The sequence below is a fragment of the Dipodomys merriami genome, unplaced genomic scaffold (assembly GCF_024711535.1).
Source record: "Dipodomys merriami isolate MVZ:Mamm:240054 unplaced genomic scaffold, mDipMer1.0.p SCAF_10, whole genome shotgun sequence".
NCBI classification, from domain to species: Eukaryota; Metazoa; Chordata; class Mammalia; order Rodentia; family Heteromyidae; genus Dipodomys; species Dipodomys merriami.
Genome location: NW_027202271.1, coordinates 19279757 through 19423935, shown reverse-complemented (window position 1 = coordinate 19423935; position 144179 = coordinate 19279757). Strand labels below are relative to the sequence as shown.

General features: G+C 37.4%; 8 protein-coding genes and 3 pseudogenes across 8 annotated transcripts; 3 read left to right on the top strand and 8 right to left on the bottom strand.

The window, feature by feature from the left end:
• Positions 1 to 2579: 2579 nt before the first annotated feature.
• LOC138837344 (olfactory receptor 6C74) lies at positions 2580 to 3521 on the bottom strand. The gene has a single exon (XM_070036025.1). It carries the CDS (start codon positions 3516 to 3518, stop codon positions 2580 to 2582), a length of 939 nt encoding a protein of 312 aa, XP_069892126.1. The 5' UTR covers positions 3519 to 3521.
• Positions 3522 to 15277: 11756 nt separating this feature from the next.
• Positions 15278 to 16439, top strand: LOC138837337 (olfactory receptor 10C1-like). Its single transcript, XM_070036011.1, has one exon. The coding sequence runs from the start codon at positions 15289 to 15291 to the stop codon at positions 16249 to 16251; it is 963 nt and encodes a 320-aa protein (XP_069892112.1). The 5' UTR covers positions 15278 to 15288; the 3' UTR covers positions 16252 to 16439.
• A 17765-nt stretch (positions 16440 to 34204) lies between these two features.
• Positions 34205 to 35383, bottom strand: LOC138837326 (olfactory receptor 9S13-like; annotated as a pseudogene).
• Positions 35384 to 42089: 6706 nt separating this feature from the next.
• On the bottom strand, positions 42090 to 43037 carry LOC138838235 (olfactory receptor 9S13-like). The gene has a single exon (XM_070037522.1). It carries the CDS (start codon positions 43035 to 43037, stop codon positions 42090 to 42092), a length of 948 nt encoding a protein of 315 aa, XP_069893623.1.
• Positions 43038 to 47859: 4822 nt separating this feature from the next.
• LOC138837316 (mediator of RNA polymerase II transcription subunit 6-like) lies at positions 47860 to 49200 on the top strand (annotated as a pseudogene).
• A 4041-nt stretch (positions 49201 to 53241) lies between these two features.
• On the bottom strand, positions 53242 to 54189 carry LOC138838228 (olfactory receptor 9S13-like). Its single transcript, XM_070037509.1, has one exon. It carries the CDS (start codon positions 54187 to 54189, stop codon positions 53242 to 53244), a length of 948 nt encoding a protein of 315 aa, XP_069893610.1.
• An 8909-nt stretch (positions 54190 to 63098) lies between these two features.
• Positions 63099 to 64046, bottom strand: LOC138838221 (olfactory receptor 9S13-like). Its single transcript, XM_070037496.1, has one exon. It carries the CDS (start codon positions 64044 to 64046, stop codon positions 63099 to 63101), a length of 948 nt encoding a protein of 315 aa, XP_069893597.1.
• An 11535-nt stretch (positions 64047 to 75581) lies between these two features.
• On the bottom strand, positions 75582 to 76529 carry LOC138838217 (olfactory receptor 9S13-like). Its single transcript, XM_070037482.1, has one exon. The coding sequence runs from the start codon at positions 76527 to 76529 to the stop codon at positions 75582 to 75584; it is 948 nt and encodes a 315-aa protein (XP_069893583.1).
• A 9336-nt stretch (positions 76530 to 85865) lies between these two features.
• Positions 85866 to 86813, bottom strand: LOC138838211 (olfactory receptor 9S13-like). Its single transcript, XM_070037469.1, has one exon. The coding sequence runs from the start codon at positions 86811 to 86813 to the stop codon at positions 85866 to 85868; it is 948 nt and encodes a 315-aa protein (XP_069893570.1).
• A 7003-nt stretch (positions 86814 to 93816) lies between these two features.
• On the bottom strand, positions 93817 to 94809 carry LOC138837303 (olfactory receptor 9K2). The gene has a single exon (XM_070035995.1). The coding sequence runs from the start codon at positions 94798 to 94800 to the stop codon at positions 93817 to 93819; it is 984 nt and encodes a 327-aa protein (XP_069892096.1). The 5' UTR covers positions 94801 to 94809.
• A 4555-nt stretch (positions 94810 to 99364) lies between these two features.
• On the top strand, positions 99365 to 100627 carry LOC138838210 (olfactory receptor 9S13-like; annotated as a pseudogene).
• The last annotated feature ends 43552 nt before the right edge of the window (positions 100628 to 144179 follow it).

Below are 144179 nucleotides of genomic sequence, written 5' to 3'. Positions count from 1 at the left end.
CCATGACTCATTCCTTAAGCCTGTACTTGGATTGTTCTCTTTCTTCCTTTCTTTTTCTTTCTTTCTTTCTTTCTTTCTCTTTCTTTTTTCTTTCTTCCTTCCTTTCTTTTTTTAATTTCCCTTTACTTACTTAAAAATATCTAGAAATTGAAAAAATCTTATGCACTCTAAGTAGTTAAATATAATAACTATTTCTTGAATTTTACCAATTCATTAATAATTCCTTTGGGTTCTAGAAGGAAAAAGGACAAGGTACTTTTTTCTTTATATTATTTATTATTATCTCTGTATTTTCTCTCTCTATATTAAATGATTGCTGGATTTACTCACATACTAGGCTTTAAAAGTGCTAAATAGTCATTGAGTTTATAATTAGCTTAATAAATAAGGAATATGATATTTAACTATATAAAATATACCCTAAATATAATTGTATTTGGCAACAATTTAACACACAGCCAAGAATATTCATAAGAAAATCTGAGATTTGTTTTTTTTCTGGCATCAGAGTTTTTGTCAAACGTCAAGCATTTTGAAACACACTTTTGAATATAGTGTTTAATTTTACCCATCCATTAGAAAAAATGATACTATATCATATGCAAAGAACAGATAGATCTGGAAAAAATCAGGGTACATGAATTAAGTCAGGCTCAGAGAGTCAAAGGACGCATGTTCTCTCTCATATGTGGAAGCTAGAACTAATTTATAAGTGTACAAGTAAATGCATACAGGGGTATTTGCAAGAAGTATACACAAATGTACTAACCCAAGTATGGTAATTATGGGGGAACATTCAAATGGTGTAATTCCCTAGAAAAACTACCTTACAGTGCCAAAAAAAATGAATACTAGAAAACTGGTATTTGAAAGGTGGAGGGAGAGCTTAAGGGAAGGGCTATACAAATGAAGAGAAGAGGGGGAGAGAATGTAGTCATGATATTTAATGTATATCCTGTGGAACTGAGAAAAGCAAAGGCTTGGGAAGAAGCAGGGAGAATGACAAAGGGGAAGAATGGTGGAAAGGGTGACATTTCTCAAGATGCATTGGACTTATAAACGGATTTGTGGAATGGTAACTCCTTTGTTCACCTACTTAAAGAAAACAAAAATGTAACTTTTTTTCACAAGTATGAAAAAATTAAGCTCCTGGTGCAAAGAAAGTTGAATAATCCAAACTGAAGTGGTGAAAATCTATTTCCAACATGTTCTCAAAGCATTGTAGTTTAATGGAAACCTATCCATCCTTGGTCTCTATCTGAATGATGAGTTCACTATGTTTAATGACTTAGTATTTTCCTAGATACGTAGATTTACAGCTTTTCACTTTTGCTGATAAAACCCATAATCAATTATTTGTCAGCAGGTCTGTCAAGTTGTATTTACTTGGGACAAATGTTATGTCTCAATTTAGTAAGTACAAAAAAATGCTGCTAGTCAGAAATTTTCAGAAAGTTCCTCCTCAACCTTATGTGAAATGAAGCCATGGAGCAATTCTAGTAAATTTTAGGCAAAGTTCTTTCTTTTGATCACACTTAAATATGACTCATTCAAAAGCATATGGTCAAAACACGCTGCATTTCACAGGAACAGTCATTGTATCTTGTTTTAATGTTCAAATTGTTTAATTTGAAAACTAATGCCTCTATACTAAACCTGTAAAGCATAGATCTCATGGAAGAACACTCTTTGATCTTATGGAACATTCTAATCTTACTCTTATTTGTCACCCTAAGTAACATGGGGCTAAAGACAGATTTCAACTTACATGTGTTAATAATGTATCAGAGGCTAATGGACCTTTGTTTTTCCATCACTTAGTTTATAGTTTGTGCATAATGTACGTTCACCTTTACCATTACCATATCATCTAAGTCTCCATATGCCTTAGTATTTTATGAGCATGGTAGTGACTATTGTATTGCATTTTTCAAGACAAAACTAGTATATTTTGCAAAACCTGGCAGATTCCAAAAATCAGTGTTACCTGTAATTTATACTGGATAATTGCTATGGCCATCATGTTTTAACCTCTTTGAAGTTTCTTTCATCTTTTTCTGGAAATATGAACTCTCAGCCCATTTCAGATCTGAAGTGACACAACTGTGAAACTAAAGAAATGGTATTAAGTTGATTTGCTCCAACTTTCTACTAAATACTAAGTAAGAAAACAAAATTCCCATTGTGCATCCAACGGTAATAAACCTAATGGGTCATTAAACATAAGTAGTGCATTAAACTCCAGTAGAATGCACGATAAATTGAGCCTTGGCTTTAAGAGCAATGGAAAGAAGCATGGAAAATGTCTCCCTCCAAGAGAATTTCAAGAGGAAAACCACTGGAGCACAAAAACACAAATGATTATGATCAGAAGACAAAATACCTTTTCTGTGTACTCTCAACAGGAGAAGAAAACTTAAATGTAAAACATGGTTAGGTTTTGTATACTAGGCATGCCACATAAGCCAAGAAAGAGCTCCTGTGTCTTGGAACAGACCCAGAAGTGCTCTATGACTCACTCCACTCTTCTTTAATTTTACAACACACACACACACAATTTAAGAATGTCCTTGAAATATTCACTTCACAGAGAAAACTTCAATCCTTTTGGCCATGCGCTTCAAAGCGTCTTTCACTTGTTTGTTTCTCAGTGTGTAGATGAAAGGATTCAGCATGGGTGCCACTGAAGTGCTGAGGAGCGCGATGCCTTTGTTTAAAGAGACTCGTTCCTTGGCAGAGGGTTTCACATACATGAAAATGCAGCTGCCATAAGAAATGGACACGACCACCATATGGGAAGAACAAGTAGAAAAGGCTTTCTTCCGCTGTTGAGCAGAAGGGATTCTTAGAATTGTTCTGAGGATGTTTGCGTAAGAGAGAATCACTAAGACCAGCGTAACCAGAAGTGTCAAAATGGCTGAAATGAGCATCATTAATTCTATTACATCCGTATCTGTGCAGGAGAGTTGAAGGATGGGAGACACATCACAGAAGAAGTGATCTACAGTGTTGGCTGCACAGAAGTCAAGCTGGAGGCCCATCAGGAGTGGTGGAAAGATGATGAGGAAACCAGACAACCAGGAAGCAAAGACCAGCACATTGCAGACTCTGCGACTCATGATGCTCATGTAATGCAGGGGTTTGCAGATAGCCACATAGCGGTCATAGGACATGGCGGCCAGAAGGAAAAATTCAGTTGCCCCTAAGAGAATAGTGAAAAACAGTTGGGCTGCACAATCATTATAAGAAATAGTCTTATTGCCCGTGGCCATGCTGACAAGAAATTTGGGAATACAGACAGTAGTGAATGTAATTTCTAAAAATGAGAAATTTCGGAGGAAGAAATACATGGGTGTCTTGAGATGAGAATCCAGTAGGGTGAGGGCGATGATGGTCAGATTGCCCGTAACACTCAACATATAGGTGAAAAAAAGGAGGAAAAAAATAACCACCTGTAATTGTGGATCACTTGTTAGTCCAAGAAGAATAAAGGTTGTCACTCCCGTATGGTTTTTCATAGCTGATTTCTATTCAGACCAAAAGAGAGAGAGAGAGAGAGAGAGAGAGAGAGAGAGAGAGAGAGAGAGAGAGGAAGAAGGAAAGATCAGAAATGAAGAAACTCAATCTGCATGAATAACACTTTTGACTTGATATTGTCCACCTCAACCCCCTTCAGTACTTTGCTACTCAGTTGTAGCAAGTAAAATTTTCCTCATATGAATTTTGTTTAAAAATTCAGAATGTAACTGCTAGTTTTTATTTTCTCCAACTCCAATAAATCCATGCATTCCAAGCAATGATGACATCATGTAAATATAAAATCCACAGATGCACAAAATATATCATTATTTTTACCTTTTACCTTCTGGATTATGATATTTGTATTTTCCAAAAATAATGACTTCAGTATTAATTAATTTTTACCTCGGCTTGTTTGCTAAACGTATCTACTCTGGGTTCACTACATTTTTCCAACGAGTTTGCTATTTTCTTTTTAATATTAGATTGAATCTAAGGTCTCCGTTTTAAATCAACACTCAGAGTAATAAAACATTGCTAGATCAGATACATTGTGCATTTACTATCCTCATCAAACCTCTAAAAACTCTGACATTTGTCTGTGTGACTACTTTTGGTTGTTTTTCTCTTTATCCTGAAGACATGAATTTGGTTTTAGTTTTCTTTGTGTTTTGTCCTTTGTTTTTACCTTATTAATTATATATTTTGCATATTTATTATTAATGATGGTTTTATTTTTGGGGGGTCTGGTCGTGGGGCCTGAACTCTGGGCCTGGGTGCTGTCCCTCAGCTCTTCAGCTCAAGGTTAGCGCGCTACCACTTGAGACACAGCACCACTTCCGGCCTTTTTCTTTTTGCTTATGCGATGCTGAGGAATAGAACCCAGGGCCTCAGGTATGCAAGGCAAGCGCTCTACCACTGAGCCATCTTCCCAGTCCCTTAATGATGGTTTTAATGGACACATTGTAACTGTATACATCCTACTTATTCTGGTTGTTTTCTTTTCTGTGATGTACATCCAAGCATATGTAAAGCATATTTTTATGCATTATGTGTGTATTTGCAGTGTATGAATGTTTGCAGTGATAGAGAAAGGTCCTATGAAATAAAACACAATAAACTGTTAGCTGGATATCCCTGGTTATTTACATGAATGGTAGTACTCTTCTTGCTTCTCCCTGCTACCTTTGTACCTTCTCTTCTTCTGTGTCCTGTTCACATGTCCTCTCAACTTCCTTCCGGCTTAGCATATAACCATTGAATATTATATTACCTTTCTATTTTTTTTCTTGTTTTATTTTTTCCTTCTTCCAGATCATGATTAGTTACTCATATTTATCATCTCAAAAATTGGTCTTAATTTTTCTAAAGAATCACAATACTTCTCCAACAAATGACATCAGGCTATGGTGTTTTAAAACATTGTCACTGTATATAAAAAAGTCCTGCTGTTAAATATGTACAAACATTTCTAATAATTAAAAAATATTTGTGTGATAAGTAAGATTTTGTACTCACCTTTCTTCTTTTATTAACATTTTTTTCTTATCTCAATATCTCCAACTAGTCATTTCTGTAAAAGTGCTTACATTTCTCTATTCTGGTCATTTAAATATAATATACCTTGCATTCGTTAGTGATTTTTTAATTCAAATTCAGTTATAAATTAAGAATCAGAAGGTACAGAAAAATTTCAACCAACAAAAGATGAGTTAGATAGGATGCCAAAATATGAAATCAGAAGTAGATTCCTATATGGCTCCTTTAAAAATTAACTTACAGAATCACAACTAATTATTATAAATTATTTGACAGCATTAGTCTGACTCTTAATCCCATAATAAAATGCTTGGTAGGTGAGAGTAAAATAGTCATGTGTTTCTAACCATCATTATAGTGTCTAGGGACTCTATGCTTGATTAGGTAATTTATTAGGTAGTTAAGAACTCCCTTTAGGATGTAAAAAAGGATTTTTTCATGATAATTTAAAATTGTGTTAAATATAACTTCTTGATAAATGTAAGTGATAGTCTCTGGCATTCAGGATAAATTATTTAACTGTCAAATTTTATAATACAGCTATAATGTGTAATAAAGACATAAAATTATGGCTACTAGGAAAAAGATAAAGACATAAGTTCTTTTACAAACTACGAAGAGTGTCTAAAACTTGATTCTTATTCAACATAAGTTCCAAAATGCTCAGTTTATGTGATATATTAAAAAACTTCAATTCTAGTTTCTTGCCATACTATTTCAATGATTTTATTTTAAAAATTGGTTTTCAATGTATGGCTTTGTGCAATAGAGTTAATTAATTAGATTAAGGATATAAATTTTCCAAACCTGAATTTCTTTAGTAGCATTTTCATACTCAGTTCTCTCCTTTTGATGTAAATCTAAGCACAAACAGTTTCTGGAGGTTTCATATTCAATATATTTATATAGTGCATTAACCTCACATTTCTACCTCGACTTTTCGTCCCAAACTACCCTGAATCCAAAAACATACACTGAAGATGTGGAACTTCAGAGATTTTGTCATGACAAGAATCTCATCAAATTTTACCTCTTCTCATGGTTTAAAGAAGAGGAAAATGTTCTCCAGTGTATGTTATACTACATAGAGCAATATTTTCCTTGGCCATACATGAAAAAAGTCTTTTCTTAAGTTTCAAGGTTGTTTACCCTAGATGCTTCATGATTGCCTTCATGAAAGTATAATGCATTTTGTAGTATTTAAGAGGTTAAGAAGAATTATCCTTTTGTATACTGTGCACTTTTCTCAAGAGGATTTACAGTTCTTAAATTAAAAAACAGAAGAAAACAATTCCCTGGAAACCTGTATTAGGATGGAAAAGTTTATTAAGGTTGTCTTAGCAAGTGGATAAAACGCTCCATAAATTCAAGATTTTAAGCAGGATAAAAATGGCTTTCTGCATGGGTTTGTGTTATGAAACGTAAGGAGGTTTTAAGAAACTGTAACTCAACCTGAGCAGCCCAAGAAGGTACATTTTAATGAAGAATTGAGGACACTAATCTTATTTTAGTAATACTTAAGGACATTACAAAAATTTTGAATTCAGATAAATTCAACAAAGGGCTTGCTCCCCAAGTGAATTGTCTGAAGGTTGATTTCATCTCTCTTTTTATCTGTCTCTTCCCTGTCTCTCTGTCCTGTCTGTCTCTGTGTCTGTCTCTGTCTCTCTCTCCTCTCTACCTTAAGCTAAGAAGCTCAGGGACAACACCCAGGCCTTCAGTTCAAGCCCCAGGTAGGGAACACACTCAAAACAATCTTCTTATTTATTTATTTATTGTGAAAATACCACACAGAAGGGTTACAATTACATGGGCAAGGTGATGAGTACATTTCTTATCAAGCATTGTTGCCTCCCCCTTAGGAAATGAAAAGACTTGGAAAAAATTATAGTAAGTGAAGTAAGCCAGGCCCAAAGAAACATAGGTCCCATGGTTTCCCTTATTTGCAATTACTAGTATATGTCAAAACAATCTTCTATAGTTGTTCCCAGCTCTCAAACAGAATAAATGATACTAAGGAAATAGGCTTGTCTATCATGGTAGATCACTTATATCACTTATCACTTATGTTTGGTTCAATCTTCAGCATCTAAAAAAGTACACACTAAAAGTGGCGAGTCAAATTTAGGCAATTTTGCAAACACTTAAAGATTTAAAGTGTTTTCAGAGTGCTTTTAAAGTGTTTTCAAAATAAGAACAATATAACAAATTTCATGTCAAAGTGCAGTAATGACTTCATACTTAAGTGAAATTATCTTTAATTCCTTTCAGTATATTTTCCTTTTTTATATGTTATATCAGAATATCAATATTATATGAATATATGCTAGCTAGAAAACTGCAAATACAATTACATGGGCTAGGTAATGAGTACATTTCTTATCAAGCATTGTAGCCTTGTCCTTTGTTTTCCCTTCCCATCCCTTCCTCCCCCTACCCCCCGACTCAATCCCCCCCCTCTGCACCAAAGTTGTAAAGTTCGTTTTCGACATAACGACTTGTACATCTCATTGTTGCAATGGGTCCACCCATATCCCTATTTAAGTGATTTGTTTTTTCCCTTCCCCTCCACAAATTATACCGACATCAAATACAGTGAAAGCAGGGATTATACTGTGTGTGTGGGGGACATACCAAGCAACAAAGAAATAATCTTATAAATGTGTTAGAAACAATCGCACGCAAGAAATAAACATTTGAATACATATCTTAGGGTTCATTTCTCTAACATCAACTTATCTGACCTTTTCTGCTTGTCTCAGACATATACTAGTTATTGCAAATAAGAGAAACCATGGGACCTATGTTTCTTTGGGCCTGGCTTACTTCACTTAATATAATTTTTTCCAAGTCTTTCCATTTCCTAACAAATGGGGCAATGTCATTCTGACGGAGACATAGAATTCCATTGTGTATATATACCACATTTTCTTGATTCATTCTTCTACTGAGGGACATCTGAGTTGGTTCCATATCTTAGCTATAGTAAATAATGCTGCAATAAACATAGTTGTGTTTGGAGAGTAGGATCCACACTGGGAACCATGACAATAAGGAGGTTCCCCAACAAAGTCACTGTATAGATGGTCAGGAGCAATATGAATAGGGCTATTCGTAGTTCAGGGTTGCTTGACAAACCAAGAAGAATAAATTCAGTGACTCTGGTGTGGTTTTCACAGTCATATTTTAGACAAGTCTCCTTCTCAGAATCAAAGAATATGCATCTCTTTTATTATAATGTCAAGGATAACAATGAGATCCACAAAGGGTATGTCTTTTCTAAGTTGTGGTACCCTTCTGTTTTATAAAGCAGAGGGAATCTTCATTTTAAGACAGAGTTAAAGAGAAAGAAATAGTTTACATTTATCATACCTTTGCTTATCATCTAAGTGTAATTTTTTCTCATCAATAGTTATTTCAGACACCTCTTTTTCAGAGGCATGCTATTTGAGGAATTAAATATAACAGTAGAGACAAATTATAATGAAATAGAGTTTACTGATTTTAAAATGATATCTGGGTACAATGAAGAGTTGATGTTAGGGAAATGAACCCTAAGATATGTATTCAAATGTTTTTTTCTTGCATGTGATTGTTTCTAACACATTTATAAGATTATTTCTTTGTTGCTTGGTATGTCCGTCCCCCACAGTATAACCCCTGCTTTCACTGTATTTGATGTTGGTATAATTTGTGGAGGGGAAGGGGAAAAACAATCTCTTAAATAGGGATACAGGTGGACCCCTTGCAACAATGAGATGTACAAGTTGTTATGTCGAAAATGAACTTTACAACTTTGGTGTGGAGGGGGGCGGGGATTGAGCCAGGGGGTGGGGGGAGGATGGGATGGGAAGGGAAAACAAAGGACAAGGCTACAATGCTTGATAAGAAATGTACTCATTATCTTGCCCATGTAATTGTAACCCTTCTGTACAGTATTTTCACAATCAAAAAAAAAAAAAGAAAAAAACCAACTGAAACTTTAAGAAAGAAATTAGGAACGTCTATAAATCTTAAATGTGTACATCAATTCTAAATACCATTTTCAAATGAAATACAATAACAACTCACAAAATTTAAGCATATGTTCAAAAATAGCAAATGAAAATATAATAAAAATAATATCAAAAGTTAAATTTCACTACATTAGCTGAAGGCTAGAAACTAAATTATAAACAAATGTATCAGCAAACCTAAAATAGACAATCAGAGAAATCATTACATGTGCAAAACAAAAACAAATGTTTTAAAGTGAGCAAAGCCTCTGATGTCAATGGGACTGTATCGACTCTTTCTACCCATTAAACTATTATCAGTGAGAGTCTACGTCCTATTACATAAGCCTTTTGATTTTCACCCTTGATTTTTAATTGGTGACTACTTTCAGCCTTCATCTATCTTTCTTCAGCTTAGTTGCTCTTCTGTTTTGGGTTCTTATTACTATATCTTTTCAACCTCTCAAACAATATGTCTCTACAAGTTCTTCTAACTACAACACACTCCAATTTATTACCTGGCAAAGTTTTAATAATGTCCACATCTACATACCAGAATTGTCTTTCTTGCATGTAAGAGCTGTTTGTGGATCATCCTTCATGAAAATCCAACTTGAGGATCTACTTTTGTCAGGCAACTCTTGTTACTCAATATTATCTTTCCCTTTTAGATTGAATACTATTTTTGTTACAGATTTGAGTGGTCCAGTGTTGAGTATTTGTATATTTTTAATTGTTGTTTTTTCTTGTTGGGTGAATCATTTTATTCATGTATGACATTTACCATAGCTAAGATACGGAACCAACCCAGATGCCCCTCAGTAGATGAATGGATCAAGAAAATGTGGTATATATACACAATGGAATTCTATGCCTCCATCAGAAAGAATGACATTGCCCCATTTGTTAGGAAATGGAAAGACTTGGAAAAAATTATACTAAGTGAAGTAAGCCAGGCCCAAAGAAACATAGGTCCCATGGTTTCCCTTATTTGCAATAACTAGTATATGCCTGAGTCAAGGAGAAATGGTCAGACGTTGATGTTAGGTGAAATGAACCCCAAGATAAGGATTCAAATTGTTTTTCTTTCTTGCGATTGTTTCCAACATATTTAGAAGATGATTTCTTTATTGCTTTGTATGTCCCTCCCCCATGGTAAAACCCCTATTTTTACTGTATTGCTGTTGGTATAATTTGTGGAGGTGAAGGGAAAAAAAAAACAATTGTTTAAATAGGGATACATGTGGATCCATTGCAACAATGAGATGTTCACGATGTTATGTCAAAAAACAAACTTTACAACTTTGCAGGGGATGGAGATGGGAGGGCAGGGATGGTAAGGGGAAACAAAGGAGGAGGCAACAATGCTTGATTAGAAATGTACTCATTACCTTGCTGATGTAATTATAACCCCTCTGTACAGTATTTTCACAATAAAAAAAAAGAAAAAAAGGAGGAAGAAAAAAATATTTGATTGAAGTCTGTTACACACTCTGCTGGTAGTATATATAGTCTTGTTCACTCTAAGTTCCCATTTACATGGAATATCATCTTCTAACTCTTCACTCTCAGCTTTGTCTTCATCAGTGAAGCAAGTTTGTTGTAGACAGCATATAGTTGTGTCTTCTTTCTTTGAAAACCAACTTAACTATTCAATTTTCTTTAACAGTTCAGAAATTGTTGACTCTTTGAACTTGACATTTATGTACCTTTATTATATACATAGAATAAACTTATCAAAACACATACAAGTACAAAACACATACAAATACAAAAACACATACAAGTACTTAGAGTACTAATTGCAGTTTTCTAGCTAGCATATATTCATATAATATTGATATTCTGATATAACACATAAAAAAGGAAAATATACTGAAAGGAATTAAAAGTAATTTCACTTAAGTATGAAGTAATTACTGCACTTTGCCATGAAATTTGGTATATTATTCTTATTTTGAAAACACTTTAAAAGCACTTTGAAAATGCTTTCAATTTTTAAGTGTTTGCAAAATTGCCTAAATTTGACTCGCCACTTTTAGTGTGTATTTTTTTAGATGCTGAAGATTGAACCAAACATAAGTGATAAGTGATATAAGTGATCTACCATGATAGACAAACCTAGTTCCTTAGTATCAGTTATTCTGTTTGAGAGCTGGGAACAACTATATTAGAAGATTGTTTTGACATATACTAGTAATTGCAAATAAGGGAAACCATGGGATCTATGTTTCTTTGGGCCTGGCTTACTTCACTTACTATAATTTTTTCCAAGTCTTTCCATTTCCTAACAAATGGGGCAATGTTATTCTTTCTGATGGAGGCATAGAATTCCATTGTGTATATACATACCACATTTTCTTGATCCATTCATCTACTGAGGGGCATCTGGGTTGGTTCCATATCTAAGCAGAAATGGTCAGATAAGTTGATGTTAGGAGAAATGAACCCCAAGATAAGGATTCAAATGTTTTTTCTTTCTTGCAATTATTTCTAACATATTTATAAAATGATTTCTTTGTTGTGTTGTACGTCCCTCCCCCATGGTATAACCCCTGCTTTCACTGTATTTGATGTTGGTATAATTTGTGGAGAGGAAGGGAAAAAAAAAAACCAATTGTCTAAATAGGGATACAGGTGGATCCATTGCAACAATGAGATGTACAAGACATTATGTCAAAAACGAACTTTACAACTTTGGTGGGGGGTGGGGAGGAGAATTGGGTAGACGGGCGGGGGGAGGATGGGAAGGGATGGGAAGGGGAAACATAAGGGGAGGCAACAATGCTTGATAAGAAATGTACTCATCACCTTGCCCATGTAATTGTAACCCTTCTGTACGGTATTTTCACAATAACTAACTAACTAACTAACTAACTAAATAAATAAATAAATAAGTAAGAAGATTGTTTTGAGTGTGTTCCCTACCTGGGGCTTGAACTGAAGGCCTGGGTGTTGTCCCTGAGCTTCTTAGCTTAAGGTAGAGAGAAGAGAGAGACAGAGACAGACACAGAGACAGACAGGACAGAGAGTCAGGGAAGAGACAGATAAAGACAGAGATGAAAGCAGCCTTCAGACGATTCACTTGGGGAGCAAGCCCTTTGTTAAATTTATCTGAATTCAAAATTTTTGTAATGTCCTTAAGTATTACTAAAATAAGATTAGTGTCCTCAATTCTTCATTAAAATGTACCTTCTTGGGCTGCTCAGGCTGAAATACAGTTTCTTAAAACCTCCTTACGTTTCATAACACAAACCCATGAAGAAAGCCATTTTTATTCTGCTTAAAATCTTGAATTTATGGAGCGTTTTATCCACTTGCTAAGACAACCTTAATAAACTTTACCATCCTAATACAGGTTTCCAGGGAATTGTTTTCTTCTGTTTTTAATTTAAGATCTGTAAATCCTCTTGAGAAAAGTGCACAGTATACAAAAGGATAATTCTTCTTAACCTCTTAAATACTACAAAATGCATTATACTTTCACCATGTCTTACTTGGAATAGAGTTGCAAGTAGCTGTGCCTGACACGTTTAAATTTGGATCTAAAACTCCTGGGTTTTTGACTCTTAAGGTCTAAACACAGGGTTTTCCGAGATGTCTGATTTGTGCATTAGCTAGTTTAATCACCCTGTTCTTAGATGACATAAATAGAAGCAAAGTAAATTCCTTGCTGGATTTATGTAAGCAGACATCTTTAGGACAAGTGAATAAAGTCTAGTTTGAACCTTGAATCAACTTCCATACTTGAGTTATACCAGGAGTTTGAGGAATTAGAATCCCTACAAAAAATGCTGAGAATGAAAACAAGCTGATCTCAAGAGTCCTGGAACTCTTCTCCCAAGGGAAAAGCCATCTTCAAGTTCCTCTAACTGAGATACATAGCTAAAAGTACTTATGTATATTTCCTGGCTTTTGCTTCATCTGTAACACTGCTATGGCCAAGGCAAGATGAGTAAGAATTGTACTTTTCTAGTTTTGAACAAAACTTTATTTTACACACACACACACACACACACACACACACACACACACACACACACACACAGAGTTTTCCCCCCTTAATATAGGCAAGCATTTGGACTAAGAGCTAAGTTTTAGGGTTAGAAGTTCTAGTAACCAAGTCAGCTTGTAAACTCAGAGCTCCTGGATAAAGGGGAAACCAGGATCTCAGTCCACTGCATTGTATGTTGTTATATATATATATATAGTTATAACATGTATTGTTAATTTTTCTTCCATACTTCCCTAAAGGAACCTAAATCATTTACCAGAGAATTTGTTCATTAAAAAAATGGAAATGCTGAAATAATCAGGCCTTTGTGGTCTACTGGACACTGACGCTGTATTGGTACTGGATAGAGGAAATCTGAAATATCACATGGCTTTCAAGGAGCAGTAGGAACCTAGGGAAGTCAAGTAGTCAGTGAAGTTTAAATTCAGGCCCAACTAACATTAGGCCCTCAAACCCTGTGAAATTTCAAATGGAAACCACAGAGCTGCATCAACCTCTAAAAACTGATTATGAAACTACTGCATCAAGGCGTGTCATGCCTCGTGGGCCTATTAGGACTTTGGAAGCAGCACATCACTTGTTTTGAAATGTTGCACTGGTGACTGGTTGCAAAAGAGAAGAAAAGCCAGCTCTGTATGAAGCAGTAGCATCAGATTTGAGCTCTCAGCCTCCATTTTCCTCTTTTCCTCCTTATGCCCATGAATTTAGAAAACTGGCTTCATAGTAATAAGTAAAGATGTTTTGATGAATGAATAGGTTTTCATTTCTGAGGACAGTATAATAAGTTTCGTTTCACTAGTGCCTTTTAACAACTTATTATTTTCTGACTGGGCATACTCTTTTCATGCCACTAAATAATTAAATCATAAATGAATGATGTGAACCTGTGGAATTATGAAGCCTACCTACATGTGTTTTGATGTGTGCCCAGTTATGTTACAAAGGCCTGAGTGGTTACTGTCCAAAAAGATTACCATAGTTTTGTGTGTGTGTGTATGTGTGTGTGTGTGTGTGTGTGTGTGTGTGTGTGTGTGTGTGTGTGTGTGTGTGTGTGTGTGTGTGTTTTGTTACTTGGCCTTGAACTCAGGGCCTGGACACCGTCCCTGAGCTTCTTTATTCAATGATAGTGCTCTATCACTTGAGCCCCAGCTTCACATCTGGCTTTTTTTTAAAGTGGTTAGTTGGGGATAAGAGTCTCATGGGCTTTCCCAGGCTAAGTTCAAATCTTGATCCTCAGATCTCAGCCTCCTGAGTGGTTAGGATTTACAGGCACTAGCTGCCAGTGTCCAGCTAGTAACCTCTTTTTAAAGATTCAAACATCCATATTTATGACAAACATCTACACAGTTCAGTGAGTATTACAGTTGTACAGTAAGGTATCAATTTAAAACTTAGTTGATTGAAATGTTGCTGATATAATGGACAACAATGGATTACCTCTGCAATATTAAAAAATCCAAAACCACATTGCACACAGAACATTCATTGCTGCTGTTGTTTTTGAACACAATCGTCTTGAGACTAACATAATGACACCAGGCAGAGGATGTAATCCCTGTGGCCTGTCATTATGCCAGCATTTTGGAATTAAAGGAAGGCTGGAAGATCAACAGGTAAGAGAATGTTTACCTATCTTGTGACCCTAGCTGTGTCCTCTGAATCTTTATTACCTGGGAAAGTGCATTAAGGTTTTAAAAAGGAGATTCATCTGCTTTTATTTCATTGGATCTTGGTTGCCTACTTAATTGCTCATTCTATTCAAAGCAAAGTGAGTAAAAAAATGTATGAAAAGTCTACAGATAAAAGGCTGGAAATAGTATCACTTTGAGGTAGGAAGTCAAGTTTAGAGGATCACAAGAGGATATTCGCATACTTTATTCTTTGCATTTGTATTTTATATGACTATGATCATGATGCCTTCATCTTAATTACATAAAACATCTTCTTACAGAATTAGGATATCTATAAAATGAAAATTATAATAGGAAATAAATTGTTCTCTATGTATTTCTGTGAAAACCAAACAAGGTGAGTGGGAGGACAATGAAACAAAAGTACACATCCACTTTACTTGGGTGGTCATGCGGAAAGACGTAACAGAGGAATCCAGGTGTCTGGATTCTCATCTCAGAACAGAGTCTAGGGTGGCTGGGTTGCTGAGGTTTACCAGATGCCTGTGTTAGATTAAGTCACTGTCTGCCTTCTCTGTTGTCCTCATAGATGTCTGTCTCTGAACCTGGGCCGAGTGAAAACCAGTCTCTCTGCATTACATTCACACTTGTGGCTTTTTCTTCTCTGGAAGAGTTCCAGTCGGTCCTTTTTGCTGTATTCTTGGTTGTCTACTTATTTACAGTGGGAGGAAACCTCCTCATCATCGGTCTGATCTGGGTCTCCCCTTCCCTGCACTCGCCCATGTATTTCTTCCTGGTGAACCTCTCCTTTCTGGAGATGTGCTACATCACCAGCGTGGTGCCTCAGATGCTGGTCCACCTGCTGGTAGAGCCCAAGACCATAAGTGTGAGATGCTGTGCAGCCCAGATGTATGTCTTTACCATCTTGGGGTTGACGGAATGCTGCCTGCTGGCAGCCATGGCTTACGATCGCTTTGTGGCCATTTGTTACCCATTGCATTACACGCTCCTGATGGGCCCTCGCGTCCGCTTGAATTTGGCAGCAGCATCTTGGATCACTGGAGTGCTGGTGGAGTCGGTGCAGACGACCTGGATCTTCACCCTGCCGTTCTGTGGGCCGGGTACCATTCAGCACTTCTTCTGTGACATCATGCCTGTCGTTAAACTGGCCTGTGTAGATACCTCTTACAACGAGATCGTGTTGTTTGCTGTTTCCCTCATCTTTATCATGAGCCCCTGCCTGCTCATTCTGTGCTCCTACGTGCGTATTCTCGTGACCATCCTGAGAATCCCCTCCGCAGCCGGCAGACGCAAAGCTTTCTCCACGTGTTCCTCGCATATCCTGGTCGTTTCCCTGTTCTATGGTACCGCCCTGTTCACCTACCTTCAACCCAAGAGCGCACACACGCCAGACACGGACAAGGCTACTGCGCTCATGTACACGGTGGTCACACCGGCTCTGAATCCTGTTATCTACACACTGAGGAACAAGGAAGTAAAGGAAGCCTTTCTAAGGATAACCCACAAAAATCTAATGAGACAAATGGCCTAATCCAGCACCAATAGCACAAACTCAAGGTGAAGTCACTCAAGACTTTGCGACCACTCTTCTTCTAAGACCTGTTGCGGCAGGTCCCTTTGGATTTGATCTGTATTTCTCAGTGTGGGCAAGCAAAGAGGACTAAGGTAGTAAATAGGGTCATTCAATTTTTGAATCATACACTCTTTGTACTATGTTTATCAAGCATCAAATGGTCATGAGACCATTTGGTGACATGGATCAAGATGTACTCATAAATTGTTTTACTTAATGGTAACTCCTTTGTACAACTCCTTAAAGCTTATAAAATAATAATCATAGTTTTAAAAAACTGATCTTTTGGCCAGCTGTTGGTGGCTCAGGCTACTAATTTTACCTACTCAGGAGGCTAAGATCTGAGGATTAGGGTTAGAAGCCAGACCAGGTAGGAAAGTTCTTGGGATTCTTATCTCCAGTTAATCACCATAAGAAAAAGCCAGAAGTAGAGCGAGCTGTGGGTCAAGTGGTAAAGCACCAGCCTTGAACAAATAAGCTAAGGGACAGCACCCAGGCCTGGAGTTCAAGTCCCAGGACTGGAGCAGAAAAATAAACTTTTCTAAATGACTATCTTAAAACTCTTTGTCCTGGAGATCCAGATTGCTGTGCAGATAGAGGAAGTATTACTTAGTCTTAGGGAGGGTTACCTTGATGCTCTTTTCTCTGCTATGGACTGTAACCGACTTACAAAAACACCCTTAGGGACAGGGCGTGGGATTTTGGCAGCTGGAAAGTGTCTGGATTTGGACCACAAAAAAGGCAAGAAAAATCAGAGCGATACTAGACATAATACTGTCAATATAAGCTAGAAGTTTACTATGAAGAAGTATTTTGTAGACTTGCATTTGAATTATTAAAAGAGGAAGAACTGTAGGTATTTATTGGTTTTAATATGGAATAGGAATATTTATATAAAATATTTTTTATGTTCAGACTTGAAGGCAAGTAAAATGCCAATTCCCAAAGTCCAGAACTAGGTCTGTATTTTACACAAACATTTTTATAAGATAAAAATATAATTATATTCTCATATCAGTTCTGTCTTATTGTTCAACTTCTTGGAACAATGATTTTTTTTCAGAATGGTCTAAAACTACTATTTTTCTCAGACTAGCCTTAAGAAATACAAATGTAACATTTAAAAAAGATCAGTGGGCAATTCACCCCTGTAATCCTAGCTACTCATGAGGCTGAGATCTGAGGTTGGCAATTCAAAGCCAACATGGGCAGGAAAAGTCCATGAGACACTTATTTCCAATTAACACCAAAAGGTCATTAATAGAGTTATGATTCAAGAGATAGAGTACTAGCCTTGTGTGAAAAAGCTGAGGGATAGCATAAAGACCGTGAGTATGGGGCTGGAAGGTGGCTCAGTGGTAGAGCACTTGTCTTGCATGCATGAGGCCCTGGGTTCATTCCTCAGCACCACATAAGCAAAAAGAAAAAAGCCGGAAGTGGCGCTGTGGCTCAAGTAGTAGAGTGCTAGCCTTGAGCTGAAGAGCTGAGGGACAGCACCCAGGCCTAGAGTTCAGGCCCCACGACCGGACCCCCCCCCCAAAAAAAAGACCTTGAGTTCAACCCCCATTATGTACCATCTCTCTGCCCCCCCCCTCTCACACACACACACACAATTATCAATGGGCACAAGACTGTATGAAAGTTGTAAGAAAAATATTCACTTAAAACATAACAATGGCAATTAAAATTGTAAGACATTCCTTAAACCCATCACTTACAGAGAGTAGAACTGGCTAAATCCATTCGTTTTATTAGTGAATGATAGATTAGGTGTTTGCCAGAGAAGAAGCCATCACTATAAAATATTTTTGATTTTTTTTTAATACAAGAGAGCACAAAGTCACTTGATTTGCTTTTAGGATTGAAAGGATCCGTCACATCCCTCCCAGGGGACCACGTGGAGGCAGGTAGGCACAGGAGAAACATTATCACAAGGTTTATTAGAGGAGCCACATCTGAGAGAGAGCACATGGCAGCCTCCACTATCTAAGCAGCAGCATGGGGGTAGGAAGTGAGGTAGATGGGAGCTCAGGTGGGTCTGGGTGGAGAGAGGAAGGGGTCAGCTGCATAGCAGAAATTCTAGGGCAGGGAGGAGCTCAGGTGTGGGTGGAGCTGAGGAACAAAGGTGGGCATAAGGCTTACAAGGATAAATACTTCAATTCTCCTACATTTTATTTTTGAATCCTGAATCATAGTTTTGGACTTTTTTTATTCCTTTTCTTTTCTATTACTGTTGTTTTGATTATCTGTTTTCATAGTCTAAAAGCACTTGGATACTTCTTTATATGTTTGCTATTCAAATCACATCCCGTGTAACAAATACACCTGATATTTTACTGCATTTTTTCTGTAAAATGCTGTTCAAAACACTAAGGGATGCTTGGTTACTGCATCTTTTAAATATTGTTCACTACCACTTGGTGCATATACAGACAGCAATATTGTGTGACTACATAATACTTCATCAATATTGAGCAACTTTGATTTTTAAAAAATCAGTAATTTTTAAAATTTTTTATTGTAAAGGTACTATACAAAGGGTTACAGTTACATGAGCAAGGTAATGAGTACACTTCCTATTGAACATTGTTACCCCCTCCATAAAAATCAGTAATTTTAAATTACTTTGAAGTATTTATTTGTACTCAAAACTTGAATTTGCTTTCACACATTTTACTATATTTCTAGCCATTCTAAGTCCATTCACTACTATAGTTTAGTGTTCTATATGCCCTGATTCCTATACTTAAATAAAAATTCAACTAATTAACAATTACTGAGAAGCCAACTGAATGCTATGGACTTAAATCAAAATTATTGTTTGGCCTCTGAAATCATAAGGAATCGTTTGTTGTTATTGTTTTTGTTTGAGTGATGATTTAATCTTATTGTTCTCTCTGAAGAAATTGCCAATATTCTTCTCATCAGTACCTAACAATAAGATACTTATGTGGATACATACTGAAACAAGCAAATTTTCTAAAAAAAAAAAAAATTAGCTCTACATTCTAGTATATGATCAGACTGATAACCCCACCATCCACTAGTTCTTAGAAAAGAATTACAGCTGAATATGGTGGCTCAAGCCTATAATTCTATCTATTTGAAGGTCAGGAGGATGTTGGTTTGAGGCCAGCCTGGACAAAGAGTTGCTAAGACCAAATCTCAACAAAGAATGCATGGGAGCACATGACTGTAGTCACAGTTACATAGGTCTGAGGCTGTGTGGTCTGAGGCTTGGCCCAGGCGAGACCCTACATGAAAACTAAATTCTAAAAGGGTTAATGGTATGACTCAAGTGGTAGACTGCCTGCCAGCAAGCATGAGGCTCTGAGCTAAAAGTTTAGTAACTGGCAAGGAGGAAAAAGAAAAAGAAAAAAGCCAGCTGGTTGTGCATAGGCGTGTATATGTGTGAACATATGTACACCTAGATTTACTAACCTTATGACAGAAAATAGGACACTGCTATACAGTTGTTTTACTATTTATCAAAGCGTGGTGATTTCCTTCTCCCAAATCTTGTCTTCTTTACTGAGTATCCATATATTTCTTTATTAAGGTTGTAATGCTAATCAAATTTTCAGTTCCTATGTTCAAGATTATGAGCATCAGAACCTGAAGTATTTATTGGTAGGTTTACAATAGGGAAGGGTCTATTTGCTGCTTTTAAAAGAAAATCTAAACACTACTGAACTTAGAAACTTATTAAACAGATCCATGTCCTCTGACTCAACAACATGAATGAAATAAATAATGAAAACGGGAAAAAAATTTTAAAGTGAAGAAAGAAACCCAGATGTGAATAAATACCTGTATTGAAATCTGTCATGTGGTATACCATCTTAACCCCCAAATAAATGAATTTTCCTTTTAAGTATCAGAAATTTGATAGGAAGTTAGAAAGATATAAAATATCATATCACACATTTGCTGCGTGTATTTCACTCTGCTTTTGTTCTTACAACCTATGTGATTTCATTGTATAAGAGGAACTCTCTAAATTTTTGTCTATTTTCCTTGTTCCTCACTAGAGAAACACACGTTGAATTCTTTTTTTTTTTTTTTTTTGGTCCTGGGGCCTGAACTCTGGGCCTGGGTGCTGTCCCTCAGCTCTTTAGCTCAAGGTTAGTTCTCTACTACTTGAGCCACAGCACCATTTCTGGCTTTTTCTGCTTATGTGGTGCTGAGGAATTGAACCCAACGCCTCATGCATGCAAGGCAAGCACTCTACCACTGAGCCACCTTCCCAGCCCCAATTCCTTATTTTATTTATTTATTTATTTATTTTTTGGGTTGGTCTTGGGGCTTGAAGTCAGTTCCTGGACACTGTCCCTAAGTTCTTTGTGCTCAAGGCTAGTGCTCTACCACTTTGGGTCAGAGCCCTAGTTCCAGTTTTTGAGTGGTTAATTGGAAATAAGAATCTCATGGGGCCTTTTCTGCCTGGACTCTCTTTGAACCACAGTCCTCAGATAGTAGCTCCTGAGTAGCTAGAATAACAGACATGAACAACCAGCTTCTGGCTCAATTCTAATACCGTATAGTAGGTGTGTAACCAAAACCTTGCAGAAGAGATTGGCTCAAAGTCTGACACATGAGTCAAGAAAACCCCATCAAACCAACTCTGGAGTTTTACTTAAGCAAACAGGAGGAAAATATAACCTTTTCCATTGGACTTGAACTTAGAAAGTCATAAATGTGGACCTTCTAGAGTCCATAACATAAAGAAAAATTAACTTTAGAGTGATGTCAATAAGAGAAAAACATTTCATAGAATTAAAAAAAAAACCAAAACAAAAAACAATCTTGTGTCATGGTGACATGCAGACCTGAGAATTCAGCTCTAGTAATTCTCTGGATTTTCTGTAGCCTGAATTCTCTCACGTTGCTTCATTTTCTGACATCATTTGGGTTGGATGTGTGCTTATTCAGCTTCACATTAGTACAGAAAGGTATTTAGGAGTGGACTACTCATGAATAAAGAAAAGCATATTTTAGCCCAAAGTTCTGGAAGTTCAAGTTCAAGCTGGACAGTCCCATTGTTTTGGGCGCCTAGTGGTAGGAGTTCACAGAAGGAAAGGAAGAGGAGGAGAAAGAGAGAGTGGAGGAAGGGGAGAAAGAGGAAGAAGAGAAAGAGGAAGAGAGGAAGGAGGACGGCGAGGGAGAGGAAGAGAAGGAGAAGAAGGAAGAAGAGGAAAAGGGAGAAGAGGGGGAACAGTGTATCAGAGTCGTTACATAGTCCCTTTTGAGGTTCTACCTTCAATGACCAAAGCACTTTCCAGAGGTCATATATTTCGAAAATTCGATCACCCCCAAAGGGCCAGGCTATTTCATTGACCCTTTACAGGATGCTCATCCACAACAGCTTTTTTTTTTTTTTATAAGCAATTTTAACCATTCAGAAGCTACTTTAACTAAAATTGTGGAGACGTAGGAAGTTAATTTTTTTTTTACTCCGTCTCTCTACTTTTCTAGAAAAGTAATCACTATCTAATCACTAATCTATTTGGGACGTCTTTACAGGACTGAAACATTCAGTAATTATTTTATAAACTCCACGAATTAAAATAAATTCCAGTAATTCCATTATTGAACCAAATAAGTGTGGTACATGTATATTACAAATAATGATCATCTATAATGACAAATAATTTAGAATTGCTAATTTGTTGAAGAAAAAGAAGAAGAGAACTTTTTTTTTAATGTTGATATCATGACTTGAACTCAGAGCTTGAGGGTTGTCCCTTAGCTTTTTCTGGCTTTTTTTCCCCCTGCTTATGTGGTGCTGAGGAATCGAACTCAGGGCCTCATGCATGCAAGGCAAGCGCTCTACCACTGAGCCAATTTCCCAGCCCATCCCTTAGGTTTTTCACTCAAGGCTGGCACTTTACCACTTGAGCCATACCTCTACTTCCAACTTTCTGCTGGTAATTTGTGATAACGGTCTTATGGATATTCCTGCACAGGCTAGCTACAAACAAAATACTCAGATTTCAGCCTCCTGAGTAGCAAAGATTATAGTCTGAGCCACTTGGTATCCAGCTTATCTGTAACAAATTTAATTTTACTTTGTAAGAGTTATTTAAAATTTTATTTTTACCTTCCAGAGAAAGAAAGTGCTGCAAAAATAACCTTCCTAACAGACTGTCTGAACAAAAGAAACATTTTCCAAATACCTGAGGCAAAGTATGTGACTAGTGTCTAAAAGTTATTCTAAACATAGTTTTTTTTTCCAGTGTTGGAAATCTCAGGACCTTTTCATATTAGGCATACACATTGCCCCTAGCCTGAACTCCTACTAAGGTAGAGATATATGTTATCAATTATGTGTTAATAATACAGGAGACTAAAAGTCTTTTCATTTTTTCTGAACAATTACAACTAGTTAAAAGCAGCTCAGAACTAGCCATTAATAATTATTGAATGATATGGCAACATTGTTTACTCTGGTGACAATAATAATAACTCAGAATAAGACTTGAAACACTTGAAAATTTTTTTACCAAATTATTTATTTAAAACAAAGTAAATTCGACTGACTGATGATCAAATAAATTCCTTAAAATACAGAACTACATCATTGTCCATGGTTACAGATCTCAGTAGGTTGGTTAGTGTGGGTCACGTGATTGTTATGCTTATGAAAAACTCTCCAGCAGTGCCATCTGGTGGACAGAACTCATAATGCTTGCATCAGAATGTAAGTCACGCTTTAACAAAATCTCACATGCTGTGCTTTTTAGCTCAAGATAATTTTACTGAGTGTAATTTTGTTACTAAAGTGTTATAGTTAAGGTTTTTAAAATATACTCAAATGTCTTCATTCTTTCAATACCTTCTGTTTTATGTGTCTACCAAATGAACTCGATGACATTGTGACAGATTTTTTTTTTTGTTACCTAACACTATTTTTCTCAAAAATATTGTGACCCTCTAGCATGCACCTATCTGCAATAATTTACAAGGTACTTGAACTTATGTCATAGCCACGGGTGGTTTCCACAATATTCAGATGGAAAAAGCCCATGGATTTTGGTCTTCATCCTAAGGATGGTGATGGCACTGTATAAATAATTTTTGAGGAAAGGAATGTATTAGTACTGTGTAAAAATCTAAGTGCCCTGGTATTACAGCAAAGTAAGTTTACAGGAGTGGCAATATTGCCATTTTTGATTAGAACTAAGTATTGCACATACACAAGACAAGACAATTGCTTTCATTGCCTTTGCACACTTAGAGGAGTTATCAAAGAATTTGACATATTCTCAAGGACACAAACAGTAAACCTTGAAGTGATGGAAAGAAGACATGGGAAAGCGTTTTTTTATTTAACATGAGAAAAAAAACTTTCTAACAGGCAGACCTTTTTGAGATCTCCTTCCAAAGCATTCACCATTAATGAAACTATTCGAGTGTTTCCTGATTGAGACTGATTTAGAAAGCATACATGTAGGATTACTTTGCACTATTTGATAGATGAGATCATTTAGGACATATCTATACCATTCCAACATTTGTGTATTCTTTATATTCATGCATGATAGAATGTAGGTAACTCAAGCATTTTCAAAATAATTTCTGCCACAAGATTATGTATTATGAAAACTATTTTTTTCATTTAGCTAAATATGACATTAAGAGTATCTATCCACTTTGGAGAATATCTTTAAAATGCAAGGCACTAGCTCTTTCTTAAACTAAAAACTCACCTTACCTATATGTGATTTGAGATTCTGAGAAATACTAAAGTAGGAATTTGAAATATAAATTAATTATTGACTATCTAGAATAGTTTCAACCAGAAAGAAGAGAATGCTTTATTTTAACAAAACATTTATTAAAGCGTCATCTGTTTTCCTTTTCTCTTATTCTGAAGATATAAATAGAAAATTTTACTATGTTATTTTAGGTAGCTTCTAGTGGCACAACATTTGTAGCATTTTATTCTCTTCTTTAGTACTTCAATCAAGGAAAGAGTTCTTCCTGATTAGCTTCCCAGTGTGGTAAGAGGAAAAATTTGAAGTCAATTGAGTATAAGAGATGGCTTTGAAAAGCTTCAAACCACACTATGTTCCGGTAGCTATCTTATGTGTGTTCAGTTGTAATTTAAGTTCATTTTTATGTTATTTTGATGCTTAATTGACATCCAGTCAAAGGAACATTAATGGTAAAGTTAGTCCATTATTGTGGTGTGGCTGCTTTGGTTAAAGTTTGAGCTTAGAATAGTGTTTGGTACAGCCTAGTCCTTAATGTCCTCTCAAACAGAACTGCTCTAATCAGCTAACAAGAGCTATGAGCATGCAAGAATGCATGTGGTATGTCTACACAGCTGACATTGCACAAAGGGGTTGCAAATGAAGTATATTACTTTAGTGAAATAAGCTTGCTTACTGGGATATGTAAGGATAAGTATGGATAACTAATGAACATCTTTCTGAACTCTCCAGTAAATATCAGTAACTTATCAAAGGAAATTAGTTAGATTTTATCTTGCCACTTAAACATTTTAAAAGGAAAAAAAACAAAGATGTGAAGGAATTGGGTAAAATATCATTTTACATGATTGCACTAGAAGCAAGAGAAGGTGTAGTTCAAATATACCTGTATAGAAGGAAATTATTTTAGAAAAAAAGTCTTTAATTTTTTCCTTTTATGCTAGATGACGTTTATTAAACCTAATAAATAATAACATTTCCAAAGAAGGAATAGTATATGGAACTCAACTCTAAACTATCAAGGAGTCAAGAATTCCCAGCAGTATAAGCTAAGTGATACAAGCTACTCTTTCAAGTAGCTTAAAAGAGAGAAACATGGGTGAGAGCAGATGTAATTCTCCATGGAAGGAATCAAAACATGCTTGTACATATATCAAAGTCATGTTAGAACATATGATTCTCTTGGAATTATTCTAACAATATTGACATCTATCCAAAGAATTCTTATGTCTGAATGTGTATGTATGCAATTCAGGTGTGAAAACTTAAAACATTTATCTCTTGACTCAATAGTTGTTAACATTTAATGTACTCTTTGAAACTATTCCAAGCTTGAAATGCCCTGTAATCATCTATCCAGGGATTTCTGAGGATTATTTCTAATTCTATTCCTTTCTAAATTCAATTGATAATAAGACCCAATGAGACTGATTAAAACTGTAACATGGGCTTTATTGAAGGTAACTTGCCATAGAACACAAAAGTTTCATTTCACCCTGTGGGAATTCCCGTAGTTGCCCTAATGCAACTTGTAACTAATTATGGCAAAGCTAGATCAATTTGGAAGTGAAGTAAAGGTGAAGAAATCAGCTTTCTTACTCCCTGGTTGTACATAGAGACCAGTGGAGTCCCAGCTTGCAATATCCTCAAGGAAAGCAGCTTATCTCTCAGGTCTTTCTAACTGATGCAGTTAACTGTTGAAGGGAAGTATTAGCTTAATCCTCCAGGGAAAAATCACATTATTCAGAAATCATCAAAGCAGCACTGGCTCAAAACTGCCTTGGGGATAGCTTCATCATTGGTTAGAAAGGTGTAAATATCTCCACAGACAAAGGTAATTAGTGGCAGTCATAGAGAAGTGCTTTGTCAGTGTTCCATGTAAGGCCAGTGTTGGCTGAATTGAAGATGCAATTCAGCGAGAAATGCAAAGAAGTGTGGACATGAAGCATTAAATTGTGGTTCCACCAAATAGCCATTTCATGTTGTTTGTGCAGAGCATGCGTTTAAGAAATAAAAACTAACCCTAGGAGATGAACCATTGCCTTGTATGTAGTGGTTGCCATTAAATTGTAAAGTGGTCCCTAATAAACTTTATATTACATGAAACATGATCTCTCCCAGTTCTTATGCTTTCCCACCCCACATGTATAAAACACAAATGAATGCAAAATATGCTAATTGTTGTTTCTGCTATTGGTCAAAAGCAACCTATTTGTTAAGTGTGGGGGAGTTTATTATTTAGATTTCCTTTGCTGAGACCAAGTACTAAGAATCAACTTAAAGGAGGAAAGATTGGTTTTGGCTCCTGATTTCAGAATTTTCCATCAGTGGTCATGTGGTTCCATAGTCACGTGATTCCATGGTCTCTGGGCCTTTGGGGAGGCAGAGCATCATGGCAGGGAGTGTGTGGGTAAAGCTGCACTCCTCATGGCAGCCAGGAGGCAAAGAAAGAAGAGAGACAAAGGAAGGGGCCATGAACTAAATACCGCTTTGCAAAGGCTAGCCCAAAGTGACCTACTTCTTCTAGCCAGGTCCCACATCCTAAAGATTCTGCCACCTCCCAGTAGCCCGTAGGAAACCATCAATGGATTTAATCCATGAGGTGAAAGCCCTCCAAATCCCAGAGCCCTTACTTGCCAGCATGGCTGCATTAGGAGCCAGGCTTTTAATGTCAGAGCTTTGAGGGTTATTTCAAAAACCAACATATGACAAAGGTTAAAATGAGCACCTATCACTGAGCACTTATGACTGTAATTCTAACTACTTGGGAAGCCAAGAAAGGGAAGACTGTGGTTCAAGGCTGGCCCAAGTAGAAAAGTTCATGAGACATCTTCTCAGCCCCACAGCTAGGCCCAGTGCCTTGTCCCTTTCATCGCTGGCATAGGTGTCAGGTTAAGAATGGGAGGATTTTACTAGGCCAGTCTGGGCAACAAAAGTCCATGGCATTTTGTCCCATGGAGGGAAGCAAGATGCAGGGGCACGTGGCCCTGATTCCAAAAATCAAACTAGAACAACAAAAACCAAGCAGCCTAGCCACGGCTCAGACACATGGGCAAGAGCAGCATTCTAGGGTAATTAACAATCAGTAATTAGTAGACAGTTGTAGAGCATGGGCAAGAGCAGCATTCTAGGGTAATTAACAATCAGTAATTAGTAGACAGTTGTAGAGCATGGACACCAGAAAGATGAAACATGTCTTGTTTGAGTGAAGTGGATGAATTAAGAAGTGGATGGATGAATGAAGAGGAGTGTTATAGTCATAAAAATATATTCAATGTACAGATAGAAATAGGAAACATGATGAGTAGAGACAAAAAATTACAGAAAAATTTAAAAATGAAAAGTGAATAACAGCGGGAAATAAACACCAAAGAACACATAAAGCAGATGAAAGGGAATCGTCATGTAATTATTCAATATAATTATCAACCAATATCCTTACATTATTCATTTAATTATTTAATGTACTTCTTCAATCGCCCCCATTTAGAAACTAGAAGTGGAAGGAAAAGAGAATGTAAAACAGAAGAGTAATGATAAAGAGCAGAGACCACTGAGATTTAAGAGGAGACTATTCATTACATACAAAACTGTTCTGTGAAAACATAAATCAATTAAAGAGGAAGGAGCATGTATTTGATAACATCAGGGAACATTGCTACCTATCCACAGAAATGGAAACATTACTTGGGACTAGTATAAAGAGCAAACTGACAAAAAATTCAGCCAAGCAAGTGAAATAACATAATTCTTTAGAAGACAGAAATCTTCCTAATTTTACTGCCTAAGAAATAGATATGAATGATTTGGGGAAGATAATTGAGTAAAAAGCATTAGACATTTTTCTCTCCTCCCACCTAGACACCAACTGCTTGGCCAAATCTGTCTCTAACCTTTTCCAGTTCCAGAGCCTACTGGTAGCATACACTTCCAAGGGATGGCTTGGTTGGTAAACTATAATTATATTATTATTATTAGTCACTTTTAGTTCTTAACACACTTGTAGCTGTCCACTATCATTTTTCAGCTTCAGGGCAGGCAGTAAGGCTTGTGATCCTATAGTACCTCAGACAGACCTCACAGGAGCCAGAATAGGCAAAGAGGATTCTGTCCTCCAAATATCCCAGATCCATTCTCTAACACTTGCAAACCTCTTCTGATTACAGATGGGCAGACAACAAGGCCTAGCCACTGTTTTTGCACCTTCCCTAATGGTTGTGAACCCCTTGAGTCTCTTTAGTACTCTCTCTCTTTCTTTCTTTCTCTCTCTCTCTCTCTGTCTCTGTGTCTCTCTGCCTCTGTCTCTGTCTCTGTCTCTCTATCTTTCTCTCTCTTGTTCTTCATTTTTCTCTTCTTTTGGTGACCAAATCTGGAAGCCTAGGACCTCCAAAGAAACTGCATGTATGAGGGTAATTAGAAAGTCACCACACAGTCTCTGGGAAAGGTACAAGTGCTCCAAAAGACCTAAAGAAACTTTCATGTGTATCCATTATATTAATTTTTATTATAATTTTATTGTCTTTAAGTAGTCCTACAAAGGAGTTATACTTCAGCATGTCAGTTTATGGCATTGATCACAAAACAGATTGTTTTCGTAAACTTCTTGGTTAAATGGCAACTCTATCTTACTACTTAAAGACAACAAAAAATTTTACAAAGATGCCCTAATGTTTCTATGTATAGCTGCTTTATTCATAATTGTCAAAATCTTGAAGCAACCAAGAAGTGAATGGATATAGAATTCATTTTATATCCTTTCAGTGGGACATTATTTAGTTTGCAGAAGTCACAAACAGACACAGGGGAAACTACATGAGACATAAAGGCATGTCTTATCTGGACAGTCTACATACTCTATGATTCCCAAATATCTGAAAAAGAGACAAAATTATGGAAACAGTCAAGTGAGCTGTGGTCTCCAGGGGCTAAGGGAAAGAAAGAATGAATACATAGAGCACAGAGGATCTGAGGACAATGATTACTCGGTGTAGTACTGTAAGAATGGATCCAACACATGGAATTACATGCTTGTTTAGAGCTGTAGAGTTTACCCCACCAAGGGTGAACCCTAACACAAGTTATGGACTTTGGATGATAAGGTTGTTCTAGTGTGGGCTCTAGTTTTAATAAATGAAAATGGAGAGGAGGTATGTGTCGTGGTAGGGTGAGGAGTAGATGGGAAATTCCTGGGCCTTCCTTCAACTTTGATGTGAATCTAATGCTAATGGAAAACTTCAAAGACTCAAATCTTCTGATTCTAAGAGAACCTATAAACCTATAGCAACTAAGATAGTGTGGAACTGACATCAAATAACTAAAAAGACCAAAAGAGGAAGTCTCAAATAGATCCACATGTAAGTAGTTAATTGTTCTATCGCTTTTATATAATATATTTAATAATTTTGCATACATCTGCAATAATGTTTACTTTATTTTTGCCTTATTTAAAGATATCAACACACACACACACACACACACACACACACACACACACACACACACACACACACACACACACACACACACACACAATTCCCATGCTCCAAAGGGTGCATACACTATGATTCCATAGATAAGAAAGCTGGATGCTCCCTCATCCAGGGAGGAGGGTTAACTTCTTCAGGCTGAGTTACATTGATAGGATGTGTCCTTGATAATGATATTTCACACAGTGGTCTTGTCCTCCCCAGTCTCACCTTGAAAAAACATCAAACCCAAGATAGGCATTCTGGAAGACCTGAGTATTATTTCTCAAAGCTGTCAAGGTCATAAAGACAAGGTAAAACCCTCAGAGTCTAGTGAAGGCTGAGGAAGCATGGCCATAGAACAGAATATTCTGATCAAGAAGGGTTGTTGAAACAGGAAGAGAAAAATAGAAAGAAAAACAGTAATGAAGTCTATAGAAGGATGGGCTTTTATTTATTTAGGAAATATTCTATAGATATTCTTTGGGGACTTGTTTTTTTTCTCCTAATATTGCTTAGACTCACATTGATTATGTATAATTTCTTTGTCTTGGAATATTTTTTGGACAAATTGACCACTTTTCATTGATGAGCATTCCTATTGATAATTGTTTGGTTTATTCATGAAGCTTTAAGTGCACCAGCCATGCTTTTATGAACATTCTAATGAATATCTCCTCCATTACATGTGCAAGGTCATCTTCCAATTGTCTTTCTAGAAGTTGAATTGCTGAGCTATTTGATACACAAGTGTCACAGTACAAAAGATGATTGTTTTTTACTTACAAATGCAATGTAAAGTTCACCTGTAGACCACTTGCAAACTCAGTTTTGTTTATTTATATTTTTGTCTGCCATGGAACTTGAACTTGGGGCCTGGCAGCTGTCCTTAAGCTCTTTTTGCTCAAGTGCTCTACCACTTTGAACCACAGCCTCATTTCCAGTTTTCTGGTGGTTAATTGGAGTTAATAGTCTCATGGACTTTCCTGCCAGGCTGGCTTTGAACCACAATCCTTAGATCGCTGTCTCCTGTGTTGCTAGGACTACAGGCATGAACCACCAGTGCCAGGCTGGTTTTATTTATTTATTTTTGTTATTACCTTAGAAGCTCTTTTTACATATTCTTTTCTTAGTCACAACAGTGAATTTTACTGTAGACTTGTTTTTGACACACATATAAACAGAAATTTTATTTGGATATGTAAATAAAAAGATACGATACTTCAGAAGCCTATACATTTGAGTAAGATGTTTCTACTGCATGCAAGAAACAATTTTTCCTCAAGGTAGTATAGCCACTTTGAGATATCTATGAAGACCAACTTCTCTTTGCTTGTGGCATAACCCAACCTTTCCATTATTTTCCAATGGAACTCCTGTAAAATGGAAATTTTCATGTCATTTTAATTTCTGTTTCTCAGATTACTACTGCTATTAAAAATTCCAGTAAATAAAATTGTTTGGTCTTTCCTAAAATATTTGTTCATATTGTTTTTCCTGTTTTCAGTTGGGTGGCTATACTTTGATTCAAAATTTATAGACGTTCTCTATATAATCTTATTGGTTGAATACACTGTAAACTTATTCTTTCTTCTTGTATTTTGTACTTTTTTTCAATCAAATATTATTTCTACAGCTCCAGAGATAATGTTCTAAAAATTTTTTAGTCAATTTTAATTATATAAAACTATAAGGATTTAAACATAATTCATTAAATTAAAAACAAAGTAATGTAAATAAATATTTATAATATGAATTTAGAAAAACAAGACAAATCCAGAAGACCATAGAAAAATAAAATTTACATGAATAGGAATATATTTTGTATATGTTTAACTTATAATTTTTGTTGCAATTTTTGAATATTTTTAAGCCAAACAAACCAGATATATTTAATAATTAAACATCATGCCTCAAAATGTTTTACAAGTAGATAAGAAACTAAGCTAAAGCTAAGAGACTAGTTAAGGGAAAAAATAAGATGAAATTGTCAAGTAAATTGGCCAGCTGCCAGTGGCTCATGCTTGTAATTCTAGCTACTCAGTAGGCTGAGATCTGAGGATTTCAGTTCAAAGCCAGCCCAAGCAGAAACAAAACAAAACAAAACACTGTGAGACGCTTATCTTCAATTAACTATCAAAGAAGCAGAATTAAGGCTGTCTTGAGTCATAGAGTGCTAGCCATGAGCAAAAAATGTTCAAGGATAACATCCAAGCCCTGAGTTTCAGCCCCAGGACCAGCATACACACACACACACACACACACACACACACACACACACACACACAAATAGTGTATAACAACAGACATTGAAAGGATTAAATTATTACAAAATATTTTATGGAATTCTATTCACTAATTTTCAAATCTAGAAAAAAATTAGGATTCCCAAACATTATGAAAGTGGTATGGAACATAAAAACTAATTAGATAAATGTAAGTAATACTGATTGTCATATATTTATTAACACCATTTAAAGATAGTTTTACACCAATTATGTCACATTCACTAATTTATTTTTAAGAAATCAGTAATATTCATATGCTTTATTTGTGCAATATTTTACAATTCTTTTATATAATTATTTGGTAAAAGCAATAAATTACATTACCATAGCTCTACCAATTCTCATTTGCAAAGATTGGACAGGAGCAAACTTTTTGACTATCAAAGAATGTATAATGTTCAGTAGTATCTTTGACTCCTTTTTCCCTTAACATATGAGTGAACATATAGACTTTTTATACATATACACACTGACATGTAGTCAATGATAAATTTAATAAATGATTTAATACATTAAATTAATAGTGCTATATTTTATCTACAACTTCAAGGCTATGTAATATGTGGCTATCACCCTATTATTTTATAGTAGAAATATCAAGAAACCTGTGTGGGTTTTCTAAAAGCCTCAATAGATGATTAAAAATTAAAGAGATTTGAGTCATTAAAACTTTTAGATCTCGCTTGGTATTGGCATAAGAACAGACCTCAGGACCAATGGAATAGAATTGAAAACCCAGAAATGAACCCTCAGACCTATAGCCATCTAATCTTCGATAAGGAAGCTAAAACAATAGAATGGAAGAAAGACAGCCTCTTCAGTAAATGGTGCTGGCAAAATTGGTTAACTACATGTAGAAAACTAAAGCTAGATCCTTATATATCACCCTGCACCAGAATCAACTCCAAATGGATCAAAGACCTTGAACTCAAAGCAGACACTCTGAAAACATTACAGGATGGAATAGGAGAAACCCTAGGTCTCCTTGGCTCAGGTCGAAATCTTCTGAATAGAGACCCGGAAGCACAACAAATCAAAGAAAGGTTGGACAAATGGGATTGCACAAGATTGCAGAGCTTCTGCAGGGCAAATGACATAGCTGGCAAGATCAATAGAAAGCCCACCGATTGGGAGAAGATCTTTACTAGCCATACAACGGACAAGGGTCTCATATCTAAAATATACTTGGAACTCAAAAAATTAAACCACCCAACAACAAATCCTCAAAGAAACAACTGCCCAATAAATAAGTGGGCGAAAGACTTAAAGAGAAGCTTCTCTGAAGAAGAAAGAAGGATGGCCAATAGACACATGAAGAAATGTTCAACATCCCTAGCCATAAAAGAAATGCAAATCAAAACAACATTGAGATATCACCTCACTCCAGTTAGAACAGCAAAAATCAAGAACTCTAATAACAACAGATGCTGGAGGGGATGTGGACAGAAAGGAACCTTACTTCATTGTTGGTGGGAATGTAAACTTGTTCAACCACTTTGGAAAGCAGTATGGAGGTTCCTCAGAAGACTTCACATAGATCTCCCCTATGATCCAGCAATCCCACTTTTGGGCATTTACCCAAATGTTTACAAACAAGACCACACTAAAGCTACCAGCACAACTATGTTTATTGCAGCATTATTTACCATAGCTAAGATATGGAACCAACCCAGATGCCCCTCAGTAGATGAATGGATCAAGAAAATGTGGTATATATACACAATGGAATTCTATGCCTCCATCAGAAAGAATGACATTTCCCCATTTGTTAGGAAATGGAAAGGTTTGGAAAAAATTATATTAAGTGAAGTAAGCCAGGCCCAAAGAAGCATAGGTCCCATGGTTTCCCTTATTTGCAATATCTAGTATAGGTATGAGTCAAGCGGAAAAGGTCAGATAATGTGATGTTAGGAAAATGAACCCTTAAATATGTATTTTAATGTTTTCGTTTCTTTCATGCATGTGTTTCTAACGCATTTATAAGATTATTTCTTTGTTGCTTTGTATGTCCCTCCCCCAGAGTGTAACCCCCGCTTTCACTATATTTGATGTCAGTATAACATGTGGAGGAGATGGGGACAAACAAGTCGTTTAAGGATTCAGGTGGACCTGTTGCAACAATGAGAAGTACAAAATGTCATGTCAAAACCAGCTTTACAATGTCGGTGTGTGGGGGGGAGGGGGGTAAAATTGGGTGGGGGGAGGGGGGAGGCGGGGAAGGGAAGTGAAGGGTAAACAAAGGAGGAGGCTGCAATGCTTGGTAAGAAATGTATGCATTATCCTGCCCATTTAATTGTAGCCCCCCTGTACAGTATGTTCTCAAATAAAATAAAATACAATTAAAATAAAAAAAAAAACTTTTAGATCTCTTCTGTGGACATATTCCACAAGAAATTATGAATATAATTGCTTTAGTTGATTCATCAATTTTACAGGTCACTGAAAGTCAATGAAAAGGTATTTTTCTCAGTAAGATCCTTTTCAAAGCATTTTCACCTCTCTATTCCATAGGCGATAGATGAGAGGGTTCAACATAGGGATGATAAGAGTGTAGAACACAGCCACGATCTTGTTTTTCTGTGGTGAGGACAGCACCCCAGGCTGGGCATAAGTGAAGAAGATAGTTCCATAAAAGATGCTTTACCACCAGCCAGGCGCTGGTGGCTCATACCTGTAATCCTAGCTACTCAGGATACTGAGATCTGAGGACCACGGTTCAAAACCAGCCTGGGCAGGAAAGTCCGTGAGACTCTTATCTCCAATAAACCACTAGAAAACCTGACATGGTGCTGTGGCTCAAGTGGTAGAGTGCTTGCCTTGAGCAGAAGAGCTGAGAGACAGCGCCCAGGCCCAGAGTTCAAGCCCCACGACCGACCAAAAAAAAAAAAAAAAAAAGATGCTCATCACCATGATGTGAGAGCTGCAGGTAGAGAAGGTCTTACTCCTTCCTTCCATGGGTGGAGGAGACCTTCAGGACAGTGGAGAGGATGTACCCATAAGACACCATGATGACCATGGTGGTGGAGATGATGATGAAAGAAGCAAGAATGAACCAGCATCCTTTCATTCGCAAAGGTGTTCACACACGTGATCTCGATCAGGGCCAGCACATCACAGAAGTGGTCCAGGCTGTTTTTCCACAGAAACACAAGCTGAAGGTGAAACCTGTTTGTATCATGGAGTTGACGCAGCCACAGACATAGGAGCCAACCACCAAGTGGACACAAACCTGCTGAGACATGCGGACAGTGTAGAAATATGGGGAGCAATGGCCAAGAAGCGCTCATATACCTTCGGTTCCCACAAAAAGAGCAAAGAAAAAGAACTGGGTTGCACATCCATTGTAACATTTTCATTAGACAAGAAAGTAGCTAGGGTATTGGGTGCAATGACTGTGGAGTAGCAAATATCTAAGTAGGACATTTTGGAGAAAGAAATACATAGGTGTGTGAAGTCTGGCATCTATTCTAACCACAATTAACATGCTGATATTTCCAAGTACAATGACCAGATAAATAAGTAAGACCAATGAGAATAAAAGCAACTGTTCTTCAGGAGATGTCCAGAATCCAAGTAGAACAAACTCTGTCAACTAAGAATAGTTCTTCTTCCACTCACTCTTCATAGCAGCAGTCTGTCTCTCTGAGAAAATACATGGATTGTTTGAGAAGCCAGTGGAAAGCTATAGTCAACTCTTCATTCTGGACTTCTTTTTGAAAGAAATAACTAGGCAAAAGGAGGGTTTCTTCTCAACATGCTTGCAAAAAGTTTTGTATTTGGAGCGTCCAGTGTAACCATCAATGGAGTGGTGTAAGTTTGTTCTATTATATTTATTTTCAGTGTAGTATTAGAAACATGGATGGGAAAGGATGTTGTGAACAACTGGCTTATGCCACTGTTTAGAATTTTGTGTCATGATCCATGTCATCACTTCAATATCTTCACTCCCGCTTTGATCCACCCCTTTCCATACAATTCTACATTCTATGGTATATACAATGAATTCTTAGACTCATTGTCCACATAAACTGATTTCTTAAAAGCAAAAAACAACAACAACAACAACAAAAAAAACCAGGCCCCTGTAATCCTAGCTACACAGGAGACTTAGATCTGAGGATCGTGGTTCAAAGCCAGCCCAGGAAAGAAAGTCTGTGAGATTCTTATCTCTAATAAACCACCAGAAGTGGTGCTGTGGCTCAAGTGGTAGAATATTAGCCTTGAGCTGAAGAGCTGAGGAACAGCGCCCAGGCTGAGTTCAAGCCCCATGACCAACCCCCCCCCCAAAAAAAAGGGAGGGAGATACTTAAATACATAAGCTAAAATTAAGATAAGTAAGGGAAAAAGTAGGTAGTTATGGGTGGGTGAGAATGTTCAAAGGTGTGGCATGGATCAGGATGCATTATATTCATAAACTGCTTTGATGAATGGCAACTCTTTTTACAAGTACTTAAAGATGATAAAAAAATATTTCAGAGAAAGAAACAATGGAGATGTGAAAGATCGCAGAAACTATTGGAAAGGTGGTTCGGTGTAAGGTGCTTGCCTTGCGTGCATGAGGCCCTGGTTTGATTCCTCAGCACCACATAAGCAGAAAAAGCCAGAAGTGGTACTTTCGCTAAAGTGGTAGATTGCTAGCCTTGAGCTGAAGAGCTGAGGGACAACATCCAGGCCCAGAGTTCAGGCCTCATGACTGGCAAATAAATAAATAAAATAATATCTATAAAATATTATTTGACAGAGAATATGCCATATGTCATGATAATATTACTATAAAATTTATGATTCAGTTAACATATAAGAATGCTACAAATTTCTTTACTTTTTGTCAATAAACTTTATTATATTGGACACCAAAAATAGAATTTTGGGTCAGTTGGGTTGTGTCCAAAGTTTGCATCTTCTCTTTTAAAAAATACTCTAAGATGTGCTTTCAATGTATGGAAAATTCCCTGTGGTCAATAATAATATTATTATTAAATTATTATCCATAATATAGATAACAATAGCTATACTCCATAAGTTTGTTGTGAGGATTTAATGTAACAGAGTGTGAAAAACAACACATACAATACCTCAAGCATCTTAGATACATATATATTCCTCAAGTAAAATTTTAAGATAAGGAAACTATAACACTATCTTTAATTTAGAAATGGCAAGTTGGGTGATTAAATGCTGTGAGCCTAGCTCTTTGATACCATTCTGTTATATTAAAGACAATAGAGTAAATGGTATTGGAGTTTCTTAAGATAGAATGAAGCACCAGTTTAGAGCTTACCGAACTGCTATGTCAGCCCCTTGTCCCCTGTGGCAGGATGACTTCCTTCATAAGTTAAATTAAATACATAGCGCCTGAGAAACAAAGTGTTGGGTCAACCACTGATATCCAAGGAATAAGTGGAGGGTGAGAAAATTTTACAAAATTAAGAGAAGATCTCCAGAAAATATAAGATTAAAAAAATACCTTACCTGATATAATTTGTGGAGGGGAAGGGGAAAAACAAATCGTTTAAATAGGGATACAGGTGGACCCATTGCAACAATGAGATGTACAAGTCGTTGTGTCGAAAAATGAACTTTACAACTTTGGTGGGGGGGGGGTAGCGGGGAGGATTGGGTGGGAGGGTGGGGGGAGGATGGGAAGGGATGGGAAGGGGAAACTAAGGAGGAGCCTACAATCTTTGATAAGAAATGTACTCATTATCTTGCCCATGTAATTGTAACCCCTCTGTACAGTATTTTCACAATAAAAAAATAGCGATACAGGTGGACCCATTGCAACAATCAGATGTACAACACGTTATGTTGGAAAATTAACTTTACAACTTTAGCGCATGGGTTGGTTTTGGGGGGAGATGGAAAGGGATGGTAAGGGGAAACAAAGGAGGGGGCAACAATGCTTGATAAGAAATGTAATCGTTACCTTGCCCATGTAATTGTAACCCCTCTATACGTATTTTCGCAATAAAAAAATCATGAAATAATTAAGAAAAAAATACCTTACCTGAAATCCAGTTTCTCCCAAGAAACCTCACTGAAGAATTTAAAGAGCTTATTGTTTCTTTCAAAAGAAGATTCCAGGGCAAAATTACACAATGCCTTTGGATTTGTAAAACTATGTAAGTACACTCAAAAACTCTTTTTCTGAGCCTCATACACCTCCTGTTGTTAGAGCCAGAATGCAAAGTTACTCTGGGGCTTTGAACATTAAACATATTTTATTCTTTATAGTACATAAAAGCAGCACTAAGATACCTCCTATGGTTTATGTCTATATTTTTTTCTGGTATTTTTGAAAAAGACCCTGGAGTTTGATTAGGTCAGTGTTTGCTCAACTTCCTTATTCCTCTGAATCAATAGGGATACCAATTCCTGACTCACACCTTCTTCAACAGTCAATAAAGAACAATAGTCCTTTCAGAACTTATAAATGATAAACAAATATTTTGAGTCCACTGAATTTCTTGGATTGTGGTTTTGAGAAGTATTTTTTGGAAAAAAAACCTTGAAGTTTGAAAGTTTGGGACAACTGATGATCCAGACTCAGTTTGGTTCACTGGTAAATGCTACAAAACAATCTGAATTAGGGAAGGGAGGGGGAACAACAACATGGTGAGACAAAGGACAAAGGGCAAACCAATGCAACAGTGATAGTCACAAGACAATATGTTGGAAATGATCTGTACAACTTGGAGGGGAATTGGGTGGCAGGTAAGATGGGAGAAAAAATGAGGGAGGGGCTTACAAGTTCCATAAGAAATGTACTCCCTACCTTACATATGTAACTGTAACTGCTCTATACATCACCTTGACAATAAAATTAAAATTTAAAAGAAGAATTACTGTGGATGGGAGTTACAGAATGTAAAATAAAATAAAATAAAATAAAACAAAACAACAACAGCAAAATCGTTTAAACCAAAGCATAACAGTTCTCCTGTGGAAATAAAGGGCTTATTGTTTTTGTTTTTTATGGTACTAAGGACTCAGAACGTCCTACTTGCTAGGCAAGTATTCTATCAGTTGAGCTGTGCCCCCAGATCTTTTCAATTTCATTATTGTTGAGGTAGAATGTCAGGTTTTTGCCCAGAACTGGACTCAGATCATAAACTTTCTACCAACAACCTTCAATAGAGCTGAGCTGGCAAATCCTCCCAATGTCTCCCTCTGAGCAGCTGGGATTATAGCTTTGAGCTACTGATCCAGTCCAAAAATTAAATGTTCTGTATAGGTACAGACATTTTCTACATTTCTTATGTATTTTGATAACAGAGAAAGTAACTGACAGAGTAGATAAAACTCTTCCCACATTGCCATCTTCTGTCAGTTCTAGCAAACCTTCAACGAGGAAATAATTCTAATGGTATGCAATCACCTCTTCTTAATTAAAATTTTTTTTAAAAACCCTCTAGCTTTTCATGAAGTATCCTTGCTGGAATTCAAAATGTGTTGTGGGTAGAATGGAGAGCAAGAAGAATGCCCAGACTTGAAACTGACATGTGCATATATTTTTTTTTAACAGAATTCAAGAAAGTACACTTCAGAAAGACACAATGGAATTGTTTCATTTTCTGTCTATCCTGTGTCTGGAACAGGGGTGTCATCATACAGGAAAAAATTTTAAGGAAAAACAATGCTGACAATGTTAGACAACTTTCCTTTGGGAAACAAAGAGGCAGAGGGAAATTCACACAATCATTGTTGTTTTTCAATCACATACCCAGGGAAGTACAATGGGAAAGGAAAACAAATAGCTATGTAATAGTTTACATTCTTAACACTGTCCTGAAAGTATCCACTCTGTCACAGCAGCCCCAAGCTATCTCAGACTTAATTACTGTGGGTAACAGCCACATCTTGTCAGCACACTGAAAGTAAGTCTAGGGTTTCTTTCTGACACATAGCCTTCCAGAAATGTATACACCCGGCAACCTCTAATTCATCTCTTAAGAACATTTTAAGATAATGAATATTCAGCTGGGCACCAGTGGCTCACTCCTGTAAGCCTAGCTACTCAGGAGGCTGAGATCTGAGGATCATGGTTCAAGGCCAGCCCAGGCAGGAAAGTCCATGAGACTCCTATCTCCAAGAAACCACAAGAAAACCGGAAGTAGCTCTGTGGCTCAAGTGGTAGAGTGCTAGCCTTGAGCTGAAGAGTGTGGGAAGAGTGCCCAGGCCCAGAGTTCAAGTCCCACGACCGACCAAAAAAAAAATAGATAATGAATATTCTAATCTTGTTTTTTTTTTGTCATGTCAGAGCAGTGCTCTTTTTAAGTGAGGAAATCACACTCGGCACATAAAAAGTAGAGTACATTAGGACAAAGTGGATATGTATTCAGATGTTTTTTTCTTTCATACGATTGTTTCTAACACATTTTGTCCCTCCCCCACGGTATAACCCCTGCTTTCACTGTATTTGATGTTGGTATAATTTGTGGAGGGGAAGGGGAAAACAAATCGTTTAAATAGGGATACAGGAGGACCCAGTGCAACAATGAGATGTACAAGTCATTATGTCGAAAAATGAACTTTACAACTTTGGGGAGGGAGGCAGAGTGAGTGGGGGGAGGATGGGAAGGGATGGGAAGGGGAAACAAAGGGGGAGTCTACAATGCTTGATAAGAAATGTACTCATTATCTTGCCCATGTAATTGTTACCCCTCTGTACAGTATTTTCACAATAAAAAAGTGGATCATTCCAATTTATTATGAGAAACAAAAAGAGCTGACAGACTGGCTCAAGTGATAGAGCACCTGCCTAGAAAACATGCTGCCTTGAATTCAAACAAAAAAATAATAAATACAAAAATAAGAGAGTGGGAAGTTGGCTCAGTGGTAGAGTGCTTGCCTTGCATGCATGAGGCCCTGAGTTCAATTCCTCAGCACCACATAAGCAAAAAGAAAAAAGCCAGAAGTGGTGCTGTGGCTCAAGTGGTAGAGCGCAGCCTTGAGCTAAAGAGCTCAGGGACAGCGCACAGGCCCAGAGTTCAGGCCCCCCCCCAAAAAAAAGTAATGCAAAGTGACTTGAAAAAACTCTAATCTCTTCAAAGTATTTCATAAAAATCAGTGAATAATGGAGAAAAATTTCAATTCAGGCCTCAATCAAGACCACAGAGGAAAAAATAAATACATGAATATAAATATACATATAATATAAAATCATTAACATTAAAATGGGTGTATGTATACATAATAAACTTTGATAGCCCAACAAACAAATCTAAATGCAATGTCATATTACTTCACACTAATAGTTGATAAAATGTTAAAAGAGAATAGTCAGAGTAGCATTTCTAGCACTAATGACAGAGGGACGGTCAAATACACTACAGTCTAGAACTTACCTCACGTCTATACCTCTGTAAAGCAATGGTTGCTTCTAGGCTGTGCAGTTACACTTTCATTGTGACATGCCTTAAAATCTGTATTGGAAAGGATTTGGGTAATTACAATACTGAAGTCACACTGGTGTTTGGCCCAATCACGTTTATTCAGCTTCTGGGACTTTAATTTCCTGAATGAATCGTGTTGATAAAAATAATTGATTCTATATTGTAGTCTGTTTGTATTTGTCTTTTTATTTATTATTATTGTTGTTGTTGATCATGGGGCCTGATCTCTGGGCCTAAGCACTGTCCTTCAGCTCTTCAGCTCAAGGCTAGTGCTCTACCACTTGAGCCACAGTGCCACTTTGGGCTTTTTCTGTTTATGTGGTGCTGAGGAATCAAACCCATGGCCTCATACATGCAAGACAAGCACTCTACCACTGAGCCACCTTCCCAGCCCCTGTTTTTTTATTTTATAGTGCATTGAAAATAAAACAAGAGGATGTTATTTACAATAAATGCCACAATTTAGCCTATGCCTAATTCTGTGGACCCGCTTTTATAAGTGTGGAAACACCAAAGTTCATTAATCTAGTACCAAAATGCAAACCTGAATCCCTGAGAAACATAAAACCTTGCACATAAAAGTATTCTATATAATCATTACCATCTCATTGGACCAGAACAATTCATTTCACTTTGTTAAAAATTTATAGAGAAATAGGCATACATATGATATAATTTTCAATAATCTTGTAGCAAAAACTGACTTTTACTCTGAAAAATAAAATTGAAATAGTGTTAAAATTAGAGTACATTTATGTTTTCATGTGCTTTCTAGCAAATAATAATGTGTGTATGTCTATAATTTTAGAATGACTATTTTATATAACTTGGAAATGACATTTTTATATGAACATATAGTTCACATTCTTATAGGAAGAATTTTACACAGAATCCCAACAAAACAAACTTTGTCCAGTATAGAGATTTTCCTAAATGTCACTGAGAGGACAATTTCCCATATACAATTCTTTTCACTGCATCTTTCACATCTCTGTTTCTCAGACTGTAGATCAGAGGGTTCAGCATTGGTATTATAAGTGTGTAGAACACAGCTACAATCTTGCTTTGCTCTAGTGAGGACAGGGCCCCAGGCTGGGCATACATGAAGAAGACAGTTCCATAGAAGATGCTTACCACAGCTATATGGGAGCCACAGGTGGAGAAGGTCTTTCTCCTTCCTTGGGTGGAGGGAATCTTCAAGACAGTGGAGAGGATGTACCCATAAGACACCACAATTACCGTGGTGGTGGAGATGATGATGAGAGCAGAGAGAATGAACAATACCATCTCATTCACAAAGGTGTCAGCACATGAGATCTCGATCAGAGCAGAGACATCACAGAAGAAGTGGTCCAGTCTGTGTTCCTCACAGAAATGCAAGGTGAGAGCAAAACTTGTATGTATTGCAGAATTGATGCATCCACAGATATAGGATCCAGTTACCAGCTGAACACAGACTTTGTGGGACATGTTGACATGATAAAGGAGAGGAGAGCATATGGCTGAGAATCGATCAAATGCCATTACAGACAGAAGAAAGGCTTCGGTGGTGACAAATAAAGCAAAGAAAGAAAACTGAGCCAAACACTCATTATATGAAATTTTCTTTTCACTACTCAAGAAGTTGACTAACATTTTGGGAGCAATGTCTGTGGAATAGCAGAGATCCAGATAGGACAAGTTTCTCAGGAAGAAGTACATGGGTGTTTGCAGCTTGGAGTCCATGGAAATGACAAGCACCATGCTGACATTGCCCACCACAATGGCCATGTAGATGACCAAGAACACGAAGAATAAGAAGATCTGGAACTTGGGAGCAGTTCTAAATCCCAGCAGAATGAACTCAGTGATCTCTGAGTAATTCCTACCAGACAAATTGTCCATCGTGATGTATAGGCAAAGCTGGTGGAATGGAAAAATGACATGAATGAGTGACCAGACTAGTTGGTTTAGTATTAAGGAAAACCATGTACTGAATCAATGTCGATGAAAATATTCTGAATTATTATATTATATTATATTAGTGTCAGTATTTTATAAAACACCACTTAATATAAAGAGTGTGTTACTGGGGCTGGGAAGGTGGCTCAGTGGTAGAGCGCTTGCCTTGCATGCTCGAGGCCCTGGGTTCGATTCCTCAGCACCACATAAGCAAAAAGAAAAAAGCCGGAAGTGGTGCTGTGGCTCAAGTGGTAGAGCTCTAGCCTTGAGCTGAAGAGCTGAGGAACAGCGCCCAGGCCCAGAGTTCAGGCCCCACGACCGGTCCCCCCCAAAAAAAGAAAAAAAAAGAGTGTATTACTAAGTTTAAAAAGGGTTACTAATTTTTAAAAATTCTTCCTAGTGAGGTCAATCTGATGGTTCTTCTTTTTCAGTTACTCTTACATGAAAGGGATTGGAGATTAGTCTTCTGAAAGTGTGTTTGGGGAGAAATCAAGATTTTAGGAATGTATATGGAATCAATAGAATTAAATTTTTCAGCATTTATCATCAATTGCCATTAACTCTCCTCACTTAGTTGAAGATATTTCAAATGATACAGTAATCTACCTCAGAATATATAATTTGTTGAAGGTATTACATAATACAATACAAAATATGACTAATATTCTCTATTATCTTTAATATCATTTGTATAATGTAATATACTTCACAATGTTAAATCAATTTGTAAGCTCATTTTTAATGGTAACCTAGTTTTTCCATTTAGTATAAAAAATGGCATTATAACATTTTTTATGTAAATAGAACCCGAAGGCTTTGAGCAAAAATCCATTATTTTTCACTTTTATCTTTCATTGTTCTTTTTTCCACTATTTTCATTCATATGATGATATTAATTCTTTTTATATATATTTATATATTATATATATTTATATATTTTTATATACTGTACAGAGGGGTTATACTTACATGAGTAAGGAAATGAATATATTTTCCTATTCAACATTGTTACCTCCTCCTTTGTTTTTTTCCTTATCATCCCTTCCCTCCCTACATCCCCAACTCTTCCCTCTCCCACCAAATTGTCAAGTTTTGTTTCAACTTAGTGTCTTGTAAGTCTCGTTGTTTCAATGGGTCAACATGTAACTTTGTTTAAGCATTTCCCTTCCCCTCCCCAAATTAGAAAAAAAAATGTATATACAAAATGCAGGGCGCTGGAATCAAATACTATGACAACAGGGGTTATACCATAGGTGGAAGAACATACAAAAGAAACAAAAATAAATCACATAGTACATTTAAAATACTTTAAAACAAGCAAGAAAGAAAAAACTACTTGTGTTCCTATCTTGGAGTTCGTTTCCCTTAGCATCATTTTATATAGTCATATGGATGTAGCTTTTGATTGTGTCTGCTTGTCTGCTAAGATTATCCTAGACATATACTAGTTATTGTAAATAAGAGAAACCGTGAGACCTATGTTTCTTTGGCACTGGCTTGCTTCACTTAAAGTAACTTTTTCCAAGTCTTTCAATTTTCTAACAAATAGGGTGGTGTCATTCTTTCTGATAAAGGCATAGAATTCCATTATATATATATATATATATGTATATATATATATATATATATATGTTTATGTGTATATCACATTTTCTTGATCCATTTATCTACTGAGGGACATCTGGGAATATTAATTCTTTCTGGTATAATTGATCCACTAAAATTTCTACCTAGCCTTCTGCTTACATTTCCTAAATGCAAGGAAATGAACTTTTGTATTTGTTCCTTTTTTCTTTCATTTTTTTCCTTCCTGACATTTTTCCTTCCTTCTTTGCTATTTGCCTACCTTTAGTTTGGTGAATAAATTTAAGTATGAATTCAAAAGAATACATGGAATTTCATAATTTTCATTACTGACATTGCTCCCTATTTTCCCTTTTTTTTTGAGCTCACATATGCACATGGAGCTTCCTAAAATCTTGGCAGAAATTTTACTTCCTAATTAGAAAAGTAATTACAAATATAAGAAGACACACACATAGCAAAGAGAAGGTATTCTGTACAGTTCAAAGACAGATCACATTAAAAATGAAAGGAAGAAATATGTACTTAAACAAATTTCAATTATATTTATCTAGCTTTGTGTTATTATTATGCCTAAAATGTATTTTTAAATTGAAACCAATGGAGACATTTTAATTCTAATTTTACAATGTAGGAAACTAAATGGAACTAAATAGTAAAATGGACCTAAGCAACTTAACTGGGTTACATTCAGTAATTTACAATAAAATGGCAAGGAAACATGCACAAGCCAATCAATTACATAATATTTGAATATTATATTATCAGTATAGACAATTGTATGAATTTAATAACAGGTTTATTCAAATGGTGTAATTATACCAAAATTATATATTTATAACCTTTAAATTATATATTTTTAAAAAAATAAATTCTAAAATAAATAAAATTTAAAAATATAAATTAGAATAGCAGTTTTATAACTTTTATTGTTATTATTGTAATAGCTGAACTAATTTTGGCATTGTTAGGTAGTTTGTGCATTTGGAAGTATGCTATAATCAAATTGGTTTAGGTACAATTGTTAATTCTCAAGAAAAATGGTTGGCCAAAATAACTGCTGTTCAACATTAGATGGCAAAGAGCAGGACACAATTATCTGTAGCAGTTCCTCTTGACTATAAAAACGCATGGTTTCTTTAATTTATGTTTCACATGACCAAGTTTCTGGTTTCAAGAGAAGTACTGGAACACAGTTTAGGATTGTAGCCCAGGCTATATAGAAGACTGGGGTGTGGACAGGTTGAGCCTAATGTCAGGTGTCTATAATCCAAAGTATTCAGGAAAGAGCTGAAGGATTTTGGTTCAAAGCTAACATGGACATAAAAGTTAGAAAACCCCATTTCTTCCTGTAGGATGAATGGTGGACTGTGTTTGTTGAAGATGTAGATAACTGGCTCTCAATGTGAGGTCATTCTGAGAAAAATGCAAGGTGCTCTCCAAAAACAACTACAGCCAAAAGGGTTGTTGTTCAAGTGGTGAAAGTGCCTGCTGGCAAGTGCTAGACTCTTGAGCGCCCTGCAAGGGATGAAGACAAAACTCTAACATCTAAAAATGCCGATAGGAAGCATTCTCCATCATTTTTATTGCTTACCTAGTAAATGCGATACCATCTGTGAATTCAAGCACATTCCCCAAAATTAAAGAAATACTGGAGGCAAAAGGAACAAACCTTTTTCTTTTCTTTTAATGGGATGTTTCCCTGCAGCAGATTACATCTCCTTCCCGACTAGAATGAAATTTAGTAGCAATCCAAATGATAGATCATGTCTTACTCATACTGTGCTTCTCATTTCCTGTTGGAGTTCATGGAACCAATGAAGAAATAGACCTGGGATGAGTCCTTAGGGAAATTCTCTCCTGGGAATGGAAACCATAGAGGTGGGCATTGCTTCCACCAGGGAAGGCATTGGCTGGGAATTCAATGTCCCTTTCCTTGGTAATGTATTTTATGGAATAGTAGGGGAAGAAAGAAAAATAATCATAGATCAACTTGTAATTTCTGAATGTGCCAGATTGGTAGGAAGCAGTAAAAAGGTAAAAGTGCTCTTAGGAGGATGACGGGATTAAAGTTCTACACAGAACACAGACACTGTTCATTGAGAATTTCTCTATATTCCTGAGGTTTCATTAATCCTGAAATTCCTGGAAATGGGAGATATTCTGAACCCCAGGGAAGCATTTTCATTGATGGGCTCTCTCACACTGTTCTCCAGATTATAATTTATGCACGGAATGGAATTGTATGCATTGTTGTTGAGCAATTGTTCTGTGTCTGTGGTCAAAAGCCCACAATCCAACAGAGGAGAGAAGTGGTGGAACACAGTGTTAAGGGTGAAGCCAATGTGTGTGTGTGGGGGAGAGGGGGGTGGTCGGGGAAAGCAGAACTATAGAGAGAAGAAGCCTGTGGCCTGGTGCAGTCATCATAGTCAATGTACATCTGTCAGAGTGAAGCCAGAAGCTTAAGGGGATGAAAAATTTGGGAGAGATGGAGGAGAAAGATGGAAGGGGGCCTTGAGCAACATGCATTTCACTCAAACTGTCAGATTGAATTGAAACCTCTCTGCACAGTTACTTAAAGAAAGATTTTTAGGGCTGGGAATGTGGCTGGTAGAGTGCTTGCACTGCATCAATGAAGCCCTGGATTTGATTCCTCAGTACCACTTAAACAAAAAAGGCTGAAAATGGCACTGTTAACTCAAGTGGTAGAGTGCTAGCCTTGAGCAAAAGAAGTTCGGGGACATTGCCGAGACCCTGAGTTGAAGCCCCAGGTTGGAAAAAAAGATTTTTAAAAGGAACTGATACAGATTTAAAAATAGCATATAATGGACATTTCAATCAAGATATAGATAGACATCATCAAGAATAAAAAAGAATGAGACTTTAAAGGTGAATGGCCATCTAAGATCAAGGAAACTTTCCTGACAACATTTGTAAAAATAGATAGCATTTAACACAATGAAATACACAGTTTTCTTTGAAAGGAAAGGAACTATTGTAACTGCATTGTGATTTAGGTGAAACCTAAGACCTCATTGTAATAGACAAGGCAGGGAGACAAAACATTAAACAGGAAATCCATGGACATCACACAGCATGTATGATGAGGGAAGGAGCAGAGAATCCTGTAGAAAGACTCGGTGTAGAAAGATAAAGTCTTGGCTACAGGTGCTTGTGGAAGGATGGCGGCGGTCGATATCCGAGATAATCTGCTGGGAATCTCTTGGGTTGACAGCTCTTGGATCCCCATTTTGAACAGTGGTAGTGTATTGGATTACTTTTCAGAAAGAAGTAATCCTTTTTATGACAGGACGTGTAATAATGAAGTGGTCAAAATGCAGAGACTAACCTTAGAACACTTGAATCAAATGGTTGGAATTGAGTATATCCTTTTGCATGCCCATTCTTTTCATCATTCGAAAGCAGCAGCGCCAGTCTCCTACTCAAGTTATCCCGCTAGCTGACTACTACATCATTGCTGGTGTTATCTATCAGGCACCAGACTTGGGATCAGTTATAAACTCCAGAGTGCTTACTGCAGTTCATGGCATTCAGTCAGCTTTTGATGAAGCTATGTCCTACTGTCGATATCATCCTTCCAAAGGATATTGGTGGCATTTCAAAGACCATGAAGAGCAAGATAAAGTTAAGCCTAAAGCCAAAAGGAAAGAAGAACCAAGCTCTATTTTTCAGAGACAGCGTGTGGATGCCTTACTTGTAGATCTCAGACAAAAATTTCCACCCAAATTTGTGCAGCAAAAGTCTGGAGAAAAGCCTGTCCCAGGTATGCTTTCTCTGATTTTCTTATTAAGCTTGAAATAAAATCAAACTTCTGTTTAACATGTGACAATAACAGCATGTGAGAAGATCTGTGGTCATTTTGTCCTTTCAGGCTCTCATTGTGGTTTGTTACTCCTCACCTGTGATTGCCAACAAGTAGGGCTTTTGTGGTAGTGATACTGGTATTTAAAAAATGAATTCACACAAAAGAGTAGATATGGAAGGAATGTGAAGAACCTAGGATGACTTGAGGTCGATTTTTCATTGAAAATAGGTATTGAACTACAGTTGAAACTGGGATGGAATAATTTTAACTCTTACTTATACATGATGACTTATTTAAATGCCATATGTTTTTGCCTAGTGTCATAAGTACCCTTGAGTTAATAATAGGTTGTGTAGTTTATAAGAGGGTTCTTAAATCTGATTGAGGAATTAACTTAAGGTCGAGCTGGAGGTAGCTATTAAAATGAATTTGAAAAAGTGAACTATTCATATAATCCATTGTCTAAATTTAATTTATCCTTTCACCCACATTCATCTAAAAAAAATCCTAACAACACAAAACAACTACAATAAAAAACAAAACTACTTTGAATGTCTAGTGGAACCAAGGAAGAAGCAGAACCCATTCCAGAAACTGTAAAATCTGAGGAGAAGGAGACCACAAAGAATGTCCAACAGACTGTGAGCACTAAAGGCCCCCCTGAGAAACGGATGAGACTTCAGTGAATATAGGACAAAAGAGAAGCAAGACTCTTTGTGTCAATTATACCTCAGTTCTCTGGTAGGATCTTGAGCTTTAAAATGCTCTGTGTGGAATGCACTTGTTCTTTAAGAAGGAATATTATACCCATCATGCTTTCTGGGGGGAAGGTGCTGGTACTGGATATTGAACCAAGGGCCTGGTGAAATGCTAGGCAAGAGTTTTACAACATAATTGCGCCCCAGCCTTCTATCATGATGTATCTTTATGAATATTTCTTATATATGTTTTGTAACCTTTCCCTTCTGGATTGGTACCACACCTGTTCCCAGGTGTGCTGGCATGTATCTTGAAAGACTAAATAAAGTTATTTGTATATAAAAAAAAAGAAAGATAAAGTCTTTACTAAGTTGGGAGGGACTTGATATTGTGAAGACAGAAGGAAATATAACCCTCCAAACAGGTGAATTTTAAGATTAAGGAACATAATTCTATAAAGGGTGATTTAACTCTTAAGGAATAAAATAATAATTGCTGTACATATAAGCCTTTAAAGTATATGTTATTGTCTATAAGATATTGTTGAAGTCATATTTGTCTTTTGTTATATGATATGATAATGTTTCTGGAAAATATGCATCATTCTCTAACCATAAAAACTAAATGATAGGTAGTTTTGTAAGGCAAAGTTACACTTTTCCTTATAAACAATAAGCTACAAATATGTGTTAATCTTAAAGGTTGAGAGAACCCTGGCAAATGAATACAAAATGACACATATTTTACAAAGAAAAGTTTATGTAAACAACAGATAATAATGATGACGTTACTTCTCTATTTTAAAGGAGTGGCATTTGTTTTTTTTTGTTTTTTTTTTAATTTTTATTTATTTTTTATTGTGAAAATACTGTACAGAGGGGTTACAATTACATGGGCAAGATAATGAGTACATTTCTTATCAAGCATTGTAGCCTCCTCCTTTGTTTCCCCTTCCCATCCCTTCCCAACCTCCCTCCGCCCCCACAAGGAGTGGCATTTGTATTGGGAAGGGGAAACCTGATTTTAAAAAGTTACAGGGATAACGTTTCATAAAAAAGAAAAATCAACATTTAATATGGCATACGTTGGGTGAAACACTACTTCATATTTAAATATAACAGATGTCCCCCTTCCTTTGATTTTTCTGAATAGTGTTTGATGGTTGAGGTCAATATTTTAATCCTGCCTTCTGTGGTTATAAATGAATGTAGGCAAACTATTAAGAAAATGGCTCTATAAATCACAAGTTTTCATGAGGAGAGGATATGATTTTGTACTAAAATTTTTATCTTGTTTAGGCTGTTGTCTTCAAAGATGCAGGCAGAAAGATAATATATTTCAGAATAATATCATGCCAAGCAGAACATGAAATAGCACACAGGAACTGTGAACTAGAATATGAAGACTGGACAATGAACAGAGAACAGGAGGCCCCTATCAGTAATTTTAGTTGCTTTGGAGGCTCAGATGACAGGTTTGCTGTTCAAAGCCAGACCAGGCAAAAAGCTGGGCTGGAGGCCAAGCTCAAGTGGTAGAGTTTTAACCAAGCAAGTGTGAGAGACCTTGAGTTCAAATCCAAGAAAAGGGGTGATAAGAAATAGGTCATCACATTTATTCCCTTTAGAATAAAGTATCCTTGTTGGAAAAGAAATGTTTTTCATGTTTTTCCATGATCATTGAAGTTAGAAAATTCAATACTTCCCTCTTTGCTGGCATTGTGAAGTTAAGCACATGACTTTTTCCCTCTCAGCTGTAGTAAACATACTAGCAAAACATATCAATTGGGGAGAATGCAAATTAATATAGTAATCAAGAAAAATAATATCGTATTTCTTTAAACAGTTAAAAATGCACTATTAATTCTAGTTATCTTACTACTAGGAATAAAACAAAAAAAATGAAATGCACATGACAAAAAGATACCAGCCTTCTACATATTTTAAATATTGATACTAATTTATATTATGTATATAATAATTTTTATTTACTAATTTATGCTGGTTTATATTAGTTGTGCAAAGTTTGAGCTCTAGTGATATTTTTGTAAATGCAAATAATAAATTTTGATTATAATTATCAATTCTAAAATTATTAATAGCTGTTTCCTTTCTTATTTTCTTATATAGTTTACTCGAGTCTTATACAGAAATACAAAGGACTTTAATGATCTTCTTCTCTTATCTTCTTCACTTTTTCCCCTTTTTCCTCCCACTATTTTGATCCCACTAACCTACATTCTTGTTGAACTCTTCCTGCCTCTCTACATTAAGAATTCACATCTTTTAAAAAGACATGTGGCATTTGTCCCTCTGAGTCTCAATTATTTTCCATCCATGAATAATATAGTATAACATAATATCATTGTTCTTTAAACCTGATAATAATTCTTCATACTGCATTTATCATTTCTACTGACCAGTGATCTGTGATGTGCACCTACACTAATTATCTAACTTGTCTTTTGTAAATAATGCTGCAGCAAACAAGAATACGTTTATTGAAATATTCTTATATATAAACATACATATTAGTGGGGGTGTGTATATACAAACACAAGGAAAATAAGATAAATGTCCTATACTCTATCGCTATGTTTGGGGGAGTTAAAAAGAACTTCAATTCAAGCTTCAATCATAAAGAAAAACAAACCTTTAACGTTAAATTTAAGTGAAGACACAATAATGATGACAGTACTTTCAAATTTGTTATGTTTCAGAGCTCACCCTATGTCATTACATCGATTCAAAAGTAAGCATTTAAAGGTTGCACAGTCATCTGACTATTCCACAGTTACTAGAATATGAATGCATAAAAATAACTGAATATTGAAAAGAAAACTAAAAATTTGGAGCCAGGCACTGGTGGTTCATGCTTATAATCCTAGCTACATAGGAGGCTGAAATCTTAGGATCATGGTTTAAAACCAGACAGGAAAGTCCTTTAGACTCTTGTCTCCAATTAATCACCAGAAAACCAGAAGTGGTGCTGTTGCTCAAGTGGTAAAGGCTTCACCTTGAACTGAAGAGTTGAGGGACAGTGCCCAAACCCTAAGACCCGCCCACTCAAAAAAAAAAAAAGAAAGAAAAAAAGAAAAAACCAAAATTTGGAAGCATGCTGGAGTTAGTTTCTTCCAAGTTAATTCAGCTGTTGACACCCAATTTCCTCACTTAAAAATAGCAATAAAAACTCCTATGGTATATATTTTGTGCTTACTGTGTATCAGGGTTTTAGTTTCTAACCATATAATGTAATATTTGAGGCTCATGCAGGTGCTGCAGAATGCTATTGTCAAAATACATAATGTGAATTTGCCTCTTGTATCATGGGTCTGTGGGTCTGCTGTGAACATATGAGCTTTCTCCAAGGATGAAAGACTGGAAACTTTGGAATCCTATGCTGTTAATTCAGAAGTGTGCTAAATCACCATTGCCCTTGAACTTTACAACACATACAGTGCATTTCAACTTGTAAGAAGGATAAATATTACACATGGAGAGATGTCTTTAATATAATAACAAGTAATATCTGTTAATTAATACCTTATCAGATGGTCAACAGTGGATCATGCCTATAATCCTAGTTACTCAGGTGGCTGAGATCAAGGATCACAGCTCAATTCGAAGCCATGCAGGGCAGATAGTCCATGAGACTCTTATCACCAATTAACCACTAAAAAGCCAGAAATAGAGCTGTGGCTCTAGCAGAGCCTTCAGCAGAAAAGCTCAGGGACAGTGTTCAGACTGAAGTCAAGCCCCAGGACTAGGTCGTTCCTAACACCCCCTATAAAAGTATTATTCCATTGATTCCTACTGAAACTAACAATGCAAGTAATTGTAGTTACTATATCAAAAAATGAGGGTATTTATGCTAGGAAGGCAAAATAATGATGTTGGATCTATATTATTAGAATTATTATTCTATAAAAAGAATTCTATTTATTACAATAGATAAAATCATTGATAGCCTATAATTTCATAAGAACAAGAGTACAACTATTACAAAGTAAAATTTGTAAACAACATAATGGTTTTGGAAAGATCACTGAGAGAACCCTTTTCCACATACGATTCTTTTCAGTGCTTCTTTCACATCTCTGTTTCTCAGACTGTAGATCAAAGGGTTCAGCATTGGTATTATAAGTGTGTAGAACACAGCTACAATCTTGCTTTGCTCTGGAGAGGACAGGGCCCCAGGCTGGGTATACATGAAGAAGATAGTTCCATAGAAGATGCTTACCACAGCTATATGGGAGCCACAGGTGGAGAAGGTCTTTCTCCTTCCTTGGGTGGAGGGAATCTTCAAGACAGTGGAGAGGATGTACCCATAAGACACCGCGATGACCATGGTGGTGGAGATGATGATGAGAGCAGAGAGAATGAACAGCACAATCTCATTCACAAAGGTGTCAGCACATGAGATCTCGATCAGGGCAGAGACATCACAGAAGAAGTGGTCCAGTCTGTGTTCCCCACAGAAATGCAAGGTGAGAGCAAAACTTGTATGTATTGCAGAATTGATGCATCCACAGATATAGGATCCAGTTACCAGCTGAACACAGACTTTGTGGGACATGTTGACATGATAAAGGAGAGGAGAGCATATGGCTGAAAATCGATCAAATGCCATTACAGACAGAAGAAAGGCTTCAGTGGTGGCAAATAAAGCAAAGAAGAAAAACTGAGCCAAACACTCATTGTATGCAATTTTCTTTTCACTACTCAAGAAGTTGACTAACATTTTGGGAGCAATGACTGTGGAATAGCAGAGATCTAGACAGGACAAGTTTCTCAGGAAGAAGTACATGGGTGTTTGCAGCTTGGAGTCCATGGAAATGACAAGCACCATGCTGACATTGCCCACCACAATGGCCATGTAGATGACCAAGAACACGAAGAATAAGAGGATCTGGAGCTTGGGAGCAGTTCTAAATCCCAGCAGAATGAACTCAGTGACCTCTGAGTAATTCCTACCAGACAAATTGTCCATAGTGATGTATAGGCAAAGCTGGTGGAATGGAAAAATGACATGAATGAGTGACCAGACTGCTGGGTTTAGTACAAAAGAAAAACACATAATGAAACAGTGTTGATGAAAATATTCTGCATTATTATATTAGTGTCAGTATTTTATAAAGCACCACTGAATATAGAGTGTGTTACTGTTTTTAAAAAGTGTTACTATTTTTAAAATTTCTTCCTAATCAGGTAGATGTGATTGTTCCTCCTTTTCAGTTACTCTTACATGCAAGTGATGGAGATCAGTCCTCAAAAAGGATGTTTGGGGAGAAATCAAGATTTTAGGAATGCATATGGACTCAGTAGGAATAAATGATTTCTTCAGCATTTATCATCAATCGCGATTAACTTCCCTCACTTAGTTAAAGATATTTCAATTAATACAGTAATCTGCCTCAGAATATACAATTTAGCACCAAATATGATTAATATTTTATCATTTGTATAATTTAATATACTTCACAATGTTAAATGAATTCGTAAGCTGAATGGTAACCTAGTTTTTCCATTTAGTGTAAAAAATATGGCATTCCAATATTTGTTTTTTCAGTTGTGGGGCCTGAACTCTGGGCCTGGGCACTGTCCCCCAGCTCTTCAGCTGTAGACCAGTGCTCTACCACCTGAGCCTCAGCCCCACTTCTGGCCTTTTCTGCTTATGTGGTGCTGAGGAATTGAACCCAGGGCCTCATGCATGCAAGGCAAGCACTTTACCACTGAGCCACCTTCCCAGCCCCAACGTATTTTTTACGGAAGTAGAACCCTATGACTTTGATCAAAGATTGTTTTTTGTACATTTATCTTTCATCGTTCTTTTTTCCCTTATTTTCATTCCTATGATATTAATTCTTTCTGGTACAATTGGTCCACTAAAATTTCTACATGGCCTTTTGCTTATATTTCCTAAATGCAAGGAAATGAAGTTTTCTTCCTTTCTTCTTTCATTTTTTTGTTCTGACATTTTTCCTTCTTTTTTCCCCCTATTTGCCCACCTTTAATTTGGGCAATAAAGTTAAGTATAAATTCAAAAGAATACATGGAAGTTCATAATTTTCATTACTGACATTGCTCCCTATTTTCCCTTTTTTTGAACATACATATGCACATAGAGCTTTCTGAAATCTTGGCAGAAATTTTACTACCTATTTAGAAAAGTAATTACAAATATAAGAAGACACACATGTGGCAGAGAAGGTACTCTGTACAGTATGAAGACAGTTTCTCGTTAATAATGAAAGGGAGAAATACGTATTTGTCACCAGACAGAGGTGAGGTTTAGTGAAGCTCTCCTTTAAATATAGGAACTTTCCACTTAGGGTCCTTGACTTCGATTGCAGAATAAGAATTTCTGGACAATCCACAATGGTAAGAAAAGTTGGCAGAGCTTTATTAAGTAAACAAGCAAGGAAACAGACCAAAAAAGCAGACAAACGGAAGGGCAGGGGCACACTCTAGCAGATTGTGTGTGCTCTCATAGGGATATAAAGATACAGACACATACAAGGAGACACCCAGAGAGACACACAGTTCCTTGGGCTGTTGGGTATTTATAGGGTAAAGGCAGGGGGTCTGGCTTTAAGTTATGCAGAGCTAGGTGCTTTGTCTTGGCTTTAACTACACCTGGTGTTATTCTCTGAGTTTCAAGGTAAGAATGCATCCTGCCATAAAACAGATCCTTGTACTGGAAACAAGGAGACACCCTGCCTTGGAATATGCATTTCGGGGCATCCTGTCTGGCAATTGTGAATTCTTGGGTGAGAAATGCACCACTTAGAAAAGAATGCATTCAGTTGCCTCTCTTTGAAGTAAAGATAGCATTTCTAAATTTTTAGATACCATATTTCTGAGTTGCCTATACCAGGCCTCAGTTTCCCTAAGTTATCCTGCTTCATTTCTCCCAAAATGACTTTTGTTCCCTTAATCTTTTTTTTGGGGGGGGGGGAGGAGCCAGTCATGGAGCCTGAACTCTGGGCCTGGGCGCTGTCCCTCAGCTCTTCAGCTCAAGGCTAGCGCTCTACCACTTGAGCCACAGTGCCACTTCCCGGTTTTTTTCCTTTTGCTTATGTGGTGCTGAGGAATCAAACTCAGGACCTCATGCATGCAAGGCAAGTGCTCTACCACTGAGCCACCTTCCCAGCCCTGTTCCCTTAATCTTAAGGGAAGTACATGAAGGAATATCTCCTGTATTTGCTGTTAGCTGACAATACCTCATTTTTCCTAGTTCCAGGTTCATTTACACAAATTTCAATTATATTTATTTAGTCTTGTGTTATTATTATAACTAAAATGTATTTTTAAGTTAAAACCAATGGAGATATTTTAATTCTAATTTTACAATGTAGGAAACTAAATGGAAATTAATAGTAAAATGGACCTAAGCAACTTACCTGGGTTAAATTCAGTAATTTACAATAAAATGGCAAGGAAACATGCACAATAATCAATCAATTACATAATATTCAAATATTATTTTACCAGCATAGAAAAACTGTACAAATTTATAGTAACAGGTTTATCCAAATGGTGTAATTATACCAAAATTATTTATTCACTAAAATTATATATATATTTAAAAATATAAATTCCATTTTAGAATAGCACTTTTATAACTTATTGTTATTATTGTAATAGCTGAACTAATTTTGGCATTGTTAGGTAGTTTGTGCATTTGGAAGTATGCTATAATCAAATTGGTTTAGGTACAATTGTTAATTCTCAAGAAAAATGGTTGGCCAAAATAACTGCTGTTCAACATTAGATGGCAAAGAGCAGGACACAATTATCTGTAGCAGTTCCTCTTGACTATAAAAATGCATGGTTTCTTTAATTTATGTTTCACATGACCACGTTTCTGGTTTCAAGAGAAGTACTGGAACACAGTTTAGGATTGTAGCCCAGGCTATATAGAAGACTGGGGTGTGGACAGGTTGAGCCTAATGTCAGGTGTCTATAATCCAAAGTATTCAGGAAAGAGCTGAAGGATTTTGGTTCAAAGCTAACATGGACATAAAAGTTAGAAAACCCCATTTCTTCCTGTAGGATGAATGGTGGACTGTGTTTGTTGAAGATGTAGATAACTGGCTCTCAATGTGAGGTCATTCTGAGAAAAATGCAAGGTGCTCTCCAAAAACAACTACAGCCAAAAGGGTTGTTGTTCAAGTGGTGAAAGTGCCTGCTGGCAAGTGCTAGACTCTTGAGCGCCCTGCAAGGGATGAAGACAAAACTCTAACATCTAAAAATGCCGATAGGAAGCATTCTCCATCATTTTTATTACTTACCTAGTAAATGCGATACCATCTGTGAATTCAAGCACATTCCCCAAAATTAAAGAAATACTGGAGGCAAAAGGAACAAACCTTTTTCTTTTCTTTTAATGGGATGTTTCCCTGCAGCAGATTACATCTCCTTCCCGACTAGAATGAAATTTAGTAGCAATCCAAATGATAGATCATGTCTTACTCATACTGTGCTTCTCATTTCCTGTTGGAGTTCATGGAACCAATGAAGAAATAGACCTGGGATGAGTCCTTAGGGAAATTCTCTCCTGGGAATGGAAACCATAGAGGTGGGCATTGCTTCCACCAGGGAAGGCATTGGCTGGGAATTCAATGTCCCTTTCCTTGGTAATGTATTTTATGGAATAGTGGGGGAAGAAAGAAAAATAATCATAGATCAACTTGTAATTTCTGAGTGTGCCAGATTGGTAGGAAGCATTAAAAAGGTAAAAGAGCTCTCAAGAGGGTAACAGGATTAAAGTTCTATGCAGAAAATAGACACTGTTTAGTGAGAAACTGTTTTTTCTTCCCCTTAATATTCTTGAGGTTTCATTAATCCTGAAATTCCTCGTAGTGGGAGATATTCTGAACACTGGGGAAGCATTTTCCATGATGGACTCTCTCATACTGTCCTCCAGATTATAATTTATTCACGGAATTGATTTATACGCATTATGTTGAGCAGTTGCAGCATGTCTATGGCTGTATTTCAAAAGCCCACAATCCAATGGAGGAGAGAAATGGTACAACACAGATGTGAAAGTCATGTTGTATTGAGGGCAAGGCCAATGGGAGGGAAGGTAGAGGAATTGAGAGAAGGAACAGGTGGGCTGATACAGTCATCATAGTCAATGTACATTTGTAAGAATGAAACCAGAAAACTTAAGGGGATGAGAAAATTTGGGAGGGATTGGGGAGGAAGATGGAAGGGTGCCACTGAGTAACATGCCTTATACTGACAAACTGTTACACTGAATTAAAACCCCTCTACACAACTACTTACAGAAAGATTTTTAAAAGGATCTAATACAGATTAAGAAATGGCATAATGCACATTTCAATCAATATGTAGATAGGTATAATCAGATAATGAAAAAAGGAGTGAGATTCTGAAAGTGAGTGGTTCTCTATCAAGGAGACTTTCCTGACAACATTTGTAAAAATAGCACTTAGCACAACGAAATATACAATTTTCTACGAAAGGAAAAGAACTACTATAACTGCATTGTGATTTAGGTGAAACCTAATACCTCATTGTAATAGACAAAGCAGGGAGAGAAAATATTAAACAGGAAATCCATGAACATCACACAGCATGTATGATGAAGGAAGGAGCGGGGAATCCTGTAGAAAGACTCGGTGTAGAAAGATAAAGTCTTTACTAAGTTGGGAGGGACTTGACATTGTGAAGACAGAAATAAATATAACCCTCCAAACAGGTGAATTTTAAGATTAAGGAACATAATTCTATAAAGGGTGATTTAACTCTTAATGAATAAAATGATCATTGCTGTATATATGAGCCTATAAAATATATGTTATTGTGTATAAGATATTGTTGAAGTCATATTTGTCTTTTGTTAAATGATATGATAATGTTTCTGGAAAATATGCATCATTCTCTAACCATAAAAACTAAATGATAGGTAGTTTTGTAAGGCAAAGTTACACTACTCCTTATAAACAACAAGCTACAGGTATGTGTTAATCTTAAAGGTTGAGAGAACACTGGCAAATGAATACAAATGACACATACTTTACAAAGAAAAGTTGATGTAAACAATAGATAATAATGATGACATCAATTCTCTATTTTAAAGGTGTGGCATTTGTGTTGGGAAGGGAAACCTGATTTTAAAAAGTTACAGGTATAACATTTCATAAAAAAGAAAAATCAACATTTAATGTGGCATATGATTGGTGAAACACTACTTCATATTTAAATATAACAGATGTCCCTCTTCCTTTGATTTTTCTGAATAGTGTTTGATGGTTGAGGTCAATATTTTAATCCTGCCTTCTGTGGTTATAGATGTATGTAGGCAAACTATTACAAAAATGGCTCTATAAATCACAAGTTTTCATGAGGAGAGGATATGATTTTGTACTAAAACTTTGATCTTGTTTAGGCTATTATCTTCAAGGATGCAGGCAGTAAGATAATAGATTTTAAAGTAATAGCATACCAAGCAGAACATGAAATAGCTCATAGGAGCTGTGAACTAGAATATGAAGACTGGACAATGAGCAGAGAACAGGAGGCCCCTATCAGTAATTATTGCTGCATTGGAGGCTAAGATGACAGGGTTGCTGTTTAAAGCCAGACCAGGCAAAAAGCTGGGCTGGAGGCGAAGCTCAAGTGGTAGAGTTTTAGCCAAGCATGTGTGAGAGACCTTGAGTTCAAATCCAAGAAAAAGGGCGATGGGAAATAGGTCATCACATTTATTTATTTATTTATTTATTTATACTTTAGAAGAAAGTATCCTTGTTGGAAAAGAAATGTTTTCATGATTTTCCATGATCATTGAAGTTATACAATTCAATACTTCCCTCTTTACTGGCATGTGAAGTTAAGCACATGACTTTTTCCAGTAAACATACTAGCAAAACATATTGGTTGGGGAGAATGCAAATTAATATAGTAATCAAGGAAAATTATAACATGTTTCTTTAAACAGTTAAAAATGCACTGTTTGTTCCAGTTATCTCACTACTAGGAATAAAACCAAAAGAAATGAAATGCACAGGACAAAAAGATACTTGCTTTCTATATATTTTTAAAATTTATATTAGCATGTATTAGTTCTGCAGAGTGTGAACTTTCATTGTGATATTTTTGTAAATGCAAATAATAAATTTTCATTATAATTATCTACTCTAAAATTATGAATATCTGTTTCCTTTCTCATTTTCTTATATATTTTACTTGGTCTTATACAAAAATACAAAGGACTTCAATCATTTTCTTCCCTTCTCTTCTTCTACCTCCCACTGTTATGACCCCACTAACCCACATTTTTTTTTTTTTTTTTTGGTTGGTCTTGGGGCTTGAACTCTGGGCCTGGGCACTATTCCTGAGCCCTTCAGCTCAAGGCAAGTGCTTGAGCCACAGCGCCACTTCCGCTTTCCAAGTGGTTTATTGGAGATAAGAGTCTCACGGATTTTTCTGCTGCTTTGAACCGTGATCCTCAGATCTTAGCCTCCTGAGTAGTTAGGATTACAGGCGGGAGCCACCAGCGCCTGGCTAACCTGCATTCTTGTTCAACCCTTCCTGCCTCTCTTACATTAAGAAATCACATCTTTAAAAAAAATCATGTGGCATTTCTCTGTCTGAGTCTGAATTATTTTGCATTATAGGAGTTTCTCTAGTTCCATCCATTGCCCCATAAATAATATAGTTTCATTGTTCTTTAAACCTGAAAATAATACTTCATTGTGTAGGTATGTATCATTTGTTATTTCCACTGACCACTGATCTGTTGATTGGCACCTACACTAATTACATAACTTGGCTTTTGTAAATAGTGTTACAGTAAACAAAAAACGTTTATTGTAGTATTCATTTATAAAAACATATATGTGTATGTGTTTGTATAAAACACAAGGAAAATAAGATAAATGTCCTGTACCCTATCTTAATGTTTGAAGACATTGGTGGACTGAAAATGAACTTTGAGTTTTAACCATAAAGAAAAATAAAACTTTGATGTTAATTAAATTTAAATGAAGTCACAAAAATAACATACTTACTTTCTTACTTTCAAATTTGTTATGTTTCAGAGCTTACTCTATGTCATTACATGAATTCAAAAAACAAACATTTTAAGGTTGTGCAGTTATGTTTTCTTTTTATTATTAGTAAGTTTTTTATTATGAAAATACCATACACAGGGGTTGCAATTATATAAGCAAGATAATGAGTACATTTCTTATCAAGTATTGCAGCCTCCTCCTTTGTTTCCCCTCCCATACATTCCCTCCCACCTCCCAGCCCCCACCCTTCCCAAAGTTGTAAAGTTTGTTTTTTGACAAAACGTCTTGTACATCTCATTGTATCCCTGCTTAAACAATTTGGTTTTTCCCTTCCCCTCCACAAATTATAACAACATCAAATACAGTGAAAACAGGGGTTATACCATGGGGGAGGGACATACAAAGCAACAAAGAAATCATCTTATAAAAGTGTTAGAAGCAATAGCAAGAAAGAAAAACCATTTGAGTCCTTATCTTGGGGTTCATTTCGCCTAACATCAACTTATCTGATCGTTTCTGCTTGTCTCAGACATATACTAGTTATTGCAAATAAGGGAAACCATGGGACCTATGTTTCTTTGGGCCTGGCTTACTTCAATTAATAGAATTTTTTCCAAGACTTTCCATTTCCTAACTAATTGGGCAATGTCATTCAGGTATGAGAATATGGATAATAGAAATAACTGAATATTGAAAATAATACCAAAAATTTGGAAGAATGCTGGAGTTAGTTTCTACCAAGTTAATTCAGCTGTTGACATCCAATTTCCTCACTTAAGAATAGCAATAAAAACTGCTATGGTAAATATTTTGTGGTCATTATGTATGCTTTATATTTTACCATATAATGCAATATTTGAGGATCATGCAGATCCTGTAGAATGTTATTGTCAAAATTTTTTAACATGAAATCGCCTCTTGTACCATATACTTTGGGTCTGCCGTGAACACATGAGCTTCCTCCAAGGATAAGAGGCCCTGGAAACATTGGAATCCTGTGCCTTTAATTCAGAAGTGTGCTAAATCACCATTGTCCTTCCACTTTTCCACAAACACAGTGCATTTCAACTTGTAAGAAGGATAAAGATTACATATGGAGAGATGTCTTTAATATAATAACAAGTAATATCTGTTAAGCAATACCTTATTAGATGGTCAACAGTGGATCCTGCCTAAAATCTTAGCTACTGAAGTGGCTGAGATCTGAGGATCACAGCTCAATTTGAAGCCATGCAGGGCAGATAGCCCATGAGACTCTTATATCCAATTAACCACTAAAAAGCTAGAAATAGAACTGTGGCTCTAGCAGAGCTGAAGGCTTTGCCTTTAGCAGAAAGTTCAGGGAAAGTGCCCAGGCCAAGCCCCAGGACTGGGTCCCTCCTGCACACCCCCTATAAAAGAATGCTTTCATTGATTTCTAGTGAAACTAACAATACAAGTAATTATAGTTATTATATCAAATATATATTTATGCTGGAAGCCAATATAAGAATGTGTGAATCCATATTATTAGAATTATTTCATACAAAGAAAATTATATTTATTACAATAAAATCTTTTATAGCCTATAATTCCATAAGAACAAGAATACAACTATTACAAAATAAAATTTGTAAACAAAATAATGGCTTTGGGGGGCTGGGAAGGTGGCTCAGTGGTAGAGAGCTTGCCTTGCATGCCTGAGACCCTGGGTTCGATTCCCCAGCACCACATAAGCAAAAAGAAAAAAGCCGGAACTGGTGCTGTGGCTCAAGTGGTAGAGTGCTAGCCTTAAGCTGAAGAGCTGAGACAGCGACCAGGCCCAGAGTTCAGGCCCCACGACCGGACCCCTCCCAAAAAAATGGCTTTGGAAAGGTCACTGAGAGAACTCTTTTCCACATACAATTCTTTTCACTGCATCTTTCACATCTCTGTTTCTCAGACTGTAGATCAGAGGGTTCAGCATTGATGTTATAAGTGTATAGAACACAGATACAAACTTGCTTTGTTCTGGAGAGGACAGGGCCCCAGGCTGGGCATATATGAAGAAGATAGTTCCATAGAAGATGCTTACCACGGCTATATGGGAACCACAAGTGGAGAAGGTCTTTCTTCTGCCATGAGTGGAGGGAATCTTCAGGACAGTGGAGAGGATGTACCCATAAGACACCACGATTACCGTGGTGGTGGAGATGATGATGAGAGCAGAGAGAATGAACAACACCATCTCATTCACAAAGGTGTCAGCACATGAGATCTCGATCAGAGCAGAGACATCACAGAAGAAGTGGTCCAGTCTGTGTTCCCCACAGAAATGCAAGGTGAGAGCAAAACTTGTATGTATTGCAGAATTGATGGTTCCACAGATATAGGATCCAGTTACCAGCTGAACACAGACTTTGTGGGACATGTTGACATGATAAAGGAGAGGAGAGCATATGGCTGAGAATCGATCAAATGCCATTACAGACAGAAGAAAGGCTTCAGTGGTGACAAATAAAGCAAAGAAGAAAAACTGAGCCAAACACTCATTGTATGCAATTTTCTTTTCACTACTCAAGAAGTTGACTAACATTTTGGGAGCAATGACTGTGGAATAGCAGAGATCTAGACAGGACAAGTTTTTCAGGAAGAAGTACATGGGTGTTTGTAGCTTGGAGTCCATGGAAATGACAAGCACCATGCTGACATTGCCCACCACAATGGTCATGTAGATGACCAAGAACACGAAGAATAAGATGATCTGGAACTTGGGAGCAGTTCTAAATCCCAGCAGAATGAACTCATTGACCTCTGAGTAATTCCTACTGGATAAATTGTCCATAGTGATGTGTAGGCAAAGCTGGTGGAATGGAAAAATGACGTATTGGAGTTACCAGACTAGTTGTTCTAGTATTAAGGAAAACCATATACTGGATCAATGTCGATGAAAATATTCTGAATTATTATATTAGTGTCAGTATTTTATAAATAGTGTTAGTATTTTATAAAACACCACTGAATAACAAGAGTGTGTTACTATTTTAAAATTTCTTTCTAGTGAGCTCAGTGTGATGGTTGCTCCTTTTTAGTTATTCTTACCTGCAAGCAATGGAGATGAAGCCTTGAAAAGATACTTTAAGAGAAATCAAGATTTTAGAAGTGTATATAGAATCAGTAGTAATAAATTATTTTTCCAACATTTATCCATGCCATGAAGTTTCCTTGCTTAGATGAATATATTTTAAATAGATACAGTAATGTACCTCAGAATACATAATTTATAAATATAGTACAGTAAATATAATTGACACAGTATATTATAGTATAATTAATATTACCTGTATAACATAATGTACTTCACAATGATAGAAGAAAATCAATGTATTTTATTTGTAAAGTATAGACAATTTTTCCATTTAATGCAGAAAAATGGCATATGGCATTATAACATATTTTTTATTTAAGTAGAGCCTTCAGTTCCTCAGCCAAGATCCACTATTTTGTACATTTTTCTTTCATTGTTCTTTTTATTGTTATCCTCATGATGATATTAATTCTTTCTGGTATAATTAATCTACTAAAAATTCTTTTTGTTATAATTATTCTACATGGCCTTTGTTATATTACCTAAATACAAGGAAATGTAGTTTCAGATTTCTTCCTTTATGCTTTCATTTTAAAAATTCCTGGAACTTTTCCTTCTTTTCTTCCTATTTGTCCACCTTTCATATGGTGAATAAATTACATTAAAATTCATAAATATAAATTGACCCTTAATTCTTACTGCTGACATTGCTCCCCATTTTCCCTATATTTGGACATGGAGATGTTCAAGGAGGTTTCTAAAATCTTGGCAGAGATTTTGCTCCCTTTGGAAGAAAAGTAATTACAAATACAAGGTAACATGCATGTGGCAAAAAGAAGGTACATGGTACAGCTCAAAAACAGTATCAAGGTAAAAAAATTAAAGGAAGAAATCAGTACTTACACAAATTTCAATTATATTTATTTAGCCTCATATTATAATTGTGACTAGCATGTATTTTTAAGTAATATATAATGGAGATATTTTTATTCTAATTTTACAATGTAGGAAAGGAAATAGAAACTAAGTAATAAAAAGCCTTAAGCAATTTCACTAGGTTACATTCATCAATTTACAATAAAATAGCAAGAAAACATCAACAATAGCCAATCAATTACATAATATTGAAATTTTACCTTTGTAGAAAACTGTACAAATATCTGACAACAGGTTTATTCAAATGGTGTAATTATAGCAAAATTATGTATGCAAACAAAGTGTATAATTTTAAAAATGTAAACTGTGTATTAGAATAGCAGTTTTATAACTTCTTTTTGTTTTTGTTGTTGGTTATGGGACTTGAACTCTGGGCTTGGGTGCTGTCTCTGAGCTCTTCAGCTCAAGGCTAGTGCTCTACCAATGGAGCCACAGTGCCACTTCCAGTTTTTTGGTGGTTAATTAGAAATAAGAGTCTTATGGACATTTCTGCTGGGGCTGGCTTTGAACTACAATCCTCAGATCTCAGCCTCCTGAGTAGCTAGGATTACTGGAGTGAACCACCAGCTCTGGCAGTTTTATAAATTCTGTTGTTATCATCATTATAATTATTGTGTGAATTTTGACATTTCAAGGCAATTTGTACCTTTGGAAGTATGCTATAATCAAATTGGTTTAGATACAGTATTAATCTTAAGAAAATGGTTGCTAGATATAATGGCTGGTTAACATTAGAAAGTAAAAAGATGGACACACTTACCCGTAGCAGGGCTTCTTTACTATGTACCTGCATGCTTTCTTTAAATTTATGTGTAACACAAATAAGTTTCTGGTTTTAATTGAAATGTTGAACATAGTTTAGAGATATTGAAATGCAGTTTAGCAATGTAGCAAGCTCTGTAAAAGAATGGGGGTGTGCAGTGGTCCAGCCTGGTGCCACAGGTCTATAATCCAAAGTAGTTAAGAAAAAGCTAAAGGATCATGAGACAAGGCCCACATGGGCATAAAAGTTTGAAAACTCCATTTCCACCTGTAGGGTGAATGGTGGACTGGATTTTCTGAAGACCTAGCTAGATAAGTGGCTCTCAATGTGAGATCATCCTGAGAGAAATGCAAGGCATTATTCAAAAACAACTACAGCCCAAAATGTTGGTGTTCAAGTGGTGAAGTGCCTGCTAGCAAGTGCAAGACTCTTGAGCACCTATCAAGAGATGAAGACAAAAAACAACTAAAAATTCAAGTAGGGGGCATTCTCCATGATTTTTTTTTGGGGTCCGGTTGTGGGGCCTGACCTCTGGACCTGGGCGCTGTCCCTCAGCTCTTCAGCTCAAGGCTAGCACTCTACCACTTGAGCCACAGCGCCACTTCCGGCTTTTTTCTTTTTTCTTATGTGGTGCATGCAAGGCAAGCACTCTACCACTGAGCCACCTTCCCAGCCCTCTCCATGATTTTTATTGCTTATCCTTGTGAAAGCCATATCATCTGTGAATTTAAGCACATTCCCCTAAAGAAAAAAAATCCCCTAAAGTGAACAGAAAGGAACAAACCTTTGTTTAATGCGATGTGTTCTGCAGCAGATTACATCTCCTCCTGGACGAGACTGAGACTGAAACTTGATAGCAACCCAAATGATAGATCATGTCTTACACTTACACTCTTACACTTATTTCCTGTTGGAGTTCATGGAATCAGTGAAGAAATAGACCTGGAATGAGTCCTGAGAGAAATTCTCTCCTGGGGATGGAAAGCAAAGAGTTGGGCATTCCTTCCACCAGGAAGGCACTGGCTAGGAATTCAGTGTCCTTCTCATAGGTAGCATTTTAGGTCAGGATGGGAAAAAGGAAGAAAAGTAATAAGAGACCAATTTCTAATTTGTAAATGTGCCAATCTTGGTGACATTAAAATGGTAAAAGAGCTCTCTAGAGAATAACAGGACTGACATTCTATGCAGAAAATCTAAAACAGACACTGTTAGACAAGAAATTCTTTTTTAAAAAATCTTTATGAAAATGAATTCCAAAGTTTTTGTTTTTCATTGTAAAAATACTGTTCAGAGGGGTTACAGTTACATGAGCAAGGTAATGAGTACATTTCCTATCAAGCATTATTACCTTCTCCTTTGTTTTTCTCCTACCATCCCTTCCCTCCCACCTCTACAACTACATCCTCCCCCTCCTTCCCCTCACCTAAATTGTAAAGTTCATTTTTCTTTTTTATACTTATTTTTAATTGTGAATATATTGTACAGAGGGGTTAGAGTTACATGAGCAAGGTAATGAGTATATTTCTTATCAAGCATTGTTGCCTCCTCCTTTGTTTTTCCCCTACCATCCCTTCCCTCCCACCTCCTCAGCTACAATCTCCCCCCCCCCCCGCGCCTAAATTGTAAAGTTCGTTTTTCAACATAGAGTCTTGTACATCTCATTGTTGCTATGGGTCAACCTGTATCTCTATTTAAACAATTTGTCTTTTCTCTTCCCCTCCCCAAATTATACCAACACCAGATACAGTGAAAACAGGGGTTATGCCGTGGAGGAGGGACATACAAAGCAACAAAAAAAAAATCACATAGTACCTTATAAATACATTAGAAACAATAGCAAGAAAGAAAAAAAACACTTGTGTCCTTATATTGGGGTTCATTTCGCTTAACATCATCTTAGCCAACCTTTTCTTCTTGTCTCAGACATATACTAAAGTTCATTTTTCAACATAGTGTCTTTTGCATCTCGTTGTTACAATGGGTCACCCTCTATCCCTATTTAAGCAAGAAATTCTTTTTTTTTTTCCTTTATATTCCTGAATTTCATTAATACTGAAATTCCTGAAAGTGGGAGATGTTCTGAACACCAGGGAAGCATTTTCAATGACGGGTTCTTCCACACTTTCCTCCGGTTTATAATTCATGGGCCAAATTGATTTGTACACATTATTGTTGAGCAATTGCTCTGTGGCTGTGGCTGTACTTCAAAAGCCCACCGTCTAATGGAGGAGAGAGGTATAAAAGCCATGTTGTGTTTAGCATGAGGCCAAGGAGAGGGAAGGCAGAGGCATAGGGGGAAGGAGCCAATAGGCTCACAATGTACATATGTGAGAGTGAAACCAAGAAACTTAAGGGGATGAGAAAATTTGGGAGAGATGAGGAGGAAAGATGGAAGGGTGCCATTGAGTAACATGCATTGCACTCACAAACTGACAGGTTGGATTGAAACCTTATGCATATAACCATATAAAATGATGCTTATCGAAATGAACTCCAAGAAATGGAAACAAGATATTCTTTTCATTGTGCTGCTTGGAAACATTTCTTCTTCTTCTTCTTTTTTTTTTTTTAAATCTCTTTGGTTTATTCCCTGTTATCACTGTTTTTGGTTTCTGTGTACTTGGTCTTGTATACAGGTTTATCTGATTTGGTAAAGAAAAGGGAAATCACAGAAATGGTGAGACAAAAGGTGAAACAATTCAACAGTGATACTCACTAGACACTATGTTGGAAATGAACATTACAACAGTGATACTAGACACTATGTTGGAAATGAACATAAAAACAGTGATACTCACTAGACACTATGTTGGAAATGAACATTACAACTTGGAAGGGTGGGGAGTGAGAGGGAAGTGGGAAAAATGATGGTTAAGGTAACACTGTTGAAAAGAAAACGTGTTCATTACCTTGCTTATGTAACTGTAACGCCCTCAGTACAATAAAATTTAAATTAAAAATAAGAATAAGAAAAAAATTTTAAGTAAGTTGATGCAAATTTAAAAGTGTCACATTATGAGCATATAAAACAAGAATTAAATAGAAATTATTGGAAAATAAAAATTCAAGTAAGTTTCTGAAGGTGGATACATTTTCATGATCAAGGAAACTTTCCTGAGAACGTTTGTGTAAATAGCCTTGAGCAAAATGAAATAAACAATATGAAATATATTTCTTTAATCTTCACCATCAACAAACTTTTCTGAGGACATTTGGATAGATAACATTAAGCAAAATGAAATATGCAGCAAATTAAAATATACATTGTGATTTGGGTGAAACCTAATTCCTCACTGTAATGATCAAAGCAGAGAGAAAAATTAAACAACAAATCCATGGATATCACACAAACATGTATGAGGAGGAAAGGAGTGAGGGAATCCTGTAGAAAGACTTAGTTTGGGAGGGACTTGGTATTGTGAAGACAGAAGGAAATGTAATACTATAGAATGGTATGTTTCAAGATTAAAGAATATGATTCTATAAAGGGAGATTTAACTCAAGGAATAAAATAATTATTGTATGTATGAGCCTATAAAGAATATATTGTTTTCTATAAAATTATGGTAAAGTCCTATTTCTTATCTGTTAAGTAACAGAATAATGTTTTCTGAAAAAAAAATGCATCATATGCTTACCATAAGATAACTAAATGATTCTGCTAGGCAAAAATATACTACTTATAGGAAGTGGCGCTGTAGCTCAAGTGGTAGAGCGCTCGCCTTGAGCTGAAGAGCTAAGGGACAACGCCCAGGCCCAGAGTTCAAGCCCCACGACCGACAAAAAAAAAAAATAAAAATAAAAAAATATATATACTACTTATAAAAGACAAGCTATAAATATTTGTTAATCTTTAAGGCTGAGTGACAGATGGCAAACCAACACAAATGACACGACATGTTTTTCAAAGAAAAGTAGATAAGAAGGTAATAGCCCAGAGAGTGCCAGTGGCTCATACTTGTAATCCTAGCTGTTAGAGTAAATTAGACTTTGCCAGAAAACCATACAGACATCCAGGTACAAAGAACAAAAAAGGTTTATTGCTGGTAAAGGGACCGGCAAGACCCCTTCTCACAAGAGAGGAGTGAGAAGTGCTGGCTCTTGTCTCAGGTGACCTTTATAAACTCCAAGATTTGGGGAATCTTGCTGCCTTATATGGGTATAGATGCCCCAAAGGAGTGACCTCTCAGGTGACCCATATGACCTATGAGATTTAGGGGATCTTACTGCCTTATATGGTTATAGCTACCCCAAAGGAGAGCTCCCTCAGGGAAAGGGGGTAGGTAAGGGCTAATCATTTACTGCCTTTACTACTTGGGCTTAGTATTGCCTAGGGAAAGAACATGCTAAGCTATGAGAGAGGAGGCTTCTGGATAATAATAGCTAATTAGGAGGCTGAGATCTGAGGATCACGGGGTAAAGCCAGCCTGGGCAGAAAAGTCCACGCAACTCAAATCTTCAATAAACTACTCAGAAAAAGCCAGAAGTGGCTCTGTGGCTTTAGTGTTAGAATGCTAGCCTTGAGCACAAAGAGGCTCAGGGGCAGTGCCCAGACCCTGAGTTTAAGCTCCAGAACTTGCAAGAAGAAAAAAAAAGATAATAGCAATGACATTAATTCTCTATTTTAAATGAGTTACATTTCTGTTGGAGAGGAGGAAGCTTGACTTTAGTAATGATAGCTATATTGTTGTGATGTAAATGATCAGAGAAGCCACATTTTCAAGGATTGAATCTTGGAGTCTTTATTACACAGTTAGCAGTCTGCAGGCAGCCCACTGTAAGTAACAAAGACTTGCAGCCCATTAATCCACTTAACACGGTTAGGAAACAGGCCAGATAGGAAAGAAAGAACAAAAACAATACCAACAAACGCTATGGTGACCGGGGAAGAACCAGGAGACAGGACACCAGGCTGAACAGGGAGACATGTGGCATGGTGTAATGGTGCCTATGCTCTAGCTCTAGGCCTAAATAGGGTGAGGGCAGGGGCACAGGAAATTCCTAGTCCTGTCACCGGACAGAGGTCAGGTTTACTGAAGCTCCCCTTTAAATATAGGAACTCTTCACTTAGGGTTCTTGACTTTGATTGCAGAGTAAGAATTTCTGGACAAGTCACAATGGTAAGAAAACTTGGCAGAGCTTTATTAAGTAAGCAAGGAAACAGACAGACAAAAAAGCAGACAAACAGAAGGGCAGGGGCACCCTCTAGCAGATTGTGGGTGCTTTCATAGGGACCCAGACATAAACACATGAAGAGAAAGACAGAGGGACGGACATATAAACAAGGAGACCCCAAAGGTCTCCTTGGGCTGTTGAGTATTTATAGGGTAAAGGCAGGGAGTCTGGCTTCAAAATGCAAAGCTGGGTGTTTTGTCTTTGCTCTAACCACACCTGTGTTATTCTCTGAGTTTATAGGTAAGAATGCATCCTACCATAAAACAGATGCTTATCTTTGAAACAAAGAGATGCCCTGCTATCTGTATTTTGGGGCATCTGTCAGGCAGTTGTGAATTCTTGGGTGATAAATGCATCCCTCAGGAAAGAATGCATTCAGTTGTCTCTTTTTGGACCATAGATAGCATTTCTAAGGTTCTGAACACCATTTCTGAGTTGCCTTCACCAGGCTTGTTTCCTTAAGTTATACTGCTTCATTTCCCCTAAAATGACTTTTGTTCCCTTAATCTTAAATACAGGAAGGAATATTTCCTGTATCTGCTGTTAGCTGACAGTACCTCATTTTTCCCTAGTCTGTCTGGCTTCATTCCCAGGCACTGGACTGACAGGTCCAGGAAGCCATCAGCCAAGTGCCAGCCCCTACCTCCAGAGATCTAGGTATGCCCATCACCTGAGGTCAGGGTATCACATTCCCACCCCTCTCCCCGCTAACTTCCTCCCACTTCCCATGAAGACAAGATGCCAGACCTTAAATTGACATACTCAGGTACCAGCAGAACTTTTCCATCTAGGGAAGATAGGCCTCATCCTTCCATATAGGGTATACTTAGAGGCTAATCAGAGGCTGGTGATTCGAGCCAGTTAGGGAGTTCATCAATGCAGAACCAGAGCCTTCTCTATAGCAAAGCTTTCCTAAGGCTATGGCCTCAGGAAACCCTCCTAGTTCACCTTGAGCTAGGCATCTACATTCAATGAATAGCACTGGGCGGAGAATTCCTTCCACCCAGAAAGAGGCACCAGGATGGCTGCAAGAAATGACTTAACTCAGCCTCCTCACTTCAATATCAAGTTACATAAAAATTAAAAATCAGTATTTAATATCTCATATCATGGGTGGAACACAAATATAACAGATTTCCTTTTTCTTTTGATTTTTTTTTCTGAATAGTGTTTAGTAATTTCTAATTAATCCTCTCTTCTGTGGTTCTAAATGTATGTAGACAAAATATTAAGGAAATGGCTCCATAAATCACACTTTCATAAGGGGAGGGATATGGTTTTTTGTATTAAAACGTAATGAATTATTTAGGTTTTTAATTTGCAAAGAGGAAAGAAGCAAGATAGTATGTTTTGGAATAATATCATACCAAGCAGAATGTGAAATAGCTCATAGAAAGTGAGAACTAGAATATGAAGAAGACTGGATGACCTGCAGAGCACTGGTTTGCTATCAGTAATTTTAGCTGCTTCGGTGGTTGAGATTTAGAAGGTTTCCATTCAAAGCCAGACTAGGCAACAAGCTAGGCTGAAAGCTTGGTAGAGTTCTTGTTAAGCAAGGGTGAGGGACCTTAAGTTTAAATCCAAGAAAAGGGGTCATGAAAAATAGGCCATTGAAGGATTGACCGCACTCTATTGTCACAGGTCCATACAGAACTGTTTGATGTGCTGGCAGGGCAATCCTCCTAAGCCCAGCTGTAAATATCCCATTGTTGGTCCAACTGAAAAGCCTCCACCTCCCTTGACCTAGTGGCTTTTTCATTAGCCTCGGCCTCCTTGCTCCCAGCTCAAATAGAAACCCAGCTTCTGTCCCACCTCTCTGGCAAGACCTCCAAACCCGCGGTAAGGTCTGTGTCCCTCCCTGTTCCTCAATAAACAGTCCTCTCCTGTTGATGGTCGAGTCCGATCTATTCCTTTTCTGTTCTCCTCCATTTTCCCATCAGTCATCACATTTATTGACTTTAGAATAAAGTATCCTTGTTGGAAAAGAAATCTTATACATTTTTTTCTAAGATCATTGAAGTTAGAAAATGTAATAACTCACTCTGCTCCAAACTTTACTGACATTGTGAAATTAAACATATGACATTTTCCCCTAAGCTGTGGCAAACATATCAATTGGCCAGAATGCAAATTAATACAGTAATCAAGGAAAATAGTATCCTATTTCCTCTAAACAGTTGCCAAACACACTATTAGATCCAGTTACCATACCACGAGGAATAAAACCAAGAGCAATGAGATGCACATATCAGAGAGATACCTACATTCTATCTATCTTTAAATTTTTAATAGTATATATTAATTGCACAAAGTGAGAGCTTCTATTGTAATATTTTAATAAATGCAACTAATGAATTTTGATTAAAATCACCCAACTCTAACATATTATTATGTGTGTCTTTTCTCATTTTTCTTAAAAAAATGTACTCAGATTTTATACGCACATCTAAAGGACTTCAATTATCTTCTTCCATTCTTTTTTCCCTCTTCCCTCCCACTGTTGTCACCCCACTAACCCACATTCTTGTTCAACCATATATTTATATTCAGAATTCCTATTCTTAAAAATATCATGTGGCATTTGCTCCTCTGAGTCTGAATTATTTTGCATTATATCTAGTTCCATCCAATGCCCTAAAAATGATATAGTATCATTTTTCTTTAAAGCTGGTAATAGTACTTCATTGTATAGGTATACCACATTCATTTTTTCCAATGACCACTGATGTGTTGATTGGCACCTACACTAATTATATAACTTGGCTTTTGAAATAGTGCTACAGTAAACAAGAATATGCTTATTGTAGTATTCACACAAATTTGCATATATACATATGTAAATAAACACATATGTAAATATATACATATATACATATACACATATGTATATATATATGGTTTGTGTGTGTGTACACAAACACAAGAAAAATAAAATAAATGTCCTGTACCCTATCTCTATGTTTGAAGATATTGGTTAAGAGTGAAAATGAACTTCAATTCAAGCTTCAGTTGTAAAGAAAAATAAACCTTTGATGTTAATTAAATTTAAGTGAAGACACAATAACTATGGCAGTACTTTCAAATTTGTTATATTACAGATCTCACTCTATGTAATAACATCGACTCAAAAAAAAAAAAACATTTTGGGCAGGGAAGGTGGCTCAGTGGTAGAGTGCTTTGCCTTGAATGTCCGAGGCCCTGGGTTCGATTCCTCAGCACCACAGAAGCAGAAAAAAACAGAAGTAGCGATATGGCTCAAGTGGTAGAATGCTAGCCTTGAGCTGAAGAGCTAAGGGACAGTGCCTTGCCCAGAGTTCAGGCCCCATGACCAAAATAAATAAATAAACATTTCAAAGTTGCACAGTTATGTTTTCTGACTATTGCACAGGTACTAGAATATGAGTATATGGAAATAACTGAATATTGCAAATAAAACAAAAAATTTGGAAGCAGGCTGGAGTTAGTTTCTACCAAATTAATTCAGCTGTTGTTATCCAATCCCACCCCCGCCCCCTAAATAGCAATAAAAAAGCCTATGGAATCTATTTTGTGGTCCTTATATATCTGGGTTTGTTTTTCTTTTTTACAATATAATGTAACATTTGAGGTTCATGCAGAAGTATGTCTTAGACTGTTATTGTCACAATTTATAATGTGAATATTCCTCTTGTATCATACAGTAAATATAGGTCTGCCATAAACACAGGAGCTTCCTCCAAGGATAAGAGACTCTGGAAACTTTGGAATCCTGTGCCTTTAATTCAGAAGTGTAGTAAATCACGATTGTCCTTACATTTTTCCACACACACACAGTGTATTTCAACTTGTAAGAAGTATAAAGTTTATACATGGAGAGATGCCTTTAATATAGTAACTGTATAATAACAACAAGTCTTATCCATTAAGAAATAAATTACCAAATGGTCAACAGTAGATCATGCCTATAATCCTAGTTATTCAGGTGGCTGAGATCTGAGGATCACAGCTCAATGTGAAGCCATGCAGGGCAGATAGTCCATGAGACTCTTATCACCAATTAACCACTAAAAAGCCAAAAATAGAGCTGTGGCTCTAGCAGAGCTGAAGGTTTTGCTTTCAGCAGAAAAGCTCAGGGAAAGTGCCCAGACCCTGAGGCCAAGCCCCAGGAGTGGGTCTCTCCTGCACACCCCCTATAAAAGAATGCTTTCATTGATTCCTACTGAAATTAACAATACAAGTAATTATAGTTACTATATAAAATTGAAGATATATATACATATATATGTTAGGAAGGCAAAATAATGATGTGTGGCTCCATATTATTAGAAGTATTATTTCATAAAAAAATTATATTGCAAACAAAAAATCTTTGATAGGTTATACTTTCACACAACTCATACAAAATAAACTTTATGCACAAAACAATGGCTTTGTGAATATCACTGAGAGAACTCTTTCCTACATACAATTCTTTTCACTGCATCTTTCACATCTCTGTTTCTCAGACTGTATGTCAGAGGGTTCAGCATTGGTGTTATAAGTGTGTAGAACACAGCTACAATCTTACTTTGCTCTGGAGCAGACAGGGCTCCAGGCTGGGCATACATGAAGAAGATAGTTCCATAGAACATGCTCACCACAGCTATATGGGAGCCACAGGTGGAGAAAGTCTTTCTCCTGCCATGGGCAGAGGGGATTTTCAGGACAGTGGAGAGGATGTACCCATAAGACACCACGATCACTGTGGTGGTGGAGATGATGATAAGAGAAGCAAGAATGAACAGCTCAATCTCATTCACAAAGGTGTCAGAACATGAGATCCCAATCAGGGCTGGAACATCACAGAAGAAGTGGTCTAGTCTGGGTTCCCCACAGAAACGCAAAGTGAGAGTGAAACTTGTGTGTATTACAGAATTGATGGTTCCACAGATATAGGATCCAGTTACCAGCTGAACACAGACTTTGTGGGACATGTTGACATGATAAAGGAGAGGAGAGCATATAGCTGAGAAGCGATCAAATGCCATTACAGACAGAAGAAAGGCTTCAGTGGTGGCAAATAAAGCAAAGAAGAAAAACTGAGCCAAACACTCATTGTATGCAATTTTCTTTTCACTACTCAAGAAGTTGACTAACATTTTGGGAGCAATGACTGTGGAATAGCAGAGATCTAGACAGGACAAGTTTTTCAGGAAGAAGTACATGGGTGTTTGCAGCTTGGAGTCCATGGAAATGACAAGCACCATGCTGACATTGCCCACCACAATGGCCATGTAGATGACCAAGAACACGAAGAATAAGAGGATCTGGAGCTTGGGAGCAGTTCTAAATCCCAGCAGAATGAACTCAGTGACCTCTGAATAATTCCTACTGGACAAATTGTCCATAGTGATGTATAGGCAAAGCTGGTGGAATGGAAAAATGACATGAATGAGTGACCAGACTGCTGGGTTTAGTACAAAGGAAAAACACACAATGAAACCTGTCGATGAAAAGATTATTATATTAGTGTCAGTATTTTATAAAACTTGCCACTAAATATCAAGAATGTGTTAATATTTAAAAAAAATTTTCTGATGAGTTCAATCTGATGGTCCCTCCTTTTCAGTTATTCTTACCTGCAAGGGATGGAGATCAGCCCTGTGAAACCTGTTTCTCCCCCAAACAACCTTTGGGGAGAAATCAAGATTTTAGAAATGTATATGGAATCAGTAGAAATGATTTTTTTTCCAACATTTGTCATTAATTGCCATTAAGTTTCCTTGCTTAGTGAAGGTATTTCACATCGATGCAGTAATCTACCTCAGGGTACACAATTTATAAACACGGTATAATAAATATTATTGACACAGCATATTATATTATCATTAATATTACCTGTATAGCATAATGTACTTCACATTTTTTAAAGGTGATAGAATTTTTCCATTTAGTGTAGAAAATGGCATATGGCATTATAACATGTTTTTTTAAATAAGAAGAGTCCTGAGGTCCTCAGCCAAGATCCACTATTTTGTACAGTTATCTTTCATTGTTCTTTTTTGATTATTGTCCTCCCTCTGATGATATTAATTCTTTCTGGTATAATTAATCTACTAAAAATTCTTTTTGGTATAATTATTCTACATGGGCTTTTTTGGTATTACTTAAATTAAAGGAAATGTAGTTTCAGATTTCTTCCTTACTGCTTTCATTTTTTTCCTTCCTGATAATTTTCCTTCTTTTCTTCCTATTTGTCCACCTTTAATATGGTGAATAAATTACATTATAAATTCATAAGTATAAATTGAGTCATAATTCTTATTGTTGACATTACTCTCTATTTTCCTTTATTTGGACATGGCAATGCTCAAGGAGGTTTCTAAAATCTTGGCAGAGATTTTGCTTCCTTCTGAAGAAAAGTAATTACATATAAAAGATAACATGCGAATGGCAAGAAGAAGGTACATGGTACAGCTCAAAGACAGTATCAAGGTAAAAAATGAAAGGAAGCAATCAGTAGTTACGCAAATTTCAATTATATTTATTTAGCCTTATATTATAATTGTGACTAGCATGTATTTTTAAGTAATATACAATGGAGGTACTTTGATTCTAATTATACAATGTAGTAAAGTAATGGGAAACTAAGTAATAAAACAAACTTAAGCAACTTAACTGCATTACATTCAGTAATTTACAAGAAAATGGCAAGCGAGCATCAACAATAATCAATAAATTATATAATATTGAAATTTTTACCTATATAGAAAACTGTACACATTTATTCAAATGATGTAATTATACGAAAATGTTTATAACAAATTATATATTAAAAAACATAATTTATATATTTTAAAAACATAAATTATATATTAGAATAGTAGTTTTATAACTTTTATTGTTATCAATGTAATGGTTGCACTAATTTTGACATTTTAAGGTAGCTTGCACCTTTGGAAGCATGCTATAATAAAATTGGTTTAGATACAATATTAAGTTTCAAGGATTTACTTGACAGAAACAGTGGCTGGTCAACATTAGAAGGCAAAGAAATGGACACAGTTATTTGTGGCAGGGCCTCTTGTCTGTAAATATGCATGTTTTCTTTAAATTGATTTTTCACATGACCAAGTTTCTGGTTTCAGTAGAAATATTGAAACACAGTTTAGGAATGTAGGCCAAATGATATAAAAAAATGGGGTGTGGACAGGTAGAGCCTGGTGTCAGGTGTCTATAATCCAAAACATTCAAGAAAGAGTTAAAGGATTTTGGTTCAAAGCTAACACGGGCATAAAAGTTACAAAACCCCATTTCTACTCATAGAATGAATGGTGGACTGCATTTGCTGAAAACGTTGACAAGTGGTTCTCAGTGTGCAGTCATCTGGAAAAAATGCAAGGTGCTCTTCAAGAACAACTACAGCCAAAAGGGTTGTTGTTCAAGTGGTGAAAGTGCTTGCTAGCAAGTGCAAGACTCTTGAGCGCCTATCAAGGGATGAAGATAAAAATGTAAAAATTCAAATAGGAGACATTCTCCATCATTTTTAATAGTTATCCTTATAAATGCCATGCCATCTATGAATTCAAGTACATCTCCCCTCCCCACCAAAAAAATCATGAAAGTAAAACTAAAGAAACAAACCTTTGTTTAATGGGATGTTTTCCTACATCTCCTCCTAGACTAGACTGGCACTGAAACTTAGTAGCAACCCAAATGATAGCTCATGTCTTACTCTTTCTGTGCTTCTTGTTCCCTGTTGGAGTTCATGGAATCAATGAAGAAATAGATCTGGGATGAGTCCTAAGAGAAATTCTCTCCTGGGGAGGGAAATCGAAGGCATGGATATCCCTTCCACCAAGGAAGGCATTGGCTGGGAATTTAATGTCTCTCTCATTGATAACATATTTATGTCATAATGGGAGAAAAAAGGAAAAATAATCAGAGAAAACTTCTACTTTGTAAGTTTGTCAAACTTGGTAACATTAAAAAGGTAAAAGAGCTCTCTGGACGATAACAGGACTGATGTTCTGCAGAAAATCGAAAACAGACACTGTTCAATTAGAAATTCTTTTCCCCCTTCTTATTTTCCTGATTATCATTAATTCTGAATTTTCAGATGTGGGAAATGTTCTGAACACTGGGGAAGCATTTTCAATGATGGGCTCTCCCACACTTTCCTCCAGTTTATAATTCATGAACCAAAATGATTTGTATGTCATATTGTTGAGCAATTGCTCTGTGTCTGTGTCTGTGTCTGTGTCCATGGCTGTACTTCAAAAACCCATAATCCAATGGAGGAGAGAAGGAATAAAACAATCATTGTATATATGGACATATAAAATATATATTATTTTCTAAAAATTTACAGTAAAGTCCTGTTTGCCATCTGTTAAATGATAGTATTATGTTTTCTGAAAAATATGCATCATTTGCTTACCATAAAATAACAACTAAATGATAGGTAATTCTGTTAGGCAAAAATACACTACTTATAGAAACAAGCTATAAATATTTGTTAAACGCTGAGTGACAGCTGGCAAACCAACACAAATGATGTATGTCTTTCAAAGAAAAGTTGATATAAAAATAGATAAGAAGATAATAGTGCTGGGCACCAATGGCACAAGCCTGTAATCCTAGCTACTCAGGAGGCTGAGATCAGAGGATCAAAGTTTGAAGCCAGCCTAGGCAGAAAAGTCTATGAGACTCTTTCTTATCTCCAATAAACTACTTAGAAAAAGCCATAAGTGATGCTGTGGCTCAAGTGGTAGAGTGCTAGCACTGTGTATAGAGAGGCCCAGGGACAGAGCACAGGCCCTGAGCTCAAGCTCCAGGAATGGCAAAAACAAATACAAAGATAATAGCAATGACATTAATTCTCTATTTTAAGTGAGTTATATTTCTGTCAGAAAGGAGGAAACTTGACTTATTAAAGTCATAGTTGTAACGTATAACTGTAGCTATAACAAGTTACATAAAAATTAAAACTCAGTATTTAATATGGTATATGATGGTTGAAAAACCACATCATATGTAAATATAGCATATTTTCCTTTTCCTTTGAATTTTCTGAATAGTGTTTGATGATTGAGGTAAACATTGTATTCCTGCCTTCTATGGGTCTAATGCTTGTAGCCAAAATTTTAAGAAAATTGCTCTGTAAATCACAAGTTTTTGTAAGGGAAGGATATCATTTTATTTTATTTTATTTTATTTTTTGGGTCTGGTCGTGGGGCCTGAACGCTGGGCCTGCCCGCTGTCCCTCAGTTCTTCAGTTCAAGGCTAGCACTCTACCATTTGAGCCACAGCACCACTTCTGGCTTTTTTCTTTTTGCTTATGTGGTGCTGAGGAATTGAACCCAGGGCCTCATGCATGCAAGGCAAGCACTCTACCACTGAGCCACCTTCCCAGCCCAGGGAAGGATATCATTTTAAACGTATTGTCTTATTTAGGTTTATAACTTTCAAAGATGAGGGCAGCAAGATAATATACTGTGCAATAATATCATACCAAATAGAAAGTGAAATCACACATGGGAACTGTGAGCTAGAATATGAAGACTGGACAATGAGCAGAGCACTGGTGGCTCATATCAGTAATCTTAGCTGCTTTGGATTGAGATTACAGGGTTACTATTTAAAGCCACACCATGCAACAAGCTGGGCTGGAGGCAAAACTCAAGTGGTAGAGTTCTAGCCAAGCAAGTGTGAGATGCCCTGAGTTCAAATCCAAGAAAAGGAGTGATGAAAAATGGACAAGAGTCTCATATCTAACATATACTTAGAACTCAAAAAATTAAATCCCCCAGAATGTAAACTTGTTCAACCACTTTGGAAAGCAGTATGGAGGTTCCTCAGAAGACTTCACATAGATCTCCCCTATGATCCAGCAATCCCACTTTTGGGCATTTACCCAAATGTTTACAAACAAGACCACACTAAAGCTACCAGCACAACTATGTTTATTGCAGCATTATTTACCATAGCTAAGATATGGAACCAACCCAGATGCCCCTCAGTAGATGAATGGATCAAGAAAATGTGGTATATATACACAATGGAATTCTATGCCTCCATCAGAAAGAATGACATTTCCCCATTTGTTAGGAAATGGAAAGGTTTGGAAAAAATTATATTAAGTGAAGTAAGCCAGGCCCAAAGAAGCATAGGTCCCATGGTTTCCCTTATCTGCAATATCTAGTATAGGTATGAGTCAAGCGGAAAAGGTCAGATAATGTGATGTTAGGAAAATGAACCCTTAAATATGTATTTTAATGTTTTCGTTTCTTTCATGCATGTGTTTCTAACGCATTTATAAGATTATTTCTTTGTTGCTCTGTATGTCCCTCCCCCACAGTGTAACCCCCGCTTTCACTATATTAGATGTCAGTATAACATGTGGAGGAGATGGGGACAAACAAGTCGTTTAAGGATTCAGGTGGACCTGTTGCAACAATGAGAAGTACAAAATGTCATGTCAAAACCAGCTTTACAATGTCGGTGTGGGGGGGGGGAGGGGGGTATAATTGGGTGGGGGGAGGGGGGTAAAATTGGGTGGGGGGAGGGGGGAGGCGGGGAAGGGAAGTGAAGGGTAAACAAAGGAGGAGGCTGCAATGCTTGGTAAGAAATGTATGCATTATCCTGCCCATGTAATTGTAGCCCCCCTGTACAGTATGTTCTCAAATAAAATAAAATACAATTAAAAAAAAAAAAGTGATGGGATTAGGACATGTACTCCTATGACTGGCTTTTAGGAAGTTCACAATAAAGCAATACCAATACATATAAAGAAAAAAAAAATTAAATCCCCAACAACAAATCCTCAAAGAAACAACTGGCCGATAAACAAGTGGGCTAAAGACTTAAAGAGAAACTTCTCTGGAGGAAATAAGAATGGCCAATAGACACATAAAGAAATGCTCAGCTTCTCTAGCCATAAAAGAAATACAAATCGAAACAACATTGAGATTCCACCTCACCCCAGTTAGAATGGCTATAATCAAGAAATTGAATAACAACAGATGCTGGAGAGGAGGTGGCCAAAAGGGAACCCTACTGCATTGTTGGTGGGAGTGTAAACTTGTTCATCCACTTTAGAAAGCAGACCCAGCAATTCCACTTCTGGGCATTTACCCAAATGATCACAAACAAGGCTATACTAAAGCTACCAGCACAACTATGTTTATCACAGCATTATTTACCATAGCTAAGATATGGAAGCAACCCAGATGCCCCTCAGTAGATGAATGGATCAAGAAAATGTGATATATACATACATACATATATATATATATATATATATATATATATATATATATAGGAATTCTCTGCCTCTATCAGGAAGAATGACACCGCCCCATTTGTTAGGAACTGGAAAGACTTGGAAAAAATTATATTAAGTGAAGTAAGCTAAGCCCAAAGAAGCACCTAGGTTCCATGGTTTCCCTTATTTTGCAATAACTAGTATAAGTCTAGGACAAGCAGAAAAGATCAAAAGCTATGTACATATGACATATAAGATAATGCTAAGGGAACTGAACCCCAAGGTAGAGACACAAGTGCTTTTATCTTTCTTGCTGTTGTTTTTAATGTATTTATAATGTACCATGTGATTTTTTTTTGTTTCTCTTATATGTTCTTCCCCCATGGTATAACCCCTCTTTTCACTGCATTTGATTTTGGTGCCCTGCATCTTGTATATACATTTTTCTAATTTGGGGAGGGGAAGGGAAATAGCAAAATGTTGAAATAAGGATACAGGTTGACCCATTGTAACAATGAGATGTACAAGACACTATGTTGAAAATGAACTTTATAACTCAGGGTGGGGGGGGAGGGAGGTGTTGAGGAGGTGGGGAGGGAGGAGATGGTAGGGGAAAAACAAAGGAGGAGGTAACGATGCTTGATAGGAAATGTACTCATTACCTTACTCATGTAACTGTAACCCCTCTGTACACTATTTTTACAAAAAATATATACAAAAATAGGTTATCATATTTATTCATGCTAGAATATCCTTGTTGGAAAGGAAAATTTTTAAAAAATTTCAATGATTATTGACGTTAGAAAATTCTGTACCTCACTTTGCTCCAAACTTATTAACATTGTGAAGTTAAGCACATGATCTTATTTTTGCTAAGCTATAGTAAACATACTGAAAAAATACATCAATTTGTGGAATGCAAATTAATATAATAATCAAGGAAAATAGTATGGTATTTCTTTAAACAGTAGGAAAAATATACTATTACTTCCAGTTATATAACCATGAGAGGTATAATGAAAAGAAATGAAATGGCCATATTAAAGTCATACCTGCATTTTATATATCTTAAATTTTTTACTACAATATATTGTAGTAAAAATTGAGAGCAAATTGAGAGCTTTTATTGTGACTTTTTTGAGTGGTCGCAGGGCTTGAACTCTGGGCCTGAGCGCTCTCCCTCAGCTCTTCAGCTCAAGGGTAGTGATCTGCCACTTGAGTCACAGTGCCACTTTTCTGTTTATGTGGTACTGAGGAATCAAACCCAGGGCTTCATGCATGCTAGTCAAGCACTCTATCACTCAGCCACCTTCCCAGCCCCCATTTATTGTGAATTTTTAAAATAACTGCATATAATGTATTTTGATTATTATCATCTACTGTAAAATTATTTTTTATCCATTTTCTTTCTCATTTTCTTGTAAATTTTACTCAAGTACTAAACACACATATAAAGGGCTTCAACCATCTTCCCTTCTCTTCTTCTCTTTTCCTTCCTCTACCTCCCAGTGTTTTGACCATACACCCAAATTCTTGTTCAACCCTTTCTTCCCTTCTTACATTAAGAACTGACATTAAAAAAAATCATGTGGCATTTATCCCTCTGGGTCTGAATAATTTTTATTTTCAGGATGTTCTCTCATTTCATTGAGTGCCCTATGAATAGTGTAGTAACATTCTTTAAAGCTGATAATAATACTTCATTGAGTAAATGTCTCACATTTGTATTTTCCACTGACCATTGATTGATCTGTTAATTGGCACCTAGACTAATTACATAACTTGGCTTTTGTAAATAGTGTTGCAGTAACCAAGAATATATTTGTGTAGTATTCATATACATTCATATACATTGACATACATATAGGTATATATATATATATATCTACATATGTATATATATATACATATATAACTAAAGTATGCAATATATACATATATATATACATATATAATATAATACACACACATAAACCCAAGGAAAGCAAAATAAAGCTCTCATATCCTATCCCTATTTTTGAAAAAATTGGTTAAGGGTGAAAATGATCTTGAATTAGAGCTTCACTCTTTACCATAAAGAAAACTTTTATATTAACTAAATTTAAGTATAGGCACAATAATGATAACAAATTTGTTTTGTTAGGACACTTACTCTATGTCTTCACCTCTATTTTAAAAATAAACATTTCAAAATTGTGCAGTTGTGTTTTTTGACTATTCCAAAGGTACTAGAATATGGATATATAGAAGTAAATATCTGAATGTGGAAAATAAAAAAAATAAAAAATTGGAAATAAAGTTTTCACAAATTAATTCATCTACTGACATTCCAATTTTTACCCACTTTAAAATGGCAATAAAATAACCTATGCTACACATTTCACGGTTATTATGTATCAGATTTTTAACCATATATTACAACATTTGAGGATAATATATCTTAGTAGACTGTTATTGTTAGAATTTTTCACATGAATTTGCCTCTTTACAGTACATTGTGGATCTACTGTGAACACATGTGTTTCCTCCCAGGATGAGAGCATCTGGAAACATCAAAAACCTGTACTTTAATTCAGGAGTGTTTTATATCATCATTGCCCTTACATTTTGACACAAACGCAGTGAATCTCAAGCTTATAAAAAGATAGAGATTTGATGGTGGTATAATTTGGGGAGGGGAAGGGAAAAAACAAATTGTTTAAATAGGGATACAGGTGGACCCATTGCAACAATGAGATGTACAAGACATTATGTTGAAAAACTAACATTACAACTTTGTCATGGTGCGGGGGGAGCAGGGGAGGAGAGATGGGAAGGGATGGTAAGGGGAAACAAAGGAGGAGGCAACAATGCTTGATAAGAAATGTACTCATTACCTTGCTCATGTAATTGTAAACCCTCTGTACAGTATTTTCACAATAAAAAACATAAAAAGATACAGATTACACATGGAGATAGCGATTTATGTATTGTATAGTAATGAGTAATGTATTCAAGAAGCAATATTTCAGCTGAATGCAGGTAACTCATGCCTTTAATCCTAGCTACTCAGGAAGGTGAGATGTGAGGACTGCAGTTCAATGTGAAGCCAGCCTAGGCAGGAAAGTCCATGTGGTTCTTCATCTCCAATTAGTCCAAAAAGTCATAAGAGAAACTTAGGCTCTAGTGATAGAGAGCTAGCCTTGAACACAAAAGCTCAGATCCTGAGTTCAAGTCAGCCCCAAGAATATTTCATTACTTCTTACTTAAATTAACACTAACAGTAATTACAGTTACTATATAATAAAATGGGGATCTATTTGTTAAAAAGGTAAAATAATGATGTGTGAATCCATATTATTAGAATTATTATTTCATAAAAGTGAGAACATTATATTTGTTAGCATAGATAAAAATCTGGACATCCTATAATTTCATAAGAACAAGAATAGAACTCTTACATACATACTTTGTCCACAATACAATGGCTTTGTAAATATCACTGGGAGGACCATTTCCCATATATGATTCTTTTCACTGCATCTTTCACATCTCTGTTTCTCAGACTGTAGATCAGAGGGTTCAGCATTGGTATTATAAGTGTGTAGAACACAGCTACAATCTTGCTTTGCTCTGGAGAGGACAGGGCCCCAGGCTGGGCATACATGAAGAAGACAGTTCCATAGAAGATGCTCACCACAGCTATATGGGAGCCACAGGTGGAGAAGGTCTTTCTCCTTCCTTGGGTGGAGGGAATCTTCAGGACAGTGGAGAGGATGTACCCATAAGACACCACGATTACCGTGGTGGTGGAGATGATGATGAGAGCAGAGAGAATGAACAGCACAATCTCATTCACAAAGGTGTCAGAACATGAGATCCCAATCAGGGCTGGAACATCACAGAAGAAGTGGTCCAGTCTGTTTTCTCCACAGAAACTCAAGCTAAAGGTGAAACCTGTCTGTACTATGGAATTGATGCAGCCACCAAGGTAGGATCCAGTTACCAGCTGAACACAGACTTTGTGGGACATGTTGACATGGTAAAGGAGAGGAGAGCATATGGCTGAGAATCGATCAAATGCCATTACAGACAGAAGGAAACCTTCTGTGGTGACAAACAGAGCAAAAAAGAAAAATTGAGTAGCACAGCCATTGTAGGAAATTTTCTTTTCATTACTCAAGAAATTGACTAAGGTTTTGGGAGCAATGACTGTGGAATAGCAGAGATCTAGACAGGACAAGTTTTTCAGGAAGAAGTACATGGGTGTTTGCAGTTTGGAGTCCATGGAAATGACAAGCACCATGCTGACATTGCCCACAACAATGGACATGTAGATGACCAAGAACATGAAGAATAAGAGGATCTGGAGCTTGGGAGCAGTTCTAAATCCCAGCAGAATAAACTCAGTGATCTCTGAGTAATTCTTATTCAGATCACTCTTCATAGCCCTTGTTTACATAGAACTGGGTAAATGGTAAAAATGAAAGAAGTGAGCAATAACAATACTTGTTTTGGTTTAAAAAAATCAGTAACAACCACAAAACTTGTAACTCAGTGTGGGAGATGATTCAGTGTACAGATCATATTAGTTCCAATGTTTCATAAAACACAAGTGAACAAATTAATATGTTGATTTACATACACACGTTTGTTATCTTTTAATAGTGGTACAAAGGAGTTGCTATTCAACAAAGAAGTTTATGAATACAATGCATCTTGATCTACATCCCCTTTTCATCTTCCTCCCATCTCTCCCATCCCTACCACTTCTCTCAATTTTCTTAATTTTGTATGATATGCATTGAGTTTTATGTCTGTATTCTCCCCACTTCTCTTCTTTCATCTACTCCCTCCCCTTAAACCCACTCTTCTGATGCTGATATTTTTGAAATATTTTAGTGATGAGTTCAATCTGATTGGCAAGCCTTTTCAGTTATAATTACTGGAAATCAATAGAGATCCAACCATACTTTAGGGAAATGCATATTCCAGGACATTATCTATAGTCCCGAAAATGATTTCTTCTTTCTTTCTTTACTTCCTTCTTGCTCCCTCCCTCCCTCCCTCCTTCCCTTCCTTCCTTCCTTCCCTCCCTCCTTCCTTCCTTCCTTCCTTCCTTCCTTCCTTCCTTCCTTCCTTCCTTCCTTCCTTCCTTCCTTCCTTCCTTCCCTCCTTCCCTCCTTCCTTCCCTCCTTGCTTTCTCATTTGTTGCCATTGAAAGTCACCTCTCACAGCTATATACGTTTGCATAAACACTATAATCTACCCTGCAAGATAGGATGCATGTGAAGAATACATCATTGAGTTGTCTCAAAATTGTCCAATACAAAGCAAGTTCAGTTATAGTCTCAGTTCATTTTTAATGGTTATTTGGGCCTATTATATACTAAAAAATACCATTCTGTCTTCGTTGTTATATGAGAAAGAGGACTTCTGATGTTGACAAAAATCTTCATCTTTGCCTATCATTGTCATATCATTATTTTCCCATGATTTTGTCCCTGTTATGGTTTAAATTCTTACTAACCAAACTGATTTGCTGAAAACAGTCATGGCTTTTGCTTTTATTTTCTGTTATGAACTAATACCCTCCCTCCTCTCCTTCCTTTCTTCCTGTTTACTTCCTTCCTTCGTGCTAATTTTCTATATTTCCTTTTCTCCCAACACCTACCTTAATCTTTTTATTAATTTTTATTTAATTTTTGTCCATATCAATCCACACATTTTAAGAAAAGAAATACAATTGAATATTGCTAAAATCTTATGCAGAGACATTTCTTTCATTTTATAAAGAAACCTAATCACAAACACAAGGCTATATGCATATGGAAATTTGAAGGGTCACATGATAATGTGAGGTAGTTACAAATAAAAAATTCATGCAAGGTATGTGTATTTAAGCACGTTTCAATTATATTTATTTAGTCAAATGCTATTTCATACCATGATGAAATAGTAAGTAAAAGACAGTGGAATCAAAGACAGAGAGAAATTTATTCTTATATCTTTGTACTAACCAGGATGGCCTTAAATAGCTCCCAAGATCAGACAAGATCTGGAGCATTCAGTATATAGTATGGCTGAGAAAGAGATCTTTACTATTTAGGAAACAAAGATGTTAAAACAAATTTAAGGGATTTATGTAGAATTATGAGATTGAGAAGCATGCTTGATTCTTGTTCACATCTCAAATGAGAAATAAATCATAATAAATTAAATCACATGCTATTGCAATGTCTTGTCACTATATATCTATATTAATTTTAACTATACATTTTTATTTAAAGTACATAAGTATAGTGACCACCTTGAATTATAAATATACTAACAAAATGAATCTTACATTTTTTTTGTCATTTCTATGATAAAATTTTGTTCACATGGTAAGGTAGGTAAGAATTTGAAATTTGAAATTCTTCTATGATTAGATTATATAGGGTAGAATAGTCAACACTCTTGAAAAGAAAAAAGATTAATACTGATGCATACAAAGGTTTTGTCAAAATAAGCTTTAAAATTGTATATTAATTACAAAGTGCATATTTTTTAAATTAGCTCCTGTTTTCAACAGAAATATCGAAACAAAGTAAAGAAATATAACAAATACTATCTAAAAGGAACAGTACATAGAAAAAGTGAAAAAAATGAAAGTACTGGATATTCTAAGAAATGATTATGTCTTTCCTTAGTAAACATGAGAACACAGTGACTTCAAGTATATCCATAAAGAGACAAAAATATGAAAAGAATCAAACCTTTGTTTAAGTAAGTTTTCCTCAACAGAGATTATTTCCTTACTCATCAGATCATGACTCAAATTGGATAACATGGATAAAAACCAGCAAAATTGAAGCATATCTCTTAATACTATGCTTACTTACTGTATTTTGGCTTCATGAGCTAGTTCATTGTTCAACTAAAAAAAATAACCCTAGCATGAATCCTGAGAGAAATTCTCTCCCGGGGAGGGAGACCAAAATGGTATCATTCCCTCCACAAGAAAAGCCATTCACTGGGGATTAAAGTGCCCCTCATCAGTAAAATATATTGTGTAATGCTGCAATAAACATAGTTGTGCTGGTAGCTTTAGTATGGTCTTGTTTGTGATTATTTGGGTAAATGCCCAAAAGTGGGATTGCTGGGTAATAGGGGAGCTGAGACAGAAAACTGTCAGACAAGTTGATGTTAGGTGAAATGAACCCAAGATAAGGATTCAAATGGGTTTTCTTTATTGCGATTGTTTCTAACATATTTATAAGATGATTTCTTTGTTGCTTTGTATGGCCCTCCATCACGGTATAACCCCAGCTTTCTCTGTATTTGATGTTGGTATAATTTGTGGAGGAGAAGGAAAAAAACAAATTGTTTAAATAGGGATACAGGTGGACCTATTGCAACAATGAGATGTACAAGATGTTACGTCGAAAAGTGAACTTTACAACTTTGGCGGGGTGGGGGGAGGTGGTATGGGGGGGTGGAGAGGGGAAGGGATGGTGTAGGGAAACAAAGGAGGAGGCAACAATGCTTGATAAGAAATGTACTCACTCTCTTGCCCATGTAATTGTAACCCCTCCATATGGTATTTTCACATTAATGAAAAAATTAAAAAAAATATATTGTGTGATGCAAAAAGAAAGGGAGAATTCACTAAGTGATACATTTTCCAAACTATTGGAAATTTTAAAGGGCTCTCCATAGGACCAAATAACTAATGTTTTACACAGAATAAACTAATAAAACAGATTCCATTGGATAAATGCTTGGTGTTGCTTTTATATTTCATTTACACAGAACATTATTCAATCATCTCATGGGAATGGATTATAGCCCTTATTATTTTAGAATTTTTTTCCTTGATGCTACAGTAGATACACTAGGCTGATATTAGTCAGAGGAAAATTAACACAAGTAACAGTGAATAAAATAACTGGAGTGAAAACTGGCTATTCAAAGAGCACAGAGGATAGCTAGATGCATACCATGCCAGCATCTTTGAATTAAGGTATAGGAAGAAGTGGTAGTTAAAAAAAAACAAAACAACTTCCAGAGATCTGGGTGTTTCTCTTAAGTGTGAGAATCAAAGTGATTTGCCTTCAGATTCCTAAACAAAACCCAGAAATCCTATTGTGTATATTCAAAAAGAAAGAAAGTACCTTCTTCATAAGTCCTCCACTCTTGCAACATTGGGATTTTTGTAATATGGAAATCTCTATGTGAACTCAAAACATTTAAGTGCAAAAGACTAATTTTGTTGGCCCCTAATCTAAAATACACAAAGATTCTACAAATGACATTTGAAGAAAGAAGGATGATACAGAAACAGTTTCAAGACTTTCCATAATCATAGAATTTTTGGCACTTTATTATACTATTTCCCAATTACTAGGGTGAGAATTTTAATTTTCCCTGTGCAGATAGCCTGCCAAAACACTGCAAAACATACTAGCAAGGATAGTGCAATATTCTATAAAGAAATCCTCAGAAAAGATAGCATGTGACCAAACATTTTTCTGGAAATAACTGACATGTTATATTGGAACAAACACCAAGCTAGTGGGCAGGATGATTTGAATAAAACCTGCACAACCCATGTTTGTGATTTGAATATTCCACAGATATTTACTGATCTAGTGCATTTAAAATTATCACATAAGGTTAACTCATATAAAGTTTCTCATTAACATTGTTATGATTAAAGTGTTCTATTGCAAAAGTAATGAACTGTTGATCAACACAGAGATACAGGGTGGAAAAAGAGAAAAGCTTCTGGGACTGGGAATGTGGCTTAGTGGTAGGGTTTGCCTAACATGCATGAAACCCTGGGTTCTATTCCTCAGTACCTCCTGAACAGAAAGAGCTGGAAGTTGTGTTGTGGCTCATGTGGTAGAGTGCTAGCCTTGAGCAAAAGAATATTAGGTTCAGTGCCCTGAGTTCAAGGCCCAGGACTGGAAAAGAAAGAAAGAAAAGAAGGAAGGAAGGAAGGAAGGAAGGAAGGAAGGAAGGAAGGAAGGAAGGAAGGAAGGAAGGAAGGAAGGAAGGAAGGAGAGAGGGAAGGGAGGGAGGGAGGGAAGGAGGGGGAGGAAGGGAGGGAAAGAGAGAGAGAGAGAGAAAGAAAGAAAGAAAGAAAGAAAGAAAGAGAAAGAAAAACAGCTTCTGTTGATGAGTGAGGACTAGAGGATGGGGGTTAAGCTAACATGGAGTATGAAGGAGGTTGAAAAGGTCAAAATATATTATTTGCAACTATGGAAATAGAAATTGTTGAATACTGTTGAAATGGCTTGGGGTCATGGGGAAGGAATAGTGAAAGATGTGGTGAAACTGATTTTCAATGTAAATGTGTGGAAATGTCACCAGGAAATCCCCCTCCCCCATGTAACTCATGTAAACTAATTAAAAATAGATCAAACATTCTGTACTTGTCCACTATTATAAAAGCCATTTCTACAGAATTTTGAAGAGTCAGTGTTTGGGTTCTAAGTGCCACCCAGGTTTGAGGGTATATGAATTTTTAACTGATCTCAAAGAAGTTTATGTAACATGACACCTGAACATGGATCTGATGAACCCCAACATGAGCTGGGAATGGGGTAAAGGAGAGCATCTGTTAAGGAAATTCTGCTGTATTCCCTGAAAGTATTCTATTCTCTGAATGATAAAAAGTACGATCAGGGGCTGGGAAGGTGGCTCAGTGGTAGAGCGCTTGCCTTGCATGCCTGAGGCCCTGGGTTCGATTCCCCAGCACCACAAAAGCAAAAAGAAAAAAAAAGCCAGAAGTGGCGCTGTGGCTCAAGTGGTAGAGCGCTAGCCTTGAGCTGAATAGCTGAGGGACAGTGCCCAGGCCCAGAGTTCAGGCCCCACGACTGGACCCCCAAAAAAGATAAAAAGTATGATCAATGCTGTTCTGTCTGTCCAGAGGGAAATTGTTCTCTTAAAGGAGAAAAACTGCAGCTACCACTGAGCTACATTCTCTATTCTGCTCATTTAATTTTTATCAGTTTGTGCCACCATCAGACTCATTCACCTTCAAAACTATTAACAACACACTTTCTTTTGTACACTATTGTTTTATTTATTTATTTTATTTATTACATACTACCTGCTCCTTTTTCATTAACAGCGCACATGACCCCCCACACATACACAATATGACCCACTGCAGCAATCCCCCCATTCCAATCTTATTCCTTTTTAAAAATTTATTTTTTGCGCTTGCCCCTGGGACTTGAACTCGGGGCCTGGAGACTGACCCCGAGCATCTTTTGCTCAACGCTAGTGTTCTACCATTTGAATCACAGCTCCATTTTTAGCTTTTTTTTGGTAGTTTATTGGAGATATGAGTCTCCCAGACTTTCTTGCCCTGGCTGGCTTTGACCTTGGCTATTCTCAGATTTCAGTCTTCTGAATAGCTAAGTTTACACATATTATCCCCGGGCACCTGGCTTAGCCTCATTCTAAGTGTCTCTTGCACATCTCCAAAGAGAACTTACCTGATTACAGTCATGTTAATTATGTGAATTATGGGGATGTTAATTGTCTAACCTAATTGTAAACTCCTTAATGACTAGTTAGTTAACCCTGTTCCTACCACAACACAGAACACTTGCAGAGGTATTCCAAGGAATTAATGAAATATATATTTATTTAAAAAAATGTCAGAGGAACAGAGGATTAAATTTTAGATCATACTATTTTGCTGACTTCTATACCTCTATCAAATATTTCTCAGGTATAATTGACACAAGGAAAAGCACTGAAGATCCCAATTGAGTGGATGAACATGTGGCCATATCTGTTTTTCTCTATCTTCCACTTTGGTTCTTTGAATTAGTTTCCTGCAACCAGTAGTGTCAATGGGCAATATCTAAGAAAACTCCAGAACACCCGGCATACTTGGTATAGCTTTCTAAGTGGTTGTACATAGTGAAGGTTACTGTGTTTTTCTCCTTATAAATACCACATATAAAATAATTTACCAAGGTGACCTTTGATAACTATATAACCTGATGATAAAGTTATAAAATACAAAAGACCATTTTATTTAAAAATCATCTGATCATTGTCAGTTATGAATGATTACATATAGAAGGGAATGGCAACACAAAAGAATAATGAGTGCTAGATAAAGTATTGTTTAGTGTCATAACACATGGAAATATTGTCCAATATATGACATATACACTGCTTCTATGAAATATAATTATTGGTGGGGGAGGGATCACCATGAAAATACTCTGCCAAGGCCAAGGACATCTCCCACACCCAGAATATTCAGGGTTAAGGATGTTGTAGAGGATATTAAAAAAAATAACATTCTGTAAGAATACATGACCATAGACCAAGCTGCTGGTAGCATTTTTTTAAAATAATAGTGGAGAGAAGAAGACATCAGTGAGCATACCATGTGTGAACTAAAGACACACCACAGCAACAATAGCGTGGCTGGAGGGTCACAGAACCATCCTTTTCTTCTCTAACAGTTTTCTGAGCGCTTCCTTGACGTCCTTGTTTCTCAGAGAGTAAATCAGAGGATTGAGCATAGGCGTGACGAGGGAGTAACACAGAGAGGCCATTTTGCTCAGTTCAGGGTACCTGTCGGGCGTGAGATACATGAAGAAGACAGCGCCGTACAGCACGCCCACCACTCCCAGGTGGGAGCTGCAGGTGGAGAAGGCTTTCTTCCGCCCCTCGGTGGAGCGCATCCTTAGAACCGTGGACACAATGTACAGATAAGAGACGACGATCACGAAAATGGTTGGCAAAATGATGAGGCCGGAGAGGGAAAACGATACCACTTTCTGGACAAAGAGGTCCGAACAAGACAATCTCTGCAGCGGGCGGGTATCGCAGTAAAAATGATCAATGGCTCGCGAAGCGCAGAAGGAGGAAGTGAATGTCATGCTGGTCTGCAGAACCGAGCTGACGCAGCCACAGAAATAGGAGCCGGCCACCAGCTGTGCGCAGAGACGCGTGGACATCTGGACGGAATAGAGCAGAGGGTTACAGATGGCAAGGAAGCGGTCGTACGCCATGGCTGCCAGGAGAAATCCCTCGGTCACGATGAAGAGTGCAAAGAGAAACAGCTGAGCCACGCAGCCAGCAAAGGAGATGGACTTGCTCTCCGACCAAAAGTTGGTCATCGCCTTGGGTGCAATGACAGACGAATAGAAGAGGTCGATGAAGGACAGATTGCCTAGGAAGAAATACATGGGTGTGTTCAGACGGGGGTCGATCATGATAAGAGTCATCATGCCAACATTCCCCAAGAGGATCACGGCATAGATGAGTACAAATAGCAGGAAGAGGAGAAGATGGAGCTCGGGGCCGACCCTGAAGCCTACAAGAACGAAGCCAGTCATTTCTGAGTGATTACTTGTTCCCCTGTCGCTCATGGAAGAAACCTGACAAGAAGCAGAAGGCAAAAATAAAGACATGAACGTATTGATCCTGGCACGACAAACACTTCTCTACCGTATTCAGACTTCGAAAGGCTCTGTAATCATTATTCATTTTAGTCTCTGAGAAATTGTACGACTTAAATGCAGTTCAACACATGCAGTTCAATGTTATTTTAAGTTTTTCATTCCTAGAAGCAGTAAACATAAAATTAGGCCTTTCTCCCCTGAGGCTTCCAATGCCATGTTTTCAATATGCTTTTCAATAACATTTTATACTCCCTCCCTCCACAGTTCCACAATAATTCAGTACCATAACACACGAACTGGAAAAGAACACAATTTAATAATAATTGGCAGCCAGGATACAGTTTATATAGCTTAGATTTAGCAAAATTTGCTAAACTTAAGTTTAGCAACATTTGGAGAGACACTCTCAAATGTCTCTCCAAGATGTACTCTATATTTTTTTTAAATAAAGAAAATTCTCCTACCTTCTTAACCACAGGGTTCTATTTCCTTAAGAAGAGATCCTTAAAAGAGTTACTTTAAAAATAAGCATGGCCAGGTGCTGTTGGCTCATGTCTATCATCATACCTACTCAGGAGGCTGAGAACTGAGGATCACAGTTCCAAGCTAGCCCAGACAGAATAATCGGTGTGACACTTACCTTCAATTAACCATTAAGAATGCAGAAATGGTAGCATGCTAGCTCAGAATTTTTGCTAGTTAACTGGAAATGGAGTCTCAACAAATATGCTGCATAAGCTGGCTTTGTGCTATGGTCTTTCAGGTCTCAGCCTCCTTAGTAGCTAAAGACTACAGGTATAAGCCACTGGCAATGAACTGGCTATGAAGCACCATTTTTAAAAACAATGCATTGGATTCATGTTTCTTTAATACTGCCTAGAGTCAAGGCAGAGATTGCTTTAATTTTTAAGAGTTATTCCTGTCAAATTCATTCCAGCATCATATTTTGAAATTAATATTGAATATCCACTATTCCTCAGGTGATAATAACTTCCTTAGGATCAAACTCCACTTATTTCCTTGTCATTTAGTTTCTGCATAAGGCTCCAAATTTGACAAATTATACTTCACCAGTACATATTTGCAGTTTACATAAAAGTTAAATGTATGTTATAAGAGTGATAGAATTTGTCATAGTATAAACATTAATAAATTATTGGCAGAAGACATTGTATCTAGAAAAAAAAGTGGTACTCAGCACAGACATACTCTTTGTCCAAATCTCAAATCTTTAAATTGTTTTTACCTGGTGTTGTTTGATATTTTGTCAGATTCTGTTAAAAATCAACCCATAGAATTACAATATTTCTCTCTTTTTTTCCATTTTGGTTCTAGAAAGGGTAAAAAAATGTTTACTAATGAATAGATGGTAAGTACAGGTACTGAAAAAGAGTAATTCTGAGATAAATTGAATCTTTTCCTCTTAAAACAATTTATGTTTCACTTTTAGAATCTTCCTTCCTAAAGAGACTTGACCAATATTTGCTTTTTTCTTTAGTAGTTGATTTCTTGCAGATAGCTGTAGTCTTTTCAGAGAAGAGTCAAGGTGAATTTTATAAACTATGCTCTGTCAAAATGGAATTGCATTCAGGAACCATATTCTGTAGTGAAGAATCAAATAGAAGAATATTGTGCACCTTGCATGCTTAGATGCTTCTATGATTTAAGGAAGGAGAACAACTTTCAGTGGATATGAAAGTAAAGGCTCCTCTGTATATTGAGTCTCAAATCACCTGCTGAATTATTAGCTATGGACTTTCATAAGGGCTCTGGATTTGGTACAACTGTGTAAGTTTTTCAAGTAATTGCAACATTGAGATTTCTTCCACCTTTTGGGAACCATGCTAGCTCTGGGAATGGGAAAAGTTAAGTCAATTATGAAGACAATGAGCTGCTAGTAACAAGTCCATGAAGTCCACAGAGGATCTAGTTTTTTGTTTGTTTTTTATTGTGAAAATACTGTACGGAGGGGTTACAATTACATGGGCAAGGTAATGAGTACATTTCTTATCAAGCATTGTTGCCTCCTCCTTTGTTTCCCCTTCCCATTCCTTCCTACCACCACCACCCCCCGCTCCACCCTTGGCCAAAGTTGTAAAGTTTGTTTTTTGACATAATGTCTTGCACATCTCATTGTTGCAATGGGCCCACCTGTATCTCTATTTAAACAATTGTTTTTTCCCTTCCCCATCCACAAATTATACCAACATCAAATACAGTGAAAACCATGGGGAAGGCACATACAAAGCAACAAAGAAATCATCTTATAAATATGTTAGAAACAATTGCAAGAAAGAAAAACAATTTGAGTTCTTATCTTTGGGTTCATTTTACCTAACTTCAACTAATCTGACCGTTTCTGCTTGTCTCAGACATATACTAGTTCTTGCAAATAAGGGAAACCATGGGACCTATGTTTCTTTGGGCCTGGCTTACTTCACTTAATATAATTTTTTCCAAGTCTTTCCATTTCCTAACAAATGGGGCAATGTCATTCTTTCTGATGGAGGCATAGAATTCCATTGTGTATATATACCACATTTTTTAATCCATTCATCTACTGAGGGACATCTGGGTTGGTTCCATATCTTAGCTATGGCAAATAATGCTGCAATAAACATAGTTGTGCTGGTAGCTTCAGTATGGTCTTGTTTTTGTTCATTTGGGTAAATGCCCAAAAGTGAAATGCAAATCAAAACAACATTGAGATACCACCTCACCCCAGTTGGAATGGCTATAATCAAGAACTCTAATAACAACAGATGCTGAAGAGGATGTGGACAGAAGGGAACCTTACTACATTGTTGGTGGGAGTGTAAAATTGTTCAACCACTTTGGAAAGTAGTATGGAGGTTCCTCAAAAGACTCCACATAGAGCTTCCCATGATACCCTTATCTCCAATTAACCACTCAAAAACTGGAAGTGGCACTGAGGCTCAAGTAGTAGAGCGCTAGCCTTGTGCACAAAGATGCTCAGGGAAAGTGCTCAGGCCTTGAGTTCAAGCCCCACACTGACAAAAGACAAACAAACAAACAAAACCTCCCATAAACTACTAGAATGAAAGGCTCAGTAGACACACCATAATAATATTGGGTAAATTCCATACCTTACTTACAACAATAGAAAGGTTAAAACAAAAGTAATGAAGAAACCTCAGAATTAATTGACAGTGTACACCTTTACAACAAAATAAAATTAACATTAAATAAATAAATGACACTGTAGACAAAATGAACATCGACAGATCAAACGAAAATCTACAGACTATTATACCTACAGCTTCAAAATATATAGTCTTTTAAGCATCACAAGAAACTTTCTCAATAGATAACACAGCAAACAAATGTTTTTTTTAAACAAATGACACTTATCATCAGCTCACTTATCCCACATACAGAGCTGTACATATTACAAGGCTCTACTTGAACTGATCAACCAAGCCTTTTCCATAAGAATTATATTTGTTCCTCATATTTATAGCGCAATGTAAATAAGCAGATATATTAACCAATTGATTTTAGTGTTCTCAGGAATGATTATGATTTCTTACCTCAGACACACTGAAACATATTTGGAGTCACATATATCCATGAAGAGGCAAAAACAGAAAAGGTAGAACCAAATGTTTGTTTAACAGGAAGTCTTTTGCAACAAGAATTGTATTTCTTCATTGTTCAGGTTATACTTCTTCTTAAAAATAAAGGCATGTCTCTGATCAAGTTTATAGAAATCTCCGTTGCATTTCTTGTGTTCAAAAAGAGATAAGGAAGGAAGAAAAGAAGGAAGGGAGGACAGATGGAAGGAAGGGAGGAAAGATGTAAGGACAGAAGGAAGGAAGGAAGGAAGAAGAAGAAATGTAGAGAGGAAAAAAGAAAGATAATAGTCTGATTACATTGCAGGACATAAAAAAAGAAGAAATGCTACTCTTTTGGCAGATAAACTGCAACAGACAACGTTTGTCACTATAGAGAGAATAATAATGAGAGAACAATATAAAGTTGAGATGTGAAAAGATAGTGTTTGGTCAGGATCTGAAAGATTTCTTGTTACATGTGAAAGATTCAATGTCATGTGTTAATGTTCTACAGCAAATTACAAAGCTAAACTGCTATTAAAATAAACCAGGATCATTAGTCAAACTCAATTGTCATCCTAAAATTCTGAAGTCTGTGTTCCTTCATGTTATATCATCAGTAAAATACACCTTGTGGAATAGATGGCAATGTCTGTATTTCACCTTGCTCTAAAGGAAGTAGCTGTTAATGACAATTAGCTGATGACAAAATCACGAAACCAAAGTGAAAAACAAATGTCTCTTGAGATCACCAGGGTGGTGGGGTTGGGGGGGAGGGGGCATTCTGCTGGGATTTAGAACTGCTCCCAAGCTACAGATACTCTTATCCTTAGTGTTCTTCGCAATGTCTTGGAAACAATATAAAATCATATTCTTCCAAGATGGTTCCCCAATATTTTTTGGGTTTTTGAGTGTGTAATTTTTTAACCAAAATGAATAATCTGATCATAATTCCCTTCATTGTTTACTATTCCTCCATCTCTTCCTACACATTGGTTATGAACAGTGACCTGAATAAGAATGACTCAGAGATCACTGAGTTTATTCTGCTGGGATTTAGGACTGCTCCCAAGATCCATATCCTCTTTCCTTACTGTTCTTGGTCATCTACATGGCCATTGTGGTACCGAATGTCAACCTGGTGCTTATCATAACTATGAACTCCAAGATGCAAACACCTATGTACTTCTTTCTTTCTTTTTTTTTGTCAGTTGTGGGGTCTGAACTCTGGGCCTGGGCACTGTCCTTCAGCTCTATACCTATAGACTAGTACTCTACCACTTGAGCCTCAGCCCCACTTCCAGCTTTTTCTGCTTATGTGGTGCTGAGGAATCGAACCCAGGGCCTCATGCATGAAAGGCAAACACTACCACTGAGCCCCCTTCCCAGCTCCACCTATGTATTTCTTCTTTAGAAACTTGTCCTTTCTGAGTGGCCCTGTGGCACAAAGTGGTCTTGAGTGAAAGAGCTCAGGGATGGAGTCCCGAGTAGAAGCCCCAGGACAGACCGAAAACCAAACCAAAACAGCTCTTGTCCTATCTGGAGCTCTGCATTGCTCCCAAAATGTTAGTCAACTTCTTGAGTAGTGAAAAGAAAATTTCATATAATGAGTGTTTGGCTCAGTTTTTCTTCTTTGCTTTATTTGCCACTACAGAAGCCTTTCTTCTGTCTGTAATGGCCTTTGATCGATTCTCAGCCATATGCTCTCCTCTCCTTTATCATGTCAATATGTCCCACAAAGTCTGTGTTCAGCTGGTAACTGGATCCTATATCTGTGGATGCATCAATTCTGTAATATATACAAGTTTTGTTCTCATTTGCATTTCTGTGGGCAACCCAGACTGGACCACTTCTTCTGTGATGTCTCTGCTCTGATCGAGATCTCATGTGCTGACACCTTTGTGAATGAGATTGTGCTGTTCATTCTCTCTGCTCTCATCATCATCTACACCACCACGGTAATCGTGGTATCTTATGGGTACATCCTCTCCACTGTCTTGACGATTCCCTCCACCCAAGGAAGGAGAAAGACCTTCTCCACCTGTGGCTCCCATATAGCTGTGGTAAGCATCTTCTATGGAACTGTCTTCTTCATGTATGCCCAGCCTGGGGCCCTGTCCTCTCCAGAGCAAAGCAAGATTGTAGCTGTGTTCTATACACTTATAACACCAATGCTGAACCCTCTGATCTACAGTCTGAGAAACAGAGATGTGAAAGATGCAGTGAAAAGAATTGTATATGGGAAAGAGTCCTCTCAGTAATATTTATGAAGCCATGATATAGTGGACATATCAAAGATTTGTATATGTTTAATTAAATATTTATGCAGCTATGCAGACAATGTTTTAATAATACAAGTACACACACTCTTAGTTTACAATCTTGAAATGCATGAAAATTCATATAGTCTTATTTTTATGACATGGTAATTATAGTTCCACTTTAACTTTGCCTTGATTAAAAAGTAAACATTACCAGTCATTAAATATATGCAGTGTCCATATAATCATTGAAATAATGTTATCTTTGTGTCTAGAATTGTAGTAGTGGTGAAGAGAATGATAATGGTTATTGAAAATGTTTTTAAGTAATTATTTTATGAAATGCTTATTTCATGTTTTTTTCAGGTATTCAGATTCAGATTCTGGAAACTATAATCATTGGAGTTAAACTTGCTAGTAAAAATATAAGCCAAAATAGATCATTCAAGAAGTATTTCTTGTTGGGAGTGCTGTTGGCTCATGTCTGTAATCTTAGCTACTTAGGAGGCTGAGATCTGAGAACCACAGTTCAAAGCCAACCTGGATTGAAAATCTGTGAGACTCTTATTTCCAATTAACTACCAAAAACCTGGAAGTGGAGCTGCAGCTCAAGTGATAGAGCACTAGCATTGAGACAAAAAGCTTAGGAACAGTACCAAAGCTCTCAGTCCAAGCCCCTGGGCCAGCACACACACACACACACACACACACACACACACACACACACACACACACACACACACACACACACACACACACACACACACACACACACACACACACACACACACACACACACACACAGAATTCTTTATATAATAATTTTGATGAATACTCTATAGGTTTTGTTTACACAACTTCATAACATTTGACTCTGACCTAACTCTACTTTTCTGCTATGGAAGTGTGGATTATTTTTTCATGTGCTCCTACTATTGTGTTTTACTTTGCTTTATATTTGTAGCATAGATTTTCTTGAAGTACCTCACACAATGCTAGATTCATTGTTATAAATTTTGTTCATTTATGATTGTCTAGGAAGGTCTTCATTTCTATTTTAATTTTGAAGAATAACTTTTCTGGACATATTATTCTAGATTAACATTGATTTTAGAGTATCTATTGCCTTAGCTTTTAGTGTATCAGTTGAGAATCTACTGCTCTTCTCATGAGCACACCCTGAAATGTTACGTGATCTTTCTGGCATGTAGTTTTTAATATTCTTTCTTTGTTCTAGATTCTTTATAGTTTAACAGTGCTATACCATGAAGAGGTTCATTTCTGATTCATTTCATTCTACTGTTGTAGTAAAAATCTCCTGTTTCTGGCTCATCTATATTTTCCCCAAGATTTGGGAAATTTTCTGCTATGATTTCACCATAGACTGTAACTCTTCTTATCCTGTTCCAACTATAACCATGGTGATATAATAGTGGCTAATTGCTCTTGTAAACTTCATTTATTCTTTCTTTTTTTATTGTGAAAATACTGTACAGAGGGATTACAATTACATGGGCAAGATGAGTACATTTCTTATCAAGCATTGTAGCCTCCTCCTTTGTTTCCCCTTCCCATCCCTTCCCATCCTCCCCATGCCCCCCCACCCAATCCTTCTTGCTCTCCCTCCCCCCCCCCACCAAAGTTGTAAACTTCATTTTCGACGTAACGACTTGTACATCTCATTGTTGCAATGGGTCCACCTGTATCCCTATTTAAACGATTTGTTTTTCCCCTTCCCCTCCACAAATTATACCAACATCAAATACAGTGAAAGCAAGGGTTATACTGTGGGGGAGGGACATACAAAGCAATGAACAAATAATATTATAAATGTGTTAGAAACAATACATGAAAGAAAAAAAACATTTGAATACATATCTTAGGGTTCATTTCCTTAACATCACCTTATCTGACCTTTTCTGCTTGACTCAGACAAAGTGGATGAACAAGTTTACACTCCCACCAACAATGCAGTAAGGTTACCTTCTGTCCACATCCCCTCCAGCATCTGTTGTTATTAGAGCTCTTGATTTTAGCCATTCTAACTGGGGGTGAGGTGGTATCTCAATGTTGTTTTGATTTGCATTTCTTTTATGGCTAGGGAGGTTGAGCATTTCATGTGTCTATTGGCCATCCTTCTTTCCTCTTCACAGAAGTTTCTCTTTAAGTCTTTAGCCCACTTATTTATTGGGCAGTTGTTTCTTTGAGGATTTGTTAATGGGGGATTTAATTTTTTGAGTTCCAAGTATATTTTAGATATGAGACCCTTGTCCATTGTATGGCTAGTGAAGATCTTCTCCCAATCCATGGGCTTTCAATTGATCTTGCTAGCTATGTCCTTTGTCATGCAAAAACTCTGCAACTTCATGCAATCCTATTTGTCCAACCTTTCTTTGATTTGTTGTATTTCCGGGTCTCCAATAAGAAAATTTCGGCCTGTGCCAAGGAGACCTAGGGTTTCTCTAATTCCATCCTGTAATATTTTCAGAGTGTCTGCTTTGACTCCGAGATCTTTGATCCATTTGGAGTTGATTCTGGTGCAGGGTGGTATATAATGATCTAGCTTTAGTTTTCTACAAGTAGTTAACTAATTTTGCCAGCACCATTTACTGAAGAGGCTGTCTTTCTTCCATTCTATTTTTTTTAGCTCCCTTATCAAAGATTAGATGGCTATAGGTCTGTAGGTTCATTTCTGGGTTTTCAATTCTATTCCATTGGTGCTGAGGTCTGTTCTTGTGCCAGTACCAAGCTGTTTTGTTTACTATGGCTTTGTAGTGGAGTTTGAAATTTGGTATTGATATTCCTCCAGCAGTGTTCTTTCTGTTGAGGAGCGTTTTTGCTATTCGGGGTCTTTTATTGTTACATATGAATTTTTGGATTGCCTCTTCTATTTCCTTGAAGAATGAGGTTGGAATTTTGATAGGTATCACATTGAATTTGTAGATAATCTTGAGAAGTATTGCCATTTTCACGATGTTGATCTTTTCAATCCAGGAGCATGGGAGTTTTTGCCAGTGTTTAAGTTCTGTTTTGATTTCCTTTTTTAAGTTTTTAAAGTTTTCATCATAGAGGTCCTTCACTTCTTTAGTTAAGTTAATTCCTAGGTATTTCATTTTTTGTGGGGCTATTATGAATGGAGATACTTTCCTAATTTCAGCCACACTTTTGTCATTGTTGGCATAAAGAAAAGCCATTGATTTTGGGGGGTTAATTTTATACCCTGCTACTTTGCCAAAGTTTTGAATCAACTTGAGTAATTTGGGAGTGGAGTCTATGGGATTCTTTAAATACAAGATCATGTCATCTGCAAAGAGGGAGAGTTTTACTTCTTCTTTCCCTATTTGGATCCCCTTTATATTTGCATCTTGTCTTATTGCTGTAGCTAGGCATTCTAATACTAGATTGAAGAGATGTCGAGAGAGGGGACATCCTTGCCTTGTTCCTGAATTAAGGGGAAGTGGTGTTAGTTTTTCACCATTAAGTATGATGCTGACTGTAGGTTTGTCATTTACAGCCTTTATTGTATTGAGGAATGTTCCATGGATTCCTAATTTTTCCAACACCTTCATCATAAAGGGGTGCTGGATCTTGTCAAATGCTTTTTCTGCATCTATTGAGATAACCATGCAGTTCTTATCCTTGCTCCTGTTGATGTTATGAATTATATTAATTAATTTGCGTATATTAAACCAGCTTTGCATCCCTGAAATGAATCCTGTTTGATCGGGGTGTATGATTTTTTGGATGAATTGTTGAAGTTGATTAGTCAAAATTTTGTTGAGAAGTTTTGCATCAATGTTCATCAAAAAATGGCTCTATAGTTCTCTTTCTTTGATGAGTCTCTGCCTGGTTTTGGGATGAGACTTATGATGGCTTCATAGAATGTGTTCGGTACTGAACTTTCTCTTTCAATTTCATTGAAGACTTGGAGGAGTATTTTTGTGCACTCTGCTTTGAAGATCTTGTAGAATTCCGCTGTAAAACCATCTGATCCTGGACTTTTCTTAGATGTGAGGTCTCTTATTGCTGTTTCTATTTCAATGCTTGATATGGGCCTGTTAAGATGGTTTAACTCATCTTGGTTTAGTTTTGACATGTCAATATTTGCTAGGAAAAGGTCCATTTCTGCCAAGTTCTCAAACTTGTTAGCATAAAGTTTTGAGAAGTATTTCAGTATAATGTTCTGAATCTTGGTTGTTTCTGTGGTGATGTTTCCATTCTCATCTCTGAGTTTATTTATTTGGGTGTGTTCTCTTTCTGATAAGATTTGCTAAGGGTCTGTCAATTTTGTTAATTTTTTCGAAGAACCAACTCTTTTTTTTGTTGATTCCTTCCATTGTTTTTATGGATTCTAATTCATTTAATTCTGATTTAATTTTAAATATTTCTTTCCATCTACTGGATTGAGGTTTATCTTGCTGCTCTTTTTCAAGGAGGTTCAGATGTCTCATTAAATTGTTGGTTTCAGATCTCTCCAATTTGTTGATGTTGGCACTCAGAGCTATAAACTTGCCCCTGAGTACTGCCTTTGCTGTGTCCCAGAGCAGCTGGTAATTTGTGTGCTCATTTTTGTTGAATAGCATGAACATTTTAATTTCCTTTCTAATCGCTTCCATGACGCACTCATGATTCAGCAGTGTGTTGTTCAGCCTCCATGTGTTACCGGACTTTCTTTGGTAGCTTTCTTTGGTGTTGAGTTCTAATTTTATTCCCTTGTGGTCAGAGAGAATGCAAGGTATAACTTCAATGTTTCTGAATTTGGACAAATTTGCTTTGTGGCCTAAAATGTGGTCTATTTTAGAAAATGTTCCAAGTGCTGCTGAGAAAAATGTGTATTCTGATGCTGCTGGGTGAAATATTCGGTAGATGTCTGTTAAATCTAGTTGATCTATGCAGTTGTTTAGATCTGCGGTTTCTCTGTTGAGTTTTTGCCAAGTTGATCTATCTAGTGGGGAAACTGGTGTGTTAAAATCCCCAGCAATTAATGTGTTTGAATCTATGTGGGATTTGAGGGAAAGTAGTGTTTCTTGGATAAATTTGGGTGCTCCATTATGGTGAATAGATATTTAGAATTGTAATATCCTCCTGAAGGAGAGATCCCTTAATTAGTATGTAGCGACCTTCTTTATCTCTTCTCACTAATTTTAATTTGTAGTCTATTTTATCTGATATTAGGATTGCAACTCCTGCCTGTTTATAGGGGCCGTTTACTTGGTCGACTTTGTTCCAGCCTTTCACATTTAAAATGTGTTTTTATGGGCAAGATGTGACTCCTGAAGGCAGCAGATAGAAGGATCTAGCTTTTTAATCCAACTAGACAGTCTATGTCACTTAATTGGAGAGTTAAGTCCATTAATTTTGAGAGATATGACTGAGAGGAATTTGGGAGTTCCTGCCATTTAATCCACCTTCTTGAGGGCTGCACCTACTGGGTTCTTCCTATGGTTCTTGGATTCTCGGTTTGGGTGGTTGATAGTTGGCTGTCTTTAGGGCATGGCATACATTATTCCAGGCTCTTCTTGTTTAATTGTCTCTGCTGAGAAATCTGAGGTGATTCTAATTGGTTTCCCTTTATAGGTGATTAATCCTTTTTCCTTGACAGCTTTAAGGATCTTTTCCTTGGTCTGAATTGATCCTGTGTGGATTATAATGTGATGGTGGGATGTCCTATTCTGGTCTGGTCTATTTGGAGTTCTAAAAGCTTCCTGTATCTTAATAGGCCTATCTTTTTGCATGTTTGGAAAGTTCTCTGCTAGGATCCTGTTAAACAAATTCCCTAGACCATTAACTTCTGTTTCTAGGTGCTCCTCTACACCCATTATCCTCAGATTAGGCCTTCTGATGGTGTCTTTCAAGTGTTGAATAGATCTATCATATTTCTTGGACTTGTCTTGGATGGTTGTATGTTCTTTCTCTATAATAGCTAGGCTGTCTTCTATCCCCGAGATTCGATCTTCTGCATGGTCTAACTTGCTGTCAAGACTTTCTACTTTGTTTTTTTATTTCTTTTCGTTCTAATTGGTCAGCTTTGATGGCTTCAAATTCTTTGTTGAAGCTTTGTTTTAGATCATATATGAACTTCTTTGCTTCCTTAACTTGGTGTTCAGTGTTTATTCTCAAATCACTTAGTTGATTGGTTATGGTTTCCTTGGACTCCCATTCTTTCTGTTGGGTTGCATTCAGCATTCCCTTTGTGGTCTCCCTGACTTCCTTCAGCTCTTTGTTAATGGATTCCATGAATGCCTTTAGTGATCTTTGTGTATTCTCATCTTGCTCTCTCAATTCCTGTATTACTCTTTGCTTAGCTTCCTCACGTTCACGCCATTCCTGTAGTTGTCTTTGAGTGCTCTCAGCCTGCTCATCCCATTCCTGCCTTTCTCTTTGAGTGTTCTCAAGCTGCTCATGCAATTCTTGTTTCAGTTTTTGGGTATCTTCCTCATGCTCATGGTGTTCCTGTACTAACCTCTGGTTTGCCTCCTCTCTCTCCCTATCACGCTCATACAGAGTCCTTTTTATATTTTCAATCTTTTCCTGTATTGACCTTTGGTTTGCCTCCTCTCTCCCTATCATGCTCATACAGAGTCCTTTGTTTTTTTTTTAATTTAATTTAATTTTATTTGTGAACATACTGTACAGAGGAGTTACAATTATGTGAGCAGGATAATGCATACATTTCTTACCAAGCATTGCAGCCTCCTCCTTTGTTTACCCTTCACATCCCTTCCCAGCCTCCCCCATCCCCCCAATCCCAATCCTTCTTCTTCTCCCCCCTTCCCCCCACCCCCACACCGACGTTGTAAAGCTAGTTTTGGACATGACAACTTGTACTTCTCATTGTTGCAACAGGTCCACCTGTATCCTTAAACAACTGGTTATTCCCCATCTCCTCCACAAGTTATACTGACATCAAATATAGTGAAAGCAGGGGTTATACTGTGGGGGAGGGATATAAAAGCAACAAAGAGATAATCTTATAAATGCGTTAGAAACACATGCATGAAAGAAAAAAAAACATTAAAATACACATCTAAGGGTTCATTTTCCTGACATCACATTATCTGACCTTTTCTGCTTGACTCATACATATACTAGATATTACAAATAAGGGAAACCATGGGACCTATGTTTCTTTGGGCCTGGCTTACTTCACTTACTATAATTTTTTCCAAGTTTTCCCATTTCCTAACAAATGGGGCAATGTCATTCTTTCTGATGGAGGCATAGAATTCCATTGTGTATATATACCACATTTTCTTGATCCATTCATCTACTGAGGGGCATCTGGGTTGGTTCCATATCTTAGCTATGGTAAATAATGCTGCAATACACATAGTTGTGCTGGTAGCTTTAGTGTGGTCTTGTTTGTAAACATTTGGGTAAATGCCCAAAAGTGGGATTGCTGGGTCATAGGGGAGTTCTATGTGAAGTCTTTTGAGGAACCTCCATACTGCTTTCCAAAGTGGTTGAACAAGTTTACATTCCCACCAACAATGAAGTAAGGTTCCTTTCTGTCCACATCCCCTCCAGCATCTGTTGTTGTTAGAGTTCTTGATTTTTGCCGTTCTAACTGGAGTGAGGTGATATCTCAATGTTGTTTTGATTTGCATTTCTTTTATGGCTAGGGATGTTGAACATTTCTTCATGTGTCTATTGGCCATCCTCCTTTCTTCTTCAGAGAAGTTTCTCTTTAAGTCTTTCGCCCACTTATTTATTGGGCAGTTGTTTCTTTGGGGATTTGTTGTTGGGGGGTTTAATTTTTTGAGTTCCAAGTATATTTTAGATATGAGACCCTTGTCCGTTGTATGGCTAGTAAAGATCTTCTCCCAATCAGTGGGCTTTCTATTGATCTTGCTAGCTATGTCATTTGCACTGCAGAAGCTCTGCAACTTTATGCAATCCCATTTGTCCAATCTTTCTTTGATTTGTTGTGTTTCCGGGTCTCTATTCAGAAAATTTCGGCCTGAGCCAAGGAGACCTAGGGTTTCTCCTATTCCATCCTGTAATGTTTTCAGAGTGTCTGCTTTGAGTTCAAGGTCTTTGATCCATTTGGAATTGATTCTGGTGCAGGGTGATATATAAGGATCTAGCTTAAGTTTTCTACATGTAGTTAACCAATTTTGCCAACACCATTTACTGAAGAGATTGTCTTTCTTCCATTCTATTGTTTTAGCTCCCTTATCGAAGATTAGATGGCTATAGGTCATACAGAGTCCTTTGTATGTTTTCAATCTTTTCATTTATCATGTTTACCAGCAGTGTTTGTAGAGCTATTTGGGAACTCTCCTCTGGATTATTCATTATCTGTTCTGTCCCCTGATTATCATGAGTGGAAGTTGAGATACCCAGACTTGCCATTTTCCTTGTGTTTTCATGGCTTACTCTGCCCATTTGTGATGAAAGTAACACCAGTTTTGTGATAGAACTCTATCTTAAGGTAAGCATCAACCAAAATCTATAGTTGTACTGTCAAAATTCTGCAGATACAATCTAGTTCAACAGATATATCTATTCAACATCAAACAACTATATATTAATGGGCTACGAACAGCAAAGAAGAATTTGGCAAACCAGAAATTATTAGGTTTAGGGAGAGATGTGGGTAAAAATAGGAATAGAGAGATATGGGAAGGCTCAGGGAGAGTTAACTTGACTAAGTCCTAATCTCAAAGCGGGAAATAGGTTTGATAGGATGAAAGTAGAGAGAGAGGAAAAAAAGAAGAAAGAGAAAGAGAAAAAAAGGAAGAAGAAAAAATAGAAAAGCAAAAATTAAAAATTAAAAATTGCAATGGTTAAAAGTTATGCAGAAATGAAAACGAAATATTCAGAGAAGAACGTGGATATAATGAGTGAGGGGGGGAGGGATATAAAAGAGACATGGAAAACTAAAAAATAAAAATGCTTAACATATTATATAAGATTAAAGAGGTAGTACTCTGCTATTAAGGAATTTCAGTCTAAGAGGTTTTGAATTGAGTAACAAATTTCTGGATTAAGTGTGTATACAATGGGCGATAAGGTCTAATAATCACCTACGGGTATATTTGAGGATGTGCAGAACAGCAATTAAGTCGCACAAAGAAGAATGAAAGAGAAGAAAAGGTGAAAAGAATGAGAAAGAAAGAGAAAAAAAATCAGGAGTTCAGTAGAGCTAAACAAAAAAATTTTTTTAAGAAAAACGCACACACACATATATCCCTAAAATAAAAATTATAAAAAGAAGAAAGAAAAAAGAAGTTACTAGAAAACAATTTTTAAAGGTTAAAATTAAAAAAGATTTAGAAAATTTTTTTTATAAGATGTACAAAAAGAAAAAAAAAGAAAAAGAAGTTCTTTGATTTTTTTGGGAAGGATGGGAGATCCTGTATCTCCCTTGTGTCCGTAGCCAGCCTCTTGTTGGAGTCTCTGGTCTGCTTGTGGTGTTTTATTTTCCTGTGGCTTGGTTGGTTTCTTAAGTCAGTATGTTTGAGCAGGCAGAAAAATGTTCTGTTTTACCCAGGATTATGTTATCCTCCTCCCAGGCTAGTTCAATGGGAGGGAGATCTGCTTTGAGTATCTCAAAAGAGGGAGTTGGCTGTTTCCTCAAGTTTGGAGATGCTGTGATGAGGCTAGGTTCTGGATAGAGTTGAGGCCTTTCAGCAAACAGTAGCTGTTCCCTGAGAGGCTGGATTGTAAGAGACTCACAGAGCCAAGCCTGGAGCCATTCTCAGGGTTTATGTTTACTGAATTTCAATTGATTGTCAAGGCTGCTAAAGGGAGGGGCAGCCTCTGGCTCTGTTTACCCAGTGAAGAGAGCCACTCCTGGGGCTGACAGCTGGAGATGGGTGACTTTTCCCTGGGTGGAGCTGAGTCTGGCAGGTCAGGTTAGGTTCTTGTGACCTGCTAAATGACTCTAGTTTTCTTCCAAGGCCTGAGCTGGGATGTATCTGCATACACATCCATATGACCATTCTCTAATATTATACAAGCTGCCACGCTGCGTGCCACTCAGGGATGTTTCCCTCAATAGGGCTCATCTAACTGGGCCAGGGCACCCTTTTCCCTCTCTGCTTTTTCTTCTTGATGCCTAGGACTTGGGCATGGAGCCCTAGAAGCTCTCGTAGGACTTTTAAAGGAGAAATGACTTTCTAAGAATGATGGAGCAAAGCTTACTGAGGACAGTGGCATTTGGTCTCTTTCCTGGAGTGCTACCCTCCAGATTTCTTTGGCATGAGAGAACATGTCTTTTTTGTTTTGTTTTGTTCTGTTTTAAAATCTATCCTTATTTCCTTGATCCCTCTTAGTTGCCTCCACCTCCTCCTCCTCTTCCACCTCCTCCTCTTCCTCCTCCTCCTTCTTCTTCCTTCTATCCTCTTCCTCCTCTTCTTCTTCCTCTTCCTCCTCTTCTGCCTCTTCCTCCTCTTCTGCCTCTTCCTCCTCTCATTCCCCTTTCTCCTCCTCCTTCACCAGTACTGGGACTTGAACTCAGGACCTTGTGCTTTCCCTTGGCTTTTATCAGAACATTCTTTCCTGCCTGGCTTCAAATTGTAACCCTCAGATCTTAGCCTTCTGAGTAGCTAGGATTTGTAATCATGAGCCACTGATACCTGGTTTTGTAATTCATTTTTTTTTTTTTTTGGTCCGGTCGTGGGGCCTGAACTCTGGGCCTGGGCGCTGTCCCTCAGCTCTTCAGCTCAAGGCTAGCGCTTTACCATTTGAGCCACAGCTCCACTTCCGGCTTTTTATTTCTGTTTATGTGGTGCTGAGGAATCGAACCCAGGGCCTCATGCATGCAAGGCAAGCGCTCTACCACTGAGCCACCTTCCCAGCCCTGTAATTCATTTTTTAAAAATATCTCTAAGGCTCCCTCATTGTACTGTAAATTCTATAGGTCTGACAAACAATTTCATGTATTGCTTCAACAACTGTAAAGATTAACTGCACCCCAGGAAAATTCCTTAACACTTCTCAAACCATTGGAAATACTCATATACTTTCCTTTGTCTTTCCTAGAGTAGGTAGCATCTGAATATAACAAGGTGTCCCACTAGCAACAGTGCATTGAAAGTTTACACCTATCGCTATGTGAATAAAAAATTGGTTCCTTTTGATTATAAATAGCACTGTGTCTAATGAAAATACTCTTACACTTGAACAATCCCAAAGGTTCCATCCCCAAACTCTTAGAGCTTATAAACAACTTTGGCAAAGTAGCAGGATACAAAATTAACCCACCAAAATCAGTCACCTTTCCGTACACCAACAATATACAAGCAGAAAGAGAAATCAAAGAAACAACTCCATTCATAATAACCTCAAAAAAAATCTAGGAATTAACCTTATCAAAGATGTAAAGGATCTATTTCATGAAAACTATAAAAGCCTAAGAAAAAGAATCATAGAGGATACTAGGAAATGCAAAGATCTCCCATGTTCCTGGGTAGGCAGAATTAACAGTGAAAATGGTTATACTGCCAATATTGTTATACACTTTCAATGCAATTATTAAAATCCCAATGACGTACTTTACTGAAATAGAGAAAACAGTCCAAAAGATCATATGGAACAACAAAAGACCTAGAATAACCAAAGCAATTCTAGGCAAAAGAAACAATGCAGGAGGGATCACATTACCGAATTTCAAGTTCTACTATAGAGCTATAATAACAAAGATAGCTTGATACTGGTTCAAAAAGAGACCTGAAGACCAATGGAACAGACTAGAGGACCCAGAAATAAAGCTGCATATATACAGTCAGTTGATATTTGACAAAGGAGCCAAAGACATACAGTGGAAGAATCATAACCTCTTCAACTATTGGTGCTGGGAAAACTGGGTGGCCACATGCAGAAAAATGAAAGTGGACCCTAGCTTGTCCCCATGCACCAACATCAACTCAAAGTGGATTAAAGACCTTAACATCAAATCTGATACTCTGAAACTACTGCAGGACAGAGTAGAGAGACACTTGAACTTATAGGCACAGGCAGGAACTTCCTGAACAGAGTCCCAGGGTCTCAACAAATTGGAGAGAGACTGGACAAATGGGACTACCTTAAAATAAAAAGTTTCTACACAGACAAAGAAATAGCAACCAAACTAGAAGACAGCCAACTAGTTGGGAAAAATATTTACCAGCAAAATATCAGACAAGGGTCTAATATCCATTATATACAGGTAACTCAAGAAAACTAATCTCTCCTAAGTCTAATAAACCAATAATGAAATGGGCAAGGGAGCTAAAGAGAGACTTCTCAGAAAAAGAGATAAAAATGGCAAAGAAACACATGAGGAAATGTTCACCATCCCTGGCTGTAAAGGAAATGCAAATAAAAACAACCCTGAGATATCACCTTACCCCAGTCAGAATAGCTCACATCCTAAATTCAGCCAATGACAAGTGCAGGAGGGGATGCAGAGAAAGAAAAACTCTACTGCATTGCTGGTGGGAATGTACACTAATACAAATACTTTGGAAAGCAGTCTGGATATACCTCAGATAGCTAGATATAGACCTCCCCTATGACCCAGCCATACCACTCCTAGGCATCTACCCTGAGTAACAGGAACACGTATACAAAGACACATGCACCTCCATGTTTATTGCAGCACTGTTCACAATAGCTAGGATTTGGAAACAACCCAGATGCCCCACTACTGATGAGTGGATCCAAAAATTGTGGTACCTGTATACAATGGAATATTACACAGCCGTTAAAAAGGACAAAATAATTACATTTGCAGGGAAATGGATGGAACTAGAGCAGATTATTTTGAGCAAAGTAAGCTAAGAACAAAGAGACAAATGGCACATGGTCTCCCTGATATGTGGATGCTAAAGCCAAAATATAAGAAGATATGGCAAGCAGGACTCAAGAAACAAAGGACAGCCACCCATTTTGTCATGTCATTGCTAAATGACTCCATGACTTGACCATATATATGGTAGATATATACATACAACAGAGGGAAGCCAGGAGGAGGAACAGAATAAGTGGGAGCAGCCCACACTAAGCAAAAGGAAAGAAATATAAACATCACCTGATGTGGAAAAATATTGTATTGTCAAAGCTCATAGAATTCACCAACTATATAGACCATGATAATGACAATTTGCCTTGTGAAAGTTAAAATGTGTTTGTGACTCTAAGTATCACTATTCCACAATACTGTGAATTATGTGAAATTTATGTAATCACCTAACTTCAATTAAGGAAAAAAAGTGAGAGAAGGGATGGAGTAAGAGAGATGGGTGACAATGTTGTCAGACACTTCGTACTTATATACTGTTTTGTAGAATGGGAACTTCTTTGTCCGACTACTTAAAGATAAGGAAAAAAAAAAGAAAATACACTTACAAAAGACATTTGGGGGGGCACTAATGTTTGAACTCAAGTTCTCATGATTGCTAGACAAGTGCTCTACCACTTGAGCCATGCCATCAACCCATTTTATTTTTGTTATTTTTTACATAGGGTCCAGTCTAAACCATGACATTCCAATTTATACTTGGATCACAGGTGCAAGCATTATTGGTTGGGATGAAGTTGAACTAATTTTTTGCCTTGATTGTTCCTCAACTATGAATGTTGTAATCTCTCCCTCCCAAGTAGCTCAGCTTACAGGCATTAGCCAACACATTCTACTTTATCAAAGGCATTTTGATTCCTTCAAGTTTGGGATAATTATGAATAAGGTGTTCTTGTATAGGCATTCATGTATAGTTTTCATATACATGTAGGTTTTTAAGTAAGTTTGATAAAGTAGTAGCATAAATGCTTGTCTGTACAGCTAGCTTTTGTTAACCTCATAAGGAACTACCAAACTACCACCAGTATTCTTTTCTATCCATACAATCAATGAGAGTTGTCAATTTTTCTGAATCATCTTCAATACTTGATATTGTCAAATTTTGGGGTTTTAAGTATTTTAGTAATTATACCATGACATTTTGAATATTCTCTATTAGAGCATAAGCCAGAGTCCAACAATCTCCTAGTTTAAAAAAAAATAACATTGCCGGGCACTGGTGGCTCATGCCTGTAATCCTAGCTACTTGTGAGGCTAAGATCTGAGGATCAAGGTTTAAGGCAGGCAGGAAAGTCCATGGACTCTTATCTCCAATTAACCACTATGAAACCAGAAATGGCGCTGTGGCTCAAGTGGTAGAGTGCTAACCTTGAGCTAAAGAGCTGAGGGACAGTGCCCAGGCCCAGAGTTCAAGCCCCATGACAAACAAAAAATAAAAACTAAAAAAAGAACCATACCATTGCCTAAATGTGTTCTACATGGCACTGTCGATCAGGATTTTAAGTATATGGAAAACAAAATCAGTGAAAATGATTGGAATTCACAAGTTGCAATGCAGCACCATTCTTGCTTCTTTATTCCTTAGAAGGTCTTGCTTTCTAGATAGTTCCATGGCCCTTCTCTATCTTTTCTATTCCTTTAGTGCTCTCCAATATCCTTCCAATATATTCCATTTGTGTATGTACATGATTTTCAATATTTTTCTAGATAAGTAACCCTACCTGATTATTTTGTAACAAAAATAAAACAAAAGACAATAGTTTTTCAAGAAGGTAGTACAAGAGTAACTGGTAACTGGTTTGTTGGAAATTGTAAACAATGAATAGAACTCATTTTGAAAACATCTAGAACCACATTCAAGATAGTACAAAAACATGTTTGTCCTGTGAAGAAAAAGTAATGAAGTCACTATTTTTTTAAAGATCCTGAGGCTTGAACTCAGGGCCTGAGTACTGTCTCTGAGTTTTTGTGCTCCAGGCTAGCACTCTGTCACTTGAGCCATAACCCCACTTCTGGCTTTTAGTGGGTTAATTGGTGATGAGTCTCATGGACCTTCCTGCCAGGCTGGCCTTGAACTGTGGTCTCCAGATCTCAGCCTCTTAACTACCTAGGATTACAGGAGTGAGCCACTGGTGCCTGACTTGAAGTCACCTTTGAATAAAGAATTTTCTTAGTTTGAATACACAATAGAAGATTATTTTTATTAAAACTATCTTCAATTTGATGTTGTAGATATTTTACCAAAATGAAAATAAAATTAAGTCGGGTGTGGTGTTACATGATTGTAATTCAAATACTCAGCGAGGGGTGTTGAAGTTTAAGACCTGCCAGACTACACAGTGAGACTGACTCATGAAAAAACAAAAATAAATAAATATATAAAATTAAAAAATAACTATCTTCAATACCAGGTTATGTTTGTCCTACTATTCCCTATTTTTCCCAATTATGATCCTTCTTTCAAACATGTGGGAATACAGGAAGTAGTAGTAGGGCTGGGAAGGTAGCTCAGCGGTAGAGTGCATGCCTTGCAGGAAGTAGTAGTATCCGTGTGTGTGTGTGTGTGTACTGGGACTTGAACTCAGGCACCTGAGCTTCTGTTTGGCTCTTTTGTTCAAGGCTTACACTCTACCATTTGAACCATACCGCCACTTCTGACATTTGGCTGGTTAACTAGAGATATGTGTTTCTCAGCTTTGTGTGCCAGGGCTGGCTTTGAACGGCCACCCTCAGATCTTAGCCTCCCATGAAGCTAGAATTACAGGTGTGAGCCACCAATACCCAGCTCCATTGAGAACTTTTGAAAAATTAATTGTTTGGTATGTCCTGATGATAGGGAATTAAGTTAACATATATGAAAAACAGTTGAGCAAATGCTAAGCATGCAAATTTTACAACATCTCCTCAGTTTTTCATCTTACCATCAGCATTAGATTTTGGCCCATAATACAAAAATGCAAACAGCATTAATGAAAGCAAACTGAATTCAACAATTCATCAAAAAATATCCCATACTATAATAAGATGGTTTCATTCCATGTGTGAGAGAAAGGTTAGCTAACATATGTATTTCAATAAACATGATACAGTTCACAAACTGAACCAAAAACACGTATCATTTGGTCATCTCAGCTGATGCAGAAAAGTTTTGATACCTTTATTTTTATTATGACAGCTCTGAAGAAAGGAGTCAAACAAGGAATGCAGCATATCATGATAAAAGTCATTTGTGGCAAAATGATAGTGAACATCATGCTAAATGGGCAAAAACTGAAAACATTTCCTTTAAAGCCAAATTTGGGACATGAATGTTCACTCTTCCAACTCCTGTTTAATATGATATTGGAATTCCCAGACAAAATAGTAATGCAAGAGAAAGAACTAAAAGGGATCCAACATAGGGAAGGAAGAAGTCACGTTAATCCCTACTTGCAGATAATATGAGTCTAAATCTAAAGTATCCTTAAGATTTTGCTATAAAACCCTTGGATGCAATAAATACCTTCTTCAACACAACAGGATACAAAACCAATATACAAAACTCAGTAGCTTTTCTGTCAATGAACAATAACTAAGCTGAGAAAGAAATCTGGAAAACCATAGCCTCAAAAATATGTAGGAATAAAATTAACTAAGAAGATGAAAGAAATTAAAACTATAAAACCTTGAGGGAGGTAATCTAAAAAGACCCCAGAAAATGGAAAAACCTTGCATGTGGATTAATATCATGAAAGCCGCTAGCCTACCAGACATAATAGACAAATTCAATCTCTACCAAAATTACAGTGTTGTTCTTTTCCAAAATTGAAAGCAATCAATCCTAAAATTCATGGAGAAGCACGGAAGACCTCAAACAGACAATGTAATGTTGAGCATACAAATGCGATGCTCGAGGCATCACAACACTGGATCTTAAATATTACAGAGCCATAGAAACAAAGTCAGCATGGTACTGGCACAAGAATAGATGTGATCTCCAACTGAGCAGCTTGAAAGACACAAAATTAATTCCTTGCAGCTTCAGCTACTCATTTATGACAAAGAAGTCCAAACAATAATGTTTTATATGGTTTTGGTTCTTGAGGAAAAAAAAGGTCTCTTCAACAAAGGACACTCTGAAAACTGGATATCCACATGTAGAAGATGGAAACCAAATTCTAATCTTCTATCTTAACTCTAATAACACATGGAAGTGGTGTGTATCACATTTTGTGAGGAGAAATGAAAATGTGGGTAAAGATACTCCAAATTGGTTCTAGGGAAGGTATTTTGTTTAGTGAAACTTAGTTACTTTAGATTCCCAATGTTATCCTTTTGATATTTCAATTATATCAGATAGGTCACAGACTTATAGGGAGATACAAATGTCCACAGTTAGGATGCAGCCACCATTGCTCCTTGGCTTTTAAATCTTAGCTCTGTCACCATCATCAATATTACTAAAAGTGCTTCGATTCATGTCAAATCCCTCCCTGATTGTTCACAAATAAGTAAGTAAATAAATAAATAATAATTAAGTGCTACCCAGCAAAAAGTCATTGTGTCTGAAGCATCTGAATGTAGTATGACATTGAATAATTTTATTTCCTAAAGATAATTATAAGGACACCAGTAAAGATATGTGGTAGAACAATTTTGTTATCTGATATAGAAGAAATGTTGAATTTAAAATTCACTTAAATTCGTGAAAAAGTAGTGTTATTATTAAGATCAAATGTTTTTATATACACAAGTGTGATATGTGATCATTTATTGGGGGTCAGTGAATAGAAATAAGATCTAGATTAGGATATTTCTTTTTTATACTGTAAAGGTTATACACCGAGGGGTTACAATTATATGTAAGATAATGAGTATATTTCTTTTTGAACAGTGTCACCACTTCCCTCATTCTCTCCCAAAGTTTTTCTCTCCTGACTCCCACCAAGTTGCATATTTCATTTCCAACATAGTGTCTAATGAGTATCACTGCTGAATTATTCCTCCCTTTGTCCCAACACCTTAGGATATTTCATCCTAAGGTTTCTGTATGTAATTCCTTTGGGAGACTATGACAAGATACAATTTTAAGCTAAATCAGAAAATTTCCAAACTAGTGACTGCAGGTAATCCAAATCACCATGAGGTGGCAGCACTTCCTCATGAAAGCATGGTATGAGTTAAAAGTCAGTTATCAGAAATAATTGAGGAGCTTGAATGAGATGTTCCCATTAAATGGAAAGACTTGGAGAATATTATATGAAGTGAAGTAAGCCAGGCCCAAAGAAACATAGGTCCCATGGTTTCCCTTATTTGCAATAACTAGTCTATGTCTGGGACAAGCAGAAAAGCTCAGATAAGATGATGTTAAGCGAAATGTACCCCAAGATAGGGACACAAATAGTTTTTTCTTCCTTGCTATTGTTTCTAATTTATTTATAAGGTACCATGTGATTTTTTGTTGCTTTGTATGTCCCTCTGCCATGTTATAACCCCTGTTTTCACCATATTTGATGTTGGTATAATTTGGGGAGGGGAGGGGAAAAAAACAAAATGTTTAAATAGGGATAAAGATTGACCCATTGCAACAATGAGATGTACAAGATGCTATATGGAAAAACGAACTTTACAAATTAGGTGGGGGTGGGGTGTGTAGTTGTGGAGGTGGGAGGGAAGGGATGGTAGGAGGCAACAATGCTGGATAAGAAATGTACTTATTACCTTGCTCATGTAACTGTAACCCCTCTGTACAGTATTTTCACAGTTAAAAAAAACTTATTTATGGGGAAAAACCAGTTGTTTAAGGATACAGGTGGACCTGTTGCAACAATGAGAAGTACAAGTTGTCATGTCCAAAACGAGCTTTACAACGTCGGTGCAGGGGGAGGGGGGAAGGGGGGGGAAGGAGAAGGATAGGGATTGGGGGGGAGGGGGGAGGCTGGGAAGGGATGTGAAGGGTAAACAAAGGAGGAGGCTGCAATGCTTGGTAAGAAGTGTACGCATTATCCTGCCCATGTAATTGTAACTCCTCTGTACAGTATGTTCACAAATAAAATTAAATTAAATTAAAAAAAAACGTATTTAAAAAAATAAGAAAAGAAAAAAATCCTGAGTGTTAGCTTCCCAGTAAATTTCTGTATAAATTTAGCTTAAAATTGCTTTCCTGTTTTAAAGAAGCAACTGAGTTTCTAAAATTGTAGGTGATTCATCCAAAATCAAAAAGTAAACTGACTCCAGGAGCCGGTGGCTTGTGCCCATAATTCTAGCTACTCAGGACACTAAAAACTCATGATCAAAGGTTGAAGCCAGCCAGGGCAGAAAAGTCCTTGACAGTTTATCTACACACACACACACACACACACACACACACACACACACACACACACACACACACACACACACAGCCAGAAGTGGAGCTGTGGCTCACCTGGTAGGTTGCTAGCCTTAAGCAAAAATGCTCAGAGACAGTGCCCAGGCCCTGAGTTTAAGCTCCTGAACCAATACACACACACACACACACACACATGCACACACAAAGAGTGTCAGAACTGTCAACATTATATTTTGACCTTCCATCTCCCATGACAAGCTCCCCCAAAAGCATTATAACCCTTCAGGTGTCTTTTCTCTACCTGCAGCCTTTAAGTGCTTGTCTTTTTACTAAGAGAAATAATCCTGTGGCGTCATTGTAAAACTGAGCAACAGGCAAAATTTCTTTTATCTCAAGTTTCCCTGACATAAGTTGATCTTACCATTATTTTCCCATTTTCTATTCTTTTTCCCCACATCACAAAATGGAGAGATTCTGAACGAAAAGCTTTATTTATATGTTGGCTGAACTTCAGAATGACATTGCCCCATTTGTTAGGAAATGGAAAAACTTGGAAAAAATTATATTAAATGAAGTAAGCCAGGCCCAAAGAAACATAGGTCCCATGGTTTCCCTTATTTGCAATATCTAGTATATGTCTACGACAAGCAGAAAAGGTCAGATAAGGTGATGTTAGGGAAATGAACCCTAAGATATGTATTAAAATGTTTTTTTTTCTTTCATGCGATTGTTTCTAACACATTTATAAGATAATTTCTTTGTTGCTTTGTATGTCCCTCCCCCACAGTATAACCCACGCTTTCACTGTATTTGATGTCGGTATAATTTGTGGAGAGGAAGGGGAAAAACAAGTCGTTTAAATAGGGATACAGGTGGACCCATTGCAACAATGAGAAGTACAAGTCGTTATGTCGAAAACAAACTTTACAACTTTGGTGGGGGGGGGCGGGGAGGATTGGGGGAGGACGGGGGTGGGGAGGATGGGAAAGGATGGGAAGGGGAAACAAAGGAGGAGGCTACAATGCTTGATAAGAAATGTACTAATTATCTTGCCCATGTAATTGTAACCCCTCTGTACAGTATTTTCACAATAAAAATTTTTTAAAAAATCACTGGATATATTCACATTAAAGTAATAAAGTAGGCTATAGAAATAGATGAAACATGTTATTTCTTTAAAATCAGTCCCTTCTTAAGGCTGAACCCAATCAGGTGACTAGACTTCCTGGTGTGCCTGGGCCTGAGAGATTTCTCAGTATGGGTGGAAGACTTGTACTTCTGAGCAGGTGAATTTCTGGGCTGGGCAACCAAGGTGGCAGGTCACCCTTGCTCATCTACTGGAGTGAGTTGTGACATACAAACGGATGGGCTAAACAAAATGACATCCACAGGACAATTCTTTTCTTCCTCTCAACTCTCACCTGAGTTTTAGCAACATACATAAAATTGCTATCTATGAAATTCAAGATCTGTCTTGAGTACAGTAACAAATACACCCACAACTAAGATTCTTGGGTGACATTTTTTTTATACCATACATTCTTTAGGACAGCTCCCACCTCAGCCTGTTGGCTTTTTCTTTTTCCACAACCATCTTAAACCAAACCTGCATGCACCATTTCTCCGCTTATTGCTAACAAAATCTCATCCTTGTCTTAAAACAAGCAGTTTATTTTTGCTAAGTTCTTTCCAATCCTCTGGAATTCTCCTATTTGGTTCTTACAATATTTTGAGAAAGAAGAAGCTATTATTTTTTATATTTATTATATATTATATATATTATATATTATATATTTATTATATTATACATATTTTTATACATTATATATAATATATATGTTATATGTATTATATATTTATTATTTATACTTCAAATAGTGAATAAAGCTTGAAGGTAAGTAATCTACTTACTTAAGATCATTCATTAGTAGTAGGTAAGGTGGGTTTCAAACCATATCTATTGATTCTAGAATACACACACACACACACACACACACACACACACACACACACATGCCTTTACCAGTTTCACCATTCCACCTCTTATCAGAATCTTGTTCTGTCTAGAACTTTCTGTATTAATAGAATGTTTATAAGTGCTCTGTCCAACAGAGTGCTACTCACTAGTGACATGTGGTTAATTTTCAAACCATATCTATTGATTCTAGAATACACACACACACACACACACACACACACACACACACACACACACACACACATGCCTTTACCAGTTTCACCATTCCACCTCTTATCAGAATCTTGTTCTGTCTAGAACTTTCTGTATTAATAGAATGTTTATAAGTGCTCTGTCCAACAGAGTGCTACTCACTAGTGACATGTGGTTAATGAGCATTTGAAATATGACTTAGGTTAGTGAGGAAAAGAATTACTCATTTTATTATTGTAAGGTCCGCACCTGGATGGCGAGCAGACTCCGCCCTCCTCTCAGCCGTGTCTCTGCCCAGTACCTGCATTACTTAGGCAACTGGCACACCTGGAAGAGGTCACATCTGCATCCACTGAGGTCACAGCTGGATTCCATGTGCCCACACCTTTCTCCCACCTGGTCCCACCTCACTCTACTTGGCCACAACTTCCCCTGCCCCTACCCTAGATAAGGCATGGCCTGGGGTCAGACTCTTTCTTTCCCAGCCACGTGGAGTGCCAACCTGGCCTGGTGCCAGCCAGAAAGATGAATAAACCTACCCTTTACCTGAATACCATGTGCATGGTGTTGTTCTTACTGGGCAGCCTCTTTAAAAACCTAACATTTATAATAATTTAAATATATAAGGCTGGGTGCCAATGGCTCATGCCTACATTCCTACCTACTAAGGAGGCTGAGATCAGAGGATCAAGATTTGGAGCCAGCATGTACAGAAAAATCCAGGACATACAATTAACCACCAAAAAGTAAGAAATTGAGGTGTAGCACATGTGAAAAAGCCAAGCAAGAGTATGAGGTCCTGAGTTCAGTACTGGCAAACCAACAACAATAATTTAAATACATATAACCAAATGTGGGTATGATCTATTGCATTGGACATGGCAAGTCTAGTTATTTAATATGATGAAAATATAGTAGAATACATTAGTACAATATAATGGAGTGTGAATGCACAGCAGATATAGGCTGTTCATTCTGGAAATACATATCCAGGCCAGTGAAACAGCTGCATGAGCTAAAGACTCATTTCTTTCTTAAAATATACCTTTAACCAGTTGCCTAAAATTGAGGTTCATTATAATTACAGCATATACTTTTAAGATATATATGTACATAGATATAAGTTCCACATAGTGCCTTTTCCGCCCCAATATTTAGCAATCTAAGTCAGAAAATTCTGTTTTTCTCTTGACAGAACTTGATTTTTGTTTTTCTTCAGCTCAAGGGGAGCCCTCTACCTCTTGAGCCACAGCACTACTTCCAGTTTTCTGGTGGTTAGTTGGAGATAAGAATCTCACAGACCTTCCTGCAAAGGCTGGCTTTGAACCATGATCCTCAGATTTCAGCCTTCTGAGTGTCTAGGATTACAGGTGTGAGTCACAGGCACCTGGCTTGGATTTCTTTTTCTGTGTTCCCTTTTTAGAATTGCTATGGGGTCAAAATCAGAATGGCAAATGTAAAATATCCCACACTAATCTCAGTGGTCAGGACTTGTTTAATGTTCAATCAATGCTTCTTTATTACCAATACCTCTCTCAACTAAGACTTAAAATAATTTGTCATTGTAATACATGCACAAGACACCCTTGATAGAGACATGTGATATGGATAACTTTGACAACTGACTCATTACCCTTTGCTCAGATAACCTCAGAAATGAACCATTGGGTAACTAAGTGTAGGTTGCAATGATTCAGAAACAGTAGACACTAGTGCCTTGAGGCTGACTTGGAGAAGATGGGCTTTCATTTTATTTTGGTCCAGCCCTGTTATTAGGTTACTTTCAGTTGTAGTACCATGTTGAAAGTATATAAAGCTATCTCAATTTCTTCTCAGAATATGGTAAGATGAAGGGTCTGGGTTATATGAATCCATCTAATTAGTGTAACTTCCATTTTTATATTCATTATCTTCTTTGATGATCTCCAAAGTGATACATATTATTCAAGTTGTATATTTTAAAGTACTTCCATGAACTAAAAAGCATTTGTAATAATCATATGAGGCAGAAAATGCCAGCTTTATTGTACCAATCTGGAAAGGAATTTTCAACAAATTGGACCTGTCCTGTCATGCTCAAGTCCAGTGCTCCTGAACACACAACGACCAGGTTGCCCAACTCACTTTCAGAGAAAAATGTTAAAAAGGAATCCATACTGTTTTGAATGAAGCTTTTGTGGACTCAATCATTCCTGAAAGTGATGTGATTGTTCTCCAAGAGAACTTGGTAAAGTGACAAGTATCACAAAATTTTGGACTCCGGTTGGTTGGGCTGGGTTTTATCAATGCCTGACTTCCTGTGCCTCGCCTGCCTCTCCTCTCCCCTCCCCCCCCCCCCCCCCCCACTAACCCTGGAAAAGGTCAACTGACACTACAGGCCTTCCAAGCTGCTGTTCTCCTAGGGAGCCACTAGGTGGGCACCCTGGCTAATCCTGATGGACAGGAAGGTTGAGGTTTAGTGGCCCCGAGGGAGTGGCTTAACTCTTGTTGCACGTGAGCCAACAGACTCTGAATTGCCCTGTGATTAAGCCCAGGGATTTAATCACTTGCTCAGAAGTAGAATTGGAAATAAAATGATGCACTCCTTGTCCTGATCAGTCCTGTACTGACCACTTTTCTCTTGCAAAGGACTTTGGACTCACAGAGGTTCCTTTTGTGTCCTTCCTGCTCTGAATGACCAGCCTTCTGCATGTCAGTTCTCAGGGCTGCAGTTATCAGGCTAGGGCCTTAGCCTGGGGCCTGGAGCACCAAGACCTGTCTTCACAATCAGTTGGGTAAGAAAGGAAAAGACACCGATCTAAAGTTGCAAGAGAAACTGACCGTGGAGAGGGAACAGGTTACCTGTCTCCTGAGGAGGAAAAGGAGAGTGTAGAATAAAGCTCTGACCAAGGAAGAAGCTTTTTATTCTGCACTTCTTTCATTAGTCCAAAGTTTCAAATGCCTGTCATACACTAATCAGTGATATTTACACTCCTCCCTTGGGTCTTTTCTTCTATATGCAGGAAGGTCTGACACGCACCCCCTCCTTGATCCCTCTCAGTGTCTCCTTCCTCTAACTGTTGCTACTGCTGAGCCATCTGTCACGCTTCCAGCGTCTGTGGTCCTCTCTGGAAAGCTGAGCTCCCAGCAAGCTGGGCCTCAGGCTCCAGGATGATCTTCGGGCACATGGGGACCGCGGCTAACTGGGGAGGGGACCCAGGAGAAAAGAGGCTCGTTCGGAAACTCACAGATGACTCCAGACATTTATTCATGATCTAAATAATCAAAATGTATAGAACAGATTCTGTGACTAACACATAATCCTTGCTCCCAAACATCAATTAGGCCCTTTAGGAAGGAGTTAGAAAGAAGTCCACAATTTTTGATACTTCAACACTTAAGCAATACATTCTGAATGTCATCGAATGAAACTTCTGTACCTTTATACACAAACATATAAAGATGTTATTCTTTTTTATTGTGAAAATACTGTACAGAGGGGTTACAATTACATGGGCAAGATAATGAGTACATTTCTTATCAAGCATTGTAGCCTCCTCCTTTGTTTCCCTTCCTATCCCTTCCCATCCCCTCGGCCCCCCAACCAAATCCTCTCTTCATCCCTTCCCCCCCCCTCACCAAAGTTGTAAAGTTCGTTTTTCAACATAACGACTTGTACATCTCATTGTTGCAATGGGTCCACCTGTATCCCTGTTTTAACGATTTGTTTTTTTCCTTCCCCTCCACAAATTATACCAACATCATATACAGTGAAAGCAGGGGTTATACTGTGGGGGAGGGACATACAAAGCAACAAAGAAATAATCTTATAAATATGTCAGAAATAATTGCATGAAAGAAAAAAAATTTGAATACATATATTAAGGTTCGTTTCCCTAACATCACCTTATCTGACCTTTTCTTCTTGACTCAGACATATACTAGTTGTTGCAAATAAGGAAACCATGGAGCCTATGTTTCTTTGGGCCTGGCTTACTTCACTTAATATAATTTTTTCCAAGTCTTTCCATTTCCTAACAAATGGGGCAATGTCATTCTTTCTGATGGAGGCATAGAATTCCATTGTGTATATATACCACATTTTCTTGATCCATTCATCTACTGAGGTGCATCTGAGTTGGTTTCATATCTTAGCTATGGTAAATAATGCTGCAATAAATATAGTTGTGCTGGTAGCTTCAGTGTGGTCTTGTTTGTGATCATTTGGGTAAATGCCCAAAAGTGGGATTGCTGGGTCATAGGGGAGCTCTATGTAGAGTCTTTTGAGGAACCTCCATAGTGCTTTCCAAAGAGGTTGAACAAGTTTACACTCCCACCAACAATGCAGTAAGGTTCCCTTCTGTCCACAATCCCTCCAGCATCTATAAAGATATTATTCTTTCCACATATTTTGCATGCATATCAAAATTTTATGTATGAAAAAGTTGAAACCCAGAGTTGAAAGATAAAAATGTAGTTTGTATTTGTGTGTGTGTGTGTGTGTGTGTGTGTGTGTGTGTGTGTGTGTGTGTTGGTTCTCCATTTTCTTTTGAATTTGTGGATTTAATAAATTTCAGATGAAATTTTCAGAAAAAGAATTGCACTGTCCTGAACATATAGACTTATTTTTCATATCATTAGTAAAGAGTATAGTATAACAACTATTTACATACTTTTATGAGCTCTTTTTGTAACCTATAGGCAATTTAATGTATGTAGATTATGTGTCATCTTATGTACAAGTAACAAATATCATAGATTTTAATTGTACGTAGGTTTTGGAATCCATCCTGCAAATTGATGGACAGTTTTGTGTATTTGTATATGTAGATACACATATATGTATATGAATATATGTATGTGTGTATGGAAGAAAGGAAAGAAGGAAGAAAGAAAATGAAAAAGAAAGAAAGAAAAAATGTTCATGAAGACTTAGAAGAAAAAAGATAAATTCTTTTCAGTTGTTTTACAGGAAGCCAGACACAACTGAGGTAAGTTCTTGAAGATGATAGCAAGGAAGGAAGAATACAAAAGTTTCCCTCAGAGGGCTACATGGGAGCAAACATACTGAATTAGGAACATCCAGACACAAAGTCTGCAGTAATTGGGGGTAATCCAAGTTGGAAAATATATAAAATATATTAATATTATCAGAAAGTATTTGGATTAGACATTAAGACTTGAATGTTAGACTGTTCTTAATATTACTGCTGAATTCAATAAGAAACTACAAAGCCTTTTTAATTTCAGTACGGGAAAGGGGAGGCTTTCCCAACAAGATTCTATCAAAGAGTAAGACCTAAGCAAACTGAAGGACATATTGGTTTTGTGTCCAAGTTCTTCAAATCAAATCAAAGAACCAGAACCTCAGCTTTCTGAATCTGTCCCACATTCTTGGTCTCTGGTTCCAGCTTGTCCCTCATGGAGAATGCCTGGGACTTGAGCTTTTCTCCGTTCCAAATGTCTCAGCTTAATAGGAACAGCCCTGGTTTTATATTATCAAAATTTTTTCTCACAGATAATCAATATTGGATTTTTAAAAAAGTTTTCACACATAAACTCCTTGTTCCTGTGTAAACAAAAATGAAAGAGGGAGGTAAAAATACACGATACTCCTAGCAAGATTTTGAAAGTATAATGAAGTGCAAAGGGAGCATTAATCAGAATTAATTAAATGCCAAGTTATTCTGCTACAGTTTGATAAGTATATAGGAAGTTTAGAAGGAATCAAACATTAACTGTGAGAGGCAACTTAGAAGATGGTTTTGCTGCCTCTGTAAATGAACTAAAAACTGAATCCTCAGCCCCTTCCCTTTTGTCTGTGCTCTTTGATCAAAGCCATTTTCACTTTCCAACCTGGGCTCCAGGGAAAAAAAAAGGTGCACCAAAAACCATCTTGGGTCAGAGGACAAATTGCCCCTCAGCAAGCCTTGAAGATGGCTGCTGTATTGAGGTGTTGTCTTCCTGTGGCTGCTATGTAATGTACCTCTTTCACCATGTCTCTTTATTTGGCATATGGGGGTGAGTGGCTGAACAGAACATGGGACTCCTGGGGTTTGAGCCTAGGGTCTAAAACCTCAGTTTCACAAACTGCCAAACTTATACCTAATTTATCTACACAATGGCAAACAGTCCAGCTCTCTGAACCCCTTCCCTATAACCAATCAATTACAATAAAATCCATTTGGGGGCTATGTTTAGTAGTACAAAGATAAACAAATGAACTACAAAATTACATGCTGATCTGATCAGTTCGCATGCAGAATTTTTGGTGTGAGTGTGAAACTCATGAGGTGTGTATTCCACTTTTAAGCTAACATCCTGAGATGTGAGTACCCGGAATCATTAGCCATGAGCTTTCTCTTTCTTGGTTTTTGGAAACCTGGAAATCTGAAATTCTCCCCAAAGAAAATGGTGACTTAGGCAAGCAGTGTCTTGGTGGGGACTCCCACAATCCCCTTCCCCTTAAGTCACTGCCTGTCCCTCCTGCTCTCTTCTCTATTTGACTGACCCATGCCTATGGGAAAAGCTATAAACTGCCCTCCCCAGTTCCAGTCCAAGGTGGAAGGAAATGAATACAAGAGGGCAGAGCTATTTCCCTTGTGGGGCCACATGGCTGAAAGAAAGAAAGCAAAAACAATCAACTTGGCTCTGGTGTGATTGTTCAGGTCTGAGTGTCTGGAGGGGAGGGAAGTGGAAGCAGGGCTGCCCTGCCCTCCACTCTAATGAGAGTCAGAACCACCACTGCGCTCTTGACAGGGATGTGAAGTTCACACTGGCATCTTCAAAAAGTTTCACATGGCCCGGAAGAGGATAGGAATGGAGTTCAGATCTGGGGCGGGAATCCTGGTGAGCCATCTCTGCCTCTGACTTACTCTTTGTCAGAGAGGCACTGAATTAATCTCTATCTCCAGAAAACACTTGTGAGAGAAAACATGCCAGTCTCCCCAAAGCCCCCAAAGACTTTCCTTACAGCTGGAAACATGGGTTTGTTAAGAGCACATTTGGCAAAATGGACCATTTCTAGAGCCAATGTTAACAGGGTATTTTTGTCCCCAGGACCAAATTCCAGGAGTAGCACAAGTCAGATTTGGCCACTCAACCCTATAAGACAAATAAAGAGTCATGGTGAAGAGTAAAGAGATTTATTACATGGCAACCACAAGAAGAGACACTTGGGTACATCTGCAGCCATCTTCATGGGTACAGACACTTGCCTTAGGCTAAGTATGGACAAGGGGTGAGATTGGTATGCAGAGCTAAAGCAGTCCTGATTCACAGGTATGGCCTGGTGGACCATTACCTTAGTCTGGGTCTCTGGAGAAGTTATCCCTTCATTACTTGAGGAGAGTAGGAACAAGTCAGTCAGTGGTACCCTGCGGGTGGTCCATTCTGAGTTTTGGCTGTTCATTTGGGGGAAGTGGCAGCCTTGGCTACAAGATCAGAAGCTGGCATTGCTTGTCTTAGAGGCAATTTGCTTTGGGTCATAAGACACTTACTGGTGATAAATTCACTCCTTCCTGAAAGTGACTGCAAAGCAACTGTAGGAGAAAATGGCTCAAAGGGCATAGATACAACGTGAGGGCTTGATGCCCAGCTTTAACCTGTTCTTAGTTCATTCTTGGGCCCAGCAAAAGCAGTGTATGTGTGAGTGTCCCCTCACACTAGGATGCTGCCACTTTTCTAAATAATATCATCACAAGGTCTCTGTGTTCAGAAGAAAACACTGTAGGTTAAAGCTACATGGTCATACTTTACCCTATAACCTCCCTTTCCCCCGGAACACGCACATACACATACACTCCCCACAATAAAAGCAACCACTGATTCTAGATACTGACCCCTTCAACATTAATTATTCCCCAAATACCACAATGATGTCTTCCAAGCTTGTTCTATACTAGCCTTCTTATCAGGTAGATCATTTCACCCTATATTTACCCCTTTAGTAAAGCTGAAATGTTTTATGATGCTATCTTCTCTCTTTACAAGCCTCTTGTCTCTCTGTCATCTATAGCAAATTCATCTTACCCATCTCACAAGGCCAACGGAAGGAATCAAAGCAGATGAATTAGATGTATGATTGTCCTAATCTCTAGTCTATGATATTCTCATACCTTCTAATAACTTTTGATGATTTATATAGAGATTAGAAATGTTTGGAAAAGTATGTTTAGAGTAACTAAAAAACAAGTAATTCAGGCAATTTGATGTTACTAAGATAAAAGACTTATTTGGATGTCTCATTAGAGAATTGAAGGTAAGCAAAGTAGTTTAAATGACACAGAATTGTGGTGTGGTAGACATCTAGAAGACTAAGGAAAAATCAGAAGGAAGAACACTGGGTAGATGGAAAATAAATTTTGTTTATTTTATTTATAAATATATAAAATTCTATGTATAAATCACCTGTGCACCCAGCAGCTATATCCCCACTGGTTCTTGTCAGGAGGGAAGGGATTTCACTACAGAAAAAAAAGAAACCCTCTCCCTCTCAGAGGTTTTGAAAACAAAGACAAATAAAGGGAGTTCGATCCTCATCTGAGCCCTATTTTCCACAAAGCTGGGCGCATTAGATGCTAATCCCTCAGGCCTTAGGGGGCTGTCACACTCAGTCTATGACCCTTAATCCTCTCTTATAGGTCCCCTAGAGTAAGTGACACTGTGCTAACTGCCCGGATGGGACTTTGGCCACATCTGGTCCCAGGACCCTCTGTGCTGCATTGAAATAGAAAGATGGAGAAACCATCTTGGACGGTGTCCTATTCTCCCTTTGAAGGGTGCAACCTTATTACACAATGTGCTGAGCTCCTGACTCAATTAGTCTGCTAATGTGATTATATGCTAATCTGAGTTTTATTTTACATCTGATTTTCACATTATTTACTTGATTTTGAACATAAACAGATTTCTATCCACCAATACCAGACATTAACCCTTACAAACTATAGTGCCCAGGACTTGCTCCAGCTCAAACTAGATTAGACTTATGTGGATTCTCATGTGAGAATTCAAATCTGTTCTTTGCAAATTTTCACAATAGTATTTGTTCAGTTTCTGATGTACGTATACACATTGAAGCAAAAAAAAAAAAAAAAAAGGAAAGGAAATACTTAGCCATTACATTTTTTTCTCTAGAAAAATCTGACCACACAGTCATGAATTATGAGTGACGTTGATTTTGTTTTACTTTTCTGTCTTTGATAATTTTTAGCAACAATAAAAATAAATGAGATCTGAAAATATCTTATGACAAATAGGTTCGCTATCAATCTAGGAGAATAGTTTTTATTTCACAGAAGAGAAAACTGAAAGTACAAACCTAGCAACATACTGTGAGTTGGAGGCAGAACTAATACCAAAGCTATCTTTCTTGTTCATTTAAATTAAATTTAAAAAATAATGATAATTGAATCAAGAAGAGGAAAAAAGCAAATTTGATTATCATAAAAAAAGAAACTTTACTTTTTTAATGTATCTTATTTTTTATTCATTTTCTTCTTTATTTATGCTTTTTTTTTGGGGGGGGGATCCTGTCGTGGGGCCTGAACTCTGGGCCTGGGCGCTGTCCCTCAGCTCTTCAGCTCAAGACTAGTGCTCTACCACTTGAGCCACAGCGCCATTTCTGACTTTTTTTTTGCTTATGTGGTGCTGAGGAATTGAACCCAGGGCCTCATGCATGCAAGGCAAGCACTCTACCACTGAGCCACCTTTCCAGTTATTTATTCATTTTTATAGTTATTATAAAGGTGATGTAGAGAAGGGTTACAGTTATATAAGTCAGATAAAGAGTACATTTCTTTTTGAACAATATTCAAGTGTATCTTTTTTTTCTTTTTTCCCATCCTGAGGCTTAACTCAGGGCCTGTGTGGTGTCTCTGAGCCTCTTTGTGCACAAGGCTAACGTTCTACCATTTGAGTCACAGCACCACATCTGGCTTCTTTGAGTAGTTTATTGGAGATAAGAGTCTCCCAGTATCTTTTTTGCCCCAGCTGGTTTCAAACTGTGATTCTCAACTCTCAGCCTCCTGAATAGCTAGGATAACAGGTGTGAGCCACCAGCACCCAGCCTGTGTTTTATTTTTCATTGGCTCACTCAGTATTCTCTTTGGAAGGAGAAACTAAGCAAAGAAGCAAGAGTAAAGGATAGCAACGAGATAAAAGAGCATAAAGAACATAACCACTCAATGATGTCTTTGTTTTTCTCAGTGGACCCTTAGTTATGAGCTTTATATGCTAATTAAAGATAGGCTCCATGCACAAGTTATAAAGTCTTTAAAAATAATCCAAGAAATCAAAGTTTCTACTGTAGTAAAAGATGATTAAAAAATAAGTATGCAAATGTCTCTAGAGCAAGGCGGAACATGATGATTTCACTGGGAATATTCCACAGTATGCTGGATGATTAGGAGAAGAAAAGAGACTACAGCTTTCTGAGAGTCTTTAGAGTGTGCGTTTTGAGCAAATACTTTTACCTGGGCTTTAAAAGACAGGTTCTGTGGTGAATTGCAGAGAGAAAGGAAGAATGAGGGACCGTGGAAGTACTTTGGTAGAATTAGACATTTCAACATAATGAGTTTTTAGGTGTTGCTGTTGTTTTACACTCAAAGAACAGGTTACCCACTGAGTAAACTTGTACCATTTAGGAACAGTAGAAAGGGGAAGGGAGAAAGAGTCATTCAAGAGATCTGAGAACGAACCCCTCCCACTATACCCAGAGAGGAAGGACAAGGAGAATCCAAAGAAAACTTCTTTCTTATGAACTTGTCATAAATAAAAGAAAAACAAACATCAAAAGTGAATAACTTTTACTCTTTTTTTGGGGGAGGGGTGTCCTGTCATGAGGCCTGAACTCTGGGCCTGGGCGCTGTCCCTCAGCTCTTCAGTTCAAGGCTAGCGCTCTACCACTTGAGCCACAGCACCACTTCCGGCTTTTTTCTTTTTGCTTATGTGGTGCTGAGGAATCGAACCCAGGGCCTCAGGCATGTAAGGCAAGCGCTCTACCACTGAGCCATCTTCCCAGGCCATAACTTTTAAGGAAAAAAAATCATTGCTAAGCAAGGCACTGGTAGCTCAGATCTGTAATCCTAGCTGCACAGGAGGCTGAGATCTGAGAACCGCAATTTGAAGCTGGCCTTGCAGGAAAGTCTCCAAACCCTCTTCAATTAACCAGCAAAAAGCCAGAAGGAGAGCTATGGCTCAAATGGTAAAGTGCCAGCCTTGAGCAGAAAGGGCTCTACATTCAAACCCCAATACCAGCACCAAATAAATAATAAGTGAACTCATTACTATGAGTGGCTGTCTTTCCTCCTTCCTCGTTGTGTTCAGTACGATTTTCCCCAACCCCTAATGGCAGACTTGCTGGCACAGATGGGGTCTTTCAACCTGGCCTGGGTTTCTATTCTCTGACTAGCACAAGACTCCAGCCAACACAAACTCCTCTCTAATTGTCGTTAAATCCACACTTTTATAGTTCATTACCTCTCTGATAGATTAGATTTGGTTAGGCTGGGACCTAACCTGCCATCCACCCAGATTGAAATACAAAACAGGGGTGTAGATGGAGACAGAAAGAAGGCATCTGACAGGGTGATTTGTCTTTCTTTCCAGCCATCAGCACATCTCACTCTAAAATAACTTCCCCCAGCCTGTTCCACCTGCTACACACACACACACACACACACACACACACACACACACACACACACACACACACACACACACACACACACACACACACACACACACACACACACACACACACACACACCTCTAGCTTTTGGGAACCAGAAATTGAGACTCTAACATCAGAATGAAATGGGGCATAGAACCTAAAGACCATCTAGCCAAAACAACTTTGCTGTACAAATGAAGAAACTTGAGGCCAGGTAAGAAAAAGGATTCTCATGCTTCTAATCCTAGCAACTCAGGAGGCTGACATCTGAGGATCATGGTTCAAAGCTAGCCTGGGCAGGAAAGTCCATGGGACTCTTATCTCCAATTTACCACCAGAAAGCTGGAAGTGGTACTGTGACTCAAAGTGGTAGGGTGCTAGCCTTGAGCTAAAGAGCTCAGGGATAGTGACCGAGTCCAAGCCACACGACCGACTGGAAAACAAAAGATGGGGGTGGAATTCTCACACATCAAAGAGCAGAGAACTCAGAGACATTCACTGTTTTCATCTTCTATAAGAAAATTTATTGAAAGGAGCACTTTTCCCTCCTCTGGATCCATCACTGTAAATGCCATGTCTCTGTTCTAGCAACAGATGGTCAGGTGGCTGAATTCAGGCTATTCAAGATTGTGTCCATCCCTGTCTATCTCTACCTCTACCCCTCAATGACTGTCTTCTTTTTGGCTGGAAGCTACCTTTAGAGTTAAGATCTAGTGCAACCATTTTAGAGATGAATACAGCTGTGTGATCAGGTACACCTGTGATTCCCAGCTGTAACTGAAGAGAAAACCCAAGAGAAGCTTTTGCTGAGCCTCGTGAATGAACTAAAAGTTCCCCTTACTTCATAACTATGCCCTTGGATTTGAACTATGCTCAGCTGCAGTTACTTTACAATCTTTTCTGGCTCCCCCCCCCCAAAAAAAGATTCTGGTTTGGAAGGCCAACTACCCCTCAAACAAGCAAACAAAAAAATGCCTATCATCTTAAAGAAAACAACCCCAAATTCAGGAGACCATCTTGTTCTTGTTCTGTTCCAGGAAGAAAGTGGTAGTAATCTCTGCAGAATTCCTCCAGAGACGAAGACGGAGCGAATGGTCACCTGGGCCGTTGACACCTGTGAGGGCACTATTTTACCCACAATCCTTTTCACCCCCTGCTTCAATTCTCCTTATTTAACTTGAAGCCAATAAGACAGCTGGAGATATACTGAAGTGCCATCTTCCCGTGCTATGTAATCCATCTCATTTTTCTGTCCCTTTACCGTGTCTCTTTATTTGGCCTATGGGAGGTGAGAGGCTGGAACTAACTTGGGACTCCTGGACTCAGGGCCCAAGGTTTAAAAGCCTGGTTATATAACAAATCACAATACAGGTCTCAAACAGCCTGCAGGACTTCTCCAACCAACAATTTTGGTTCAGGAACTTCCCAATATCATAGTCAATTTTTTTTCCTTAGGATAATTTTCAGTCTGGATCTCTTCCTGTACAATCCTCCTTCACTTAGAATAATATTCAGTCTGGATCTCTTCCTGTACAATCCTCCTTCACTTAGAATAATTTTCAATCTGGATCTCTTCCTGTACAATCCTCCTTCGCTTTTCTTTCTTTACACAGGCCTCAGAGCTGCTTCACACTCTGTGTCTTTCCTTGCATGTGCCTGCTGGCTTTCCTTTATATCCCCTTATAAGCATGCGGTCTCCCATATCCAGCCATATCTATGTATCTGTTACTCAATATTCCTCTCTTTCTCCTTACAAACACAGTTATGAATTTGCTCAGTGGCTCTACCCTAAGAAGTCCCTCATACCAAATTGTATAAAAATAGTCATTGCTGCTTCTGCTTCTCCTTCTCCTCCTCCTCCTCCTCCTTCTTCTTCTCCTCCTCCCTCTCCTTCCTCTTCTTTCTTCTTTATGTGTGCCAGTCCTGGGGCTTGAACTCAGGGCCTATGTGCTGTCCCTGAGCTTTTCTGTTCAAGGCTAGCCCTCTACCACTTGTACCACAGCTCCACTTCTGGCTTCTTGGTAGTTTATTGAAGAGTGTCATGGACTTCTCTGCCTGCACTGGCTTCAAACTGAGATCCTCAGTTCTCAGCCTCCCTGAGTAGCTCAGATTATAGGCACGAGCCACTGGCACCTGGGTATCTTTGCTTCTTTTTTCATGTGTTCATGATCATTTTTATGCTAGTTTTCATTTTTAAGAGTGTTGAGAACTTCAAATATTTCCCCCAAAATGTGGGTGAAAAGATGGCAATTCCTAGAATCGTCTGTCCATCTTACCTCTGCTTACACAAGAGCACCATTTGGAACTTTCTGGAATACATTTATGGTACTCTTCAGCCATCCTGTTTCATTCCTTTAAATTCCATATTTAAAACACTGTGTTCCTAAGAGAACTGCCCTGATTGCAATTATTGGAGGGATTGGGTTAGAATTTAAAGGAAGGATTACTCCTGTACGAATTCTGATTAAAATGGATTCCCTCAACCTCAGCCAAAAAGATTAACAACCGCCCAATCTCCTATAGCCAGCAGGTCTTCGTAAATAACTCCCAATCTCCCTATGGTTAGTTTATCTGCCAAGGATTAAACTGAGAGTCTGCTCCCCAAATCTGTATTAAAAATAATCACAAAGTAGAGCCCTCTGGTTCTTAGGCAGCTATGGAGCTCAAAGCAAAGGAACTAAATATCCTTTTGCCAACACCATCTAGAAGGACAGGAGTATGGGCAGGATAGGGAGACAGGTGCTTGAAGGAATAGAAAATGTAATTAGTTACTGCCCACAACCAGGAAAGCCCTTCCCTCATATTATGATTTCAGTGGAAAGCATCCCAACAGATTAGCAAGAATAGGAAACGAGACTTAAATTCAAAACAAATGCAGCAAATTTTTGCTTATGTTTCTGCTTTATGTGTCTAAAGACTGAAGTAATATTGATCCTATTCCTTGTCTCACACAAATAATAGGATCTGATTCATGTGGTAGGGTTTGGTCAGTTATAACTTTTTTGGGGGAAAAGTCCATGGGGATTCTCAGGGTCAGTTTTTTTTCTGTTTTTGTATAACCTTACTAGGTAATGCTGGGCACAAGTTTGCTCTGCACCTTTGCAGTTAATGATGGTTGTGTGACTGAGTATAAGACAGTGATATACAGGAAGTCTTATGCCCACTCTGTCTGAATCCACCTTTCACCTCTCAATTTCTGTCCTCTTTCTGACTGGAATGTAACTAGCTATAAGGCTAGGATCTAGCTAGAGTGGGGATCTTTTTCTGGTGAGAGCCACAGGATATTTACAAGATCATATTAGACCATACACAATTATCAACACAGGTAGACAAACGTTGTGTAGTGTGCTAGAAGCAGTACATGATTTCCCAGGCCTTGCATGGACTGTATGTATGTTCTATATGTTTAATAGGTCCCCACCCCTGGACCAATCATTTTAGAGATGAATAGAAGCTAACACCTTTAAGATGATATAAAACTATAAGGAAGGATGTAGGTCCCTGATAACTGTATAGTTACCTTACCATTCTTGTTTATACTTGTTAGATATTTCTTGCTTATTTCACAGTTATTTTTGATTTCTTTGCTAAGTCACCAGACCAGTCTGCTGAAATCCTAATGAGTACAGATTAATATGCTACTGGTGTAGTGTACCATTCTATATGTATTAATAGCACTGCTGCTATTATTGATATTCAGACAGTGGGGTAGGCACATGGATATCTCATGTGCCTATAGCTTCCTTGGGCCAGAAATAGAGTTCAAGTTTTAGCCTTTAAGCTCAATTGCGACCATGAACTAGAGGACCGTTTTTCCCACTACAATTCTGGTTTAATCAAAAGAAAGACTACCTTATTGTTTGAAAGTGATTCTGTATACTAAGTACTTTAGCATGAGATGAGGACTTTTAAAGTTCTCCATCTCCCCTCTCATTATTTATTTTCACAAATGACTGGGCTGTTTAATTCCCAGAATCCTCATTTTCCCCTTCCTTACCTTCTCTTTTCTCTTTCCTTTTCCCTCTGACTTCTACTAGTAAATGCATTCCCACCTTTCCTCTATTCTTTTTTTTTCTTTCCTCTATTCTTATCCAAAACATTTTTTAATCTGTTGAATGAATAACTTAAGTGTAGAGTCTTAGGGGAAGAAATAAATATACTAGCCTGAAGTTTTTAATCTAAAATACATAGTCTAATCTTAGCCTTGTGGATATATAAGAATATGCTGACATAACCTCCAAACCTGAATGTTTTTATGCTCTCCTACCCTTCTTCCCCCAAAAGCCCAGGAGCAATTCTTATGCTTGTTAACATTTGTACACCTCTGGGTACTCAGAAAGCCATCTATGAAGGATTTTTCCAATTTCCATGACCTAAAATTATGAACATACACAGAAAAATATTGGGGGGAAAGTTCCACAGACCTTGGACAGGGGAGAAAGTCATTGGAGAGGAAGAGTTTGGAGTAGGGGGTCTATGTAATAATCTTTGTACAAAAGCAATGTCTAACTTCAGAGATGACTGAGGAAGGTTAAATGTATTCCTGTGTGGCATCCCTTAGAGCCAGGTAAGAACCATGGGTGGGTAGTCAGAGGGGCCTTCAATGGGCACGGAGTTGCATTCAGACCAAGGCTTGCAATGGAGAGGATAGAGATGCCTGCTGGACATGTCCTGTGAGGCAGATGCCATTTCCTCTGGAAGTATAGCACATTTGCTGGCAAAGGCAACCTCCCTCTAGGGCAGGCAAAGGAGGACAAAAGAGCCACGTCACCAACCACCATCTGTCATGCAAACAGACACCAGCTGACAAGGAGAGCAGCTCAAATCCTGTTCCCACCCCCACACCCACGTCAGCACCCTCATGCCTGACCTCCTGAAATGCTGGCAAGGGAGGAGAGGTCCGGATTAACCCGAAGGGCTTGCGAGGATCAAGTTTGGGGTCACCCTGCCCAGACGGCTGTAGTTTTGTCATCAGGGGCCCAGAATCATCAAATCTTCACTTATCAGTGAGACAAAAGAGCCAACCGAAACAGATAAGCAACAGTCAGAGTAAAAGAACCCAGAAAAGCAATTCCCTCACTGAATAATGAGAAAGTACATCCTGTCTCTGGCCGTCCTTGGCCATCAAGACTTGAGGGAGGCTACCTGGAATAACAGGCAACAGAAACAACTGAACATTGTCAAAGCAACAAGCAGTCAGTGTTTCAAATAATGTAAATAGCTGGGCACCAGTGGCTTACATCTGTGATCTTAATTACTCAGGAGGGTGAGATCTGAGAACTGCAGTTCAATGTCAACCTGGGCAGGAAAGTCCATGAGATTCTTATCTCCAATTAACCACCCCCCCAAAAAAAACTCCAGAAGTGGAGCTGTGGTCAAGTGATAGAGTGCTAGCCTTAAGCACAAAAGTTGAGGGACAGCGCCCAGACCCTGAGTTCAAGTCTCAGGACTGGTGCTTGTGTGCGTGTACACACACACACACACACACACACACACACACACACACACACACACACACACACACACACACACACACACACACACACACACACACAATATAAATAGAAGTCCCAGAATCAAGGTGGCTTCCCAGAGACAGTGTACTTAGAACTTCTTCCCCAGGAAAAAACTTGTTTTTTCAGTATGCATATTATGCCTTGATGTATAGAAGGGAAAAATTTTCAAGTATCCTAGGTCTGCCATTCTATTAAGATCAAAGGGAAAGTTTCTTCCTCACTCAAGAAGTTGGTCTTCTCTCCCATAAAGTCTGTAAAAGATCTCAAGGAATCTATTCTGATAGATGAGTAGCACAGGCAGCTGCTCAGATGGAAGGTCTCAGAATCAAGACAGTACAAGCAAAAGGTTTGAGGCAGAGACAGCATTCCCAAACTTCTGATCACAGGAAAAATAAAATCTCAGTCCTTTCCCCCATACAACAATGCAGCACCTTGAATCTATACAGCAGGCTCTGCTTTGATGAGATTGAATGTACGCAATAAACCTAGGAAGGAGCTGAGAAGTTACCATGATTTCAATTTGACAAGGGTAAGCGGAGAGAAGCTAAGGAGCATAGAAGGGTGACTAACAGAGGATCTCTGTTTAGGGGGCCTCCAAACTCAAACCAGCAGATTCTACTGAGGCATGAGTGGCCAGAGGTCTTGACTAAGAAGGCCTGTCACCCTCTGCTTGAGTCTGACTATATAGTAGGCAGGCTTTATCCTGCAGGCAGGAGGAGCTTCCTTTCCTTAGAGACTTAAAAAGAAAAAAAGAAAACCTATAATTGTAAATTCCATTCAAGAGAAAATCTTGGTAGGCTTCAGTGACTTCAGCCTGCACTACTCAGGAGGCTGAGATCTGAGGATTTCAGCTCAATACAAAGCCAGGCCAATCAGGAAAGTCCATGAGACTCCCAAAGAAAACCAGAAGTGGAGCTGTGGCTCAAAGTGGTAGAGGGATAGCTTTGAGCAAAAGAACTCAGAGATAGTACCCAGGCCATGAGTTCAAACCCCACAATCAACAATAAAGAGGGTGGGGAGAGGGAGAAGGAGAGGGAGAGGAAGAGAGAGAGAAATCTTTTTGAAGTCTTCTTTAACAACTCTACATCTATTTCTAAAACCTGAATTTTTAGCTCCTAAGCCCAAAGTCTGGAGTCCAAAGTTAAATCCAACAACTCACTTCCATATGCCAAATAAAGACACATATGATGAAGGGCAGAGAAAGGAGATCTATTATATAGCAGCCAGGGGAAGTCAAAGACAGCACTTCAGTACATCTTCTGTGCCTTAAGAGATACAGACATTGAGTTCAGGTTACATAGGGAGAACTGGGGCTAGGGGATGAGAAAAGTTGACCATTAGCTCAGTCTTGGTTTCAGAAAGAATTCCAGAAAGATTAGATCACTTTATTAAGGAGGAACAGAAGAAGAAGTAGGTAGTCTCCTGAGTTATGGTCTGTTTTCTTTAGGATGGTAAGAAGAAGGTGTTGCTTGTTTGGGGAGTTGTTTGCCTTCCACACAAGATTAATATCTATGAATATGGTCTTTCTTGGAGCCCATAATGATCACTCAGTTGACTGGCAGAGACTAGCTCACATCAAAGGACACAAGTATTTTCCTGTGTTCCATGGTAAAAAAAATACCTAGTGTGTCATGTTGCTAGGCTCCTCTCCATCTATGGAATGGTCAAGCCACCCAAATCTAGCTGACACAATGCAAAACAGAGAAATAAATCAATGACCCCCAAAAGAGCACTGTACCCTGCCCACACCCCATTTCCTATCTGATATGGGGTAGAATTGTGAAGGAAATTGGGTTTAGGCCTGTGTCAATCATCTTCAATCCTCCTAGCCACCAAGATTTGCTAAAGACTTATCATGTAACAAGCATTTTGATTATTGGAGATTAGAGAAGAAAAAGCAGGTCAGGAAGGGGATTATGGTTCATTAGGATCAAGAAACTGGTAATTAATTTCATGTCCCTAATCTATGACATTCAATGGTTGGCTGAAAACACTGGCAAAAAATAAGCTTTGGTATATATATAAGGGATACACCACACACACACACACATTCTGACACCACACACATACATGTATGCAGATACAATGTAGAAAGTTGAAAAGTTGGATATATTCTTGTTAGAGCAGTTAGGAAAAGATTTTTATTGGCTTTGAGACAAAAATACAACTTAAAAAAATCTGGTACTAGGTCTTGAATTCAGGATGCTGTGATCTTCCTTACCTTTTTCATTCAAGACCAGTACTCTATCACTTGAACCATAGCTCTACTCCCATCTTAACTGAGGATAATTGAGGATAAAAGACTCATGAACTTTCTTGTTTGGACTGGCTTTTAAACAGAATCCTTAGATCTCTAGCTGAGAAGCTTCTGCACAGCTTAGGACATAGGCACTAGTCTGAAAAGAGATATAAAATGAGAGATAAATCCACCTGTCTGATGAGCAGTTAATAACCAGAATATACAGGAGCTGAAAACTAAACACCCAATGAGCCAACAGTCCAATTAAATGGACAAATGGACACAACAGACAATTCTCAAAAAAAAAGAAAAAGTGCAATTGTCATTAATAATGAAAACGATCTCAATATTTCTGTCCATAAAGGAAATGCAAATCAAAACAACAGTGAGAATTCATCGCCCTGTAGCTGGAATAGACGCCATGAAGAACACCAGCAATAGCAATGTGAAAATGAGGATGCAGGGGGTAAAAAAGGAGCCTTCTACACTGCTGATGGGGATGTAAACCAATGTTATCATATGGAATCACTTTAGAGGTTCATCAAAAAATAAAAATAGAACTACTCTATAATCCAGTGATAATACCTTCAGGCAATATCCAAAGGAATGACAGTCAGGATAGAACAGAAGCACTTGCATAACCATGTTCATTGTTGTACTCTTCACAGAACCAAGTTATGGAAGCAACCAAGATGCCTTGTAATTGATGAATGAATCAAAAAAGATGATACACACAATGGAGTATGAGTCAACCATGAAAGAATAAAATTACATTACTTTCAGGTATATGGATGACACTGGATATTATGGTACATGAATTAAATCAGGTTCAAAAGTACAAATGTCATGTTTTCACTCATATGTGGATGTTATACTTAAAATGTAAGCATATATGTAAACATCATACAGGATCATATATACATACATATGAGCATAGGACATGTTTGGTGTGGTGGGGCTATTTGAGGGGACTCAGAGATTTAGGGATTAAAGTAATGTTTAGTGAGTGCAATCCCATTTGTTCAAACTTTCTTTGATTTGTTGTGTTTCTGGGTCTTTACTAAGAAGGTTTCAGCCTGTGCCAAGGAGCCCTAGAGTTTTTCCTGTTCTTTCCTGTAATGTTTTCAGGGTGTCTGTTTTTACTTCAAGGTCTTTGATCCATTTCGAGTTGATTCTGGTGCAGGGAGATATAAGGATCTAGCTTTAGTTTTGTACAGGTGTTTAACCAATTTTGCCCACGCCATTTCTTCCATTCTATTTTTTTGGCTTCCTTATCAAAGATTAGATGGCTATAGGTCTGTGGTTTCATTTCTGGGTCTTCAGTTCTATTCCATTGGTTCTCAGATCTGTTCTTGTGCCAGTACCAAGCTGTTTTGATTACTATGGCATTGTAGTGGAGTTTGAAATTTGGTATTGATATTCCTCCAGTACTGTTCTTTCTGCTAAGGATTGCTTTTGCTATTTGGAGTCTTTTATTGTTCCATACAAATTTTTGGGTTGCTTCTTCTACTTCACTGAAGAATGAGGTTGGGATATTGATGGGTATTGCATTGAATTTGTAGATAGCTTTTGGAAGGATTACTATTTTCATGGTGTTAATTCTCCCAATCCAGAAGCATAGTAGGTTTTTCAACTTCCTTAGTTCTGTTTTAATTTCCTTTTTCAGCTTTTTAAAGTTTTCATCATAGAGGTCCTTCACTTCTTTAGTTAACTCCTAGGTATTTTATTTTTTGTGGGGCTATTAGAAAAGGAGTTGCTTTCCTGATTTCAGCCTTGCTCTTCTCATTATTGGCACACAGAAAAGCCATTGATTTTTTGAGGGTTAATTTTGTATCCTGCTACTTTGCCAAAGTTTCACATCAGCTCCAGTAACTTAGGAGTGGAGTCCATGGGGTGCTATAAATACATGATCATGTCATCTGCAAAGAGGGAGAGTTTTACTTCATCTTTCCCTATTTGGATCCCCTTTATATTTGCATCTTGTCTTATTGCCCTAGCTAGGCATTCTAATACTAAATTGAAGAGAAGTGGAGAGAGTGGACATCCTTGTCTCGTTCCTGAGTTTAGAGGAAATGACTTTAGCTTTTTACCATTAAGGATAATGCTAGCTGTGGGTTTGTCATACACAGCCTTTATTATATTGAGGAATGTTCCATGGATTCCTAGTTTTTCCAGAGCTTTCATCATAAAGGGGTATTGGATCTTGTCAAATGTTTTTTCTGCATCTATTGAAATAATCATGTGGTTCTTATGGGATTGCATGAAACTGCAGAGCTTCTGCATGGCAAAGATAGAGCTAGCAAGATCAATAGAAAACCCACAGATTGGGAGAAGATCTTCACTAGCCATACAACAGACAAGGGTCTCATATCTAAAATATACTCAGAACTCAAAAAATTAAACCAACAACAAATCCTCAGAGAAACAACTGCCCAATTAATAAGTGGGCTAAATACTTAAAAGAGAGACTTCTCTGAAGAGGAAATATGAATGGCCAATAAACACGTGAAGAAATGCTCAACTTCTCTACCATAAAAGAAGTGAAAATCAAAACAACATTGAGATACCACCTCACCCCAGTTAGAATGGCTATAATCAAGTATTGCAATAACTAGTACATGTCTGAAGCAAGTAGAAAAGGTCAAAAGCTATGTGCATATAACCAGATAAGATGAAGTTAAGTGAAATGAACCTCAAGATAGGGACACAAGTGGTTTTTTCCTTTCTTGCTATTGTTTCTAACATATTTATAAGGTACCATGTGATTTTTTTCTTGCTTTGTATGTTCCTCCCCCATAGTATAACCCCTGTTTTCACTGTATTTGATGTTGGTATAATTTGGGGAGGGGAAGGGGAAAAAAACAAAATGTTTAAATA

Bases quoted from the DNA above. Each gene is read 5' to 3' on its own strand.
- LOC138837344 (XM_070036025.1), bottom strand. From the start codon at position 3,518: ATGAAAAACCATACGGGAGTGACAACCTTTATTCTTCTTGGACTAACA.
- LOC138837337 (XM_070036011.1), top strand. From the start codon at position 15,289: ATGTCTGTCTCTGAACCTGGGCCGAGTGAAAACCAGTCTCTCTGCATT.
- LOC138838235 (XM_070037522.1), bottom strand. From the start codon at position 43,037: ATGGACAATTTGTCTGGTAGGAATTACTCAGAGATCACTGAGTTCATT.
- LOC138838228 (XM_070037509.1), bottom strand. From the start codon at position 54,189: ATGGACAATTTGTCTGGTAGGAATTACTCAGAGGTCACTGAGTTCATT.
- LOC138838221 (XM_070037496.1), bottom strand. From the start codon at position 64,046: ATGGACAATTTATCCAGTAGGAATTACTCAGAGGTCAATGAGTTCATT.
- LOC138838217 (XM_070037482.1), bottom strand. From the start codon at position 76,529: ATGGACAATTTGTCCAGTAGGAATTATTCAGAGGTCACTGAGTTCATT.
- LOC138838211 (XM_070037469.1), bottom strand. From the start codon at position 86,813: ATGAAGAGTGATCTGAATAAGAATTACTCAGAGATCACTGAGTTTATT.
- LOC138837303 (XM_070035995.1), bottom strand. From the start codon at position 94,800: ATGTCTTTATTTTTGCCTTCTGCTTCTTGTCAGGTTTCTTCCATGAGC.